The sequence below is a fragment of the Elgaria multicarinata genome, chromosome 11 (assembly GCF_023053635.1).
Source record: "Elgaria multicarinata webbii isolate HBS135686 ecotype San Diego chromosome 11, rElgMul1.1.pri, whole genome shotgun sequence".
In the NCBI taxonomy this organism is placed as follows: domain Eukaryota; kingdom Metazoa; phylum Chordata; class Lepidosauria; order Squamata; family Anguidae; genus Elgaria; species Elgaria multicarinata.
In genome coordinates this window covers 21747285-21891463 of record NC_086181.1, presented here as the reverse complement: position 1 = coordinate 21891463, position 144179 = coordinate 21747285, and the positions used below count along the sequence as shown (strand labels likewise).

Below are 144179 nucleotides of genomic sequence, written 5' to 3'. Positions count from 1 at the left end.
TACTCTGTTTTCATGTTCTTTTAACTGCTTGATCCCTTTGAGGGAAAGGAACACTACTTTCATTCATAATAGAGTTCCATGAATTCCTTTCCCAAGACACAATCAAATTTGCCACAAATTCACAAAATGGATTTTAATAGTAGAGTCCTATGTCTGCCTTTGTGGATTCCTATCTGCATTGCTACAGTGACACTGCTACAGTATCTTGCAGTGTTTGTAGTTTTAGCTCAACTAAGGTTTGCTTGTTCTTCGTGACCTTTTCCTAACCCAATTTTCTGCTCTTCTCTGGCACTGAACCCACATTTCTAGATCCAGAGCTCCATCCTTCTTTGAAACATCTTGTTGCCTCATTTGCTCTGAGATCTGTTTGCATCTTACACTCAGAGAGGATGCTTTATCCCCTGGCAAACATCTATTGAGTTAAATGCATGTTCCATACTTAATCTAACACAACTTGTGAGCTCCCTCTTCCATTCTTGGTGCCTTGCAGGGGACTTCAACCTGTCCAACATTTAAAAGCCTATTTAGGAAAAGCCCCACTTTCCAGTTACATTTTTTAATCTAAATTGTGGTGGCTCCAGGGTCTTTAATAATAGATAAGCCTCCATTCAGTCTCACCATCACCTCTTCAACTACCTGTATTTGGATATATCAGGCATTTGGGCTAAAATGGCTTGAGGCTGTTCCCTCATATTTGAATTTAGCACTAAAAGCTGAAAAACCTGAGAACAGCCTGTGCTCATCGAATCTTCTACCCCGCCCCAAATATTAAATAACCAACCAAGAAGTGGAGTCCTTTGAGTTGTGGCATATACTACAGATGGTGAGACAGACAGGGCATCTCCCTACAATACAAAACTTCCACATGAATCTGGGCAAAGAGTCAAAAGATAATTCCCCTGAGGATTACATATGCCAAATTTCCAATTACATATACCAGCCAAACCTGGGCCGGTTCTACACTAGTCTTATAACGTTGCTAGTGTCCCTTTCTAACGTGGTTCTCTGTATCGGATCTCTGTAGCTGTAACGTTACTGCAGGGCACATGGTTCAATCCTTTCGTTGCTGGGTTTGCTCCGCCCACTGCCTGCCTCATTCCTAGCCAGCAGAGAAGGGCAAGTCATAAGCACACACAAACTGCCTCCCTCCCAAAACATCTTAACCCAAGTCCCAGGGAATTGCCTGAATGCACAGGAGCCAGGCACTTTGCTAAAGCTAAGAAGGATTGGGTCTGGTCAGGGTTTGGATGGGAGACCAAATTGAAAAGTTTTAGCAGCAGCCACATTTAAGCCCCGATGGTCATGAGTTTTGGACTTTGGACCCTTGTTAATTTTCCTGCAGGGAGCTACAGCTCCTTTGCAAAGAGGGGGAAAATGTTTTTTAAAAAATCATTAAAAATCAACTGATGACCCAATTTGATTCAAATTTTAAGGCAGGATGCATGGGAGTACTTCACAATAAAAGCAGATTCTAAGGTGGAAAACTTCTGAGTCCTTTGCATGCAATTGTCAGTGATTGCACAGTATAAGGCTGGTGTGATTTATCTGCTGTAGCAGATAAGATAGCAAACGGGGTGAAGGAAGGAGAACAGGAAGTGGGCGGAGCAAACCCAGCAGCTCTGAGAAAGGGACAGGAGAATTACCGGTATAAGGAGGCACATGAATCTGCAGCCACGCTGGAACTAAGAAACAGAACCTGTAAGTACGACTCATTTACAACGTTGGAGACCCGGGTCACGTGACGCTATGTGTCACAGTAACCCATTCAAAACGTTATAATAACACCAGTGTAGATTCCCACCTGGTCTGGTCCCCTCCAAATGTTTTAAATTACAATTCCCATCATTCTTCATCATCAGCTAAGCTGGTTGTGCTGATGGGATCCTGCTAAATGGAAGGCACCATGCTGGCGCTGCTATTATCATGATGGAAGAGGATGAGGTTAAACGTGTCCTTGCCAGTAACACTTGAAAAGGGCAATGTTCAGATCCAAAGTGGAATAAAATGCTACTAGTGGGGTCATTCAGTCCTCAACATTTGCAGATGTAATTATCTCAACTGTAATTATCCAAAAAACTATCATTGACTTTCTTTGCTAGATCACCTGTAATTTCCCATGGGAAAAATCAATAAGCAAACCTGAGTGTAGTTATATACCTGGTCTGTAGATTTGAGAAGTGGGATTAGGAAAGTCATGCTAGACTCTGCCAGTTTGATCTCTCAATCTTCCCCCTTTCCTGTTACAAACCTGCCTAGATGATGGAACAACAGAAATCTTAGCTGCCATTTGCAGCATTCATCTGTGATCATAACAATAATAAAAAGAAGACTGATACATTTCAAGTTAAGAAATCTATTGGGAGAATCAATCACCATCCATAGCAGCTTGTTTATTTAACATGTGGCTGCTGCTGTAGAAAAGCAGAGGAGGCCTTTTGTCTAGAGAGAAGTTTGCCGTCAAGATGATGGAGGCTTTGGTTGTGTTGCTGCTGCTGCTGCTGCCTGACATGACATTCAGTGCAGACGCCACAAATTGCTTTAAGAATGATCCTATCCACATTCCACATGAATGGTATCAACCAGGTAGCCTCCTCATTGGTGGGATTGGTTCTCAGATCATACATATTTCCCCAGCTGGTGTTTCCTTCAACAAACACCCTTCTCAAGAACTGTTTGACCTTCAAATGTAAGTAATCCAAGGGATAGTATTCTGAAAGAATGTGTATGTGACAGTCCACATCATTCTGAATCTTTGTTATGTTAGTTATGCCCCCCCTCTCTCACACACACATACCAAGTTCTGGGACCAATTCTTTTCAACTAGTTCATAAATGATCTGGAATTAGGAGTGAGCATTGAAGTGGCCAAGTTTGCTGATGACACCCAATTATTTAAGGCTGTTAAAACACAAAGGGATTATGAAGAGCTCCAAAGGGATCTCTCCAAGCTGGGAGAGTGGGCATCCAAATGGGAGATGGGGTTCAATGTAAGCAAGTGTAAGGTGATGCACGGTGGAACAACAACAACAAAACTTCAAGTATAACCTAAGGATCTGAGCTGGCAGTGACCGAACAAGAAAGAGATCTTGGGATTGTGGTGGACAGATTGATGAAAATGTCCACCCAGTGTGCGGCTGCTGTAAAGAAGGCAAACTCCATGTTAGGCATTAAAAGAAAAGGATTTGAGAATAAAATGGCCACTATCATACTGCCCTTATACAAATCGATGGTGCGACCACACTTAGAATACTGTGTACAGTTCTGGTCACCACACCTAAAAAAGGATGTTATAGAGTTGGAAAAAGTGCAGAAAAGGGCAACTAAAATGATTAAGGAGCTGGAACATCTCTCCTATGAGGGAAGGTTATATCAACTGGGATTGTTTAGCTTGGAAAAAAGGAGGCTAAGGGGAGATATGATAGAGATGTACAAAATTATGCATAGTATAAAGAATGCTGATAGGGAGAAATTTTTCTCCCTCTCTCAAAATACTAGAAACTGGAGTCATCCTATGAAGCTGATTGATGGGAGATTCAGGATAAATAAGTGGAAGAACTTCTCCACACAGCACATAGTTATATTATGGAACTCACTACCACAGGATGTAGTGATGGCCACAATCTGGATGGCTTTAAAAGGGGGTTGGATAATTCCTGGAGGCAAAGGGTATCAATGGCTACTAGCCCTGATGGTTGTGTGCTAACTCCATTATTCGAGGCACTAAGCCTGTGCACACCAGTTGCTGGAGAACATGGGCAGGAGGGTGCTGTTGCACCATGTCCTGCTTGTTCATCCCTGGCCGATGGCTGGTTGGCCACTGTGTGAACAGAGTGCTGGACTAGATGGACCCTTGGTCTGATCCAGCATCAGGGCACTTCTTATGTTCTTATGTATGCCATCTTTTTCTCCTTTTCCTACTTTGCAAAGTGGAACTTCATTATCTTTCCTTGCTCCAGATAGACCTACTTTTTATAAGATAAAAAAATGGGTTGAGGGTCGTGAATCTGAGAGATCAATGGTTAAAAAAAAGCAAAAAAAAGCACCTTAAAAATCATACATGCAAAATATGCAAACAGGGAGAAAATCTGAGAGGATTATAAGAAAGCTGAAAAAGATATTTATGTAGACACCAATGAAATGGCAAGCACTTTCACTTTGATTTTTAAAAGAAAGGAACTCGAAGTATTTCTTTTTAAAAAATGATACAAGTGGGTGTTTCAGGCTAGGGATGAAAATGTATGAGAGCATTATTTCAAATGACTATTGCTGGGAATAAAAAAGATTTCATAGTATACAACTGAAGTTCTTTCTAGAACACATTTTTTTTACTTGTGCATTCCTTGAAGTGGAATGCAATCTTGTAAATTATACATCATCCATTTTTGCATCTGTTAGCTGCTAGAAAATAGTACATAAGACAAACATTCGGAAATTAAAGTACATTTCCTTTTGTAGTTGCAGAATGCCACTCTCTTAGTGTGTGGGATGGTTGCAGCCAGACAATGTAAAATTCTCTGTGAAACAATATGTAACTCCATTTGCAGTGTGGTGGCAAAGTTGTACCAACACATCCTGGCCTTGGTCTTTGCTGTGAAAGAGATCAACGAGAACCCAAAGATCTTGCCCAATATCACGCTTGGCTTCCACATCTATGACAGCTACTATGATGCAAGAATGACCTATCGTACTACTCTGGATCTGCTTTTCAAATCGCATAGATTTGTCCCAAACTACAGATGTGATACCCAAAAAAACCTCATGGCTATCATTGGGGGCCTTGGCTCAGATACCTCCTTCCACATTTCAGAGATATTAGGTCTCTACAAGATTCCACAGGTAGAATGCTGTGCATAAAAGTATGGGGATTTTAGTAAACCAAATAGTGGTAGAAGCACATATGATTGACAGAAAAATGAAGTATGGATTGAAGATTACAAATTCCATTTTGAGGGTGTATACAAATGCCATTTGGAGAGTAGCTGCAGGAAATAGCTATCACAGGATAGAATCTGATATTTTGTGTCAGATTACTTTCTTATGGGCATTTCCTAGAAATTATGCCACAACCTGCCATTATTCTCTGCTTTACTTTTAACCATCTTAAAACTAAGAATGCCTAAGCAAGCTTCTTGGCCTACAAACAAGCAAATGTCCACTATTGCCTTAAATAGTCATCTACATTTCATGAATAGCACAGCCAATACACTGATCGTCTATGGAGAAATGATGATCATTATGTGGCTGATTCTTATAACAGATACTTTATATACAGAAATTAATATATCATTGTAAACAGTTTATAATCATTATTCAACAATGATATTGGTCTATAGTTTTTTGACAACGTCAAATCTTGTCCCTCTTTAGGTATTAAGGTTATATATGCTGTCTTCCATGTTTCTGGCATCTTCCCGCTATTCAAAATAGAGTTCATCTTATTTTGTAAAGGTTGTAAAAGTTCTTTCTCAAAGCTCTTATACTATAAACCTGGAAGTCCATCTGGTCCAGGTGTTTTCCCAAGCTTAATTTTTCTTAATGCTTCCATAATTTCTGTTATTGTTATAGATCCATTCATGTCTCTGTTCTTCAGTGATTTTTGGTAGTTTTTGGTTTTTAATATATTCATCCAATCTTTCTGGTAAAACCACATGTCCCTTATAGAGGTTCAAGTAGTATTGATGAAAAACTCTTTTGTGAACCGCCCAGGGAGCTTCGGCTGTTGGGTGGTATAAAAATGCAATAAATAATAAATAATAATAACAATAATAATACTTAATTAATTCTGTATCACCCTCTAGATTTAATATCATCTTCTTCTCACTTTCTCTTTGCAATTTATAAGCCAACCATCTTCCTGGCTTATTTATGAATTCAAAATTCCTTTGTTTAACATAATTTAATTTAATTTAATTTAATTTCCTTATCGCTTATTGTTAACATAGTTATTGTTGTAGTATTCTAATTTGTTGAAGTATTTTTTATATTTCCTGGAGTTTTCTTTAATTATTCTTTTTTCCCAATCTCTTTCAAAATGTTATGTATTTTTCTTGCCTGTTCCTCTTAAATTGAGCATTATGTTGTGTAAAATAACCTCAAATAAAAGCTTTACTTGCATATCAAACCATTCTTATATCTGTGCTTTTGTTTAAATTTATCTCAAAATGTTTTTTCAGCTTCTTTTTGCAGTCTTCCACAACAATTTCATTTTGCAATAAAGCTTCATTTAATCTCCATCTAAAGGTGTTGGATTTTCTTTTATAAACCATAGATATAGGGTTATGATCAGAAAAAATACTTTGGTAAAATCTCTCTTTTTTAATTTTGGTAACAAATTCTTTAGTTACCAATGTCATATCTATTCTTGAAAAAGATCTATGCCTCTCTGAGAAATAGGTATATTCTTTTGCATTACCATTTGTCTGCCTCCACACATCCACAAGTCCTAAATTGTCCATCAAAAAGAAAAAGAAAAAGAAAAAGAAAAAAGCACCTTTTTGGAAGTTTCCTCTGGTGGCTTTTAATATTTTTTTTCAGATGTCCTGTCCAATTGAGGTAAAATAACTCCATTCCAATCCCCCATCACACACCAACTGTCATAAGATAGATCATTTAGACTGTCCATAAGCCTTTTGTAGAAATCTGCTTTGTATTTGTTTGGGGCATAAACTCCCAACACCATAGTTGTTGATCCATTTATATTGATTTTTACTCCTACAAATCAACTTTGTTCATTGGACAATACTAATTCTGGTTTCAGATGAGATTTAATGTATAAGATGACTCCATTTTTCTTTTTCACATTCACTGAAACAAATTCTTCAGCCAAGTTCTTATTAACCAAATATTTAATATCTTTTTTTTTAATATGAGTTTCTTGAAGACAAAAAATGTCTTGTTTTAATTTTCTCAAATAATGAAAAAAAAAATCTTTCTCTTTCGGGGGTGCATTTTGCACCATTTATATTCCATATTAAGTATTTGTAATCCATAATCTGCTTATAATATATATATATAATCACAACTCAGTCCATACTTGTGGCACCCAAAGTGCCCTCACAATCTTCTTCTTCCATCTTCTCCAATTCTTCTATATATTTCTCAGAGAATTCCCTTGCTTTTTGCACTTAATTTAATTTAAATTTCTGTCCTTTGGTCCTTTGAAGGTGAAAAACACGCCTTCTGGAATGTCCCATCTGAAGATAATCTTTTCCTGTTTTAGGATTGCTGTCAAAAAGGCATAATCTTTCCTTATATGTAACAATCTATTCAGTATTTCTTTTAATATGATTACTTCTTTATCACCCACTACCATTTTAGTGGTATAATGTTGTTGAAGCATTTGATCTCTTGTTTTTTTTCTGACAAAATGCACCATCACATCTCTTGGAATCTTCTTTATTCTATCATATCTGGGATTTATTCTGTAAACCGTGTCAATTTCAGGCTCTAATTGCTCCACCTCTAGTTTCAAAAACATTGCCACAACCTGCCATTATTCTGTGCTTTACTTTTATCCACAGCAGCTGTTCAGAATTTGCTTTCATCTGCTACTGTATCAAATTGCTTTGTGTTATGTTGATCGTGCCACTGTTTATGCTTGAATTCATTTACTGTTTGTTCAGTTTTGTAAGTCTCAATTTTGTCACTGTGTAAGAAAACTGGGATAAAAAAATATAATTTATTGGACCCACATCTAAATGTGTGCAACAGGGCTTGTGGAAGCAGACTATCCCATCTCCTTCCCCAAAAAAACTTCTCTGAAAATATTATTTGGAGGGTTCGGGGCAATACTCAATGGGGTGACCTGTGGTGTGCAAGCAGAGAGATGATCCTTGAAAATTGGTCAGAGAAATCATCCCTATATAGAACCCTTTTGTCCATAGAAGGAAGATCCTGGATCCAACCCAAGATCTAAACCCAAATCCTTACATACCGACAAATTTCAGCCCAAGAAGTAATTTGACTCCCATTGCACATGCAAACTCAAATCTTGATTTTATCTCATTGATTAAAAGTCACTCCCATGCATATCCCACCTAACTCACTTCTAAAATAAATTTATATATTTCTTTTTTTAGTTTGCATATGGCTCTTTTGCCCCAGAGAAGAGTGATGCAGTGAAGCTACGGGAGTCCTTTTACCGCATGGTTCCAAATGAATCCCACCAGTATCTGGGGATTATACGATTGCTTCAACATTTTGGATGGATGTGGGTTGGACTATTTGCTGTGGATGATGACAGTGGAGAACATTTCTTTCAAGTGCTGGAGCCATTGCTTTCGCAGAATGGCATCTGTTCAGCCTTCATAGAAAGAATGCCAAAGCAAGCTTCATGGCCTACAAACGAGCAAATGACCACTATGGCCTTAAATTTTCATCTACATTTCACGAATAGCACAGCCAATACACTGATTGTCTATGGAGAAACGATGATCATTATGTGGCTGATTCTTATAACAGATACTTTATATACAGAAAATAATGTATCACTGAGAAAGGTATGGATTATGACAGCCCAGATAGATTTTGTATTAACAAGCATCCAAAGAAAAGCAGATTTGCAAGTCTTCCAAGGTGCGATTTCCTTCATGGTACACTCACATCAGCTTCTAAACTTCAAGAGATTTCTTCAGCTCATGAAACCTTGCCAGAGACAAGGAAATAGTTTTCTCAAGGACTTCTGTGAGCAAGCCTTCGACTGCTCATTTCCTAACCCCCAGGAACTGACGGAGTCTGGTGAAGAATGTACTGGAGAAGAGAAGCTGGGGAACCTTCCTGGGCCACTTTTTGAAATGGCGGTGACTGGCCACAGTTACAGCATCTATAATGCTGTCTATGCTATGGTGCATGCTTTCCATGCAATGTACTCATCCAGGTCCAATCACAGAATGATGATGAAGGGCAGAAGAGCTCAACCTCAGGATCAATGGCCATGGCAGGTAATACATATTCTCAATGAAATGGCTTTGTTCCTATGAACAGCTCAGTACAAGGTGATACAATATCAAACATCCAAGTTATGTTTATTTAATTAATAACTGGTAAAATGATGTTATACACATTATTCACTGATAGTGTTATAGGATCCCATTTTCAGATTTTTATGACTGTCTATACAAAAAATCTATAAAACTATCAGTAAGGAAAATGTTGTGTAATATGACACAAGGATTCTGGTAAGATTCCAAATGGGTTTCCCCCCCTGCTCCCCCCCTTTTTTGTAATTTTGCCCCATTTGCACTATCAGCAAAGGTTCCTTTTCTGCATTCGATTGTGTTGCATTTGCAGATGCCACAGGGTAAGTGCTACATGATGTGCACAATGTTGGGGCAGAGCTATGCGGTCTGGCCCTGAATCATGGCCACCAGATGAGGGATGCCCATAAATGTAATGACTATGTATGGCTTTAGATCAACTTTAGTCTATGGCCTCATCTACACCAAGCAGGATATTGCACTATGAAAGTGGTATGAAAGCAGTATATAAAAGTCAGGAGCCACACCAAGCAAGATATAGTGGTATGAAAGCAGTATATAGTATGTGTCAATGGGCCCCAAAAGTTGTCAGTGAACTTCAATACAACTATAAAGCTGTATTGTAGCACCTGGCTTTTATATAACATTTTCATACCACTTTACTAGTGCAATATCATGCTTGGTGTAGATGAGGCCTATGATTTCCATCAGGCAAGTGTTTTATTGGACGCTCACTACTGCTCACATGCAGATGTTCATGCATCCTTTAGACAATGACATCCACCTCCCATGCACTTCCCACTCCTCTCGCTTGTTTTGCATTGCAAAATAGACCCCGTTTAATCCATCTTTTTTTTGAAAAATGGAATAAACCAGCATTTCCTGCTATGTGCAGGAAAAGTGACAAGATATCAATGGCCCCTGAATGAGACCATTGCTATTGTGGGAAAGCAGCAGGAGACCATAGCAACAGTAGGGAAACACACAAATACACCCATCTGATGACATTCTATATTGGAGTAATATTATATATGCTCCTAGTTTGACATTTTGTTGTTGCTACTGCTGCTTTTAATTAAGGTTAGGATAGAATTAGCATTCTTGTCTTTAAAATGAGCTTTTAAAAAAAGGTTTTAACTTCTAAGTATTTTAAACTTATATGCTGCTCTGTAAATCTCTTGAGTAATAGAGCAGGGCATAGATACATGTAATATACAAACCAATAAAATACTTTCTCTCGTTTCTCCCCTCCTCTTCTCTGTCCACTAGCTCCACCCATTTCTTCAAGGCATTGTGTTTAACAACTCAGTTGGAGAAACATTCTCCTTTAATGCTAATAGAGAAATAGAATCTGGATTTGAAATAATGAACGTGGTAATATCCCCAAATGACTCATTCCTTAGATTGAATATTGGAAGGGTCCAACACAAAGCTCATATCAAAGAATTTAGCATTAATCAAGCTAAAATTGCATGGCATGGACGCTTTAACCAGGTACGTATTTTAGGGTTCTCTTGAGATCTACTTTATTCTCCAGATGGGTGTCAGGGCCTGATACTTACCTTTGTTTTCATAATCTGATCCTGTCAGTGATTCTAATCCTCCATAACTAATACTTCATATCACATTGCCAAACTAAAGAAGTGTGTGACATTAAAACATGGTAAATCAGGAAAACCTTCCTGACTGTTAGAGCAGTATGACAATGGAATCAGTTACCTAGGGAGGTTGTGGCTCTCCCACACTAGAGGCATTCAAGAGACAGCTGGACAACCATATGTCAGGGATGCTTTAGGGTGGATTCCTGCACTGAGCAGGGGGTTGGACTCGATGGCCTTGTAGGCCCCTTCCAACTCTGCTATTCTATGATTCCATGAAATATTTACCATTCCTTCTCTGTAGTCATCATGTCTGTTTCTATGGGATAAGGCATTGGACTGAGTAGTTAACTTCTTTTCTCCAGTTTCAAAATTCTCCTCTCTCAAGCAATATCATAAATTTCTCTTCTAATTGCTAATAGGAGCTGCCAGTTTCTTTGTGTAGTGATTCTTGCCACCCAGGTTATCAGAAGAAGAAAAAAGAAGGGGAGAAATTTTGCTGCTATGATTGTGTTCCATGCCCAGAAGGGAAGATTTCAAACAAAAAGGGTAGGTGAAGCAGTGCTCCAACTCTGGCTGTTAATAGCACTAGTTCATGGTACACTGAACATACACTGTGAATGGGCTACATCACAGGGATGTGGAGGTGTGTTTATCTTAATCCATTAATGTATCTACCATGATTGCGAATCCTGGTAAAGCATGCTTCCTGGTTGTTTGAGCTCTGTGATTATGTTCAGCAAAGTGCATTTACAGGGCCCTATTATTCAGGTCTTCACACACAATGAGCCAAGATGTGGGGTGTAATTTGGAGGCTTGGGGAAGTATGGGATGGGGCATGCATGCTAACCTCATTCACATCCCTTTCCCACTTTTGTTGTAATTGGGTTGCCAGCAAGCACATGCACAGGACTTTGGTAAAAAGATCACCTGGGTTATCCTTCAAAGAGTTTAGAATAATTTTATCCCGACTTCTACATGGGATCAGAAATATGAGGAAGCATCTCCTCTAAAATCCAATGCTTGTCCATAGAAACATTCCACACATTTAAATGGAGTTCATGCAATGTTAAGAGAAGTTAGGTGATGTATGCATGCATGAACCAGCCTTTAGCTGAAAAATCTAGAATTAGAACAGGTGCTATAGTCTTTACTTTCTTTATTGCGATCTATAGATCCATAAAAAGAAAACAAACAAACAACAAACAACCAAACACAAGAATCAGACATGAAATCATACAATTAGAGCTATTATCAACTTTAGTCTAATACACAAAGAGCTCTAATCTTGGCCGCCACTGTAAGAAATTTAGCAACAGCCAAAGTTACACTTGAAGACTTATCTTCCAACAGAAACTTAACATAAAATTTGCCTGAAGTTCTGGACAGTTTGCTCAACAATGGGGTAATCATAAGATGACGGGCCTGATTATAAAAGCTACAAGACAGAAGGTGCTATAGTTGTCTGGGTTGGTCAATGATTCACGAATCATGTTTTGCCTCAATGCATAATAAATTATGTGTAGAAGTAGGACTCATCCTGACATCTTCAAATCAAGGCTAATTCTTACAAGTACTTCATCTTGGCAGCTATAGGTTGCACATACTTCTAGCTATTGATGTCATGAGTAGAGGCATTTGCAGCTTCATTATATTGATATCCACGGTGGTGCTATGAATACCTGAAAAGCCCTGATTGGGGTACCAAGAAAAACCTCAATACTTGAAGTATTATTTGTGAATCTGTAGCCTGTACATCCAATTAATTGTTCAGTTTAGAAATTAGTTATCCTTCCTGTTCCTGTTCAAGGCAGCATCCAATAAATGAAACATCTTATATAAGAATAAGGTAGCATACAGCATATTAATAGATATCTACAATACTAAATAAGATGCTTGATAATTTCCTAAAACACACACAAAAAGATAGAATTGCTTTAATTGCTTTAGGTGGAGTTCCCCATAAGCAGAGTATCCCACTATCCCAGTTCAAAAGCAGATGTGAGTAACATTGCAAGTCCACACATGAATTGACAATGAAATCTCATTTTTCTTCGTTTCTAGACATGGATGATTGTTTAAAATGCCGAGAAGACCTTTATCCAAGCAAGGATCAAGATCAATGCATTCCCAAAAGTATAACCTTTCTGTCTTATGAAGAACCATTAGGGATTTCCTTAGCCTCTCTTGCAGTCTTGTTTTCCCTGATCACAGTCTTGGTACTAGGAATTTTTATTAAGCACAAAGATACCTCCATAGTCAAAGCCAACAATCGGGATATCACCTACATGCTTTTGATATCTCTCCTGCTTTGCTTCATTTGTTCTTTGTTATTTCTCGGAAGGCCTAGGAAGGTGACCTGCCTTCTCCAACAAACTACTTTTGGCATAATCTTCTCAGTGGCTGTTTCTTCTGTGTTGGCCAAAACTATCACAGTGGTGTTTGCTTTCAAGGCAACCATGCCAGGATCTCACCTGAGGAAGTGGGTGAGGAAACGACTGACCAGCTGTATTGTGTTTCTCTGCTCCTTTGTTCAAGGAGTAATTTGTGTGGTGTGGCTAGGAACTTCTCCTCCATTTCCAGATGTTGATATGGAGTCATTATCAGGAAAGATCATCTTCAAATGCAATGAAGGGTCTGTCAACATGTTTTATATTGTCATGGGCTACCTGGGATTCCTGTCCATCATAAGCTTCACTGTGGCTTTCTTAGCCAGGAAGTTACCAGATAGTTTCAATGAAGCCAAGTTTATCACCTTCAGCATGCTAATGTTTTGCAGTGTTTGGGTGTCTTTTGTTCCAACCTACCTGAGTACTAAAGGCAAATACATGGTAGCTGTGGAGATCTTCTCCATTTTAGGCTCCAGCGCTGGGTTACTGGTTTGTATCTTTTGTCCCAAATGCTATATAATTTTGGTAAAGCCTGAGCTGAATAAAAGGGAACAGCTAATAAGGAGAATGAATTAAAACAAATCCCTAAGAGTCATTTCATATATATTCCTCCTATGGTGTGTATGTTATGGAGACAATGGGGCCTTAGCTAGACCTACCTGTTAGCCTGTGACGGAGGAGGGAAGATCTCGCATTGTGTTTAATGCAAGATCCCTCCTCTGTTTACATGCGATGCATGATGAACTCAGAAGGAGAGGTGTCACACCCACCATTTTTTTTAATATTAAAGGGCCAGCATAAGGTAAGTGGTTTTTTTTTAAAAAATAAATAAATTACTTTCCCTGCTCCCCCCACCCTACGCCATGTTGGGGCCAAAGGGGAGGGTGAGATCCCAGGGCAAGGGAGGGATAATCCCTCTCTGTTCCCGGGATCCCCTGTGCCTCAAGTGGATGCACAGGGACGATCCCGGGGTCACCCCAGGATAAAGCCCTGTCTAGCTATGTTCTGGACCTACTGTAAGATTCTGCTTTGGCTACAATCTATGTCAGTCCAGTCTAATTTATTCAAATGTTCCAAATTGCAAACACAACAAATATGTGTCAAATTCAGGGGAAACAAGACTGAAGGTGGGATCCAGACTTTGTAATGCTTAGAATAGATCCATTTATTGAATTAATGATAATCCATATCAGATTGTGGGTTTTGTTTTCTTTTTCTTTTTACATGAAACTCCATAAATTGTTTTGTATGTTTCCCCCACCCAAATATATGCATCAATTCTTTGGCTCTTTGAAATGTATGTTTTCTTCTGCTATCCATTAAAATGTGTTTGTGTACAAAAAGTACTTATTTTTAATGCACATTTTTTTGAATGTATGCATGCTGTCAAAAGCATTTTTGGGGTGTGTGTGTGACTGTGCTTCTTGGAGGAATGATTTCAATAGGTGGTGCTGAGAAATTCCTGTTGGTTAGCATGACCAATGGTTAGTGGTGTCCCTTGGGGTTCTATCTTATCCCCCATGCTATTTAACATATACATGAAACTTTAGGGAGGGATTGCCTGGAATTTTGGGGTGTGGTGCCACCAGTATGCTAATGATACACTATTCTGTATCTCCTTTCTGTCGAAATCCAAGGAAGCTGTTCTAGATCTAAATTGGTGTCTGATGTCACTAACAGACTGGATGAAGGAAAATAAATTGAAGCTTAATCCAGATCCAGAATAGATAGCAGTGCTCCTGCGTTAGTCAAAAGGAAGGTCAGGGAATGAGGACTGAACTAGTGCTGGAATGGGTCACCTCCTTTGTTTATTTATTTATTTATTCCATTTTATACACCCATAGCCCAAGCTCTCCTGGTTTTTCGCCTTCAGTGAAGTCAGGCAGGCTTTCATTGTGGTTCAACTCCTTGTTGTTGTTGTTGCTATTAATATTAATTAGTACTGCTATTATTAACGTTACTATTGTTGTTTTTGTTGTTGTTGTTGTTTAATAATGGCTGTGATCACAGTGCAGTCAATCAACTCTGAAGCAAGGATCACAAAGCTTTACTCTTATCCTCCTAGCCTCCCAGTAGTTATGGGATGCAAAATAAAAGGCATCTCTCTGTGCTGCTCCCACCTCACAGGGATGGTTTGCATTACTGGCTTTTAAACAATCCTTGGCTCACTTCCTTGTGCCCCCAGAAATGTCTGCTGCTTGCCTGCCTGTCTTCCCCCCGGGGTGCTGCTGTGGTGGGGCATCTGCCGGGACTGACTCCCCCATAGATCTATGGCATATCTCTGCCTGCCTGGTGCCTGGGAGATGGGCTTTGTGGTTTGTGCCCAGCAGCCTCCAGCATGCTTGCTCCCAGTCATCCTCCTCTGTGCCTGCCTCAATGTGTTACTGCTGGCTTAGAAAGAAACAAGCCATCCTTGGCTCACTTCCTTGTGCCCGCCTCGAAGGGTTGGTTTGCAATGTGTTACTGCTGGCTTAGAAGGAAACAAGCCATCCTTGCCGCACTTCCTTGTGCCCTCAGAAATGTCTGCTGCCTGCCTGCCTTCCCTCCCTCCTCCTCTGCCTGCCTCGCAGGGATGGTTTGTGTGTGTCTTGCTTTGACTCAGGGGATAATTCCTTCCTGCGCTCACTTAGACTTTTGAAGTTCCAAATAAATTTTTCAAGTGTGGAAGAAGATTCATATTTAGGTTTATCTACTCCCCAATTCATGGCACATTGGGATTTCCTTTGAAATGGCACCATTGAGCTGTCTGCAGCTCTAAATCCTGAGATATTGGGGTGTCTGATTTTCAAAAATTCCCCAAAAATCAGAAGAGGCTTGGATTGGCTTGAGGCTTGGCATGTATGTATATACATGCATCAGGTGTCATGGTGCCTAATTTGATGTTGCTAACATGAAAATTGAAGAAGATATAGAAAGGGGTGTGAATTGGGGTTAGGGGTGTTGCATTAGAGGTTAAAGTCCCCCAAAACCAGGGGATGATGGAATTTGCTTGAAACTTGCCATGAATGTGGATGTGCCTGCTTCCATGTTTTTATCTGTCAAAATGTCGGAGAAAAGCCCATGTCTGAAAATGGGGTGTCCAATTTTCAAAAATTTCCCCAAAATCAGGGGAGGATTGGATTTGCTTGAGGCTTGGCATGCATGTGTATACATGTATAAGCTATCATGGTGCCAAGTTTGAGGTTTCTAACATTAACAGAAAAAAAGTTGTAGGCTTTTTTGGATTTCAGTGCAAGCCTATGGGGGAAAAGCAGAGCTCCGATCTGGATCCGGAGCTTCGAAGCGAACCGGAGCGGACTATAGGAGGATCAGAGCGGAGTGGAGTGGACCCAATCCAGAAGTTGCGGATCTGGAAGAGAAGCGGATTGGGGGGGGGGGTCCGTGCACATCCCTAGCAAAAAGCAAGGGAATTCTCTGAGAAATATAAAGAAAAATTGGAGAAGATGGAAGAAGATTGTGAGGGCACTTTGGGTGCCACAAGTATGGACTGAGTTGTGATAATATATACCAAGCAGATTATGGATTACAAAAACTTAATATAGAATAAAAATGTGGCAAATGCACCACCGAAAGAGAAAGATTTTTTTTTCATTATTTGAGAAAATTAAAACAAGACATTTTTTGTCTTCAAGAAACTCATATTAAAAAAAAAGATATTAAATATTTGGTTAATAAGAACTTGGCTGAAGAATTTATTTCAGTGAATGTGAAAAAGAAAAATGGCGTCATCTTATACATTAAATCTCATCTGAAACCAGAATTGGTATTGTCCAATGAACAAAGTTGATTTGTAGGAGTAAAAATCAATATAAATGGATCAACAACTATGGTGTTGGGAGTTTATGCCCCAAACAAATACAAAGCAGATTTCTACAAAAGGCTTATGGACAGTCTAAATGATCTATCTTATGACAGTTGGTGTCTGATGGGGGATTGGAATGGAGTTATTTTACCTCAATTGGACAGGACATCTGAAAAAAAATATTAAAAGCCACCAGAGGAAACTTCCAAAAAGGTGCTTTTTTCTTTTTCTTTTTCTTTTCTTTTTGATGGACAATTTAGGACTTGTGGATGTGTGGAGGCAGACAAATGGTAATGCAAAAGAATATACCTATTTCTCAGAGAGGCATAGATCTTTTTCAAGAATAGATATGACATTGGTAACTAAAGAATTTGTTACCAAAATTAAAAAAGAGAGATTTTACCAAAGTATTTTTTCTGATCATAACCCTATATCTATGGTTTATAAAAGAAAATCCAACACCTTTAGATGGAGATTAAATGAAGCTTTATTGCAAAATGAAATTGTTGTGGAAGACTGCAAAAAGAAGCTGAAAAAACATTTTGAGATAAATTTAAACAAAGGCACAGATATAAGAATGTTTTGGGATGCAAGTACAGCTTTTATTAGAGGTTATTTTACAAAACATAATGCTCAACTTAAGAGGAAAAGGCAAGGAAAATACAGAACATTTTGAAAGAGATTGGGAAAAAAGAATAATTAAAGAAATCTCCAGGAAAGATAAAAATACTTCAACAAATAAGAATACTACAACAATAACTATAGATGATAACAATAAGTGATAAGGAAATTAAATTAAATTATGTGAAACAAAGGAGTTTTGAATTCACAAATAAACCAGGAAGATGGTTGGATTATAAACTGCAAAGAGAAAGAGTGAAGAAGATGATATTAAATCTAGAACAGGGAGATACAGAATTAATTGATTATTTATTATTATTATTATTATTATTATTATTATTATTATTATTATTTGCATTTTTATACCACACAACAGCCTAAGCTCCCTGGGTGGTTCACAAAAGAGTTTTTCATCAATACTACTTGAACCTATATAAAGGACATGAGGTTTTTCAAGAAGGAATGGATGAATATAATAAAAAGCAAAAACTACCAAAAATCACTGAAGAACAGAGACAGACTATGAATGGATCTTTAACAGTAACAGAAATAATGGAAGCAATAAGAAAAAAATAAGCTTGGGAAAACACCTGGACCAGATGGACTTCCAGGTTTATAGTATTAGAGCTTTGAGAAAGAACTTTTACAATCTTTACAAAATAAGATGAACTCTATTTTGAATAGTAGGAAGATGCCGGAGACATGGAAGACAGAATATACAAGCTTAATACCAAAAGAGGGACAAGATTTGACGTTGACAAAAAAAACTATAGACCAATATCATTATTGAATAATGATTATAAACTGTTTACAATAATATATTAATTTCTGTACATAAAGTATCTGTAAAGTATCTAAGAAGCTTGCTTTGGCATTCTTAGTTTTAGGATCGTTAAAAGTAAAGCAGAGAATAATGGCAGGTTGTGGCATAATTTCTAGAAAATGCCCATAACAAAGTAATCTGACACAAAATATCAGATTCTATTGTGTGATAGATATTTCCTGCAGCTACTCTCCAAACGGCATTTGTATACACCCTCAAAATGGAATTTGTAATCTTCAATCCATACTTCCTTTTTCTGTCAATCATATGTGCTTTTACCACTATTTGGTTTACTAAAATCCCCATACTTGTGTGCACAGCATTCTACCTGTGGAATCTTGTAGAGACCAAATATCTCCGATATGTGGAAGGAGGTATCTGAGCCAAGGCCCCCAATGATAGCCATTAGGTTTTTTTGAGTATCACATCTGAAGTTTGGAACAAATCTATGCGATTTGAAAAGCAGATCCAGAGTAGTCCGATAGGTCATTCTTGCATCATAGTAGCTGTCATAGATGTGGAAACCAAGTGTGATATTGGGCAAGATCTTTGGGTTCTCGTTGATCTCTTTCACAGCAAAGACCAAGGCCAGGACGTGCTGGTACAACTTTGCCACCACACTGCAAATGGAATTACATATTGTTTCACCAAGAATTCTACAATGTGTGAACTACACCCACAATGGCTTTAAATGAGGCAAAACAATATAGAATCCAGTACATAGAAGCTTTACTTACTTTCAACCGTATTGCTAGACTGGGACCTAGGTCTCTGAATTTATTGCCCAGGGCTCTAGATCTATTCCTCATCACTCCAGATATGTTCCTAGTTTATTCTGTGCGACCCACTATTCCCTATCTGTCCCTCACAATATTCCTCACAATATATACTCAGACTATACTGAAAAGATGGAAAGTGCACAGGCTTATTGCCTCGAATAATGGAGTTAGCACACAACCATCAGGGCTAGTAGCCATTGATACCCTTTGCCTCCAGGAATTATCCAACCCCCTTTTAAAGCCATCCAGATTGTGGCCATTACTACATCATGTGATAGTGAGTTCCATAATTTAATTATGTGCTGTGTGTAGAAGTACTTCCACTTATTTGTCCTGGATCTCCCACCAATCATTTTCATGGGATGACCCTGGGTTCTAGTATTTTGAGAGAGGGAGAAAAATGTCTCCCTATGGACATTCTCCATACCATGCATAATTCTGTACATCTCTATCATGTCTCCCCTTAGCCTCCGTTTTTACAAGCTAAACAATCCCAGTTGATATAACCTTCCCTCATAGGAGAGATGTTCCAGCCCCTTAATCATTTTAGTTGCCCTTTTCTGCACCTTTTCCAGCTCTTTAACATCCTTTTTTAGGTGTGGTGACCAGAACTGTACACAGTATTCTAAGTGTGGTCGCACCATTGATTTGTATAAGGGCAGTATGATAGTGGCCATTTTATTCTCAAATCCTTTTCTTATAATGTCTAACATGGAGTTTGCCTTCTTTACAGCAGCCGCACACTGGGTGGACATTTTCATCAATCTGTCCACCACAATCAAAGATCTCTTTCTTGTTCGGTCACTGCCAGCTCAGATCCTATTAGGTTATACTTGAAGTTGGTTTTTTTTGTTCCAACGTGCATCACCTTACACTTGCTTACATTGAACCCCATCTCCCATTTGGATGCCCACTCTCCCAGCTTGGAGAGATCCCTTTGGAGCTCTTCACAATCCCTTTGTGTTTTAACAACCTTAAATAATTGGGTGTCATCAGCAAACTTGGCCACTTCACTGCTCACTCCTAATTCCAGATCATTTATGAACTAGTTGAAAAGAATTGGTCCCAGAACTTGGTATGTGTGTGTGAGGGGGGGGGTAACTAACATAACAAAGATTCAGAATGATGTGGACTGTCACATACATATTCTTTCAGAATACTATCCCTTGGATTACTTACATTTGAAGGTCAAACAGTTCTTGAGAAGGGTGTTTGTTGAAGGAAACACCAGCTGGGGAAATATGTATGATCTGAGAACCAATCCCACCAATGAGGAGGCTACCTGGTTGATACCATTCATGTGGAATGTGGATAGGATCATTCTTAAAGCAATTTGTGGCATCTGTACTGAATGTCATGTGAGGCAACAGCAGCAGCAGCAACAACACAACCACAGCCTCCATCATCTTGATGGCAAACTTCTCTCTAGACAAAAGGCCTCCTCTGCTTTTCTACAGCAGCAGCCACATGTTAAATAAACAAGCTGCTCTGCTATGGATGGTGATTGATTCTCCCAATAGATTTCTTAACTTGAAATGTATCAGTCTTCTTTTTATTATTGTTATGATCACAGATGAATGCTGCAAATGGCAGCTAAGATTTCTGTTGTTCCATCATCTAGGCAGGTTTGTAACAAGAAAGGGGGAAGATTGAGAGATCAAACTGGCAGAGTCTAGCATGACCTTCCTAGTCCCACTTCTCAAATCTACAGACCAGGTATATAACTACACTCAGGTCTGCTTATTGATTTTTCCCATGGGAAATTACTGGTGATCTAGCAAAGAAAGTCAATGACAGTTTTTTGGATAATTACAGTTGAGATAATTACATCTGCAAATGTTGAGGACTGAATGACCCCACTGGTAGCATTTTATTCCACTCTGGATCTGAACATTACCCTTTTCAAGTGTTACTGGCAAGGACACGTTTAACCTCATCCTCTTCCATCATGATTATTATTATTATTATTATTTTATTTATTTATTTATTTATTTATTTATTTATTTATATAGCACCATCAATGCACATGGTGCTGTACAGAGTAAAACAGTAAATAGCAAGACCCTGCAGCATAGGCTTACATGATAATAATAGCAGCACCAGCATGGTGCCTTCTATTTAGCAGGATCCCATCAGCCCCAACCAGCTTAGCTGATGATGAAGAATGATGGGAATTGTAGTTTAAAACGTTTGGAGGGGAGCAGACCAGGTTTGGCTGGCATATGTAATTGGAAGTTTGGCATATGTAATCCTCAGGGGAATTATCTTTTGACTCTTTGCCCAGATTCATGTGGAAGTTTTGTATTGTAGAGAGATGCCCTGTCTGTCTCACCATCTGTAGTATATGCCGCAACTCAAAGGACTCCACTTCTTGGTTGGTTGTATAATATTTGGGGTGGGGTAGAAGATTCTATGATACACACAAGGAAAAATGACAACCCTGTGCAGCTGCAACCACGTAGCTGAGATGGTGTTTGACACTGGCAGAGGTTGCAGAGTGAACTGCTAGGGAAAGGGTTAGAGTAGGGTCTGTCAGCAAGCAGAGAGCTTGTGGAATTGGGCTGCTGTGGCGTTATACCCCACAAGTCAATTCCCAAAGGTATGCCTGCAGTTTGTAAGTCTGTGGTTTGTAGAATGTTGGCCTGAGTGGGCGGAGTTAGAATGTCTTGGGAGGGGGGAGGAGTGATATATAAGGGAATTACTGAGGGGATTGTGAGTTCTTTCCAGGGAGACTTGTTAGGTACTCTTAGAGTCTGTAGTGCTCTCTGTATTTATGGTACTTAAGTTTTGGGAAATTTGAGAGTCAGTGTAGTGAGTGGTGTCTTTAGAGTGTGGTGTGCACGTAGTGGAAGTATATTAATCAATACTGAGAATAAAGAAAGTTCAAGAGTGATTGTGGGAGAGAAAGGAAAGCGCGAATGTGAATGAGTGACCGGATTTTATGGAAGGTTTCAAAAAGGTTTTTAAATCTTGTTATTTGAAACAAAGCTTATGAACTTTTAAAAATAAATTATGATTGTTTGTTTTAAAACTACCACAAAAATCCCACGTGTCTGTTTGGCGTTTATCATCTTAAGTTTACACATTCAGCACCCACTCTGACAATCATTCACCTAAGCAGATATAACTCACAGCGCATTATATTACATATATTAAAATCCTTCTCCATTTTAAACCCCTTTCTCCACATAGTTTGGAGGAAGGTGGGCTTTATCCCTTGCCTCAGGCGTATCAAGCGGTGGTGCTTGGCTTGAGCAGGGAGTAGCCTCGGCCAGGTCTGTTGTTCAGAGCCTGTGTCGTGGCAGCTGCCCCCACATGCCTGCTTTTAAGGTCACTTTAAGGCCTTTTTCCCTTTTCCCAACATAATCGGGAACAGGTGTCCTTCACTTGTCCTTCTCACTCAGGGAATCTGCATAAAAAGCTCTACAAGTCTTGCTTCTAGATTGTAAGCCTATGCGGCAGGGTCTTGCTATTTACTGTTTTACTCTGTACAGCACCATGTACATTGATGGTGCTATATAAATAAATAAATAAATAAATAAATAATAATAATAATAATAATAATAATAATAATAATGGGCAATGGGGTTAGTTGGTGGTGCAATTGATATTGGACCCTGATTTGTGTCCCAGTTATGGACATCAGCTGGTGGGCCCCCTTGTTGGCCTCTTTATTCTCTTTAATTAACCAATCAGGCATTATTCCTGCTGTTTGGCTGAAAGCTTTTATAATTCCAATATATAAAAAAGGCCGCAAAGATGATCCATCTAATTACCGCCCTATTAGCTTGTTATCGATAGTGGGGAAGATCTATGCCAGTTATTTAGGCTTCAAACTAAAGGCATGGACCATTGAGCATGACATACTGGGTGTTGAACAGATTGTTATTATTATGTTATGTTATTTATTATTTATTTATTTATTTATATAGCACCATCAATGTACATTGGTTTTAAACCCGGCTGCTCAACCCTTGACCACTGTTTGGTCTTGACTCACCTGGCCCACAAATATTCTGCCCCTAAAGGCGGCAAACTTTTTGCAGCCTTTATTGATCTAAAATCGGCTTTTGATTCTATATCACGCCCGCATCTGTGGAACAAATTGGAACAGCTTTCTATGGATAAGGGACTCCTGTTTTGGATTCAATCTCTTTACCATAACACCACTGCTCAGGTTCGGTGCAGCCCATCAGGTCACTACACAAAAGAGATTGCTGCATCATGTGGGGTTAGACAAGGCTGTGTGCTCGCAGCTTTATTATTTAATTTGTATTTGTCAGACCTCCCCCATGCATTGGAGCCCTTACCGTCCCACCCACCTAAGATACAGAACACTAAAGTTTCTCTGCTTCTATATGCAGACGATGCAGTTCTGATCTCTCAGACCAGGATGGGCCTCAAGAGATTACTGTGCAGCTTTGCAAACTACTGCTCAGAAAACTTGCTTTCCATTAATTATACTAAATCTAAGGTATTGGTGTTTTCCAAATGTAAGGTTAGATTTTCTTGGGCCATGGAGAACTCCACGATTGAGCAAGTGGGCTCCTATAAATACTTGGGTATATGGTTCCACGAAACCATCTCTTGGAGAGAACAGGGAAAACACTCTAAGACTAAAGCTGAACAACACCTAGGTGCAATTACTCGCTTCTTTTTTACAAGGGGCGGGAAATTCATTCCGGCAGCTGTCCAGATTTTCAAAGCCAAAAATCATCCCTCAGATTTTATATGGGGCACCAATTTGGTTCCCGTGCTCTAAATCCTCCCTTGAGGGTATTCAGTCTTCTTTTCTTAGGATGTTATTTGGTGTTCCCAAGTGTGTTTCTGGGGCTGCTCTTAAACTAGAAGTTGGTCTGAATTCTGTTAATTGCCTGGCCTGGATCCATGTTATCCATTTTTGGCTTCGCTGTAAGTTGGCACCTCCATATAATTCTCTAGTATCTAAGATTCTGTTAGACCACTTTGAATCTCCTTGGTCAAAGGCCATGACTAGTAAAATCAAGTCAGTAGGCCTATCCCCCCAAATGCTATTATCAAGGGATTTAGATAGTGCCAAATCAGTAGTGAAACAGAGGCTGCTTGATATAGATATGCAAGTCCTTCAGAGTGCTGCACGGGGCCCATGTTCCCCCCTGTCCCTAGGACTACCAGCCTTATACTGTAAACTTTTACATTTTGTAAAAATGGGATGCCTTATCTACACTGGTTGACTATTCCTAAATACAGGAGAGCATTTTCATTAGCCAGACTTAATGTCCTTCCCTCCAAACTTCTGGAGGGCAGATTTAATAAAATTCCAATGCTCAACAGATGCTGCCCGTGCAACAATAGTGAAGTGGAAACTGTATCTCATGTTTTACTGTTTTGTAGATTTTATCTAGGGGCTAGAAACGATCTTCTAAACCCTATTTTACAATCTTATCCTGGTCACCCAGCTGAATCCTTAACGTCTCTTTTACTTTGTAATATAGACAAATCAATTACTGAGCAAGTGGCCAAGTTTTTGAACTTGGCCATTTCTTTTAGATCTTCTATGATCGCCTGCTTTTTAATAGTTAATGGTATGTTCAGTTTGCTTGTATGTAAATTTTTTATTTGCTGGAATGGTCTATTGACCGCAATAAACTGTTGTTATTCTGATGTGATGCATATTCTGATGTGATGCATATATGTCCATATATTCAGAGCTGAAGCAGGCATACATGGTTGTACATTCTGATGTGATGCATATTGAACGAATCTCCCCCATATGACATTGAATGATGTTGATTCTGATTTCCCTTGAATTTGAAGCAAGTCATAAGTTATTTTTTCTGATATTGCCACAGACCATATATTTCAATGCCATGCAGATAAATTCAAATTGTCCAATTTTTTCCACTGCTGTGTGATTGTTTGATGAGCAGCCATCAACAGGAATATTATAAAGTCTTTACATTTCAATCTAGTATTAAGTCCCTTATATACTGATAACAAAAATAATTCTTGTGAACCGCCCAGAGAGCTCCGGCTATTGGGCGGTATAGAAATCTAATAAATAAATAAATAATTCTGGATCATATACAATTGTTTCTCTAGTAATAACCATTCATTCTCTATGTGCTGATCTCCAGAATCCCTGTATATATGAACAAGACCACCATAAATGAAAGTATGTGCCTTTTATCTTGAAGCTTCTCCAACAGAGGGGACTACAAGTTTTAGTGATGTGTGCTAGTTGTACTAGTGTTGGATACCATCTATGCAGTATTTTTAAAGAAGTTTCTCGAATAGAAGCTGATATTGATCTAAATGGTCTGTTATTCCGTAAATGCTAATCTGCCGTGCCTGGTGTAGCCTGGGCGAGGGGAAGCTAATTGCGGGTGGGGGCAGAAGCGAGGCTGCATGGGCGCCAGAGTTTGGCTGTCGATTCGCGCCTTTGGGAGAAGGGGAGGGGTATGAGAGCCTATTTAAAGGCTCGCCCCCCTCCTCTCCTCCTCTTTCCTCAATCGGCTCCCTCCCTCCCTCCCTCCCTGTAGACAGTATGGGTTCGCTGGTTGCCTATTTTGGAGCCAAGTAGGAATTTTCTGCTCATAATCTGAATTGGTTATGAGATTTTTCACCTACTTCATACTGTAAGACAGCCAAGGGAGTAATAAATAGGTTAATTTGTTCAGATTTGGTCACATTTATGGTGGGTAGGCGGGCATCTGCGGTTTGTTAAAGTCGGTGAGTTTTCCATGGCACCAAATGGTGAAGGATAACGCCCGAGGTTCAGCAGCTCCAAGCCCTGCAGTCCAGCAGCTGAAATAAGGCTTATCCTTGAGGCCAACATTTCTCACCCACTCACAGCCTGGCGGCAGGAGGAGGGTGACACCGGAAGGCCTACCACCCCAAAAGGGGAGCTTAGGGGTGGCGACAGTTACACGCCGCCTCTGGGGCTCGGAATACCTCGCCCTGATTATTAGCGGCTCACGCCGCGATAGGTAGATGCCCGCTTAGGTTTCCCTTTGCAGATCCATCAAATAAATGTTGGCCCTTGTTTAAACCCAGCTATGATGTGTCGCCTCGATATTTCTGCACTACAACTTCCCCCAATTTGTTCCTTCTAGCTTCTTCTATTTCTCTTTCAAAATCTGCTTCCCACAATTTCCTTAAACCCTCCATTGTCACCATCTGGGCATCTATTAATATAGCATACACTAAAGATTCTGTTCCCTTCCCTCCTTCCCCTTTCATTAACAATGCTTATTCAAATGCTGTTAAAGTTCTGAGTGTGTGTATCTTTGTCTTAGTGTCCCTAAGGAGATGGGATAATTGAGCTTCTTGTATCAACTCCAAGTTGTTCTATTGTTTTGGCTTTATCCTGGGCATAGAAATCTTTCAGTCGAAAATATCCCTGATGCAGAGATGTTTCTTTTGTGGCTTGGTCTAGATCAGACCAGATACGGGGTATTTAATATATATTTTTTTTAAAAAAAGAGTAGGGCTCAGAAATGGGGTCCTGCTGAATAGAATTGCCCTTATTTGGGTTTGGAAGAGACTGCCCTTAAATTGGGTGTTTCATTGGACAAACAATCTGTCTCTGTTGTTCCTTGCCAGTTTTCCCTTCCTGAAGGGGCTTGTGGAAATATATGAAGTGGAAGGGGTAGCAGGCAGTGGAGGGCTCTCATTGGTCCAATCTGGTGTTAACTGATGTAAAGATCTAGAGGCCATATGAAGCTTGTTAATTTAAGGAGCAATGTTTATCGTCAATCCAAAGGGAGCCTTCAGCTGTGCAAACATATCAGGTAATAAAAATAAAATCACATTAAAACTTTAAAAGAAAAAAAAGTAAAAACTTGTAAAAGACCAAACTGAAAAATAGAATAATTATTCATCATAAAACAGGGAAAATAATGGATGTATTCACAGATTATACTGATTAAAATCCATGGGACATAAGTTAATCATCTCTAAGTAAAGTTTTAATAATTTCAGTGAATATGCTCTAAGTATGAAGAAGTCTGGACCCCACCTCCTATCTTCATTCCCCTGAATTTGACATATATTGGTTGTTAGAGTTTGGGACATATGAATAAAATGGATTGACTGTCATAGCTGCTAGCCTAAACAGAATCCATCGTAGAGTAGGTCCATTGTCCCCATTCCACGCACACACGCACACACAAGTGTGTGTGCACACATACACATCTAAATGTAAATATTGATAGTTTCTTCAATTCATTCTCCTCATTAGCTTCTCCTTTTTATTCAGATCAGGTTTTACCAAAATTATATAGCATTTGGGACAAAAGATACAAACCAGTAACCCAGCACTGGAACCTAAAATGGAGAAGATCTCCACAGCTACCACATATTTCCCTTTAGTGCCCACATAGGTTGGAACAAAGGACACCCAAACACTGCAAAACACTAGCATGCTGAAGGTGATAAACTTAGCTTCATTGAAACTATCTGGCAATTTCCTGGCTAAGAAAGCCACAGTGAAGCTTAAGATGGACAGGAGTCCCAGGTAGCCCAGGACAATATAAAACATGTGGACAGACCCTTCATTACATTTGAAGATGATCTTTCCTATTAATGACTCCATATCAACATCTGGAAATGGAGGAGAGGTTCCTAGCCACACCGTACAAATAAACCCTTGCACAAGGGAGCAAGAAAGAATAGTGGTGCTGGTCAGACTTTTCCCAATCCATTTCCTCATGCTAGATCCTGGCTTTGTGGCCATGAAAGCTAAAACCACGGTGATGGTTTTTGCCAGCACAGAAGAAACAGCCACTGAGAAGACAATGCCAAAAGTAGTTTGTTGGAGAAGGCAGGTCACCTTCCTAGGCTTTCCAAGAAATAACAGAGAACAAATGAAGCAAAGCAGAAGAGAGATCAAAAGAACATATGTGATATTCCTATTGTTGGCTTTGACTATGGGTGTATCTTTGTGCTTAATAAAAATTCCTAGTACCAAGACTGTGATCAGGGAAAAAGAGACTGCAAGAGAGGCTAGGCCAATCCCTAATGGTTCTTCATAAGACAGAAAGGTTATAATTTTGGGAATGCATTTATCTTGGTCTTCATTTGGATACTGATCTTCTGGGCATTTGAAACAATCGTCCATATCTGGGACGAAAAGGAAAGAAAAAAGTCAGTGTCAACTTTGAGGAAACTGGTTGATTTCAGAATAAGCCTTTCAAACCCCCCACTCAGGGCCATCCCTAAGATAGAGCCCTGGGTGAGAAGTGCCTTTGGTACCCACCCACCCCCTATATCTCATTGTAATCGACATGGTCATAAATGCCACCATACCAAATTTCACACATGTATCACAATGTGCACGTTTTGGCCAGAAATTGTCGTTAAGCCATTCTGCTACGTGCTTGTTAGCCTTGATTCAAAGTAAAGCTGTGTTCCACTGATGACTTAGCACCCATGACATCAAAGTAGAAATAGAAAAAGGAACACATTTAAAGGTAATTGAAGGATGGTCATTTTTGAAGTTAGTGCCTAAAGACGTGCATTCAGTTGAACACACTTACAGAGCTCTCATGATCAGGAAATCTACCTTATCAGGATTCCTGATCGTGAGTGCTCAGTTAATGTGTCTTCCAAATAAACTTTCAAGCCCCTGCAATGAAGCCCATTCCTAGGGCATGTTTGGGCCAGATCTACACTAAGCAGGATATGACACTTTCAAAATGTTTTGAAAACTGCATATGGAGTGTGGCCTGGACCCCAACAGTTGTCACTACTGATATAAACCGTTTTAAAGCAGCAGTGTAGATCCTGCCTTTGTGTCCTATGAATCTGTGCAACAGACTTACCCTTTTGGTTTGAAATCATCCCTGCTTGGCATGGAACACAATCATAGCAGCAAAATTTCTCCCCTTCTTTTTTCTTCTTCTGATCACCGGGATGGCAGGAATTGCTACACAAAGAAATGGGCAGCTCCTATTAGCAAATACAAGAGAGATTTTACCTTGGAGAAATTGGAATTGGTCTCTGGGGGAGGGGAGGATAGCCATTAATTGATTTAAAAAGAACCAGAGCTATTGACATGGAATAACAAAATTGTACTGAATTGTACACATATAATATGTCTAGTACATTAATGAGCAATTTTATTTATTCTTTTGATAATGTGAGGGGGGGAAATGGAGAAAAATTGTTTACTCAGTCCAATTACATTTATTTATTTGCAACATTTATATACTGCTGAATGTAAAATCTAAAATACACACCTGGTTAAAGCTTCCATGCCATGTAATTTTATCTTGATTAATGCTAAATTCTTCTGTAAGAGCTTTGTGTTGGATCCTTCCAACGTTTACTCTAAGGAATGAGTTGTTTGGGGAAATTAGCAAGCTCATTATGTCAAATCCTGCTTCTATTTCCCTATTAGCATTAAAGGACATTGTTTCTCCAACAGAGTTGTTGAACACTTGGCCTTGAAGAAATGGGTGGAGCTAGTGGAAAGACAGCAGGTGGAAGAGAAATGAGACAATGACATACCTTATTGGTTTGTTTATTACAAGTATTAATATTCTGTTCTGTTAATTAAAAGAATTATAGACAGCTTACAAATGTAAAATATTCTAAAAGGATAAAGAATTAAAACCAAGATTATTTTAAAGACAAGAATGCTAATCCTGTCCAAACGTTTAACCCAAACTTAATTCAAAGTAACACCAGATGCCACACAAGGTCATAATAGAAACATGTACAACTCCAACATATACAACTGCAGATTAAAGTTGATCTAAAGACACATTTAGATGTCACTTATATTGATAAACTCATCACATGAACATGGAGCAGGGCCACATCACATAGTTCTGTGCCAACATTGCATATAACATTAAGAACATAAGAGCCATACTGGAGCAGACTAAGGATCCATTTAGGCCAGAACTCTGTCGGCACAGTAGCCAATCAGCTGTCGACCAGGGAGCCACAAGTAGGACATGGTGCAATAGCACTCTCCCTCCCATGTTGCCCAGCAACTGGTGTATCTAGGCTTGCTGCCTATCTCTCTGGAATCTGCACATATGCAAATGTCTGCAGAGAAGCTGTCTTCATACATAGAAGAAGTGGGGCACTGAAACTGGGGGTGGGGGGGAGAGAACCTCCTTTGGAGTCTTAGGGCTCTTCCACGCCAAGCAGGATAATCCACATTGAAAACAGATTGAAAGTAGTATATAAAAGGAAGGAGCCACACTACTGCTTTACAGTGGTACTGAAGTGCACTGACAACTGTTGGGGCCCATGACACTTCTACACCAAGCGGGATATAACACTATGAAAGTGATATGAAAGCAGTATATGGTACGTGTCAATGAGCCCCAACAATTGTCAGAGAACTTTAATACCACTATAAAGCAATAGTGTTGCTCCTGCCTTTTATATACTGCTTTCATACTGCTTTCTTACTGGAATATCCTGCTTGGTGTAGATGAGCCCTTACTGGAATGTAATGTCATGTTATGCAACTCTTTCTTTGCTGATAGTTTTATGGAGTTGTTACAGTATGAAGATCCAATGGTACAAGTTGGAAAATATACAGCCTGCACTCCCATTTTTAAGCTATTAATATTGCAGAAAATGGGAAGCTTGATGAAGTTTTATAATCAATGTATAACGTGTACACTATTTTATCAACAGTTATTCAATGAATAATTGGAACTTGAAATTTTCATGTTGTCTCACCTTGCATTGAGTTGTTCATGGGAACAAAGCCATTTCATTGTGAAGATATTTAAGATGGTATGTTTCAAAACAAGATTTTGAAACAAGAACCCCAATCTTATCCCCAAACCATTACTCTAACCCTGCATAAAGCAGCAGCAGCACAATCTCAAAATTGAAACTTGTACAAATCCATGTGAAAGTTGATCCTAAAAGAGGACACCAAAAGAAAAGAGCAAATGAAAAGATCTTCACCAACTCCATAAAACTGTCTGCTTACAACCTTTTTCTGATAAATGATTCTACAACTGGAGCACCACAACAAAAAATGCTCTTTGGGTCCTTATTGGAATCTTCAAACTTTTTAACAAATTATTCTTTGCTGACTGTTTTTGGAGTGTTTATGTAGACTCAGCCTGACAAACCAAGTATCTTTCAGTGGTACAAGATGGAAACTGTAGAGCTTAGCTCCCCATTAAAGCTCCCAGTACAGCAGAAAATGGGAACGTGTGCCAATCTATCAATGAATGTGTACACCATAATTTTACTTGTTACTCATAGAATCACTGGATCTTAGATGTTTCATGTTGGGTCACCTTATACCAAACTGTTCATGGGAACGAAACCATTTCATTGTGTATATATTACCTGCCAAGGCCAGTGGTCCTGAGGTTGAGTTCTTCTGCCCTTCACCATCATTCTGTGATTGGATCTAGATGAGTACATTGCATGGAAAGCAAGCACCACAGCATAGATGGCATTATAGATGCTGTAACTGTGGCCAGTCATCGCCATTTCAAAAAGTGGTCCAGGAAGGTTCTCCAGCTTCTCCTCCCCTGTACATATCTCACCAACCTCCATTGGCTCCTGGGAATTTGGAAACCAGCAGTCGAAGACTTGCTCACAGAAGTCCTTGAGAAAACGATTTCCTTGTGTCTGGCAAGGTTTCATGAGCTGAAGAAATTTCTTGAAGTTTAGAAGTTGCTGTGAGTGTACCGTGAAGGAAATCGCACCTTGGAAGACTTGCAAATCTGCTTTTCTTTGGATGCTTGTTAATGCAAAATCAACTTGAGCTGTCATAATCCATACCTTTTTCATGGATGTATTAGTTCCCTTATATAAAGCATCTATTATAAGAATCAACCACGTAATGATCATCGTTTCTCCATAGACAATAAATGCATTGGCTGTGCTATTTGTAACATGTTGATGAAAATTTAAGGTAATTGTCATCATTTGCTCGCCTGTTCGCCAAGAAGCTTGCTTTGGCATTCTTTCTATGAAGGCTGAACAGATGCCATTCTGCGAAAGCAACGGCTCCAGCACTTGAAAGAAATGGTCTCCACTGTCATCATCCACAGCAAACAGTCCAACCCACATCCATCCAAAATGTTGAAGTAACCGTATAATCCCCACATACTGGTGGGATTCATTTGGAACCATGCGGTAAAAGGACTCTCGTAGCTGCGCTACATCACTCTTCTCTGGGGCAAAAGAGCCATATGCAAACTAGAAGAAAATTTACATTTTATTTTAGAGGTGAATTAGGAAGGGCATGCAAGGGAAAGCCTTTTTATCAGCACCCAGTGAAACAAAACCAAGATAACACTATGCAAGTTCAGTGAGAGTTGAAATCAATAACTTTTGTGTCTGATTTTTTTTTTTTTTTTTTTTTTTTAAGAATTTAGATTTAGATCTTAGTTGGATTCAGGATCTTCTTTCTGTGGACAAAAGGACTCTGCTCATGGAAGATGTCTCTGCCCAATTTTCCAGAATCCCCACTCTGCTTCCACACCACAGCTCATTTCATTCATCATGGTCCCCACCCTCCCTGTGTAGCATTTTAAAAGCCATAGAGAGTTTGTTTTGCGGGAAAAGGGACTCTGCTTCCACCAGACCTGTTTCACACAGTGAAATATGGATCTAGTCAAGTATTATTATTTTACAATACTGAAATAATATTGGAAGACTTAACATGTAAACAATGGCTCAAAGACCATGATACAGTGCAATAGCAGCAGATAAAACCAAATCTCAAACAGCTGCAATGATTTTAAAATAAAGCGCAGAATAACAGCACAGTGAGGCACAATTTCTTGGAATCAGTTATATGAAGAAATATAATGAAAGGATTTGATGCTGTTTTTTTGCCACTGTTTTTCCATATCAGTCCGAAGGCACTCATTATTGAGATTTATTCTTTAATAATTGGCAATACTTGATTTTTCTGACAATCATACATGCCTCTTCCACTGTTTATTTGTTAAAGTCCTTGGACTTCTGTGCATAGCATTCTACCTGTGGAATCTTGTAGAGACCTAATATCTCTGAAATGTGGAAGGAGGTATCTGAGCCCAGGCCCCCAATGATAGCCATGAGGTTTTTTTGGGTATCACATCTGTAGTTTGGAATAAATCTATGCAATTTGAAAAGCAGGTCCAGAGTAGTACGATAGGTCATTCTTGCATCATAGTAGCTGTCATAGATGTGGAAACCAAGCGTGGCATTGGGCAAGATCTTTGGGTTCTCGTTGATCTCTTTCACTGCAAATGCCAAGGCCAGGATGTGCTGGTACAACTTTGCCACCACACTGCAAATGGAGTGATATATTATTTCACAGAGAATTCTACAATGTTTGAACTATACCCACAATGGCTTTACAAGAGGCAAACCAATATCAAATCCAGTCCATAGAAGTATTGTCTACTTCCATTGTTATTGAAATGAGGGACCAAAAAGATCCATAGAGAGGAATTAGAAAGGTGATCTGAGGCATACGAGGAATAAACAAAGCACAGGAGATGATAGGAGAGTGTGTGGGGGATGAAGGGTGAGATGGCAGCATAGTTGAAAATTGTACAGCCCATGGGTTCTTGGTGGCTTCTCAGCAACACCAAAACCTCCCCCTCCCTTGTTGAGTTTGCTTGTAACAAAAAGTATGCATTGGAAGGGGTCTGGATTGTCGTAGTGGACTGTGGTGACTGAGTTCTGTTTCCAAAGAATACACAGGTAAAAAACAAACAAAAAACTAGATAAAAATAGTATTCTAGAAAGAACTTCAAAAGTATTCCATGATCTATTTTTTCCTAGCTATAATCACATTGGGGCGGTGGGGGGGGGGGACAAATAACTTTCTCATCCCTTTCCATTCAAGTCAATTTCCTGGGCTATTGAAGCTATTGCTTTCAATAGGTTTGAAATTTTGTTTCATTTTTAAATCAAATTGCAAATGTTTTCCAGTCCTATGTGTGCATTCCAGTAAACATAAGCATTGGTTTTGTTGTTTGCCATTAACATCTCAGATTCACTCCCCCACCCCACCCACACATGACCATTCTTGGTCTTTATAGAAAGTAGGACTGCTTTATGGAAATCTGGTGCAATTAAAGAAACACAACCTTACACTTTCTTGAAAACCTGGTATAGAGTGAATTGGGTGGGTGGGAAAGGGAGGCTTACACAGTGCCAATGCTGCTGCTGCTGCCCCCCCCCCCCCATCTAAATTGTTTCAAAATTCTATTTCTTGCATAACTTACACCTGAAAGTCAAAGGCATCCTGAGAAGGGTGTTTGTTGAAGGAAACACCATCTGGGGAGATGTACATAATCTGAGAACCAATCCCACCAATGAGGAGGCTACCTGGTTCATACCACTCATGTGGAATATGGACGGGATCCTTCTTAAGGCAATTTGTGGTATCTGCACTGAATGTCATGTGAGGCAACAGAAGCAGAAGCAATAAAACCACAGGCTCCATCATCTTGGCAGGAAAGCTTCTCTCTAGACACAAGGTCTTCTGTGGTTTTCTACAGAAGTAACCACCTGTTAAATAAAACAAGCTGCTACGGATGGTGACTGATGCTTCCAATAGACTTCTTAAAGAGAAATGTATCATTCTTCTTTTTAGCATTTTTATGGTTAAAGATGCATGCTGCAAATGACAGTTAAGTTTTTTCTTACTGCATCTTCTAGTCTGGTTTATAACACAACAAGGGGAAGACTGAGAGATCAAACTGGCAGAGTATAGCATAACCTTCCTGGTCCCACTTCTTAATTATACAGAGGATGACTTATTGATTTTGGTAATGGCAAATCACTGGAGATTTGGCAAAGAAAGCCAATGATAGTGTTTAGGATAATTACAGGGGAGATAATTACATCTATAAATGTTGTAGACAGAGAGACACCACTAGTAGCATTTTATTCCCCTTTGGATCTGAACATTGCCCTTTTCATTGCCATTTAATCTAATCCTCTTCCATCATGATAATAATAGCATATTTCCCCAGCCTAGTGCCTTCCATTTAACAGGATCCCATTATCCCCAGCCAGCATAGCTGCTGATGAAAAATCATGGGAATTGTAGTTCAAAATATTCGGAGGGGACCAGGCCAGGTTTGGCTGGCATTTTTAATTTAAAATTTGGCATATGTAATCCTCAGGGGAATTGTCTTTTGAATCTTTGTCCAGTTTTAGGTGAAAGTTTGTTATAGATTCCATTCTGGTTGATTTGGACATTGCATTTTTCTTCCTTTGGATCTGATCATTGCCCTTTCCATAGCAATTGTCAAGTCATTCACCTGGGAGTAAACACAACTGAACTCAATGGGACTTACTACTGAGCAGGCATGCATGGTATTGTGTTGCCCACTATGGAAGCAGGAGGGGGTTCAAGATTACCACAGTGAGCAATCCATCAATGAATCAATATGGTGGTGGTGGTGGGTTTGGCATTAAGATGACACACAACCAACAACAACAACAACAAAATGAACTAGAATTGGCCATGATACATTTCACCTCATCCTCTCCCATTGTGATAGCCCATTTCCCCTCTTTCTCCAACTTGGTGCCCTCCATTTGTATTTAAATTCAATGGAATCCCATCAGTCACAGCCAACATTGCTGATGGTCAGGAATACCCAGGATCGTGGTAAAAGATCTGGGTTTTACCAGGTTGGGGAAGATGGATAGATGTAAGTGAAAAGCATTTGCCCAGATCCTCTTCTGGGACAAGACTAAACCAAAGCAGGAGTTGAGCAGTTCAACCTTTTCTTTGTTGTCTGTCCAAATTTTGCCATCTTCAGCGCACAGCTGATCTACCATTATTTTTAACATATCTGAAGAAGCCCTTTTTGTTATTCTTAGCATCATTTGACAACCTCTGTTCATTCTTCCTGAAACCATGTCTGCAATTCCAGGGTATCTGATTGTACAGTTCTTTAGTGACCTGTCCCTTCTTCCACCTCCTATAGGTGTCCTTTTTGGACGGCCGATTTGTAGAAGCCAGGGCAATATTAAACTCCATCACACCGGGGGTTAACACACTCCCTACCTTCACTTCTCCGCCACTGTTTTCATTCCTCAGTTACTTCCTCTTTCAAAACAGGAAGTACAGAATGAGCATGAAGCACATTGAGTCCACTGTTCTAATGGTGCTACTTCTCCTGCACACAGCAGGAGAAAACAGCAATTCCATGTTTAAAAATACATTGGACTTAATGAGGGTTGGTTTTTTGTTGTTGTGCAAGGAAGGCCAGATGGGGCAGAAGGCAGGTGGGAGACAGACAACATCATGTGAGGGACCTGAGCAAACTCCATAAGTGTCTAGTAATGAGTGTGCAATAAAATGCTCATCGGATGGAGCTTATTGTGATGCAGCTCTGGGAGTGGAGTCCAGTAGATCAGGGCCAGAGTTCATGGACATGCTCCATCTAAGCCAATCTAGACTTCAATTTAAAGCAAAGGTAGAGCCCAGGTAGATTAGTAAAGTGAGTCAACCATCAGGTCAGATCATACATATGCAACCTCTCTCCCTCCCTCTCTCCCCCTCCCTCTCCCCCTCCCCCTCCCTCCCCCTCCCCCTCTCTCACATACACACACACTTCCAAATGCAGTGCATACATAGTTTTACCTTTCTCATTAACTTTTGCTTTTTGTATGGATTAGCATGTCTGTCAGTTTATATCACTTGCTAGCCTCATCAGCCAGTAGCTTTTGTCACTTCCTTCTTTGTTTCTTTCTTGCTTCCTCCTTCCATTCCCCTTACTGATTTCCTTTCTCATTCATTTTGCAAAGACTTGTTAAAGAAAATCACAAATGAGTTTTCATATTGTGCCCTTGTAAAAAAAAGCCAATGATAGGACGATCATTCCCAAATTAATCTTGAAAGAATTTATTCAAAAACATGTGCTGTTCTATCTAATTGGAAACAATCCCCATTATTGCTGAATTATACAGTGGTACTACTCACAGTACTAGGAGCCAAATGTTTACAAAAAGGAGACGTCTTTGCATAAATGTTTTCAAGGGTTTCTATTTGTAAACCAGGGAGAGGTAACAAATCCAGGGGGTGTCACTCCCTTGGAAGGGTGTTAGATCAAAAGCCCACAGCACCACTGCTTTGATGCTAAACCGATAATGTTTGAGCCTCATTGGATGAGGGAAAATTGCATTTGCTTACCATCGCTTCTCTGCCTGTGTGTTTCTCCCTCATTACTTCCTCTTTTGAAAGAGGAAGTAAACAATGTGCTCGTAGGCCATTCAGTGGGCCATTTTATTTTTATTTTAAAAACCCAGAACAGACCAGGCTATTTCCTAAAATGCATCCAGTTCCCAACATGAGGGAATGTGAGGTGAGAGAAAAGTTTGACAGTCAGCTTCCAGAATGCCATTTTGAGTTCCCGGTTTCTCATGCTGTAGATCAGTGGGTTCATTAGTGGGGGTGCAATGCAATAGAACACAGAAACCCAAAGATTTAAAGTTGATGGGGTGCTGGAGGCTGGCCCTAAGTAGGCAAAAGTGCCACTTATCATAAACAGGGAGACAACCATAAGATGTGGTAAGCATGTTGAAAAGGCTTTCTGTTTCCCATGTGCGGATGGGATTCTTAAAACTGCTTTGAAGATCTGAACATAAGAATATATTATTAAAACAAAATAAACAAAGGCTAAGCAACAGCCGGCAGAGACAACCCAAATTTTGATGACATATGACTCAGAACAGGAGATCCTGATTAATTGTGGGATTTCACAGAAGAAATGGTTGATCTCATTGGAACAAAAGTCTGGTGTAAACGCATTTCCAGTATATATTATAGAATAGATGAAACCAGTGATCCATGCGCTGGCTGCCATTTGGATGCAGGTTTTTTGGGTCATGACAGTCTCATAATGTAACGGGTTGCAGATGGCAACGTAGCGGTCATATGCCATGACACCAAGGAGGAAGTAGTGGGATCCCATGAAAAAAATAAGGAAGAAAACTTGGGAAACACATCCTGAGTAGGAAATGGTTCTGATGTCCAGGAAGGAATTTGTCATTGATTTAGGGATTGAGACAGATAGGGATCCAAGGTCTTGAGATGCCAGATTGGCCAGAAAAAAGTACATGGGCTTATGAAGGTGAAGGTTATAAATAATGCTTATGATGATGAGAAGGTTTTCCATGAGGGCTACCAAATAAATGATCAAGAAAACACAGGAGTAAAATGTCTGCAGCTCCTGAATTTCAGAGAATCCATGTAGAAGGAATTCAGTCACTCTTGTTTGATTGGACATTGGGCTGTTTGTTTTGTGCCTGGGAAAAATAAAAAGATAAACCCATTTGTTAGGGTGACCAACTGTCAGGATTTCCCCGGATTTCCCCTGGTTTTTGTTCTTTCCATAGTGTCAGGGGGGATTTTCTATAATTTTCAATAATGTCCTGGAATGACACACCTACCCCTTTAAGGCTGCCATTAGCATGGCAGGAGGGAATGACATGCTTTCTTGAGGCACATCATTCCCCCACCCCGAGCTCCAATTGAGGTCTTAAAGGGGAAAGTGGGTCATTCGTGGACATTATAGAAAAGGCCCCAATTGGAGTGGATGGTGATGGTGCCGAATGAAATCCTTTCCCCTCCTCCACTCCAATCGGGTTCTTTAAGGTGGCGGGGGAATAACGTACTTTTTGCAGGACTCAGAAAGCTGCTTCCCCACACACACACTAGGTGTCCTCTTTTTTGGTTTCCCAAATATGGTCACCCTACATTTGGTTAAGCAGCACCATTTAAGAAGTCTTGTGTGATGCATTTTGCTAAACCCTGCTCACTCACTAAACACAGTCAGACCATCTGCAGCAGGGTTAGCGGCTCTAACAATGGCTTAAAGTGTTGTGTGCGACACCACGGGTTGTGGTTAGTGCTAACCCCAGAAATAAACAGTTCCGCTAACCACAGAGCCTGAAGTGTCATCTGAACAGGCCCAATAAAACAAAGGCATTGAAATACAATGATAAACAGAACAGCAGCAGAATAAAAACAAAATCCAACACACTTACATGCCAAAGGCCTGTTTGATTAAAATGTACTTGCCTGCCAGCAGGACAGCAGAGAGGAAGCAAATCTAGCCTCTCTCAGCGGGAAGTCCCACAGCCTGAGAGCAGCCACCGAGAAGGCCCTCTTTTGCATCACCATCAAACACACCTCTGAAGATGGTGGTCTCAAGAGAAAGGCATCTCCCAAAGATCTTAGGATCCAGGTAGGCTTCTATGGGTGAAGGCAGTCTTTCAGGTAGCTTGGTCCCAAGTTGTGTAATGCTCTTTCTCTCTCTATCACATACATGCATGTGCACGTACATACACACACACATCACAGAAAAGAATAAAGCCTTTAGGCTGACCATCTGAAAAGGAGGACAGGGCTCCTGTATCTTTAACAGTTGTATTGGAAAGGAAATTTCATCAGGTTTCATTTGTATATATGGGGAACCTGGTGAAATTTCCTCTTCATCACACCAGTTAAAGCTGCAGGTGCCTTGCCCTGTTTTGCATCTGGTCACTCAAGTATAGCTCTTGAAGCTTTAACTGTTGTGAAGAGGAAGTTTCACCAGGTTCTCTATATATACAAATGACACCTGCTGAAATTCCCTTTTCTATCCAATTGTTAAAGATACAGGAGCCCTGTCCTCCTTTTCATATTGTCACCCTAATAAAGCACCAAAAGTGTATGCCTGTGGGAGGGGAAACCACTCAGCTCTACTCAGAATATTGGATGGTAGTGAAAAGTTGTTTTGGTGCTTTTAAAGAGTAGGGGAATTAAAAAAAAAGGAATGAAGAAAGAGTTTCTTCAAGTGTTTAAATGGACAGTCTAACCACACAATCCTATACATACTCAAAAATATTGTCTTCACAAATTCAATTGATCATCCCTTGCCATCCTTCTCTCTTGGTGATTTTGAATATGGCAATATCTCAGAGGCTTAGTTCTTCCAACTGCAAAACAGGTAACAGTACAGAAAGAATGGATTGTTTTTCTTTACTTTTCTTTTTGTTACCTGCAGTTCAGGTGACATATTTCATTACCTGAAATCACCTGTGGTTGATGCTGGGGGAACTGTTCCCCCCCCCCAAAGCTCATTAGCTCTCATCTAACTCAATAATCCACACCCTCCCCGCACCATAATTAACACAAGAATTTTCTTTAAGGATATGAAGAAACTTAGTTCTGAATTACTATTCCTTTTTGCTGCATTCCCAGTGGTAGTTGCATATAAATTACACCACTTGTACTGTATTTGTTACTTGTGAGAATTGCCATCTATATTTTTTGGAGGTGGAGGCATCCTCTCAAAGTAAAAAACAAACAAACAGAAAATTTAAGAAATTTTCTAGTAATATTTTCTAGTAAGACTTTACACATCCCTGTTTAGATTAAGTATTTATACTATTTCAGAAAATTTAAATAAAGGATTTTCAAGAAAACAATATATCCTCAATTTTCTTTGTTCAGAATTGCCATTTATCTTTTCTGTGTTAGATCCATACTTATCACTTAGCAATATGTAGAATAGAACCATTAGAATCAATGGGACTTAAATTATCAAGATTTAGAATAGATCAATGGATCTACTCTGACCAAGTTTGGTCCAATCCTCTGTTTCTGTCACAATTGCATTATTGTACATTTAAACAGCACAGTGTTGAAAAGCATATTCTGCGTGAATATGAAACTGTTGCTCCCCGTACATGCTGTTGTTTCCTGTTCAGGCTTAACACCTGAATAGGACATGTGAGTGTGTTGTATGCTAGAATCATATTTCATTAATTCATAGATCATTTTTCACTCAGAGCTGGTCAGTGCCAAGAGGATTGTAGCCAAAATGAACCAAGATGGAGATAGCAGCATGCTCAGGGTGTTTTCAAAGTTTGCATAAGTACCAAGAGGGGGGGTGCTAAAGGGCAACCCCCCAAAAAAGGAAGCACCCGTTTGATGGGGTGTGGAAAACGTTGGGGAGAGGATGGAATAAAGTACTGTCAATGATGATGTTGCTGGATTGCTGGAACAATCCTCCAAGTAATTCATTCTTCAGTTCTTAACACTAAACAAGCATACTGAGTGCTTTTGATGAATCAGCCTCTTGTCCATGTCAGCATTTCACTGCACACATAGAGATTCATGCAAACAGTGTTTCTCCCTGCCATCAACCAAAGATTCACAGTATTGGGTTTATTACTCTTGCAGCCCTGTAGACCTTTGATCAGCAACCCTATAAATATTGTGCATTTTCCATAAAGTCCAGTTTTTTATAAAATAAATACAATTAATAAAAATTGAAAATTAGTCCTTGAAAACTGTGCTGCTCTTTGAAGGCAGATCTATTTTTGTAAACAACAACAACAACAATCCCACACCTGCTCCTTTTTAAAATCTTACTTGCTTCCCATCTTTCTCTCTCTTCTCTTTTAATCATACTCTACCTTCCAACTCCTGATTGCAAGATGTTCGTTGTTGTTCCTGGATGCAATGGATCAGCAGAAGTGGAAGTGAGAAAGACCAATGAGCTTTATTCATTTTTGTTTTCTAACATCCATTGAGGGCTTCAGTCCCAGGAGTCCAATCAAGCTCAGAAGCAGACTCAGGGGAGAGAAGGAAGAGGGGGTATTCTAATATTTATGTGTAAAGACATTCAGTAGAATTATTCCTCCACATGGGTAGTTATTCCCCTCCCCACTCCCTCAACATTCTAAGCTAGGGTGACCATATTTGGGAAACCAAAAAAGAGGACACCTAGTGTGTGTGTGGGGAAGCAGCTTTCTGAGTCCTGCAGAAAGTACGTTATTCCCACGCCACCTTAAAGAACCCGATTGGAGTGGAGGAGGGGAAAGGATTTCATTCTGCACCACCACCATCCACTCCAATTGGGGCCTTTTCTATAATGTCCACTAATGACCCACTTTCCCCTTTAAGACCTCAATTGGAGCTCGGGGTGGGGGAATGATGTGCCTCAAGAAAGCATGTCATTCCCTCCTGCCATGCTAATGGCAGCCTTAAAGGGGAAGGTGTGTCATTCCAGGACATTATTGAAAATTATAGAAAATCCCCCCTGACACTATGGAAAGAACAAAAACCAGGACAAATCCGGGGAAATCCTGACAGTTGGTCACCCTATTCTAAGTACCATGTTATGAACTTTGATAGATTTTCATTTTAAAATAAAACAATAAAAAAATAAGTAAGGGAGCAATCTTCTGGCCACTAGACTATGGAGCATTCATGCCTTTGCCCTAGTGTCAATTGGGGCCTTTAAGGCTGCCAATGGTGGGGGCAGGAGTGTGCCATTTACAGAGGCTTCCATTGCATCAATGGTAGTTGCCATTGATACATGAATGGGAAGTGTGCTATTTTGGCATGAGCAGGTGGCTGCAAAGTGTTCTCCAGGGCCTTGCAAACACTTGGATAGGGTTCATGTGTTCATGTTGTGCATGCCTAACTGGGTCTGGGTAGCTGAACACAGGGCTGCCTACCAGACTTCTAGACCCTGTTGAGTGCTCATGGCATCCCTAGCTAAATAGCCACAAGATTTTCCAGTTTCTGGGAACCAAGGTCAGAGCCAGAAGTCTGATGTCAATTTACAGAAAGCTCTCGGCCCCTCCCAACCACCTTGCAGTCAGTGTGGTTCTCCATGCACCTGCTCCTTCTCCAGACTCAGGAATGAAACAGGGAAAGGGCAAAAGCAGGGCATGCCTGGGGAGGGGAGGAGACAACAGAAGTGCCTTTACACATCTTGCTATGTACCATGCAGCCTCTCCCCCTCCTGCTCAGAATGTACACAGCTACATGCTCAAAATTGAGCATCTGGGGAAAACTGCTGGGTGAATGGAGCACAGAGGAGAGGATCCTCTGTTCTCCATTAGCCGCTGTCATGTTTCTCAAAACCTTCCACCTTCTTGGGAGACAATAACGAGGTCTGCTAAGTAATCCACAAAGCTTTATTCAAGCAATAAGCATCTCTTCCCACCTGAAGAGAGTCTAATCTCTAGAAACTTTTTTCTAGGCAAAACTATGCCAACTAAGCAAGACAATTGTCTTTTCAAGAAGAATGGAAAGCCCTTTCCCAAGACATGTTAACTTCAGAGAGACTAGTTGTGATGCAGCTTCTGATGGGATGCCAGCCGGGCTGACTTTCTCTTGCCTTCCTTTAGCTCCACCCATTTTAGTTTGCAGCATACTCTAGGATCAGCTAATTTCTCTGTGCTCTCCCCTTTCAAAGAATATTGGCTTCCCCCTGACTGTGTATTGTTTGCCCTTGGGGAGATAAGCTCTAGAGTGGGTTCACTCCCAGCTGGTGAAGAGCCTATGAGAGCTTTCTCCCCCACTGGTATAGCCTGGCATGTTTCTGGTGCCGACTCTTCTACTTTAGAGTCTGATTCTGATTGATCACTTGAAACATTTTTTTCCAACCCAGGCTAGACATTACAGCCTCCAAGGTTAGATGCTTGACTATCCCAATAGCATTGCACCTGAAACTTTATTTTTCACACACACACACACACACACACACACACACACACACCAAACAAATCCACCGCAACAACTATAATAGAAAGGGAGTAGAAAATCATATATAGTTTTTATATATAGCCTGTAATTCCCCCCACACACACATACACAAACACAAATAATGAGCACAAAAAGTTGCCAACACACATGTGTTCAGGAATATGTTTGCATGACTGACTTTGTATGTTTTAAAATGCATTTCCCCTCTTAATCTTTAACCAATCTTCCTGAAATGTTCAAGTTACGTAAAACAGATATTTCTATCTGATATGCAAATTGCAGGAAAATTGCTGAAACCCATTTCATTTTATTAAGTTTAGAACAAATGATCCTCTGTTTTCCATTTAACATTGTTGACATTTTATTCTACTGATCACCCCATTTTTATTTTTATTTTTTTAAAAAAACTGGTTTGAAAGGATCTGCCTCATTTTGGCACCAATCTTTTGGGTCTTATTGGCTATATCTCAGTCATATCTTTTGAGTTGGGAAATTACAGGCAGCTCAGACTTGGATTGTGCTCAGAACCAATTTTTCAGCCAGTACTGTTGATACAAGACCGGTATAATATAGTCAATGAAGTTCACACCAGAAAGCAATCTGGCTGCAACATTTTAACTAGTGACAGTTTCTGAACACTTTTCAATGTTATCCCCACACAATAATCCCACATTGCAATAATCTAAACAGGAGATATGAATCATTGTGGCCACATCTGTCCTCTAAAGGAATTTATACAACTGATGCACCACTCAGAACTGGGCATAGGCACTCCTGGCCACAGCAGGCACTTGGCCCTCCAGAAGCAATGCCAGGTCCAGAATCACTCCCATCAGTGAACCTGATCCTCCAGCTGGAGTATCACCCCATCCAGAACAACCTAATCCTTGATACTGGCCAAAAGTATCTCTCTTGTCTGAATTGAACCTCAACCTATTAACATACAACCTATTCAAGACTTTATTCAAGCAATGGAGCTTCCTTGGCATCAGTTGACAAAGAAAGAAAGATAAAGGCCAAGCAACATAATCCTAGATGAACTGTTCCAGTTGCTTCATAAGAACCTAAGAACAGCCATGCTGGGTTAGACCAACGATACATCTAATCCAGCATTCTGTTAAGTCAGTGGCCAAAGAGCTTCCATGAGAATTCAAAAACATGACACATGCAACAGCACTCTCCCACCCATTTCCCCCAGCAAATGATGTATATAGGTGTACTGCCTTTTATACTGGAAGTGGCATATACCCAATAGGACTTGTAGCCATTGATTACCTTGTCCTCCAAGAATTTGTCTAACCCCCTTTTAAAGCTATCCATCAATATGCCTTGTGGTAGTGAATTCCATGGTATAACTATCTTCTGTGTGAAGAAATACTTCCTTTTATTTATCTTTAATCTCCCACCAATAAGCTTCATGGGATGACCCTGGGTCCTAGTATTTAGAGAGAGGGAGAAAAATGTCTCCCTATCCACTTTCTCCCCACCATGCAAAAATTTGTTCACCTTTATCATGTTTCAGGACTGGAGTTGAGCCTCCACTACTCACTCTGGGATCATGCCTATCTTGCCTCATCATCATCAAGGGCAAAGGGGCAGGGCAAGCTCTGGAAGATCCTGGAGAAGGGACTACCAACAAGGTAGGACAAGACTCCTTACTTTCAGGAGGAACACAAGACCTGATGGAAGCCTCTTTAACAGAGTCTGACAGTGATGAAAGGGATCACAAGGCTCAGCCAAACCCAGCTCAGCACAGGCTCATGACAGTGAGGGATCAGCCTTGGCAGGCTGCCAGAGCATGAAAGCTACTGGGCTAATTGCCATCCCCTGGTATCAGGTTAAGAGTTAAAAGGTTCTCAGCAGACCAAAGATGACGATGGGAATAATGTGCAACCTCAAGTGTTTGACCCATCCAGCTCTTCATGTGTTTGGACTGCCTGGTGAATCTTGACCCCCTTGGACCCCAACTCTGCCCGAATCACTTTTTTTCCTGTCAATTTTGTTTTTATTTATTTTTATTCCATACAGAAAACAAAACAAAACAAACTTGAACATAATATAATATCCCTTTCCTCCTTTCCCCTCCCCATCTCATAGGAAATCAATGATTATATTATAACTATTTCAAAATATATCTATTGCTATCTTCAGATCTTGAGCATTTCCTTCCTTTCTTTATAGGTCAAGAAAAAATAATTTAACCAACCACAAGAGAGAGACCTTTCATCATGCAAACCAAAAAGATTTAAACACTTTTGGATTTATACTCTCCTATTCCAATGAAGATGTATATACCATGAAGCCATGCCAGTCCATTTTAAATCTGTTCAATTTCTCCATTAAGGCTACAGGCCAGATCTTGCTATACCAATTTAATTAGTGTGGCACCAGTCAAATCCTTCCAATATCTAACTATTCCCAATATGGCAGAAATCAAAAGAGACCTTATCAATGACTTAATTTTTTTTTGTGTTATCCTCCTGAAAGAATCCTAACAAAGATAATGCTGGGGATTTAACAACCATTTGCCTGATTATCTTTTCAATTTCTTTAAATATTAAGTCTCAAAACACTTTTATTTTAGCCCAGTGCCACCACATACGCTGAGAGGATCGTACCTCTCCACAGCCCCTCCAGTAATATTGCAAAAACCATTTATTGAATCGTGCCAACCTTAATGGGGTCAAATACCATTTTTGCAAGATCTTTAACATTGTTTCCTCTGTGGACATTGAGTCAGATTTGAAACTGTAATTGCACCCAAAGCCCAATCTGTGACTGAGTTATTCAACTCTGGCAGCATCCAAGCCAGCTAAGGAATTCCAGCTGCAATTCTTTTCTGCCTTGACCTCCACACTCAGACCAGAGCTCATAGTAGCTTGAACAGAGTGATCTAACTATGTATGTACCTGTCCATCTAAGTGCATAGGAAACTGTCTTGTTGATTGTTTGTTTGTTTTAGCAGATAAGACATTCCGTAAGTCAGTCAGTCAGTCAGTCAGGCCACAGCTAGACCTAAGGTTTATCCTGGGATCATCCAGGATTCGCCCCTGCCTGAGCACTGGATCCCCTGTGTGTCACCTAGATGAACAGGTTTGACCCCTGGACGATCCAGGGATAAACCTTAGGTCTAGTTATGGCCCCAGTCTCTCTCTCTCTCTCTCTCTCTCTCTCTCTCTCTCTCTCTCTCTCTCTCTCTCTCTGTGTGTGTGTATGTGTGTATGTGTCAAAAACCATTCCTAATAGACCTTATTTCAATAAGATAACTGGCTTTCTGATGATCTGATGATGCATGGATAGAATCTAGAACATCTAGAAGAATGGATGATTAACATACAGTATCAATCAAAAAATATTTTCCAAACATGAACACTCAAATATGAATATGTCAAATTAACATTCTATTATTAAAGGAGACACATTATTGACTCATTTATTAGGGTCTGTGGCAAAATACCTGCTTCTTACGTTAACCTGTTCTATTATATGAATACGAATGTATTTCGTTTTTCAGATATATAGGTAAGAAAGGGTTAACTCTGGGCAGGAGCAATTTTGGCTGCAATTCGTGTAAACTACACAAATTATGGTCGTAAATCTGCCTAACTGAAGCAAATTGCAGCTGGAAGTAGCATAACTGCTGGCTGCAGTTTGCATAAGTTATATATATTTACCGCTGTGCATAATCTACACAAGTAGTGTCTGTATTTTGCATAAATGACTTTTTTTTTAATAGGAAAAATCCCACAAAGCTTCCCAAATCCTGGAGCTGGCCTCCATGCACAAATGTGAGCTGAGCCAGATGGTTTGGGGAAATCCATTGAGGAAAAATAAGTCTGGATTTCCCCGCAAAGGTCATTCTGAGTCCATTGTTGCAGCCAGGCATTGATTTAGTCCATCCAAAGTCTTGTATATGATGATGAGGATGAAAAGGAGAAGTACAGCTGTGCAGAGAGTTTCAGTGAGGCTTATTCCTAAGTAAGTGGGTAGAGCAATGCATTATCAAGAGATGGTAGACTAGCATCTCTGTTCTAAATTAAAAAAAAAAAAGGGTTGTAGACGTTCAAGAGGGGCAGTGGGTTCTGAAGCAATTGGGGAAATAGAATAGAAGCAGTTGGCCCCGACTGAGAGACTGGAAGGAAGGAGATTTGCGACTAGCCCTGTTATTGGGTCCTTACTGTGATCAACCTGAGGACTACATGTCTCTGTTTCATCCATAAAAGTTCTAAGCTATTGCTCTAAAACTCTGTCATGCTTGTGGATTGTAACAAAACATGTACAGCATTGAAAACGCTCTCTGTCAGTAGTCTGTGAAAACAACAGTAACAACATATACAACTTTAAAACTAAAATGAAACATGAAACATGCCAGTTCAAAGTAGAAAAGGATATATCTATAACTTATTAAGCCCTATATTATCTAGGGCTAGACTTACTTCCCCGCATCCAGCTCCATTGGATGCTTATCAGGCTGCCCCCATTGCCCACCCCCACTTGTGAATCCATGTGAACACAACAATGGGGACACCAGACTAGGGTGGATGGCTACCGGGTGCTTGTTGGGCCACAGAGCACTCAAAGAACAGACCCAAGATTGTGCTGCGGCACAGTGAGTTGGTTCAGGGGGCGGGCAGATGCAGGGGAGTCCATTAGATGTTGGGCCCAGTCAGGCACCCAAGACTTCCCTAATATTCTCAAGCTCTGTCTCAGCAATACACTAACTGCTCATCTACACCAAGCAGGATATTCAACTATGAAAGCGGTATGAAAGCATTACAGTATTTAAATGGCAGGAGCCACACTACTCCTTTATAGTGGTATTGAAGTGCACCGCAGGATCTAAACTAGTGCTTTATAGCGGCACTGAAGTGCACTGACAACTGTTGAGGCCCATGACACATCTACACCAAGCAGGACATAGCACTATGAAAGTGATATGAAAGCAGTATATGGTATGTGTCATGGGCCCCAACAGTTGTCAGTGCACTTCAATACTGCTATAAAGCAATAGTGTGGCTGCTGCCATTTAAATACCTCTTTCATACCGCTTACATAGCACAATATCCTGCTTGGTGTAGATGAGACCTCAGTCATGCCTCAAGTAGACACACTGAAAGGAACAGGATAAGTTAGTCACAACAAATTTAAGTCCCACTGGTTTCAATGGATCCATTCTAAACATGGCAATGGCCAGAACTAACCCCTAGAGCTTCTTTGAATAATCTTTAAAACAATGTGGATGTTTGCATTCATGCTACAAGATTTTTAATTTTGGTAGGTATTTTCTGCACAGCTTCTTGGATGTCCCTGTTTCTTAAACTATAAATGATGGGATTAAGAGTGGGTGGCAAAACTGTATAGAAAACAGCAGAAAGCAGGTCCACAGTGCGGGAGGAAAGTGCTTTAGGCTTCATATATGAAAACACAACTGTGACGATAAATATAGAAAAGACAGTCAGGTGGGGAGTGCAGGTAGAGAAAGCTTTGTATCTGCCTTGGACTGATGGGATTTTCAGGACAGCAGACAAGATGTAGCCGTAAGAAGTAAAGATGAGTGCAAAGGAAAAAAAGCTCAAACTGAGCCCAACCACCAAAATCAGAAGCTGGTTATTTTTGGGACTGCTGCACGAAATCATTTGTAACTGAGGTATATCACAGAAATACTGCCCAACTATATTTGTCCCACAGAAGTTTAACCTGAAAGTGAAACTGGTTTCTAAGGCTGCATGTAAGAGGAAGCTTATCCCCGAAGCAGCTGTCATTTGGATGCATGCACTCCTGCTCATGATTAACCTATATTGCAGAGGATGGCAGATTGCAACATAACGGTCATAAGCCATGATGGCCAGTAAGGCAAGCTCAAAACCAACAAGGGTGACCACTAAGAACACCTGAGTGACACACCCAGGAAAGGAAATCACTCTGTTGTTTGTGAGTGAAACGCTCAGGGATTTGGGAACTGTAGTGGAAATGTAGGAGACATCCACAAGTGATAGGTTCACCAAAAAAAAGTACATGGGGCTGTGAAGATGGTGGTTGAGGGCCACCGCTGTAATGATGAGAAAATTTCCCACTAAGGCTGTTAAATAAATGAAGAGGAACATCACAAAATGAAGGATCTGCATGTCACGGTCATCAGAAAATCCCGTCAGAAGGAACTCTGTCACTGTAGATCGGTTGGCCATTTCACTTATTGGGATACTTCTGCAGAGAGGAGGGAAAGGACAGACATTTAGTGAAGGATATAAATTTAGGGACAATATGATTGCTATTGATAACATTGGGGCCCCTTTCAGCAGCCATGAATGAGCTCTTTTCATGTTCTAGCAGTCTGTTAGGCTCCTCTCTCTCTCTCTCTCTCTCTCTCTCTCTCTCTCTCTCTCTCTCTCTCTCTCTCAAACAGCAATGTGCTCATGAATCCTAGGTACTTGTCTCTGTTCAATAGACAGTGGGCATCTTGAGATTCTGCTATACTTTATTTGAACATTAAAAAAAAAAAAACACCAGGAAGTATAAAATGGCCCCTGTCTCAGAAGCAAAATCCCAAGGAGATAGGAAATGGGGAAAAAATATATCACAAACATGGTGCCATACAGTTATTAGAGGAAGTTGCATGGGAAGGGTGCCATCAGTGAAAAGCTGCTGGACAGATCTACACCAAGAAGGATGTAACACTTTGGAAAAGGCTTGAAAATGCTATATGGAATGTGTCACAGGCCCCAACAGTTGTCAAAACTGTTATAAACCATCATTTATTTATTTATTTATTACATTTTTATACCACCCAATAGCCGAAGCTCTCCGGGCAGTTCACGAAAATTAAAATTATGAAGAGCATTAAAAACCCAACAATCTAAAAACACAAATACAAAATACAATATAAAAAGCACAACCAGGATAAAACCACACAGCAAAAATTGATATAGCTTAAAATATGGAATTAAAAAAGCAAAGTTTAAATTTAAGTTAATAGGTGTTAAAATACTGAGAAAATAAAAAGGTGTTCAGCTGGCGACAAAGAGAATACAGTGTAGGCACCAGCCGATCCTCTCTGGGGAGCTTGTTCCACAGCCGGGGTGCCACAGCAGAGAAAGCCCTCCTCCTGGTAGCCATCTGTCTCACTTCCTTTGGCAGGGGCTCTTGGAGAAGGACCCCTGTGGATGATCTTAAGGTCCGGGCAGGCACATATGGGAAGAGGTGTTCCTTCAAATAACCTGGCCCCAAACTGTTTAGGGCTTTGAATGTTAGTACCAGCACTTTGAATTGGGCCCGGACCTGGACTGGAAACCAATGAAGTTGTAGAAGGACTGGCGTGATGTGGTCTCGCTGGCCAGTCCCTGTTAGTAGGTGGGCTGCCGTGTTTTGTACCAGTTGAAGTTTCTGGACCATTTTCAAAGGCAGCCCCACGTATAACACATTGCAGTAATCAAAGCGAGAGGTTATCAGAGCATGGATAACTGTAGCTAGGCTATCTGTGTCCAGATAACGTATATCTAGTAGTTGGTATATCAGCCTAAGTTGATAAAAGGTGCTCTTTGCCACTGAGTTCACTTGTGCCTCAAGTTACAGTTCTGGACCCAAGAGCACCCCCAAACTACAGACCCAATCCTTTAGGAAGAGTGCAACCCCATCCAGGACAGGGAAAACATCACCTCACTGGATAGATGAACCACCCACTAACAGTACCTCCGTCTTGTCTGGATTGAGTCTCAGTTTGTTAGCCCTCATCCAGTCCATTACCGTGCCCAGGCACTGGTTCAGAACAGCCACTGCCTCACCTGGGTTTGATGAAAAGGAAAGGTAGAGCCTGGATATCATCCGCATATTGATAACACCTCAGTCCACATCTCTGTATAACCTCTCCCAGCGGCTTCATGTATATGTTAAACAGCATAGGGGATAAAATAGAGCCCTGTGGAACCCCATGGCTTAGGTGCCATGGCACAGAGCAATAATACCCCAGCACCACCTTCTGAAAATGGCCATCCAAGTAGGAGCAGAACCACTGCAACACAGTACCTCCAACTCCCAGCTCAGACAACCTATCCAGAAGGATACCATGGTTGATGGTACTGAAAGCCACTGAGAGGTCCAGGAGAACCAACAGGGTTGCACTCCCCTGTCTCTCTCCCAGCAGAGGTCATTTCACAGGGCGACCAAGGCAGTTTCCGTTCCAAAACCCGGCCTGAAACCCGTCTGAAGGAAGTGTAGATCCTACACCCTGTATTGTATCCCAGCCAAATGCAACTCCCTTTTCTGCTGGAAAGCAGAACAGACTTCCTTAATTAAAGAAATACAGGGAATTCTATTTACCATAATTCAGTTAGGACATAGCATTTAAGATGCACACTTGAGTCTGCAACAGGGTGAGCATCTTGTGGTTCTCCAGATATTTGTATCTACAACTATCATCAGGTGTAGCCAGTATAGCTAGTAGTGATGGAAGGTTAGGGCAAAAGTTCTGGAGGGCCACTAGCTGCTGCCCACTGGTCTGGAAGTGTTGCAGCCTCGTAATGCCAGCCCAGCACTTTGCTTAACTGCATGCTTGACTAAGTGTTAACTGGGAGCTCATCTACACCAAGCAGGATATTCCACTATGAAGTTGGTATGAAAGTGGTGCATAAAAGGCAGGAGCCACACTTTATAGCAGTATTGAAGTGCACTGACAACTGTTCATATCACTTTCATGCTTTTATATTTTGCTTAGTGTAGATGTGTCCTGGGCCCCAACAGTTGTCAGTGCACTTCAGTACCACTCTAAAGCAGTAGTTTAGATCCCACAGTGCACTTCAATACCACTATAAAGTAGTAGTGTGGCTCCTGTCTTTTATAAACTGCTTTCATACCACTTTCATATATCCTGCTTGGTGTAGATGACCCCCATGTGTGTGGGTTGTACCACCATCTCCTACTGCTGATAAGGCAGAGGAAAAGACTAGAGATAGGGGGTATAGTGACTGTAGAAGGAGGGAGTAAATGGAACCACTTTACTTTACCCTTTGCAGAAATAATTTACAGAGGTTATTGGGTTTGCCCAGGATGTCCAAAGCCTCTGTTAAAGTTGTTGTTAATATTTAAATTAAGGAAAGAGGATTAATTTATTCTCTCCTTGCTGCAACCAGATGTTTAATGGGTCGAGGAGGGGGCAAGTTACCTGTTATTTTTTAATGATGGGAGATAGAAGGACAACAATAAGCCAGGGTTATAAGCTAGGGACTCCTCAATCCTTGCAGTGTCATGGTTTGTGTTCAGCTCTAAGGAAAAGGTGGAACTAATGTTGTAGCGAAAAAAATCATATATATTTTTCTTCTACCACGAAGGAGTCTTTCTTTGATAAATGGTTAGATGGGTCATGTCTGCTTTCTGTTTTCTATTGCACAGCTTTCCAACATTTCCTCCAACCACCTTCACTTCCTGATCTGAAAAGGCCTTGTGGCTCATGGTGACTTCAACTAGGGTATAACTGAAGTGAGGGAAGCTAGGGAGGGTGCAGACTGCAGGAGAAAGGGTGGTGCTATGAAAGACAGGACACACATACATTCCTTGGCCATCTCATCAGTAAGAAAAACCCACACACCCCACCCATGAGAAATTCTCCAAGATCTAAAAAGTTATTTTGCTTAGAACATATTTGTTTCTTAAAAAATTGAAAGATTTTTTTTTTTTTAAAGGAGAAGGAAGAGGAGGAGGACATTTTTGGCAGTGATGTCAAAAGATGAATGTACTGTCTGGAATCCAGAGTAGTGGAGGATGGTGGCTCTGGTGTCAGTAGCACAGTAAATCCGCTCTGGGTTTCAGTCAGAACCAGTCAGAGAGCTTTATCACACCAGCATTATACTGTGCAATCACTGTGAATTACATGCAAAGGACTCAGAAGTTTTCTGCCTTATAATCTGCTTTGACTGGGAAGTACTCCCATGCATCCTGCCTTAATTGTGCAATAAAGCCAAAAGATTCGCTGTATTTAGCCCCTACTTATTGAGTGTATCTTCTGAGCTGCTGCTGGGGTGCAGGAGCAGGATTTTAAACAAATGCTTACATCTGCGTGAGCTTTAAAGATAAAGACACCAAAATTGGCACATTAATAGATATTAAGGACAGCTTTAAGCATACCAAATTTGAATTGAATTGGGTCATCCATTGATTTTTTCTTTTTCTTTTTACATTTCCCCCCTTAAACTCACTTCCTGGCATGCAAAGGATCGCTGTCACCCAGTAGCAAAAACAACAATGGCAAAAGCTTAGCTCTTTGGGGATAATCCAAGGGAAGCAGGTATGTGGAATGAAGCTCAGAAGTCTAAAAGAGTTATCCAATGTGTGAAGCTATCCAAGTAAAGCAGCCATTCACACGTTGGGTAGCTTCTTTAGAGTTCTGACTGGTTCTCACTGAAATCCAGACCAGAGTCACTGCCCTGCTGACATCGGATCCACCAGCCATCACTGAACCAGAATTTTTTTTTCATAGATTTAACTTCTCTGTCAGAACCAACACATTACTACTTATTTTATCATACACCCACACCTTCTTTAAACTGAATGGATTGAAACTGTGCTTCCTATAACCAAACCTGACAATCTACCGTGGTGTGTGCTGTATCTTGGAGACTGAAACCAAAATCTTTTATAAATAGTAAAATACCAAAAACATATCACAAAGCTGGTCTTTAAAAGCTGAACACTATGAGGATTAAATCTTAATGCAAGCTGTAGTCAAAAGAAACAAAAACATCATCATCGTATTAGCCTGATGTATCACCTACAATTCAGCAAATGGTTATCAGTGTTCATTTGAATGCATGTTACTGCCCCATATTAATTGTGGTGTCTTTCTTTTTTTTTTAAAAAAAAAAATCCATTTCTGTACACAACTCCTGCACAATGTATTAAGCACCAAGCTAGATAGACCCTGTCAATGTTATATAGTGGCCCAAGAGAGGCTTGAGACATCTCCTCATTAGCTGATTATTGTGTTGTGAAGGAGGGTCATATACCTGACTGATAGAAAGTGTTCAGCTTTGTGTAATTTATCAATACCTTAAATTAGATTCATCTAGTTCAAAAAATCTCAAGCAATAAAAAAAGACAATTAGGGTACAAGAGCAAGATGAAGGGTGGGAAATCTGGAGCAGGAGAGCAGCAGCCAAATTCATCTACATTGAAATAAAAAAAAATAATGATTTCAAAACTGATCATTGACAGTGCTGCACCTATTCATCTTCAATAAGTTCCCACCTGTTCAGCATTGGTGGAAATGGATATTCCATTTGGCATAAACTATATTTCTCCTATGCCATTCTGAAAATGATTTAAGACTCAGAGATTCTATGGAGGGAAATTATCAGTAGATTGGATCCCAAGACACTTCTTAAACTGAAAATGCTTATTCAACTTGAAGAAGGTTCTCTGGATCCAAACCTTAATTGACCGGAGACTAAATCTCTCTTCATGCCCAACTGCATTGATTTTTTCTGCTTATTTGATCCATTAAGAACTCATTGCATATTTACTAAGTTGCAAAACTATATAGTCCTACCGAGGAGTAAGCCCCAGTGTATGCAGAGGGACATACTTATGAATAAACATGTATGGGATTGCCCTGTAAATATAGTATATTACCTCAAATAGAAATCCTCATTAATTACTAACGTTAATTACTAATATGGATCCCTGTTTAGCAAAACCTGGAGTATGTTTTATTATGCAAAAAACAAACAAAAAACCACCCATATCTCAGCGTCCTATGAATGTAAAACAGAAGTTTTCTCAGCAATGTGGATACTTCTATTAATTATATGAATGTAAGGGATTTTTGCCATTCTTTCAGGATTCAATATAGACATATTGTAGATGCCCCACTGGTATTAATCTTTCCTAAAGAAGAAGCAAAGAAGTAAAAAGCTAAATATTCATCCTGTGCATTTTATCACAGTGTTCAAATACTGATATAATACTACTCTTTGTCAGTCACCTCACACAATTTTTAGAAGTATTTTCTACTGAATGTGACTTATGAAAATGCTCACCTCTTGCTGCACTTGATCCTCTAAGAAAATGTGGGTGTCTATAGGTGACAGTCTGCTATTTATTGGCAGAAATGTGTGTGGTGAAGAGCATTTCTGCTCCCAACAGTGTTTCATGAAATTGCATCACAGAGTTGCCCTTTGGTGATAATTAATGTCTAAGAGCTTTGCTAGACCTACCTTAAAATCTGGTGGTGAGGAGGGGCCAGGCCATGCTAGAAGTAGCGCAGCCTGTCGGCCCCATCTAAATGTCAGATGCGACGGGGTCTAGGAAAGCCATCTGCCATTTTCATTTTCATTTAAAGGGGCCGCGTGTGCAGGAGTGCACCACTGCTAAAGGTAGGTGTTTTTTTTTTTTTAAAAAAAGGGTCCCTTGCTCCCTTTCCCCCCGATTACCTCCCCCACTATCTCCGCTGGCCTCTGATCCTCCCAATCTCCCCATAACCTCTGTTTCCCACCCCCATGTACCCAGCCTTCATTTTCCTCCCCCCCATGTCTCCAGCCTCCATTTCCTGCCACCCCCATGTCCCCAGCCTCTGTTTCCTATCCCCTGATGTCCCCAGCCTGTTTCCTGCCCCTGATGTCCCCAGCCTCCATTTCCCACCCCCGTTGTCCCCAGCCTCCGTTTCCCACCCCATGTCCCCAGCCTCATTTTCCCGCCACCCCATGTCCCCAGCCTCCGTTTCCCGCCACCCCCGATGTCCCAGCCTCCATTCCTGCCCCTGATATCCCCAGCCTCAGTTTCTCACCCCCGATGTCCCCAGTCTCCATTTCCCACCCCATGTCCCCAGCCTCCGTTTCCCACCCCCATGTCCCCAGCCTCTGTTTCCCACCACCCCATGTATCCCGGCCTGCAATGCCTGCCGCCGCTACGTCCCCCAGCCTGCGATGCCCCTGCTGCCACATCCCCTGGCCTGTGATGCCCGCCGCTGCCATGTCGCAGGCTGGTGGACATGGCAGCGGTGGGAACACTGCGGCCCATCCGCCGCTTTTACTGGCTACTCGGTGTAAATACGGTAGTCGGGAAAAGTGGTGGAACGGGCTACACGCCCATGGTCTTGGGCTGAGCCCGAGACCGTGGGGAAAACCGAGCCAAAAGAGGTGCAGGTTAGCCTGGGGCCAGGGAGGTTTGAGCCCTGCCTGAGCCTAGGATCCTCTGTGCATCATTTGGAGCACAGAGATGAGCCTGAGCCTTGCACTAGGCTTATCTGCCATCTAGCAAGGCCCTCAGTCACAAATCTTTCTTTAACTCAGAAAAAGGTAACCTGGGATCTAAGGTAATGTATGTGGCCTTTGGCTTGATTTCATGAGGCCCTCAGTGTCTTACAGGTCCCTGGACATGGCAGGTTCACCATTTCTTCTTGGACCAGCCCTCTGGGAATTCCTTCCGCTTATTTAGTCTGGGAGGATGACAAAGGCAGAAAAAGAGCTTTGGAGTTCTGAGCTCCCAACCAGTTTACAATATAATATATGGTTCCAATACTATATAATTGGCACTGGATGGCAAATTTTCACGGGGATTGCAGGGGGTAAGAGAATCTATAGTGGGGAGAACATATGTGTCCATGGCTGTGTCCAGATTCACATGATGATCTAACCAGTGTTTATGTCACAAAATAAGGTTTGGAAGAAGCCGTATTAGGATTGAAAACTGAACAGATGATCTTGTGTAACTCAATTCTCTTTCTTTCAATATATTTATTGTTAAGAACATATTGTCTAGAAAAAAATATGAAATGGCAACAAATCACATCTTTGTTGTAAAACATATTATTTTCGTTCAACTGGTCAAAGAACTTAAACAGGAGTTACCATTTAATCTTCCAATCCAAAATAAATAAAGTTTTTATAATCATGAAATGCATCATCTGCTGTTACATATGTGTTTACTACCATTAATATGATTTGTCCTCTGTTACATATGCAATTCATTTGCAGTGCAAAACTAGAATTGTCTACTCAGAAGTAACCCCCATTCGTTTTTTTTAATTTAATATATATATATATATATATATATATATATATTGCATATTAGCCACCTGGGCCATTCGCAAACAGATAAAACAATAACATACCCACCGCGAGCTTGCCACAAGGCAGCGGAAGTGCTACAAATAAGAGTAACTAGGATAACAATTGTCCAGGTTATATTTACAATGTTAACCAACATATAGTATTGGATATTAAAATTAATCGTTTGAGACAATCAGTAGTTCCCGGGCCTCCATCGCCCGGTGTACAAATTTCGCAGTCCTAAAATATATATAATAGTCTGTACCAGCCAAAAGAGTAAGGACTACACCTTTAGAAGTCATGAAATTAAACCTGGGAATTAAAGGCTCAAGGTATTGTTTCCTCAGCTCCGCATACCTCGGGCACTCAGTTGGGAAATGAATTATATCCTCGGCTTTAGGGCAACCTGCTGGGCAATCTACATTGGTGCTAGGGTGATTTTTAAAGCGTGACTTCACCTCCATCAGCAGGAGGGAATTTAGCCTGCACCGAGTAAATAGCCATCTCAGCTCTTGTGGCATTCCAGAAGTTAAATATAGGGGAGCCTTTCCCGGAGCAGTAATGATACTCTTATAGAGCCCATTTGAGCGGCTCACTTCGACCGCTGTCATGGATGACTGAATAATGAGGCTTAATCCCCGGAGGTGGATACGGCATTGCAAATTTAAGGGGATAGTACACCAGCACCTCTGCGCTAAATGAAGAAAAGCCCTGGAATTTGAAGGGATGCAAAGTAGGGATGTGCTCCGCTCCGATTAGGAGCGTAGAAGCAGTAGCGGATTGGCCTGCTCCGCCTTACCCAGAGGCGGAGTAGGAGCGGACCGCGGACCCCCTAGAAGCAAGGCGAAGAGAAGCGCCCATTTTTCGGAGCTCCGAGTTCAGGCGGAGCGCTCCGGTCGCCATCTTGAAAACATTTCGCCATAGGATTGCATTGCGGCAAATAATCGCGCATAACTACGTTGTTTTTGAAGCTATCATTCTGAAAATTCTTGTGCACAGAGAGTCGTGGATGGGGGTCATTTTGAGACCACTCTCACCTCTCTGCGTTGTCTGGGTCGCGTGCTATATTTTTGTGAAAATCGGGTCAACCGCGCGGCTCAAACGGCGTTTCGGCTTTTCGCCCATAGGATTGCATTGAGGGAAAGAATCGGGGATAACTGGGGGGGGGGTTAAGCTATCATTCTGAAAATTCTTGTGCACAGAGAGTCGTGGATGGGGGTCATTTTGAGACCACTCTCAACTTTCTGCATCGTACGGGTCGCGGGCTAGACGTTTTAAAAAAATTGGCGGGAAAAATACCTTTTTCAAAGGGCTGAGGGGCAGAGTCAGCTCCCGGTCATGATGATCCCAAAGTTGGAGGAGGGCATAGGCAAAACAGGTAACTTGGGATTCTGGGAAACTTCTCTTTCTTCATCTGAACGGGCTTTTCCCCGTGTTTTTTAACACAGTAGCCCCACCAAATGCACAAACACAACCTGAAATCATATACTAAGCCAAGAATAAGAGATAGAAACACAGCACTGCTCCCCACCCTAACCTTGGTGAACAACTGAATCGATGTGGTGCAAGGGGATGAGCTCCCCTAGGGCATCTCATCGTGGACGTGCCCCCACTCTCTCCTGTACTGGAAGGCCATTAGAGCCTTCCAAAGAGAGTAAAACAGTGGAGCAATGCCTATCATGAGTTGAAGTGAATGGTCACTTTTCAGTGGTGGAGCAATGCCTGTTATGAGTCGAAGTGAGCGTTTTACTTCTTCTCAGAGCTGTTGGTGGCTGTCAGTGTCTTGAACTGGCAGCTACTTCCCCCTCCCCCGGGCACGTCCCCCTATTGCTGGTAAAAGACAGATATAGCCTTTTTAAAAAAATTCTTCTTGCTGTTTATTGAGCAACACTGCTGCTTTTAATTCCACCCCTCCTTTGTTTATTGATTAATTTATTCCATTTTATATGCATTACTGGCTTATCCTTGGCTCACTTCTTTATGCCCCCAGAAATGCCAGCTGCATGCCTGCCTGCCTTCCCTCCGTCCTCCCCTGCCCACCTCGCAGGGATGTTGTGTGTGGGGTGCCCGATTTTCAAAAATTCGCCAAAAATCAGGGGATGATGGGATTGCTTTGAAACTTGGCGTGCGTGTGTATATCCCCATGAGGTGTCATGGTGCCAAACATGAGGTTTCTAACTTGAACAGAAAAAAAGTTGTATAATTTTTTAGCTTTCAATGCAAGCCTATGGGGGGGGAAACGGAGCTCCGGATCCGGATCCGGAGCTCCGGGCGGAGCGGAGCGGAAGTGGGCGGAGCGGGGGCGGGGCGGAGCGGCCCGATCCGGAAAATGGCGGATCTGCAAGTGAAGCGGAGCGGGGGGTCCGTGCACACCCCTAATGCAAAGTTCTCAGTAGCAGTTTGGAACATGGAAAAGAGCAGTTGGACCTGACTAAGAGAAAAACAGAAAATTGTGACATAGGCCACAGCTAGACCTAAGGTTTATCCTGGGATCGTACAGCACCATGTACATTGATGGTGCTATATAAATAAATAATAATAATAATAATGGATCCCCTGTGTGTCACCTAGATGAACAGGTTTGACCCCTGGATGATCCAGAGATAAACCTTAGGTCTAGCTATGGCCTAACTCTTTTGTTGGAGAGTTATTAAAATGAGCCTGAGGAATATATTTCTGAGTTTCATCTGATACATCTCAGCAATTACTCTAGAACCCAGCTATTGCAGCAATGTGAAATGTAGTTGAATCCATGCATATTTACAGAAATCTCTTTCACTCATTATATAAACACAAATATAGCAGTAAGACTTAACATTTTAACTGGATTGAGGAATTCTGTCAGGGGAGGCGGATGATGACTTCAATTTGGTTGGGGTGAAGGTCCCACTCTGGGTTTTAATTACAACCATCCAGAAGTTTAAAAGACTTTGCAGATAGGGTTAAGCACCTTGGATAACTCCTTAGGACTTCTGGCTTTGTTGTAACTAAAAGCTAGAATGGAATTAGAGCCACCAAATTAGAGCTACTAGTTTCCCCTGAATTCTCGACACATTTCTTAACTATGCACTTAGGTGTGTTTTTTTTAATGCATACCTGGAGATGTTCACTGGCATGCTAAGAGATCTTTAATTTTTTGTGGTATTTTCCACACAGCCTTTTGGATATCTTTATTCCTGAAGCTATAAATGACAGGATTCAGAATTGGGGGCAAAACTGTATATAAAACAGCAGAAGCCAAGTCCACAGTGGGGGAGGAAAGTGCTTTTGGCCTCATGTAGGAAAACACTGCTGTGATAATAAATATAGAAAAGACAGTCAGATGGGGAGTGCAGGTAGAGAAAGCTTTATATCTGCCCTGAACTGATGGAATTTTCAGGACTACAGACAAGATATAGCCATAAGAAACAAAGATGAACATGAAAAAAAATGAATCTAAAAAGAGTCCAAGCACCCAAATCAGAAGCTGGTTGGCTTTTGTATCAGTGCAAGAAATCTTTTGTAACTGGGGTATGTCACAGAAAAATTGTCCAATTGTATTGGGTCCACAGAAGTTTAATGTAAAGGTGAAACTAGTTTCTAAGGCTGCATGGATCAGGTTGCTTATCCAGGAAGCAGCTGCCATTTGGATGCATGAATTTCTGTTCATGATTAGCCTATATTGCAGAGGATGGCAAATTGCAACATAGCGGTCATAAGCCATGATGGTGAGCATGGCAAGTTCACCACCAACAAATGTGACCACTAAAAAGACCTGTGTGACACATCCAGCCAAAGGAATCAATTTGTTATTCATCAATGAATTGCATATGGATTTGGGAACCGTAGTGGAGATGTTGCCTATATCTAGTATTGATAAGTTGGCTAAAAAGAAGTACATGGGGCTGTGAAGGTGGTGGTCTAGAGTCACAGCTGTTATTATGAGAAGATTTCCAGCTAAGGCGGTTAAGTAAATGAAGAGGAACACCACAAAATGCAGTATCTGCATGTCACGTTCATCAGAAAATCCCATCAGAAGGAACTCTGTCACTGTAGATCGGTTGGTCATTTCACTTATTGGAATCCTGCTGCAAAAAGGAGTTAAAGAACAGCCAGTTAATGAAGGATATAAATATAGAAACAATATGTTTGTCTTGAAGCATTATAAATATACAACCAAATTTTGGAATCTCCAGATGTCATAAAATAAGGTGCCCTACTTTGAACCACTGGTTTGGACTCTTTGGGAGAAAGGGAAATAAGATTATTCAAACTGAAAAGTTACCTACCAAGTTCTGTATTGCAACTACCAACCTCAAGTGTGGATTTAGAGTTCCAGCAAGTTCCATGGCTTTGTGGTATGGGATCTGTATGTGTGTAGTTTCCTCCACGTTCCTGGGAAAACAAATTGTATATAGTTTCTAATCTTGTGGAGATGCCTTTGTGCCTAAAGATGTATGCATAATATCTCCCTGATCTGACTATTACTGAACATGCAGAGGTGCTGTTAGAAATGTTGATCAATCAGGTCAGCCAACTGGGTGTGATCATTTTCTCTTCTCCACACATCCAGGGGAAGGACTCTCAAAATGTGCTTGAGTTCCAGTGGTTTCTCCATTACCAACCAAAGACCAGTTACCATGGCCATAATTTGAAGAATGTCTTAATTGATCCTGTAAAATGAAAGCCTCACAGATCCTGAGTTTTGGGCCGGATCTACACTACTGCTTTAAAGCGCTTTAACTGCTTTAAAGCACTATAAAACTGTTATAAAGCGCTTTAAAGCAATAGTGTAGATCTGGCCTTGATTACAACAAAGAAAGTTTTCTTCATGTAAAATTATCTTAGCTCTGCTTATCTTACAATATCCCTATGCAGCCTGTAAGTGATAAATAGAAGGTAGCTAGGAGCAGAATACTATTTCTTCAAGCTTCTTCTTCTAGCACCTTACTTTTTCCATGGTATTTCTAGTTTTATTAAGACTAGGGTGAGCATATGAAAAGGAGGACAGGGCTTTTGTATCTTTAACAGTTGTGTAGAAAAGGGAATTTCAGCAAGTGTAGTCTGTATGCATGCAGCACCTGGTGAAATTCCCCCTTCATCACAATAGAGCTGCAGACTATAGCTAGAGTGACCAGATCCAAAAGAGGGCAGGGCTCCTGCAGCTTTAACTGTTGTGATGAAGAGGGAATTTCACCAGGTGCTGCATGTATAACACACAGCAGGAGCAAATGCTAAACATCACGCAACTGCACAAAAACTGAATAACAGCCAAGACAGTGGGGCAAAAGCACTGATATAATATGTGAGCATGAAAGAAATTATAACAAGACTTAGACATATAACATCAAATAACTATAACTATAACCTCAGCATACATATATACATAATGGAATAAAGTTACAAAACCAGAAAAGCTTCAGGGGTGGTGAGTTTTTTGACATAGCTGCTCAAAAATCTCACCACCCCTGATGCTTTCAAAAAACTTGCATGGTCAATCTGCCTTGGAGGACCATCAAAGATGTTTTGGGGCAGAGGGACTATTTAAGAATTGCCTCACCTCTTCACACATGGCACAAGCTTTTTAGTGGTGTAATTATAGTGAGATTCTGAGGAAGCTGTGGCAAAACAGGTGTAAAATCCAGAGTCCTGTAAAGTTTTATCTCGCTCAGCAGTTCATTGCCAAATACATGGACCTGTTTTTGCAACTTTACTCTGTCATGTATATATGTATACCAATATGATGTTATATGTCTCAATCTTGTTATAACTTCTTTTGTGCTCACAGATTATAACAGTCCTTTTATCGCACTGACTTGGCTATAATTCAGTTTTTGTGCAGTTGTGTGCTGTTTAGCATTTGTTCTTGCTGGGTCCCCACAACTGCTGCCTCTGTTTTGGGCTTCTGCATGTATAACACTGACACCTGCTGAAATTCCCTTTTCAATACAACTGTTAAAGATACAGAAGCCCTGTTTGCCTTTCCATATGGTCACCCCAATTTATACTATCAGAAATAACTGGGTTACTTCATACACTGTCTGCATCAGCAATCCCATATTCACATTAGTGTTGTTGTATAATTAAATCCTATACGTTAGGGATGTAAGTATAACTAAAATAATTATATATATATATGTTGTGAATATCAACAACCAGAACAAAAAACACACACTAAATTTTGATTAAAACCATACTTTTCACCCCACCCCATGTCCACAATATCAGAATATAAAACATTCATGTGCAAGCCTTCTTTAAAGGGGGAACTCACCAAGGCTATAGCTTTTTGTAAATGAGAATGCTTTGATTATATATATATATATATATGTGTGTGTGTGTGTGTGTGTATACACACACACACACTTCTATACACAAAACAACAGAAGGTAACTGAAAGCAAAAATCACCTTCCTTACTGCACATCCCAATATTTAAGATCAGTTAACAAAATTCTGAAACATCACAGACCTCATTAATCTACAGTAAGATTTTAAAATTAAACCTTGGATTGGATCCAGATTTAGCCATACTTACAGGAGACCTATTGAAATCAATGGGACTTAGTGATATGCACTGGTTGTAACTGAGCTCACCAAAGTTGTACAAATTCCATCTTAAAGCTCATTTTGATTCGAGTTTGCATCAGATTGCAAGCTTCATTTTATATTTTTGCATAAAAATCAATTCATATTTCTGTGTGTATTTTCCAAATGTATGTCATCCTTGATATATACACATTCTCCTCCCATTGATAAACATATTCCGTGTGTTTTTCCATATGATGGATTTTTAATGTAAATTTCTTTAATGTAACATTTTTTGGGTGTGCAAATCACATTGCAGTCTCGGAAATATATGGACTTCGTACACAGATCACATCTGAGTTCATTTTTGTCATATAAAGTACTAATCGGGAAAACACTGATTATTTATTTATTTATTTAATTATTACATTTATATACCACCCCATAGCCGAAGCTCTTTGGGCGGTTTACAAAGGTTAAATACAGTGAGCATTAAAAACAAATATACAAAAAATTAAATATCAATTTCAAACAACTATTCTGGGGGCCGTTAAAAACTCAGCATATGTGACCTGGCACCGAAAAGATAATGTTGGCACCAGGTGAGCCTCATTGGGGAGATCATTCCATAATTGGGGGGAGGGCACCACTGAAAAGGCCCTCTCCCTGGTTGCCATCCTCCGAGCTTCCCTCAGAGTAGGCACTCAGAGGAAGAACTTAGATGTTGAGCGTAGTACGGGTAGGTTCATGTTGGGAGAGGCGTTCCATCAGGTATTGTGGTCCCAAGCCTTGTAAGGCTTTATAGGTTAAAACCAGAAAAATTAGTTGGAACAAATTTCTCATTAATCCCTAATGGGACCAAGGTAGTCATCATTAATGTGTATTTGCCTAGATGAGGATATCTACACCAATCATCTTGGATTGTATTGCCTTGTCCGTTCTAAACATAAATAGGTAGTTTTATTGATGATCCTCTTTCATGCTAGATTTCAACCATCACATTAAACCCAATTATCTATGAGACATTGTACAGCTTCACCACACCCCATTACTGAAATGCTGAGCATCTTAGGGGCCCTGGTCTTTACTGAGCATGAATTAAGGGTATTCTACTCACCTCTGTTTCTCTTGGAACATGAGAGTATGAATGTGCTGGAGTGTGATCATGTATATAATGCAATGAGAATGAGGAAAGTGAGTCATGTTTCCTCCTTTAGTACTTCAGGGAGTCACACTTTGGAGATCATCAGTGTTTAGTTATGTCATTGCCTTGGGAATGGATGAAACCATTTGTGTCACTAGACTGTGAGAATACTACTGAGTACATTGTTTATTGATCAACTTAGGTAGTCTATGATTACCTCCTACAACCAAAAATACACAGTAAGAGAAGAAACAGCCAGTATGAACAGACAGTAATGATTCAGAACCCCAAACCAAAGCAAGAAAATTCCAGCATTATATATAAGTAAACATTTAAGGTTTTGATCAATCTCAGAGTAGAAAACAAACAGTCCAATGTAAAATCTCCTGAGAACCTTTCTCTGGGGAAATTATTTTTATTCTCTTTGCTTTTTCTGGGATTTTTTGGTGAAATCTTGATGCAAGTATACCATTGCAATTAAGTGTTCATTGACATACAATGACTTGCACAAAGAATTTATTTGGCCGTTTTGCACCTATTGCACCCTCTTACAAATACCACAACAGGAGCTGAAATAAAAAGTGATATAGAATCCAAAACCAAAATTAGATTCTATTAGGGCTGTGCTCCGCTCCATTTCAGATCCCCAAATCCAAAATGTAGTGTGCCGATCCACACCTCTGAAGCCCAGTTCTGAAGTGGATCGGGGGAGGTGTGGACCGGCATGGAGTGGTTCAGAATGGTCTGAAGCGATTTGGTCCATTCCAAAACTCAGGGTGCAGGTAAGTGGGAGGAGGGGGCTTACCTGGTACCGGTGCCGCCAGTCTGTGCAGTGATGGCGGTGAAGCCAGGTAAGGGGCAGGGAGAGGGGGGCTTACCTGCGCCCATCGTGGTCTGGGCGGCAGCTTCAACTGAGGCTGTTGTGTACAACAAATGTCTATATTAGCTTCGGCTATTGGGTGGTATAAAAATGCAATAAATAAATAAATATTAGGTAAATTTGCATATGAAAATGCAGAGATTAGGGCAAATTGCAGGCAACATGTTTATGTTATAGGAAATTGCATCAAATAATACATGTTTTTTTTTGTGGATAAGGAAATGTTATTATTCACTCATCTTTGCTGAATAATTAATTCCTTATTGAGATAACTATGGAAGTAGTGGATCAAGAGCGATTCTGGTGCCCACTACCAGGACATTAATGTGTTTATTGGAACTTCTGCACAGACAAAATGTGTACCCCTGAATGTGTTTAGGCTATTGGGCAGTACCAAAGTGCAATAAATAAATAAATAGGATCCCCTTCACAAGATTTATACTCTTTAGTTTTCTAGAGTCCTCATCAAGGATATTGGAACTTATATGCATTTGGGTGAAAACACAGTAGTTGTTGTTTAAGCAGTTGTTGTTTAAGTGATTAAATGTACGAGTCACCTTTCTGCCTAAAAAAGCCTATAAAGAAAATTACAATTTAAACAATTTAAAATCTGTTTAAAAGCTTTTTTTAAAAATTGTATCAGGAGAGAATTTCAACAAACCGAGTGTAGAGCTAATACTTTTGAAATACTAAAAAGACACGCAGAAACAAAATAATATTAGAAGCCTTTCCAAACTAGGTGTGTCTTTTGATGGAAAATTCAGCCCTTTGGAGGCTTGCCAGACTTCCCAGATGAGTCCAACTAGGCTTGCCTTTGCAAGCCATGCCTGTAGTTTCCCAAAATGCAGGGCACTGTTTACTCTTTTTTTGTCTGAGACATAATTTACACAAACACAGATTTACTCAGATTATGGCCAGAAATTGCACAAATTTGCACAAATAATGGCCATTGAATGTATAATTTGTACAAAAGTCTTTTTATGTAGTAAATAAATATGGAAATTCTGCCAGCTGGCCTAACTTGGTGCACACTGAATCAGGCCCAGTGGCAAAAAGTAGAACAGAGTCAGGGAGCGAGGTGATGAAAGCTCATTCTCCACACACCACAACCAGATTTCTCTGACATCCATTTCCAAAAATGGTCAAAATAAGAAGCCAGCCTAACCTCTCTTGGGAGACAATTCCAGATGGCACTGCCAAAGAGAAGGATTTCTCCCATGCTCCCATGAATCTAAACTCTTGGTGATTGGACACACAGAAGGCCATCTGAATAAGGTCTTTGGCGTGTTTCTCAGAAAGCTCCTGCTTTTGATGGGAGACAAATGACGAAGCCTGCTAGGTAATCCATAAAGCTTTTATTAAACAGCAAACATCTCTTCTACCTGAAGAGAGTCTAATATCTTGGAAACTTCCCCCTAGGCAAAACTGAGACAATTGTCTGACCAAGGAGAACAGAAAGCCCCTTCCCAAACACCGATAACTTCAGAGAGCCTGGTGTGGAGGCAGGTTCTGGTGCAATCCTAGTCGGACTGACTTTCTCATGCCTTCCTTCCACTCTCTGTGTTTTAGCTTCCAGTGGACCCTAGCATCAGCTAGTTTGTCGGAGCTCTCTTCTCCGGAAGAAAGCTCACTTCCCACCGAGTGCTTAGGATTTGGCCTAGAGGAGATAAGCTCTGGAGAGGGCTGACTCCCAGCTGGTGAATCACCCATGAGAGCTTCCTCCCCCACTGGTACAGGCTGGCTCGTGTCTGGCGCCACCTCCTCTAGGTCCAAATCGGATTCTGACTACCTGAAACACCTTCTCCCAAAACAGGGGCAGTAGGGTTAGACATGTCAGTCTTAAACTATAGGCAGTTTCACATGGATGAGAGTGCCTTTCAGATACTTTCAGATACCCTAGCAACAAATCACTCCTGGCTTTTATATTATGATTTGTATAAACCATACCTTCAATTCTCTAAGGAAAAAGATTGACAGCCGATGTATGGTATCAGACAAGTATAAGAGGGTCATCAGAGAGTGTGCCAGAGAACAGTCTGTCCACCTCATTCTGCACCAGTTGCAATTTCTGTTCAAGTGCAGCTGAATGCAGAATACAAACTATTCCTTGCTTTCCTTCCTCATATGTAGAGCTTAAAGATGGGGTGACTGAATAACACTAGATTCTCACAACCATTGTAATGACCAGGAAGGGATGGACTCAACTGACTGGACAGCAGTTGATACATGTGTGGCTCAGTGTGACCTGTTTCACAGCAATCCAAGCTGCTGGTAATACAGTGTGTGTGTGTGTTAATGTGTGTCGGGGTATAGAGCCTTGGTGGGTGCAATGTGCCAAGGATACATAAAAACACATTTATTTATTTTTGCCACAAGGTGGAGCAGCTCAAATATGCTACAGAAACTAATGCCCTGCTCAGAAAAGTTTAGGTCTTCAGTTGTGTATGTGATTCTAATATTATACAATCAGATATGATCTGTATGGATCAGGCCCTGACACAGCTTAAATCCATATCCAAAATGAACAAAGAGTTCATTATACGGTGACCATATGGAAAGAGAACAGGGCTCCTGTATCTTTAACAGTTGGACAGAAAAGGGAATTTCAGCAGGTGTGATTTGTATGCATGCACCACCTGGTGAAATTCTGTCTTCATCACAACAGTTAAAGCTGCAGGAACCCTGTTCTCTTGAACAGATACAAAAGAGAGCAGGGCTCCTGCAGCTTTAACTATTGCGATGAAGAGGGGAATTTCACCAAACATTGCATGCATACAAATCACACCTGCTGAAATTCCATATACCAGATGGCCAAAAAGTAGGTATACAGTTGTTTAGAATGTTGATGGGGGGGGGGGGGGAGAGAATGTGTGAGAAAAGATGTATGGGTGGAGTCAGAATGACAGTTGGGAAGAGTGACAGGTGGTGACAGGTGTGGAGAGTGAGGCCCAAAAGTAGGTATACAGTTGTTTAGTTGTTGTTTTTACTGATATTGTGAATGATGGCAGCGAACTTGAGTCAAGAACAAAGAAAGTGGATTCGAAAGCAGTACTGGAACACTGAAAATGCCGAGTGGGTGCGCACAGCGTGGCAAGAAGTATCTGACACTCCTCCACCACGTCTGACAATTTGTCGTCTTAGAGATAAATTTGAAGCAATAGGTGCAGTGGCTAATGCACCAAAATCTGGCCGTCCTAGGACGACTATGACAGAGGAAAATGAGATGAGAGTCGCTCTGACATTTGTGAACAGTCCGAAAAAGTCCACACAACATGCGTCTAAGCAGCTTTCCATACCTAGAATGTCCTTGCAATGCTTAATGCGTAAATTGAAATTGAAACCATACCGTCCAAGACTGTTACATGGTCCTCTGGAGGATGACCCAGACCTCCAGTTGTAATTCTGCGATATGATGCATAAGTAAATCTCTAACGAACCAGACCTTCTTGATAAGATCATCTGGTCAGATGAGGCTTCTTTCAAGTTGTCAGGCCACGTGAACAGGCATAACTGTGTGTATTGGACAGATGAAAATCCTCATTTGACTATCACATCTCAATGAACCAGCCAGGCATCACAGTGTGGGGTGCACTGTCCAGTGAAGGTGTTGTAGAACCAGTTTTCTGGTTTCATATATGAAACATGTGTAACTGAAGAATTCTCTTTCACTAACTTTGGAACTCTCCATTAAGCAAAAATCCTGCAGCCTTACTGGGGCTTTGAGTTCGGGAGTCCTTGTGTGTTTACAATTGGTACAACACATGCACTCCCTCCCAGATTTTTCTGTCTCCTTCCCATATGTTTTATTTGCGCTGCCAGTAGATGGCACTGTTTTATTGCCTGGTTTAGCAGTATTACCACATTTTGGGTGATTTACAAAATGGCACATTCCCACTTGAAAATGATAAAGAGACATTAGGGGTTGACAACGTCATGAAAAGAAGTATTTTATTTGGAGTATTTTATTTCCATAAAATGACTATTTCTGTGATTTTATAAGCACTATATTATCTGTACATTTAGGCATGTCTACACCAGCCATTTATCTCAGGATTATCCCAGGAACATCCCTGTGCATCCAAGGCCTTAGTTAGACCTACCTGTTATCCCGTGATGGATTGGGAAGATCTCATGTTGTGTTTAATGCGAGATCCCTCCTCTGTTTACACGTGACGTGTGATGACCTCAGAATCAGAGGCCTTGCGCCCACCATTTTTTTTAGATTAAAGGGCCAGCAGCACACAAATGCTCGTGCGCAATTTAAATTACTTTCCCAGCTCCTCTCACCCTACCCCCAATGGGCGCAGAACTCCTGAGGAGCACTGCACCCCATGTGCAGCTCCCAGCTCCTCATGAGGAATTGCACGTAGCCAGGTCAACTAGCGGCAACTGGCCACACATTCCACCGTCTCGGGTTCAGCCCAGGACCTCATAAAAACCAAGGCCAAAGGGGAGGGCTATATCCTGGGGCAAGGGAGCGATCATTCCTCCTTGATCCTGGGATCCCCTGTGCATCATGTGGACACACAGGGATGTCCCGGCAATCACCCCGGGATAAAGCCCTGTCTAGTTATGGCCCAAATGACACACAGGGGATCCCAGGAGCAGTCAGGGACAATCCCTCCATTTTTCTGGGATAATCCTTAGGCGTAGAAAGGGCCATAGTGTTTGTAGGGATACATGTGGATGTCTGCCATCATGCTAGAAGATTTTATTTTTTATTTTGGTGGGTAGTTTCAACACAGCTTTTTGGATGTCCCTGTTCCTGAAGCTATAAATGAAGGGATTCAGAACTGGGGGCAAAACTGTGTACAAAACAGCAGCAACCAAGTCCACAGTGGGGGAGGAAAGTGTTTTGGGCCTCATGTAGGAAAACACTGCTGTGATAATAAATATAGAAAAGACAGTCAGGTGGGGAATGCAGGTAGAGAAAGCTTTGTGTCTGCCTTGAACTGATGGAATTTTCAGGACAGCAGAGAAGATGTAACCATAGGAAACAAAGATGAATATTGAAAAAAATGAGTTGAAAGTGAGCCCAATGACCAAAACCAGTAGCTGGTTGATTTTTGTATCCGAACAAGAAATCTTTTGTAACTGAGGTAGATCACAGAAGTACTGCCCAATTGTATTGGGCCCACAGAAATTTAATGTGAACGTTGAAGTGGTTTCTATCACTGCATGAATTAGGCTGCTTATCCAGGAAGCAGCTGCCATTTGGATGCATGCATTTCTGTTCATGATTAGCCTATATTGTAAAGGATGGCAGATGGCAACATAACGGTCAAAAGCCATGATGGTCAGAATGGCATCCTCACCACCAACAAATGTGATCACTAAAAGTATCTGTGTGACACACCCACCCAAGGAAATCAGCTTGCTGTTCATCAGAGAATTGCTTAAGGATTTGGGAACAGTAGTGGAGATGTTGCCAATATCCAAAAGTGATAGGTGGACCAAAAAGAAGTACATGGGACTGTGTAGATCATGGTCTAGGATCACAGCTGTAATAATGAGGAGATTTCCCACTAAGGCTATTAAGTAAATGAAGAGGAACATCACAAAATGCAGAATCTGCATGTCACGGTCATCAGAAAATCCCATCAGAAGGAACTCTGTCACTGTTGATTGGTTGGCCATTTCACTTATTGGAATCCTCCTGCAGAAAGCAGTTAAAGAACAGTCAGTTAGTGAGGGATATAAATATAGGGTCTACATGACTGTCTTATATCATTATAAATATGCAACCAACGTTTGGAATGTCCAGATGTCAATAAATAGGTTACCCTACTTAAAACCCCTGGTTTGAGCTCCTTGGGAGAAAGGGAAATGAGATTATTCAAAATGAAGAGTTACCTATCAATTTCTGGTACATCAACCACCAACCTCAAATCTGTGCTTAGAGTTCCAGCAAACTGTATACCTTTGTGATATGGGATCTGCATGCTTGTTGGGTAATCCACATTCCCTCAAACACAAATCTTATACAGCAGGAGAAAGCAGCAATTCCGAGTTTTAAAAAAAAATCAAAAACACATTGGACTTAATGAGGGGTTTGTTGTTGTTGTTGTGCAAGGAAGGCCAGAAGGGGTGGAAGGTACACGGGAGGCAGACAATGTCATGTGCAGGACCTGCGCAAACTCCGTGAGTGCCCAATAATGAGCATGCAATAAAATGCTCGTTGGATGGAGGTTTACATCTCATGGCCACAATTTGAGAAATGCCCTTGTTGTTCCTCCAAAAAGGAAGCCAAAATAAGGGCACTTTAACAGATCCTGAGTCCTGACTATACCACAAAAAAGTGTTCCTTTTGTAAAATTATCAAAACTATGCTCAAATCTACAATGTCAGAATATAAAACAAACATGTGCAAGCCTTCCTTAAGGGGAATTCTCTCTCTCTCTCTCTCTCTCTCTCTCTCTCTCTCTCACACACACACACACACACACACACTCACACACACAATGAGGATGCCTTGAATTTTGTTTATTGGATGTCAGGATGTGCAAAAAAAGCAGAGGACAACTGAAAACAGGAATCACAATCATTATTTCATGTATTGACATTTAAGAATAATTAACAGAATTCAGAAACCTCACAGATTTCAATAATCAACAGGAAGATTTTAAAATTAAACCTTGAATTGGATCCAGATTTAGCCAGATTTAGAGGAGACCTATTGAAATCAATGGGGCTTAGTGGAATGCAAGTTATCAAACCCTGTGCTCACTGAAATTCTACCAATTCCATCTCAAAGCTTGTTCTGACCCAAGTTTACATCAGATTGCATGCTTGGTTTTATTCTTTTTGCATGAAAATTTATGCATATTTTCACACATATTTTCCAAATGTATGCAACAGTTGTGCTCAACGTTGATATATACACATTCTTCTCCCATTGATAATTATTGTTTGTGTCTGTTTTTCCAATCAATGGATTTTAAATGTACATTTCTTAAATGTAGGCATGCTGTTGAACACATTTTTTCATCTGAATATCACATTGCATGCTTGAAAATGTATGGACTTTGAGTGCAGAACATGTTTGAGTTACTCTTTTTTTCTTTTTTAAATGTTTTGTGTGAGTATCATCAAACAAACAAAAAAACATTGTGAAAACGGTAAGTATGAGGACAGATTGAAAAGGAGGGAACTGTTTTGGATCTCCGCACTTGGAACAACAATGCCAAATGGCTTAAATGAAGAATATAATTGGTCTTGTATTTTATAAGATTGGATTTACAAAGTTTGGGATTACCTGTCCTTAATCAATTATTCATCGTGGTTCTGATGTATTATGAGTACCTTTGAAGATTCAGGCAGGATTTTTTTTTATTTTAAAGGGCCTTATCTCCCCTATGCTGTGAGTACAGCTGATAAGTATATTTAATTGACTGATTAGGCATATAAATGAAGCCTCATTTTAGACTCCTTATTTCAGATGTACCTTATTATGGATGACAGTTGAGGCTAAGCCAGCAGCTTCAACTGTTGTGACGGAGAGGGAATTTCACCAGGTTCCCCATATATAAAAATGACACCTCCTGAATGTCCCTTTTCAATACAACTGTTAAAGGTACAGGAGCCTACTTAATTCACCCTACTTAAGTCAGCCCCTTTTTGAAAAACTTTTTCTGAGTACTCAACAGCCTAGCTAGGTCCAAAAAACCCTTTATGTTATATTAACAGGAAAACGTTAAAAAAAATAAAAAAATCCTTTGCTTCTATCTAAGGCACTAACAAATATTTTTCTGTATATTTTTAGTGATTGGGCCACTGATGAAGACTAACAAGTTGAAATGCATATGGTTCACCCCAGGCTAACCCATGGTCTAGCAAACGCCTATAAGAAGCATTAGATGGATTACATCTCCAACAATTGTGTAAATTAAACAAACACTCATTGAAAAGGCATTATGGAGTCTAACAGACCTGAAACATTTTTTAAATAAATATCTATGCCTATAAACTAGGGTTGTATTACTGTCTCCATTCTAAAAAGAGAATAAGTAGTAGTTTTTGATTAAGTGTCCATTTTTATGTGAGATTTCAACTGTCACATTAAACCTAATGATCTATGAGAAATCTCACATTTCCCCCACCCCCCAAAACTGAAATTCTGAGCATCTTAGGAGCCTTGGCTTTGTTGAGGATGAATTAAAGGGATTCTACTCACCTCTGTTTCTCTCAGAAGATGAGAATGTGAATGTGCTGAATTTCAATCTTTATTAGGATATGCAAATGCTGCAATGAAGAAGAGGAAGGTGACTCACATTTTTCTTCCTTTTGTACTTCAGGGAGTCACTCCTTGGAAATAATCAGAGTGTAATCATGCACACTATTGCCTTGGGAATGATGGATGCATTGCGTCACTAGAGAGGAAATCCATGTCCAAGCAGAGGGCAGGTGGAAAGACTGGGAGGAGGAGGAGTGAGCCAGGTCATCTCTAGTTATGTAGAAGGAGGGCCATCAGGAAAAAGTGATTCCCACTACAGCCCCACATAAAATCAAGTTGGTGGTCTGTAAAAATACTATTGAGTGCATTATTGATAAGCTAAGCAAGTCTGCTAAATGACCGTTTCCTATAACCAAAAATACACACTGGAAAAGGAATTGCCAGCATGAACTGGCAATAGTAATACAAAACCTTCACACCAAGAAATTCTCAGCATTATGTATAAGAGGTAGACTTTCAGGTTTTGATTAATTTCAGCGACGAAAACAAACAGTCCAATGCAAAATCTCCTGAGAAGCTTTGCTCTGGGGAAATGATTATTCCCATTACTTTCTCTTGGATTTCTGTTGAAGTTGTAATGTAGGTGTACCCTTGAAATGCAATTCAGGCTTGGATGTCCATTGCCACATAATGAATTACACCAGGAATTTATTTGGCTCTTTTGTTTTTTCTATCTTTTGTAAACTCGTTCAAATTCCACAAGTGGGATTGAAAGAAAAACTGATCTGGAATCCAAAACCAAAATTAACTTCTATTACTAAGTATTCATCATATAATTTGTCATCTATTTCCCCCAGTCATCTGAAAAACATCAGAGGCAAACTTTAAATGACATTGAATTAATTCAGACTTCCTGGACTACTATGTGGTTTGCAACACAATTATGCATCAGATCGTCCACTTCTCTGAATTTTGTGACTTAATTCTGTGCTCAAAAATGCAATCCAAATTCCATACAGTGGGCATAGCTGAGTACAGCAAACGTGTATATTAGGTAAATTACCACTGTGCAGTGTGCTACTGTCCTTCACTCTGATTCAAGCAAAATCACCTGGGACCTTGAGCATGCAAAGCATATGCTCAACCACACTGCACTATTTATTTATTTATTTATTACATTTTTATACCGCCCAATAGCCGAAGCTCTCTGGGCGGTTCACAAAAATTAAAACCATCATAAAACAGCCAACAGGTTAAAAACACAAATACAAAATACAGTATAAAAAGCACAACCAGGATAAAACCACGCAGCAAAATTGATGTAAGGTTAAAATACAGAGTTAAAACAGTATAATTTAAATTTAAGTTAAAATTAAGTGTTAAAATACTGAGTGAATAAAAAGGTCTTCAGCTGGCGACGAAAGGAGTACAGTGTAGGTGCCAGGCAGACCTCTCTGGGGAGCTCATTCCACAACCGGGGTGCCACAGCGGAGAAAGCCCTCCTCCTAGTAGCCACCTGCCTCACTTCCTTTGGCAGGGGCTCACGGAGAAGGGCCCCTGTAGATGATCTTAATAGATCATCTACAGGTACATATGGGGGGAGGCATTCCTTCAAATAACCTGGCCCCAAACCGTTTAGGGCTTTAAATGTCAATACCAGCACTTTGAATCGGGCCCGGACCTGGACTGGCAGCCAATGTAGTTGTAAAAGGACTAGCGTAATGTGATCTCGCCAGCCAGTCCCTGTTAGTAAACGGGCTGCCCTGTTTTGTACCAGCTGAAGCTTCCGGACCATTTTCAAAGGCAGCCCCATGTATAACGCATTGCAGTAATCCAAACGAGAGGTTATCAGAGCATGGATCACTGTAGCTAGGCTATCACTGTCCAGATAAGGGCGCAGTTGGTATATCAGCCTAAGCTGATAAAAGTTGCTCTTTGCCACTGAGATCACCTGTGCCTCAAGTGACAGTTCTGGATCCAAGAGCACCCCCAAACTACAGACCTGATCCTTTAGGGAGAGTGCAACCCCGTCCAGGACAGGGAAAACATCACCTTGCTGGACAAATGAACCACCTGCTAACAGTACCTCCGTCTTGTCTGGATTGAGTCTCAGTTTGTTAGCCCTCATCCAGTCCATTACCGTGCCCAGGCACTGGTTCAGAACAGCCACTGCCTCACCTGGGTTTGATGAAAAGGAAAGGTAGAGCTGGGTATCATCCGCATATTGATGACACCTCAGTCCACATCTCCGGATAACCTCCCCCAGCGGCTTCATGTATATGTTAAACAGCATCGGGGATAAAATAGAGCCCTGCGGAACCCCACGGTTTAGGAGCCACGGCACAGAGCAATAATCCAAGTGGAAGCAGAACCACTGCAACGCAGTGTCTCCAACTCCCAGCCCAGACAACCTATCCAGAAGGAGACCATGGACGATGGTATCGAAAGCCACTGAGAGGTCCAAGAGAATAAACAGAGTCACATTCCCCCTGTCCCTCTCCCAGCAAAGGTCATCCCACACAGCAACCAAGGCAGTTTCCATTCCAAAACCAGGCCTGAAGCCCAATTGAAAAGGATCTAGATAATCTGTTTCATTCACGAGTGCCTGGAGTTGTCCTGCAACCACCCGCTCAAGCACCTTGCCCAGGAAGGGGATATTATCCACCGGCATGTAATTGTTAACATCATCTGGATCCAGGTTAGGTGTCTTCAGTAGTGGTCTGATTACTGCTTCTTTTAAAGAGGCTGGCACCGCTCCCTCTATCAGGGAGGCATTTACAACCTCCTGGACCCAACTGGTGTTCCCTTCATTATTTGAAATAATGAGCCATGAGGGTCAAGGGTCAAGCACACAGGTGGTTGACTGAACTTGGCCAAGCACCTTGTCCACATTCTCAGGCCTCAGTAACTGAAACTCATCCAATAAAACTGGACCAGACGGCGCTCTGAATGCCTCTACTAGTGGAGCTGCATTAAGCATGGTGTCCAATTCATGACAAATCTAAGTGACTTTATCTTCAAAGTGTCATGTAAATTTGTTGCAGTGTGCTACTGAGGGTTCCTCCATCTCTCACCCTGGCCCACAGTGTAACAGGCCACGAACCACATGGAAAAGCTCCACTGGATGACACTGAGAAAATGCAATGCTGGTGGAAAAGAACTGTCTCTTTGCCGCCCTCACCGCCACAGAGTAGGCTCAATAGTGAGCTCTAACCCATGTTCGATCAGTATGGATGAGAATGTGGGTTTGTTTGTTTGTTTGCATATGAAAGAAAGAATCATTTCTTTTCTTAAACCTGTGATTCTGTAACTCAGACTCGCTCACATCCTCCTATCTCATTCCCACCATTTCCAGTGCAGGAAGTGAGATACAGCAGCTCCCCAGTAAGTGTGTTAAGGATTGGTGCCTTTTCATGATTTACAGTGCAGGAGGTTGAGGAATATTTTGATAGCAACGTTTCTTTCACATCTTGATAATCATAGAAAAAGATGGAGGTCTATAGGTGATACAAATGAGAAGCAAGATAATGTCTTGTTCAGCTATTGAATTGTTAACATTCATTATAAGAGTTGCTTGGGGGCTGGCCATCTTGGGGTGTCCTCTTCTTTGGTTTCCAAGATATGGTCACCCTCATTGTCAGAAAGTATGTCATATTAATTTCCAGAATTGGGATCTGTCATATGGTATCCAAATCCATCAGGAGTTAAAGGAAATAATTAACTTCCTTTATTTTCTGATCCTTTATTCTTTTATCACTGCAGGACAAGCATTCTGGGATTTGGGGAAGAATTAAAATGGACTTTTCCATCCTCTGTTCTGAAACTTTCTCTAATCCTATTGTGACTAATAGGACATAAAAGCAAGCTCTCTGGAGTATGGAAAAGGTGAAAACTCCAAGGATCTTAGATTATAGTTCAATAATTTGTGTAGGCAAATAAGTGTCAGGCTGCAATCTTATGCACACTTATCTGGGAGTGAGTCTTATTGAATTCAGTGGCCTGGTTCAGACAACATGCTAAACAATGCTGATTAACCCCAAAATTGTTAATGGAATGCATCCCTTTAACCATTTTGGGGTTAAGCAGCATGGTTTAGCGTGGTGTCTGAACCAGGTCAATGTGGCTTACATCTGACAGTAAACATTAAGAGGTTTGTGATAGCTTTTACATACCACAGACTTAAAAATAAAAGAAAAAAAAATAGAGAAAGGAAGGAGAAGGATCTTTTCCTGAAATGGACTTCAAAGTGTAATGCGTCAAACCAATTTCTTCAAGAAAAAAAACACTGATTCTCCCTTATTTTTAATCTGCACTAGGGCAATCATCATCATCATCATCATCATCTTATGTAATGCAATTTTCTTCCCACACTACCTTACATACAAGTATTGACACTTCAATAGATACCAGAACTAATGTACAACTTTAGCAGAGAGAGGGAGAGAGAGAGAGAGAGAGAGAGAGAGAGAGAGAGAGAGAGAGAGAGAGAATAGTTAGATGTATTTTCCAAGAATGAGAAGTAAGAGTCAGTTCAAATCAAGGTAGTTTTCCTACCAAAATTTAAAAGAGAAATGTGTTTCTTTATTTAATTTTCATAGATGTTATCCATCACCCATGCCTACATACATAACCCACTTAAGGTCACCATAGATTAACAGCACTCATTGGAGATCTAAGAAGGAGAATTGTGGACAACTGGGAAACAGGAACCAAATGTTTTGCAAGCAGGAGGCCACTTTTGCACAGATCTTCCCTATCCCCACACCAAACTGCAGCTCCATGCAGCCCACTAAAGCCTCAACAGGAGGTGGGAGAGCATATAGGGGAGTGTAAGCTATAATTGTGAGTTGTGCTGTAATCAGACAGGGAAATCTCCCAAAACTTCTTACTAAAACCGCATGAGATCAGAGTTGAGATGCATGTGAGAAGAAGTAAAACAATCATCTTAGGATATTTTTTTAAAAAAATATGTTGATATTTTCCATATTCCTGCTTGAATATCCTTGTTCCTGAAGCTGTAAATGATCGGATTCAGTAATGGTGGCAGAACTGTATAGAAAACAGCAGAGAGCAAATCAATAGTTCTAGAGGAAAGTGCTTTTGGTCTCATGTATGAAAACACACCTGTGATTATAAAAAATGAAAAGACAGTCAAGTGGGGAATGCAGGTAGAGAAAGCTTTATATTTGCCTTGAACTGAGGGAATCTTCTGCACTGCAGAAAAGATGTAGCCATAAGAAACAAAGATTAAACCAGTACAAAATGAATCCACAATAATCATAGTCATAAAAATAACTAACTTGCTAACTTTTGTATCACTGCAAGAAATCTTTTGCAACTGAGGGATATCACAGAAATACTGGCCAATCATATTGGACCCACAGAAATTTAAACTAAAACTGGTACAAGTTTGCAACAATGCATCTATTAAGTTGCTTAGCCAGGAAGCAGCTGCCAAGTGGAAACACACATCTTTTCTCATAATAAGAATATATTGCAGTGGATAGCAGATGGCTACATAGCGGTCATAAGCCATGATAGTGAGCAAAACAAGCTCAGAACCTGCGCAGGTGATAACTAAGAAAACTTGGGCAACACATCCAGCAAAAGAAATAGTTTTGTCATTTGTCAAAGAAGTGGCCAAGGATTTGGGGATAGTGGTTGAGATGTAACAAATATCTGTCAGTGATAGGTTGACCAAAAAGAAATACATGGGTGTGTGAAGATGGTGGTCTAGGGCCACTGCAATGATTATGAGAAAATTCCCCATTAAGGCTGTTAAGTATATGAAGAGAAACATTGAAAAATGCAAAAATTGCAAATCACGGTCATCGGAAAATCCCATCAGAAGGAATTCTGTCACTGTGGATCGATTGTCCAGTTTATTTCCTTGAATCATTCTGGAGAAAAGTGTGGATGATAAACAATTAGTAGAGCAGACAAATATGAGTTCAATGTTAGAACTATGCCCATTTTGCAACATTTGTACCTAGTCTGGAAACTTCAACAGTTCAAAATACGGCAGCCAGGTTGGTCACTGGTACACCTAGGGATGACAATTTTCACCAATTTTAACATTACTTCACTAAATGTCAATTAGTTTCCAGACAAAGTATAAAATATTGGTAATTACCTTTAAAGCTATACATGGTTTGGGTCCAGGTTACCTGCAGGATTGCCTTGTCTCGTACAATCTGCCTAGCACGCTCAGGTACTCTGGGAAGAATTTATTCCAGTCAGCCAAAACTAGGCTGACAACTGTTACTTCTGCTGCTCCCAGACTATGGAATGGCCTGCTGGAGGAGATTCATTGGCTTAATACTCTCTCTGGGTTTAAGACAGCCATAAAGACTAATCTCTTCTGGCAGGCCTACGCAGATGAATTTTAAATCTAATAATTTTAAGATGTTGTGATTGTTATTTTAATATTGTATCCGTTTTATATGCTCTTTTAACCAGTTTTATGTATTGTATTGTTATATTTAATGTTGTTCCCCACCTTGATCCTGAGGGAGAGGCAGATAAGAAATAAATAAATAAATTATTATTATTATTATTATTGGCTGATTTTAATAAAATTTTGTGGCTAGCTTTCAGTCAAAGCCGTGTGTCTCTGATTCCTTCCCACACAAGTTCAGAAGGTTAATCATTTGAAGAATTCACAGTTTGTGGATATATTCTTTTATCCCTTCCTCATCAAATGAAAATACCCAATTAACTGAGGGAAAGGTAATAACGGCCAGGAAAGGCAACGGCAAACCACCCCGCTGTTAGGTCTGCCAAGAAAACGTAACAACCTTACCCTTAAATGCATGATGATTTGGGCTCTGTTTATGCAAAAAAATCAGCTTTATAGCTAGTTTGAGAGTACCTTCACTGCAAGGGAGAAATATGGACTATATTTATATCAAACATCAATAGAAATGTGAACTATATTTACATCAAATTTCAAGTTTCTGACATTGATCCTGTTCAGACAACACACTAAGCCATGGTAGTTAAGCATTTTGAGCTAAACATTATAGCTTAGCATGTTGTGTGAACCATTCCTAACCATGGTAGCTACATAATCATGGTTTAAGATGCTTGTTAACCATTTGCTCCAAAACGGCTAGTAGCCTAACCATGACTTAGCATGTCATCTGAAGAGGCCCTATATGTGAGTCGGGGAGTCATAACCATTTCATATACAGTTAGCCTTGTGTTCTGAAGTGAGAGTTTTGAAATGTCATGGTTCCACACTTTTCAACAACCAAGGTGGTTCAGGCCACCTGTTTATTATAACATCATATATCCTAAAGTACTCAAACCATTTTAACGTTGAGTTTATGCTTCTCTTTCAGAGGGAAGTGTAGAAATCCCTCATTTTTAGATTTCTCTGGTCTTTGGGGTCCCTTTTCCTATAAAGTATATACCAAATTTCAAGATTCTAGGATAAGGGAATCTACTTCAACTATTTTGATAAGTGAATAAGTGAGGAACAATAATCTTTGTGTATATATAAAACACTAATTGGAATGTTCAGAAACATTTGAGCAGATGTAAGGAACACCAGAACTAATTTGACTGATAGGAGAGAACAAATGTAAAACAAATGTTTTCATTTATTAATTTTAAATGTCATTATGAACTAAAGTACATCCAGCCCATATTAAACATCTGCTTAAAAGAAAGTACAATTCTATAATGAAAGAAAACATTATTTTAACAGGATAGGAATGTTTCAGAATCCAGTGGTTCGGCTTAAACAATGACATAGGTGGTTCCCCCCCCCCCCTTTATTCTTGATAGAAGTACCAAAACTGTATGGGGTCCAATATTATGGAATGTTTTACTGAAAACAATGTGGCCTCTGATCAAACAAATTTGGTTGTTGTTTTTGACAAAAAGAACAACAACGAAAATACTACAAAATGTGTTTACTAGAGGAAATATTGTGCGATTTGCCACATGTTCAAGCAACAATCCTTTTTTCAAATCTCCTTCAACTCATAAAAATACCAACTTTTTCCAGCCTTGTTTCATTCACCTCTGCAGTCTCTTCTTCTGATACTTCCTTACTTCCTTTCCTCTGCCTTTGAATCCTGTATGACCAAGTGGGATTTCTGCACAGATTTAAGTTTAGTATACCTTGCCATATGTGGAGCAGGTGGTATGAACACACATGATCTCCAAGATCTGTCTCCGTCTGTCTTTTCCCAAACTGAGTGATCTGTCTCATCAATTTTTGAGGAAGGTTCACTCTGTCAGATTAATGTGGAAATACATGTATAACAGCATGGCCTGTTACATATTAGTGGGGTTGATGTGCACATTCAAGAAATATGTTATTGATCCTACATAGAGTGTGTGAACTCCCCCCAATATTCAGATGCACTTAATAAAAGTGGGCTGACCAGAGGCAGGGTACTTATTATGAGACATGTTGAGGTACTTACACAAGCGGGTACCTGAACAAACCCTCTACCTTCAGCAACTGGGAATATTAAAGTCAGAATAAAGGTAAGTTTGAATGAGGATCCATTCATTCATAAATCTGAGCTCTCAGTGGCTCTATAAAGATGTAATTATTATTTCGAAGAGCAAGGCATGAATAACATGTCTAGCAATTATGAATTCTTCAAATGAATGAATGACCCAGCACTTATTCTATCTCGTTCTCGCCACATAACCTGTCACCATTCTTTTCCAATTACCTGGGCTACCTGTACCCTTCTCCCATCCCCAGCCTGTATTCAATCATTTCAGGTCCTTCCACAACTGTTAGCAGGGAAGAGAGGAAGAAACCAGAAATGCACCACTGACTGAGCTGGGCCACAAAAAAATTCTTAAAACGCGACTTCTTTGAATTCTAATAGTAAGTGGATATGTTCGTGCTCTTCTAATTGCCTAATATGTATTCTTCTCTACAGGATGATTGCTTTGGAAATATACATTATGGCAGGAATTAAGGTAAGGCTGAAAAAGGTGTAATTCATGAATGTCCCTCCAAGAGTCAGGGCTTGCACGAGAGGTTCCTTTCCTTTCCATCCAAATGAAACAAAATCATCCTAAACACATGAACTCTTTGTGGTAATTTTCTGCATTAACTTTATTTTTGCAGTCTTTTTAGAACTGAATTTCTTAATGTCTAGGGCCCCTTTACCATGATCTAAGGAGCATGAACTTAAGACGATTCTACTTACCAGTATCTGTTTTGCTTGGAAGATGAGAGTGCCAATGTGCTTGAGTCTTGTATGGTCTTTAATAGAAGACAACTGGGCTATGAGAAGACGCAGAAGGAAGAGGTTGTACCATCTTTCCCCCCCCCCCCAGCGGTGTTTCCAGGGAATCATTCCTTGGGAAACATCACAATCCTAAGATGATGTGCAAGGCCTGACTTTAAAAAACAAGTGATGTAGTTGTCCAACTATCTTAGCTGTCCTATCCCACCTCTAACGTTGAAGCCTCAACCCCACATAAGTGAAATTACAGCTATTCCAAGGGATACTTATTCATTCCCTATTGCCCAATATGATAAGCACCAGTTCATATTAAGAATATGAATAACGTGCAGGATTCAACCTGAGTTGTTTTACTTCTCTCTCTCTCTCTCTCTCTGGGGATCAAAGGGTGGGGATGATGCTTAACTCACTAGAGAAGATATCACTAAAACACAGAGCAAACAAAACCACCTTTGAGTTGTTCCTGGAGGTAAGACTATGGAGATAATGCAAGGGAGAGACAATAATTCCTGTTGTATGGAAACAGAGGACCTGATCTCCAGAGTTCTGCATGTCTCAAGACATACCCAGAGGAATACATTAAAGCAGTGATTTTATTCCTTGCTGAAGATTCACCAAACAAAAATGCCATATTCTCTCCCCTCCTTGTTCACAATATGAGTGTTGGTACACTTCTGCATATCTCTGTCCAATACCACTGACCACGGCCTCCTTCTGGACAGACTTACTGGGGCCATAGCTAGACATTAGGTTTATCCCTGGATTGTCCAGGGGTCAAACCTGTTCATCTAGGTGACACACAGGGGATCCAGTGCTCAGGCAGGGGTTTACCCTGGATGATCCCAGGATAAACCTTAGGTCTAGCTGTGGCCTGGGTTGCATTTGGAAGGACTGTTTTGTGTTGGTTCTGCTCATACTTCAATGTCTGTATCCAGAAGGTGGCACTTGGGAATTGTTTAATGTTTGTTCCCATTTTTCCATTGATTTTAATAGGAACGGCTCCAGACTTACGTTTCTGGTAATGTTTGCTACTGTTCATCCAAATTGTATGACGTTTAGTACTACATCAGGCCCTTATACCTGCCAAATTTGAGACAGATGGGATAAAAAAGTGAGAAAAGAAAGCATAAACAAACACTGTAAACACATAACAACAGAAGAAGGCCTGTGCTTGATGAGACTGTCTATCTAGTCCAGCTAGACCGTCTACTTCAATCAGCAAGACTAGGCTGACAACTAGGGGTGTGATCCGCTCCGATTAGGAGCGTAGAAGCAGTAGCGGATTGGCCTGCTCCGCCTTACCCAGAGGCGGAGTAGGAGCGGACCACGGACCCCCTAGAAGCAAGGCGAAGAGAAGCGGCCATTTTTCGGAGCTCCTAGTTCAGGCGGAGCGCTCCGGTCGCCATCTTGAAAACATTTCGCCATAGGATTGCATTGCGGCAAATAATCGCGCATAACTAGGTTGTTTTTGAAGCTATCGTTCTAGAAATTCTTGTGCTCAGAGAGTCGTGGATGGGGGTCATTTTGAGACCACTCTCACCTCTCTGTGTTGTCTGGGTCGCGTGCTATATTTTTGTGAAAATCGGGTCAACCGCGCGGCTCAAACGGCGTTTTCGGCTTTTCGCCCATAGGATTGCATTGAGGGAAAGAATCGGGGATAACTGGGGGGGGTTTAAGCTATCATTCTGAAAATTCTTGTGCACAGAGAGTCATGGATGGGGGTCATTTTGAGACTACTCTCAACTTTCTGCATCGTACGGGTCGTGCGCTAGAAGTTTTTAAAAAATCGGCGGGAAAAATATCTTTTTCAAAGGGCTGAGGGGCAGAGTCAGCTCCCGGTCATGATGATCCCAAAGTTGGAGGAGGGCATAGGCAAAACGGGTAACTTGGGATTCTGGGAAACTTCTCTTTCTTCATCTGAACGGGCTTTTCCCCGTTTTTTTTAACACAGTAGCCCCACCAAATGCACAAACACAACCTGAAATCATATACTAAGCCAAGAATAAGAGATAGAAACACAGCACTGCTCCCCACCCTAACCTTGGTGAACAACTGAATCGATGTGGTGCAAGGGGATGAGCTCCCCTAGGGCATCTCATCGTGGACGTGCCCCCACTCTCTCCTGCACTGGAAGGCCATTAGAGCCTTCCAAAGAGAGTAAAACGGTGGAGCAATGCCTATCATGAGTTGAAGTGAATGCTCACTTTTCAGTGGTGGAGCAATGCCTGTTATGAGTTGAAGTGAGCGTTTTACTTCTTCTCAGAGCTGTTGGTGGCTGTCTTGAACTGGCAGCTACTTCCCCCTCCCCCGGGCACGTCCCCCTATTGCTGGTAAAAGACAGATATAGCCTTTTTAAAAAAATTCTTCTTGCTGTTTATTGAGCAACACTGCTGCTTTTAATTCCACCCCTCCTTTGTTTATTGATTGATTTATTCCATTTTATATGCATTACTGGCTTATCCTTGGCTCACTTCCTTATGCCCCCAGAAATGCCAGCTGCATGCCTGCCTGCCTTCCCTCCCTCCTCCCCTGCCCACCTCGCAGGGATGTTGTGTGTGGGGTGCCCGATTTTCAAAAATTCACCAAAAATCAGGGGATGATGGGATTGCTTTGAAACTTGGCGTGCATGTGTATATCCCCATGAGGTGTCATGGTGCCAAACATGAGGTTTCTAACTTGAACAGAAAAAAAGTTGTATAATTTTTTAGCTTTCTATGCAAGCCTATGGGGGGGGGGAAACGGAGCTCCGGATCCGGATCCGGAGCTCCGGGCGGAGCGGAGCGGAAGTGGGTGGAGCGGGGGCGGGGCGGAGTGGCCCGATCCGGAAAATGGCGGATCTGCAAGTGAAGCGGAGCGGGGGGTCCGTGCACACCCCTACTGACAACCATTACCTCTTCTGCTGCTCCCAGACTGTGGAATAGCCTGCTGGAAGAGACTTGTCAGCTTGACAGCCTTTTAGCATTAAAGAAAGCTATCAAGACTGATCTCTTCCGGCAGGCCTATCCAATAGAATTTTAGGATACTTTTAGTACGCTTTTAGGGTGTTTTTAACAGCGTATACTATGTTTTTAATCAGTATTTTATGTATTTTAAGCTTGCTGTTGTTCCCCGCCTCGATCCAATCAGAGAGGGGGGTAAGAAATATTATTATTATTATTATTATTATTATTATTATTATTATTATTATTATTATTATTATTATGACAGTGGGCATACATTGGCACTGATTGGTGGAAGGGGAAGTCAAGTGGGGTGAGTGTGTGGGGTGAGCAGAGTCTACTCTAACCATGTCTACTCAGTAGTAATCAATTGCTTCTATTGGTACTTTGGGAGTACAGGAGCAAAGGGGTCTGGAGAATTCCTTTGACAGCGCTTTTTCATTAAAAACCACTGTGTTTGGAATTTGAGCTCAATGTCTGCTTTTTATTCTAAGTATTCATTGAGTGCTGGGTAATCATGCTTACTCTGAAGTAGGAATTGTTGAACTGAGCCTTATGCATGAATGATCAATGCTTTGTAAACACCCCCTCTCTCACTTTCTCTTTTTCTCTTCCTTTCCTGCCCCCTCTCTGGGCTTCAGCTACAGCTAGGCAAGGAAAGGAAATGCAAGAGCAAACCTGCTTTTTATGTTTGTAGTAGTAGTATAGTAGGGCTGTGCACAACACCCCCAACTCACCTCTGAGGTGGTTTTGGAGCCTGTAAAATGGCCTCGATTTGACTCAGGGTGTTTCAGGGATTGGCGGCCTCACTTCAGAACTGAAACTGAAGCAGATCACCCTTTGTGGGTTCCTGGACCCCCACCATGCTGTTGTGTGGAGGTCACCCAAGAAAGCTGGGCTATAGGCTGACCAGGAGTCCACTGGACTCCCCCCTCCCTCCTTCCTCAAACCCGAAGGTGCTGCCACCACTGGGACTTACATTTTCCATGTGTCCTCCTCCCATGACTTACCCGTGACTTACCTCCCATGACTTACCACCCATGACTTAAAGGTAAGATTGGGGCTATCTTTTTTTCATAGATCTATGGCCATAAACTATGGTCACCATAAAGGGCCATTTCCCTAGGTTTCAGCCATAAATCTATGAAAAGGAGAGAACCCCCACTTTCCTTTAAATTGCAGCTTTAATGGTAAGGTACATGGTAAGGTAATCCAAGAAGTGGTGGGTTCGGGAGGTGACTGGGGAGGGAGATGGGTCCAGTGAGTCCAATGGGCTCATGGATGATCTCCTGCCATTTTCCCCATGCTGGCGGGTGGGTGGGGAGAGCAGCACACTACCACCTCAAATCACCCAAGGCACCCCAAGGCCTTCAGAACTGATCTGCTTCTCCTTGCGGTGCTTTGGGCCAACCTGGTACTGTCTCATATTCAGGCTGAGGCAGGCCAAATTGACCCACCTCAACTTGGATCCAAAGCTTTGGCCTGAGGCAGTGCACAGCCCTAATTAGTATTATCACTACTGCTAATGTTGCTGTCAGTCATTCAGGGCCAGGGCAGCATCTGCTATATTATAGTAGTACTAGGAAAGTTCCAGGCTTTATAAACATCTGTCTCTCCTCTTCCTTCCCTACCCCCTTCCTCAAACAACCATATCTAGTAGTCAAAATAAATCCATGTAAATTAAGAAATTGATGTCTATACTTTGTTTCTAAGCTGGTGGACTGCACCCCATAGACTCACGCAGACTCTGCTTTCTGAACAAACTTGTATTTTCCACCCTCAAACAAAGCCTTTCTAGTGAGCTCCGTCAGGCTGCTCCTTCAATGTTCATCCCAAGGAGCACAACCCACTCAGGTTGAATCCAACAATGCTTTCATATTCTTACATATGAGCTTGTGCCTATCATGTTGGGCAGTAGGAAATGAAGAAGTAGCCTTTGGAATCACTGTAACCACCTGTTACATATCTGAGTTAAGGATAAGGCATCAATGCTAGCAAGGGATAGAACATATAAAGAAAAGACAGTCAAACTGTGTCACTTGTTTTGCAACTTATGCCTTTGCATAACACCATGGGAGTGTGACGTTCTCCAAGGAATGATTCCCTGGAAACACCGCTGGAAAGACAGATGATGCAATCTCTTCCTCCTGCCTCTCCTCATAGCACAGACATCTTCTGTTAGACCGCACTCAAGCACATTGGCACTCTCACCTTCCAAGCAAAAGAGAGAGTGGTAAGTAGTATCCTCTAAGTTCACATTCCCTAGATTGGAGTAAAGGGACCCTAGGCACTCAGGATTTCCGTTCTAAAAAGACTGCAGAAATGCTGGAAGCCCAAGTAAGATTAATGCAGAGAGTAAAATTTTATCATGAAAGAAATGATGATTTTAGATAGAATAACATAATACGGTGATGTTTCAGAATTCTAGTGGTTGGTCTTAAACCCTGAGATAGGCTGCAAATAAAGTGATTCTACATCACTGTTAGGAACTGTGTCATTTGGGATTTCAGGACACTGACTATTGTCCTTATTTCTGATGGAAACACCAAAAATATATGGGATCCAATGTTAAGCAATGCTTATCAAAAACAATAAACTCAGTCATGACTCATAATCACATTATACTAGAGAAGATCCTTGATGTAATCCCATTCCAAGTATGGGGAGGATGTTTTATTTGTTTACGTCTAACAACAAAGTTTGGAGTCTATCTGATCAATTATCAAATAATTTATAAGCTGCCATGAAGCCAAATTAGATCTTACATTCTTTAATTTCCTCCCCCTTGCAATAAGATTGTACACCTTTGTAGACAGAACTGAGGGTAAAAAATCTTTTTTAAAGCAAGAAGAGCATGATTTAATTCTTATATTGTGTTCACAAATGTATTTATCTTCCCCATTGTTGCCTCTGGTTAAACAGATTTAGGAGTTTTTTGAAATTGTAAAAAAACAAAACAAAAACAAAACCTTGAAAAATATGTTTACTTGAAGGAATATTGTGTGACACACATCCAAGCAGCAATCCCCTTTTCAAATCCCCTTCAACTCATAAAAAGTCCATTTCCTGACCAGCTGAAACATTTCAATTGGGAAGTGGCATTTGCAGGTTGGAAGGAAGAGGAGGAGACATAGTGACCATATGGAGCTGGCCTATGACTTTGAGGCTATAACTTCGAGGCTCAACTTTTGTGATGTGCTGTGCATAGGGCTATCTTTGTATTTGTACTGTACCTAGTTCAGAAACTTCAACCAGTGCAAAACATGGCAGCCAGGTTGGTCACCGGCACTCCTAGGGGTGACCATATTACACCAACATTAAAATCACTCCACTGGCTGCCAATTAGTTTCTGGGCAAAGTACAAAGTGTTGGTTATTACCTTTAAAGCCCTACATGGTTTGTGTCCAGGTTGCCTTCTCCCATACAATCCACTCTGGACACTCAGGTCCTCTGGGGAGAATTGGCTCCAGCCAGCCAAAACTAGGCTGACAACTATTACCCAGAGGACCTTCTCTTCTGCCTCCCCCAGACTGTGGAGTGGCGTGCTGAAAGAGATTCATCAACGTAATACTCTCTCCTAGTTTAAGATGGTCATAAAGACTAATCTCTTCTGGCAGGCCTACAGAGATGAATTTTAACTCTAAGAATTTTAAGATGTCATGATTGTTATTTTAATATTATATCAGTTTTATATGGTCTTTTAATCAGTTTTATGTATTTAATTTATATTGTATTGTTGTATTTAATGTTGTTCTCTGCCTTGATCCAGAGGGAGAGGTGGGAAATAAATAAATGATGATGATGATGATGATGATGATGATGATGATGATGATGATGATGTCTGGCTTCATTCCCAACTCAGCCTCTTAACATCCTTGGACCCGTCCTTCTCCCTTATAAGCATTGTGAGATTAGCTAGTCACTCCCTTTGGGAGGGCTGAGAAGGATTTTTTACCTGCCACAAATTGGCTGTCGTGTACAGGCTCCCCCCCCCCCCCGCCCCAGTCTACTCCATACTAGATTTGGTAAGTTAGAGGGGAGCTGGTTTGATTTGGAATGGGTAGGGCTGTGTGGGAATTTTAGGAGAACAGGTTTGGTGATCACTTGCTGGCACCTTTACGGTGATTGGAAACTCCAAAGGGCTGATACTTGGGGCTGTACGGCTCTGGAGCTGGGTCACTGTTTGCTTTGACTGGGATTACTGCCTGTCACACCTACTCAGAGTTGTGTGGTCAGGATAACTCAAGGCGGTATCCCCCACCCCATTGTACACAGACTTGTAGCCTAAGATAGGAGCTGGGTTCAGCCCGACATCTAAGGCCATAGCTAGACCTAAGGTTTATTCCTGGATCGTCCAGGTGTCAAACCTGTTCATCTAGGTGACACACAGGGGATCCCGTGCTCAGGCAGGGGTGAACCCTGGATGATCCCAGGATAAACCTTAGGTCTAGCTGTGGCCTAACTTTTTCAGAGAGGCATATCCATAATGCAGAGTAGTTGCAAGCAGGAAAAGAATAGATCCCCACACTTCCATATGGTCTAATCAACAGGGCATGATTAACACAAATTTGCAAAATTAAGGGAGGGGTAAGTACAGAATTCAGATAGTAAAAAAGAGAGATCAATACATATAATGATGATGGCAGAATAAACAAGTGCTTCCAGAATTTAAATAAATACAGTTTCAACAAACAGTAACACTTATACCACAGTGAGTCTGCTATGGTTTTGTGACCCCTCCCCCACTCCACTTCTGGAGGTGTCCCTTCAGGAAACATGAATCCCTAAAAGACACTCATTCAGCTTTAGTCAGGCCTGACTCACTGCACCAATCTTTGGTTCTTCTTAGGAACAGATATTCTTCTGTTAGCGATAACAGCTTCTCTCTCTCTCTCTTTCTTTTCTTCTCAGTCTTCTGCTATGTCAGGTGCTTATTCTCAGCTTCTTTCACTGCTTTCTTCTTTGTCTCATGAAGAACATATTTAGCTTTCTTCTCTGTCAGCCATGACTTCCTCACTCCAGCTTTTCATTCTCTCCCATTCAATCCATATCAACCACTAACATCCCTTTTCCATTATCCAGGCAATAATGGATAGAACCCTGCTGTATCTAGCTGATAATTCCAGCTCCTTCTACACCTCTTAGCAGGGAAGTGGGGAAAGAAACACATCATTGACTAAAAGGGGTCACAAAACTTTATTAAAATGTCATCTATTTGTACTTTGATATTAAGTAGATATTTATAATATCCCCACTCCATATTTGGTGGCTATCATCAACTCTTCTCTAAAGGATGATTCCTTTGCCAGTTGGGAATATACATTATGACCAGAATGAAGGTAAAGATGAACCATTCGTGAATGTAAGTTACCTCTCAAGATCTATGATTAGGATAATTTTGTTTCTTTGGTTGAGCAAGGAATAAAAGAATATATCCCAAACTTCTGAAATCTTCAAATGATTATGCTTACTATCTAGTTTGTGATCTTGTTGTGCTTGTTAATGGGGAAGTGGCGAAAGAAATCAGAAATCATAGAAAATTAGCCAATTTTTTTTTAAAATGTAAGCTGTTCATTGTTTTACAGTAAGTGAAAATATTTATATTATTGGACCACTCTTTGCTTGCATTACTAATTACCTATCATCAACACTTTTCTATAGGCTAATTCAAAGGAATAAAATGGACAACCAATCCACTGTGACAGAATTCCTTCTGATGGGATTTTCTGATGACCGTGATGTGCAAATTTTGCATTTTGTGATATTTCTCGTCATTTACTTATTAGCCTTCTTGGGGAATGTTCTCATAATCTTTGCTGTGGCCCTAGACCATCACCTTCACACACCCATGTATTATTTTTTGGCCAATTTATCGTTGTCAGATATTTGTTACATCTCAACCACTGTCGCCAAATCCATGGCCACTTCTTTGACAAACGACAAAACTATTTCTTTTGCTGGATGTGTGGCCCAGGTTTTCTTTGTTGTCACATTTGCAGGTTCTGAGCTTGCCTTGCTCACTATCATGGCTTATGACCGCTATGTAGCCATCTGCCATCCACTGCAATATATTCTAATCATGAAAAAAGATGTATGTTTCCACTTGGCAGCTGCTTCCTGGCTAAGCAACTTGACCAACGCATTGTTACAAACATGTATCACTTTTCGTTTATATTTCTGTGGGCCCAATATGATTGGCCAGTATTTCTGTGATATCCCTCAGTTACAAAAGATTTCTTGCAGTGATACAAAAGTTAGCCAGGTTCTGGTTTTTGTCAGTGTGGCCATTGTGGACTCTTTTTGTGGTGGGTTCATCTTTGTTTCTTATGGCTACATCTTCTCTGCCGTGCTGAGGATTCCATCAGTTCAAAGCAGATATAAAGCTCTGTCTACCTGTGTTCCCCACTTGATGGTCTTCTCTTTATTTATCATCACTGCTATGTTTTCATACATGAGGCCTAAATCACTTTCCTTTAGAATGATGGACTTGTTCTCTGCTGTTTTGTACACAGTTTTGCCACCACTACTGAATCCCTTCATTTATAGCTTCAGGAACAAGGACATCCAAAAGGGTGTATTGAAAATATCAAAATACATTTTTTTTAAAAAAATCCCCTAAGCTGATTACTTAGTGTCATTTTGAAACATGTCTTTTATCCCCCTTGACTGGCACCATGAAGGGGAGAAACAGTAGTTGCATTGGGGAGGAGGGGAATAAAGGCCTGCCCATGTGAGGCAGGGGCAGTGCCAAGCCTATAAAAGTTGGTCCCACCCCTTACTTGGCTTCTCTGAGCTTTTCAGCGCCCACCCTCCTTCCCTCTTCTAATATGAGACGTAGGCAGTCGCTTCCTTTGGGGGGAGGGCTGAGTAGGAATGTTTCCTTCCCACAAGTTATGTGGAGGTTTTTGCCTAGTTTATACTTGAAGTTTTACCTGGAGGATGGATAAATAGTAGGGGTGTGCACGGACCCCCCGCTCCGCTTCTCTTCCAGATCCGCGATTTGCAGATCGGGCCACTTCGCTCTGCCCCCGCTCCGCCTATGTCTGCTCCGCTCCGCTGCGGAGCTCCAGATCCGGATCGGAGCTCCGTTTCCCCCCCATAGGCTTGCATTGAAAGCTAAAAAAGTATACAACTTTTTTTCTGTTAAAGTTAGAAACCTCAAGTTTAGCACCATGACACCTCATGGATGTATACACACGCATGCCAAGACTCAAGCCAATCCCATCATCTCCTGATTTTTGGGGAATTTATGAAAATCAGGCACCCCATTCACACCCCTTTCGATAGCTCCATCAATTTGCACGTTAGAAACCTCAAACTCACCACCATGATAGCTTATCCAGGGATACACATGCACACCAAGGTACAAGCCAATCCCATCATCCCCTGATTTTTGGCGTTCTTAAACCCCTGATGTTAGGGGAAGTTTTGAAAATCGGAAACCCCATTTGCAGACATGGACTGTTCTCCAAGGTTTTGACATTAAAAAAAAGGGAAGTGGGCACACTCACAGATGCCATCTAGACCCACAATCATGCCAAGGTACAAGCTAATCCCATCATCCCCTGATTTTTGGTGGGGCTTAAACCTTTTAACTCACCCCAAATCAAGTCCCATTCTACAACTACGTCAATTTGCATGTCAGAAACCTCACCTTTGGTCCCATGACAGCTTATCCATGTGTCCACATGGACGCCAAGTTTCAAGCCAATCCCATCATCCCCTGATTTTTGGTGGGGCTTAAACCTGCAGACAGCTCAATGGGGCCATTTCAAAGGAAATCCCAAGATGCCATGAATTGGGGAGTAGAGATAAACCTAAATAGGAATCTTCTTCCACACTTGAAAAATTGATTTGGAACTTCCAAAAGTCTAATTGAGCGCAGGAAGGGCTTCTCCCCTGAGTCAAAGCCAGACACACACAAACCATCCCTGCGAGCTGGGCAGAGGAGGAGGGAGGGAAGGCAGGCAGGCAGGCAGAAGACATTTCTGGGGGCAAAAGGAAGTGAACCAAGGATAAGCCAGTAATGCATATAAAATGGAATAAATAAATAAATAAATAAACAAAGGAGGGGTGGAATTAAAAGCAACAGTGTTGCTGAATAAACAACAAGAAGAACTTTTTAAAAAAGGCTATCTGTCTTTTACCAGTAATAGGGGGAGTGGACGTGCCCATGGGGAGGGGGAAGCATCTGCCAATTTGACTGGTCCTGTCTAGGGACCAGTCTTTAAGAAGCAAACTCTCACTTCAACTCATGACAGGCATTGCTTCTCCATGGGTTAGCCTTTGGAGTGCTCTGATAGCCCTCCAAGGACAGGAGAGTGTGCACTGGGCACGTCCACATGCCCTGGGGAACCTCATCCCCTTGCACCACATCTATTCAGTTGTTCCTCAAAGTTAGGGTGGGTAGCAGTGCTGTGTTTCCTATCTGTTAGTATATGATTTCAGATTGTGTTTGTGCATTTGGTGGAGCTACTGTTTTAAAAAGCACTGGGAAAACTCTGTTCAGAGTAGAAAGAGAAGTTTCCCAGAATCCCAAGTTACCCATTTTGCCTACCCCCTCCTCCAACTTTGGGATCATGTGATCATGACCGGGAGTTGACTCTGCCCCTCAGCAATCGAAAAGGTACCTTTTCCCTCGCTGTTTTACCATATTTTAAAAAAAATTCTAGCAAGCGAACCGTAGCATGCAGAGAGCTGAGAGTAGGCTCAAAATGACCCCAGCCATGACTCTCTAAGCACAAGAAGTTTCAGAAAGATAGCTTAAAAAACAACACAGTTATCCCCTATTCTTTTCCACAATGCAATCCTATGGGCGAAATTTTTCAAAATGGCGATCGGATCGGTTCGCGGAAAGAGAAGCGCTTCTATGGGCGCTTCTCTTCGCTGTGCTTCTAGGGGTCCCCAGTCCGCTTCTATTCACTGAATTTTTCTTCGGATTTGGATCTGAAATGACATGGAGGGGTCCCAAAACAACCTGAACTGAAACGGGGGCCCCGTGCACATCCCTACTGGATATGATATGCCTTTGCAGAACCTCCTGCCATAAAACTCAGGGTTTTATGGCTCTGCATGGGGATGACATGGGGCTGTCTCCCCACACTCTTGAAGTGCTGTATAAGAAAAGGCTTCAGAGAGTGGCTCACCCTTAAAACAGGCAAGTAGCCTGAGTTTAGGACATATTGATTCCCGTACTTTTCACATGCAGTTTCAGGGAGGGGTTGAATCTCCCTTGTTGTTAAGTAAAGAGGCCCTAGTTTATCCCAAGCTCTGATATCTGTGTCTTTATTCCATGTTTCCTTCTCCACTCGCAAATCAGAACTCTGCTCTTTCAACTCTGCTCCTTGTGCCCAGTTTTGGATGATTTCTACCTCTGACTACAGCTCAACACACAATTACAGCCCACATTGTCCAGGATGCTCCTAAATCCTCTTTGTAACTCTTCCGGGTTACAAGGAGTGCCAGCTTGTGTGAGGATAAGAAAGACCTTTGCACAAACTTTGGATCCAACCCTGTGTTCTGAGTTGATCACAACCCCCCTCTTCATATCCCCAAGAAGTTTTATTGTCCACAAGGAACTTTATTATGGCCAAGGGTGCTGCATTATACTTGTTTAAAACTAAATAAAAATAAAGAAACACTTTCCTTTGTTAGATTTTGGTGTCAAAGCTCCATTTTGACCAAAACTGACTCTTACTAGATGCATACTTGGAAGAAATCAGCTAGGCGTCCTGATTGGAATAAATGCCATGAAGCTTGTGATAGCTTTTACAAAAGAGGAAAATACACATCAATTTTTTTTAAATGAAACATTTTATTCAGAATTTTGCTTTACAGCTGTAAAATGTATTTATAGGATATAAATGTTTTAAATCACTTTCATGACATGGTTTAAAGATGGATCATCAGATTTCCCCCCCAAGGTTTTATTGATCTGTTTCAAGGCATTGTGTGATCTACCTATTTTAGAAATCAAAATTAAAACTTCAACTACACACTATTGTGAGAAACAAGGCATTTTAAACTGTACCCTATTAGAGTGACAATATGCACTATACTTTTAAAACATATTTTCCCACACACAATCTTCTTGAGATGACCCTTTTGGGCTAAGATAAACATTGATTCGAAGATTGTCTAGGAGCCTGGATAGGACACCCAATACAGGTATCTTGTAGATATTAGTTTAAGCATTGCCTCAGAACCCCAAAAACAGTCATTTTCACAATACACTGCATAGCTTTATGACACTTTCGCAGAGAAGAATAATCTAGGTCACCAGTTTGCAGTCCTATAATCCCACTCAAGAAGACATGATCTAGTTGATCAGATGTGGGGATCAATTCTTAAGAAAGAACTTAAGAAAATATTTTGAAGTTTTTTGTCTCGTAAAAAGACACAATATTTCTTTAATACTAAAATTTAGAAATAACCACACACCTCTATTTGAATGGTCCCTATTGAAGTCATGTTTAACAAGGCCAGAGTCAAGGGTGACTCTATGATTTTCTGCACCAACATTATTCACGGCTGATGCCTATGAATAGATTGACGTTTCATTATGTCTCTTTATACTAACAGAAACCTATTACATACACACACACACACACACACACACGTAGAAGGAAAGATTGATTTTTTTTATGTTTGCTGCAACGTTCTCAGCTGACATGACTTTCAAAATGTTGTGCCACATTTGGGGGATCTCAGCTTGTTCAGTCTGTTCCTCATGTAGAAGTTTATATGAAGGAAAAACATCATCTTCAGAACTGGAACTGATATATCATTTTCAGGGGTTATGTTCCACAGCCTGTGGAGGAGTGGCTGAAGGTCCTGGAGGATTGCTCGGCTTTGCCATGTTCTCTATGCAAAAAATGTATCTGGGCAAGGAAAAAAGCGTTGCTTCTATACCCTCCGATGCCCCTTGTAAAACTCCACCTATTAGTCAGTGGAGCAAAGGTGGAACCTTACAGGCTTTTGGCTAAACAGCAGGGTTTAAGGTGTTGTGTGTGATGCATTTTGCTAAACCCTGGACATTTTCTAAACCCAGTTGGACTGTCTGCAGCAGGGTTAGCAGTTCTAACCCTGGCTTAGTTATGTCTGACAGCATGGCTTGTGGTTAACGCTAACAACAGAAAACAAAAGTTTTGCTAACCACAGAGCCCGAATTCTCATCTGAACAGGTCCAATATAAAACTTGATATTCAGGTTTATGTTTTTTATGTTGTTTGTTCATTTGTATATATAAAAAACCTTTTATTTTAATTTACAAAGTTAAAACATTCTGCTGTCACTGGATAAGAAGATCAGCATTTTCACATTTGAGTTCTTTAGCATGATTTATTAATTTTCAATTTCTTGATCAGTTTGAGATCTACATCTTTTGTCAGCACTATTTGCCTCAGTGAGAGGAAACTCCAGCTCCAAGCACCACTGCAGAGCCTCCAGAGACACCTGAGCCCGAACCTCCAGAGACACCTGATCCTGACCCTTCAGACACTACTGCTCCTGAGCCTTCAGAGGCCCCTGAGCCTAGCCCCAGCACTAGGCCAGCACCCTCATCTACAATAGCTCCACATTCCAGGGAGCCAATGTGACAACACCAACAATGGGCCAGGCATGAACTCTTGGAGAAATGGAGGAGTGCTAGGCTACAAGTCAGAGACCTGTCCCTTTAAGACTTCCATTCTGAGGGAAAGGGTGAAGTCTTAGACCATAGTACAAAATGCTTCTGCCTCAGACTTCATCAGATCCATTTCCTCCTTAAAAAAATTATAACTGTCTGAAAGTCATAGTAGCTGTGCTCTGGCAAATCTCCACTGAAATGTGTTCTCATCATCATAGGGTAACTACTGAGAAGCTAACTAACTACTGAGTCCTAACTAACCTCATCCAAAGATGGAGCACAAAGCAGTGTACAACAGGGGAAAATCTAGCACAGGTGTTCCTTTAATTCTTAATTTTAACAAATAAAATAATGAAACCATGGCTATATACATAACCCATGTAAGGCCATCATGAGCTAAAGACAGTCACTGGGAATCTGAAGTGAAGGATTGCGGACATCTGGGTATAGAAAGATGGAACAATGGTATGTCCACACAGGATACCTCATATGCAAAAACCTTGCCTATCCCCACACAAACCTCCAGTTGCTTGCAATTCACAAAAGCCTCTTCTGAGGGCTGGACAGCCTCCAGGATGCTGTAGGCAATAGTTCGGGGGGCTGAGCTACAGTCAGAAAGGAAAAGGAAATTGCTCAAAATAAGATACAAAAGACCTTGGATAAGCAGAGGTTTGATACGTATAAGACAGAGGTTAAGCAATCATGTTAGAAGGTTTTTATATATATTTTTGACATCTTCCATACAGCCTCTTGGATGTCCTTGTTCCTGAAGCTGTAAATGATGGGATTCAGTAGTGGAGGCAAAACTGTGTACAAAACAGCAGACAGCAAATCAATAGTTGTAGAAGAAAGTGCTGTAGGCCTCATGTAAGAAAACACAGCTGTGATAATAAATATAGAAAAGACAGTCAAGTGGGGAGTGCAGGTAGAGAAAGCTTTATATCTGCCTTGAACTGAGGGAATCCTCAGCACAGCCGAGAAGATGTAGCCATAAGAAACAAAGATGAACCCACTACAAAATGAGTCCACAATAATCCCAATGACCAAAATCAGGCCTTGGCTAACTTTTGTATCAGTGCAAGAAATCTTTTGTAACTGAGGGACATCACAGAAATACTGGCCAATCCTACTAGAGCTGCAGAAATTTAAACTAAAAATGATACAAGTTTGTAAGAATGCATGGATCAAGTTACTTATCCAGGAAGCAACTGCCATTTGGATGCATGCCTCTCTGTTCATGATTAGGCTATACTGCAGAGGATGGCAGATGGCGACATAACGGTCATAAGCCATGATAGTGAGCAAGGCAAGCTCAGAACCTGCACAGGTGATAACTAAGAAAACCTGGGCCACACATCCAGCAAAAGAAATCATTTTGTCATTTGTCAAAGAAGTGGCCAAGGATTTGGGGACAGTGGTTGAGATGTAGCAAATGTCCGACAGTGATAAATTGACCAAAAAGAAGTACATGGGGGTGTGAAGGTGGTGGTTGATGATCACGACAATAGTTATGAGAAAATTCCCCATTAAGGAAATTAAGTAAATGAAGAGAAACATCACAAAATGCAAAATTTGTACACCACGGTCATTGGAAAATCCCATCAGAAGGAATTCTGTCACAGTGGATTGGTTGTCCATTTTATTTCTTTGATTCATTCTGTCAAAAAGATTTGATGATAGGTATTAGTAGAGCCAACAATATAGGGAAACCTTTGTAAATATCCACTAACTGTCAAAGTACAAATAGGTGGACTATTAATAAAATTTTGTGGCCAGTTTCAGCCAACAGTGTATCACTGGTTTCCTCCTGCATCTCAGGCACACGTCCAGAGATTTAATACCAATGTTAATCATTGGAAGATTACACAATTTGAGGATAACTTCTTAATCTGTGGCTCATTCAAGTGAAACAAAAGTCATCATAAATATACCCTTATAGATGCTGAGAGCCAGTTTTTAAACAAATAATAATGAATGACGCTTTATTTGAGTAAAACAAAATGACAGAAAATACAAACAACTAGCAGATACAAACAAAACCAGAATTATCCTAAAAACACCCTTATGAGGACTTGAGAGCTATTAGTCTTATTGTTGAAGTTAGCTTAAAATGCAAAACTGAACATGCTGAGAGTATTTTTAATCAGGTTTGCAAATATTTAAACATATGAGGAATGCAGAAGCCATTGTAAAGCATGTAATGCATAGGTTGATCGCATGCTTTGCAATTGAGATTATTCATGAGGCCATATAAAGGGACCAACAGGGTCTAAAGTTACCTAGCTGCATCACTGTTTCCAATCAAGAAAAGTATTAGTGGGCAGAATGTGTGTTAGTGAAGCTGCTTGGTTAGCTAGCCCATTTTGTCTCATGGGTAGGGGGTTGCTTTTAATAAAGACAACTAATTGATGGACCTGTCCACAGACTAACAGAATCCCAAATCTTGTATGAACATTAGAAAACAAGTTTGGCTGTGCACACCTATCCCCCTGTGATGTAAGACCATGCTGCTCATAGACATGCATTCACAAACGTTCAATTGACAAAATGAACCCTCTTCAAGAAGTGATGAGGCAGATCATGGAGATTGGAAGGATGCATAATGGAAAACATCTGTGCTGAAATCCCTGCTCTTATCACTTAGTATTTGAAGACGAAAAGGAACTCTCAGAGAAAAATATTGTAGCTGTGAATTAAAAAGGCCTAGAGAAAGTTCATAATCTACGAGAGAGTATAAAGTAGTTCGAGAGAGCTGAAGGCTACTTGAATATATGGCATTCTCACACTAGATTCCCTCTAGTAGGCACATTTCCAAATATATCTTTAAAAAAAATTGCCTGAAGTAACAAATAGGAAAGTTAAATAAATCTGAGAATAAAATATAGGAAACAAGGTCTCTCTCAAATTAAACATATATTGGGATTGGATCAAGGGTCTTTTCTAGTATTATCTGGTTGAATTATGCAGTAGGCAGGATCTGCACTACTGTTTTAAAATAGTTTTTTACAGTAGTGGCAACTGTTGACTCCCAGGATGCACATCATATACATTTTTCAAACTATTTTCAAATTGTCATATCCTGCTTGTTGTAGGTCCAGCCAGAGTTAACTGTTTTCTGATAAATATTATTCTGTAACAGTTTATTAAAGCACAGAAAGTTTTGGTTTTTGCATCTGAAAGAAGGAAAGATGAACTCAGCCTTTTGCAATATCAAATGACACATTACTTAACAATGGTGTAGAACCTGTATTTCTGGATCCTATTTCAAGGTTTAAAACCAATCAGTAGAATTCTGTAATATCACAATATTATAGTTTCCAATCTAAACATTGTATCATGATAAAATCATAATCTATGAATCTTATATCTGCTTCTAACATTTCACAGTCTTTTCAGAAATGAAATCCTGAGTGCCCAGGGTCGCTTTATTCTAATCCCTCCATCAACGTAGAGGATTCTACTTATCTCTCTTTTTTGCTTGGAAGTTGAGACTCCCAATGTGCTTGAGAATGGTCTTTAATAGAAATGTCAGTGCTATGAAAAGATGCAGAAGGAAGCAGTTGCATCATCCCTCTATTTCAAGGAATAATTCCTTGGAGAACATCACAGTCCAATAATGATGTGCACAGAATAATTTGCAATACAAGTGGGGTCATTGGGCTCATCTACAGCAAGCAGGATATTCCACTATGAAAGCAGTATGAAAGGCAGGAGCCACACTACTGCATTACAGTGGTACTGAAGTGCATTGCAGGATCTACACTACTGCTTTATAGTGGTACTAAAGTGCACTGACAACTGTTGGGGCCCATGACACATCTACACCAAGTAGTATACAGTATGTGTCATGGGGTCCAACAGTTGTCAGTGCACTCCAATACCGCTATAAAGCAGTAGTGTGGCTCCTGTGTTTTATATACCACTTTCACACCACTTTCATAATGGAATATCCTGCTTGGTGTAGATGAGCCCATTGTCTGTCTTTCTTACCTGTTCTATCCTCCTTTAACACTAAAGGCTTATAATTAACTCCAGATTCTTAACAGATAGTTACAGTGATTCCAAAGGCAACTTATTCCTTTCCTACTGCCCAGCATGATAGGCAGTGAAGGAATAGCTCACTTCTGTTAGCAGCATTATTTCCAAAAGAGAGTTATGTTAAGTGTTTAGGATTCTTTGTGTCTGTACCATCCCAATGATTGCAGATGTAAGCCTAATTAGAAAGTTTGCAGGTCTGAAATGGACCATTCCCTGGCATATATTCATATTACATTTTTATTAATTACATATTCTAGGAAAAAAATATTTTGATAATGGCACATGCGTGTTACTCATATCCATAACCATAACCCTCTTTCCACTGGTACCTTGGCCTTATCTTGACAAGTCAATAAGATGACTATGAGCAAACCAAGCAGTTAACATTTGATCAGAGACACATTTATTTCTTTATTTCTCATGCTTGAATGATGAAGTTCATAAGTGGTGGTAATACTGGTGCAAGAATAAATGTCATCATCCCTGGACTGTATGAGAGTGGTGTGTATATGTCTGAACTGCTACTGTAGTCACAGCAGAAAACCCAACAAGATTAGAGAATGGTTCTCCCATTGTTGAAAGTTGCAGTAATGGGAGGGGGGGGGAACCCAACAAAGGAAGTCACTCTCCATCCCTGTGGAAAATCAAGACACCCAAGCTGAATGCCCTTACCTGCCTCCTAGCGGCTCTGCAATCTGGCCACTATGATGCACACATTACACTAAAACCACATGCATTTGAATGTCTGCCATGTCACAACAGGGAGGCAGATTCTCCATCTAGCAGATGATGTTCTAGCCCTGGGTGTGACTGCCCCAACTCTAAATGATAAAACATATAACATCCCCAATGTCCAGCAGGACATGGTGTGCAACCTTTCTGTGAGTATAATAAATATAGTTTTAAACTAGGGATGTGCTCCGCTCCGCTTAGAATCGGAGAATCAGAAGTGAATTGGTCTGATCCGCCTTGCCTAGAGGCGGAGTAGAAGCGAACCGGGGTCCTGGAGAAGCATGGCGAAGAGAAGCGGCCATAGGAGAAGTGCTTCTCTTTTCACAGAGCGATCCGCCCGCCATTTTGGATAATTTCGCCCATAGGATTGCATTGCAGAAAAGATTAGGGGATAACTCTGTTGTTTTTAAAGCTATCTTTCTGAAATTTTGTGTGCTTAGAGAGTCGTTGCTGGGGGTCATTTTGAGCCTACTCTCAGCACTCTGTGTGGTGCGGTTCGCTTGCTATAACTTTTTTAAAAATAGGGTAAAAAAAGCGGGAGAGGTACCTTTTTGAAGTGCTGAGAGGCAGATTCAACTCCCAATCCTGATGAGAAGTGATGACCTCATGAAGCATTCTCCAATCCCAGCGTTGGAGGGGGGGACTAAGGCAGAGCCACCCTGAGAGCTTTCTGCTTTGTGTCTCTTTGTGGGTTGGCGTTCGTGGAGAGAGGAGTTAGTTATAGGTGCTGCTGCTGTGTTTGGATTTGGAGGAGATTAGATTAGGATTTAGCTTGGGTTGTGTGTGTGTTTGTTTGCTTGTTTCTGACTGTTTGCTTAGTTTGCTCTGTGTTTTTCCCTTACTTTGATTTTATATAAACTTTATTTTTAATTTTTGGAGTGTTTGTTTGTTTGGTTCCCCCCTTCCCCCTTTTAAAGCCTGACTGTGTTTCATCTTCCTTCTTTCTTCTATATAAAAAAAATACAAAAAAATACAAAAAAGAGTATTCTCTCTCTCTCTCTCTCTCTCTCTCTCTCCTCTCTCTGTATGTGTGTGTGTGTGTGTGTTACTTGGACTGTGTGTTATTGTGTGAGTGTGCTGTGTGCACTGCTTGTGAAGTGCAAAAAAAGCCAATACAGTTTGAGCATTTCAAATCCAGTTTGGGCAAAGCATACACACTTGTCCCATTTCCCCAAATATATATTATTATTATTAGTATTAGTAGTAGTATATTATTATCATCATGAGAAGAGGGAGCAGGCGCACGTCTGTGGCTAGGCGTGCTGAAAGCAGTGGTGGTCAAGGGAAGGCTCAGGCTGGCACCAGTAAGCAGGACGCCTCTCCTGCTGTGAAAATCAAATGGGCAAGTCCTTGGTGGGGCATCTGCCGGGACTGACTCCCCCATACTAGATCTATGGTGTATCTCTGCCTGGCTCTCTGCCCGCCTGTCCTCCTCCTCTGTGACCACCTCGCAGGGATGGTTTGCAATGCATGACTTACTGCTGGCTTTGAAACAAACCATCCTTGCCTCACTTCTTTATGCCCCCAGAAATGCCTGCTGCCTGACTGCCTGCGTGCCTTCCCCCCAGAGTGCTGCTGTGGTAGGGCATCTGCCGAGTCTTGGCATGCATGTGTATATGTGCATGAGGTGTCATGGTGCCAAATTTGAGTTTTCTAACGTCAAAATTGACGGAGATATAGAAAGGGGTGTTGGAATTGGGGTTAGCGGTGCTGCGTTGGAGGTTAAACCCCCCCCCCCAAATCAGGGGATGATGGAATCTGCTTGAAACTTGCCATGAATGCGGATGTGCCTGCTTCCAAATTTTTATCTGTCAAAATGTCGGAGAACAGTCCATGCCTGAAAATGGGGTGTCCGATTTTCATAAATTCCCCCAAAATCAGGGGAGGCTTGGATTGGCTTGAGTCTTGGCATGCATGTGTATACATGCAAGAGGTGTCATGGTGCCAAATTTGAGGTTTCTAACTTTAACAGAAAAAAAGTTGTAGGCTTTTTTGGATTTCAATGCAAGCCTATGGGGTGGAAAAGCGGAGCTCCGATCCAGATCTGTAGCTTCGCAGCGAACCGGAGCGGACTATAGGTGGAGCGGAGTGGACCGGACCCGATCCGGAAGTTGCGGATCTGGAAGAGAAGCGGATCGGGGGGTCCGTGCACACCCCTATTTTAAACCTACAACATCGTGAGATCTGCTGCTCTAGTTAAATGTGTCAGGTCTGTAATAAACTTGCTATTAGGGAGTAATGCTTCAGGAAGGACTTCTGCTTTACAAGAGAAATGAGCCCTTCATGATACTTGGATTGGGATTCTGAAACCAAAAGAAAAGCTTGAATGAGATAAATAAATCACCCATGTTTGAGTAACTCCTAAAAGTTCTGCTATGACTTTTCTCCAGGTCCTTCCCAGGGCCTGGTGGTCAATACCCTCCTTCAAACTGAGTCTGGGAATAAACAGGGCCAGACAATCAAGACGCCAGGCCAAGATTGCTGCATTGTATGAGGATCTGCAAGGCTTGCAATATAAGGAGTTGTCCTTTAAGCAAAACCCAAATTGTTGCCACACTGGTGAATGGGGGGAACCCAAGGGAAGCATTCAGAATGCATGCCCATTTTATGTTGGCATATCGTCTCAATCAAAGCTGCTTCCTAAGACTTGATCTGAAAGCCCCCCATCCAGCCTAGCAAAGGATGCTGTGCTCATATGGTTGCACGCATGGATCATGGCCTGACCAGGCATCTTGGTCCAAGGTTATTGTGTTTGCTATTCCAGACTTGTGATGTGCACCAGATGTGAATGGGAGGATTGGTGTTGCCAGGAATCCACTATGTGAAAGTGATTGTGTTACCCTTATCGAAGCCGTTGTGCAAGGAGAACTGGAAGTTTCCACCCTATCCAAGCCAGCCAAGAGCTAAAAACTTCTTTGCATGGGCCTGCAATTCCCAAAGCCTCAGAGCAAAATCTTCAGGTATATGGAGGGAAAACACAAATTGAGATATAAATGTAGATGAATGCTCAAATGTCCAGGCTTATGTGAGCACGGCTCCTGCCAGAACCAGAGAAACACAACTGTGTAAATTAAACAGGAAACATTTACCCTGCTAAGGGAATTAAATTCATAGAGTTTGTGTATACCACCAGGGCACACCCAGCACTGGGCTATGCCTGCTCCAGAGTTTGGCTATATAGCCAGTGGTCACGGTCTTGAAAAAAAACCAACAGCCTATAGTGACCCAAACCACTTTTCTGTCCAGCACTGCAACATCCATACCCACTGACAGCTGCTCTGACAGCTTCCACAACAACTTCTTTCCTCATCCCTGGGTAAGTTTAGATGTCAGTCCTTGCCCTGAATAGACCAGGTGGGTTGTTACCTGACCTGTTGGCAACCTCCTCTACTCCTGCTTACATGGGAGTAAAGAATAAGGGAAGCTTCCTGATACTGATTTCATAGAATCATAGAATAGTTGGAAGAGGCCTATGAGGCCACTGAGTCCAATCCCCCTACTCAATGCAGGAATCCACCTCAAAACCACACCCGGCAGATGTCCAGCTGCCCCCGAATGCCTCCAGTGTGGGATAGGCCCCCTGCCTCCCTGGGCAATTGGCTCCATTGCTATCAGTTTCTTGAGCCCAGCACTGCCAACACTGACTGTCCAGGGATTCAGGCCGGAATCCCCTCCACCCAGCACTATCAGGAGATGTGGGGGAAGGGGGATTGAACTTGGGACCCAGTGTAGGCACCAGCCACCCCTTGACACTCCCAGTTAGTCTGTGGCCTAGGGATGAAACATAGAATCATAGAATCATAGAATAGCAGAGTTGGAAGGGTCCTACAAGGCCATCGAGTCCAACCCCCTGCTCAATGCAGGAATCCACCCTAAAGCATCCCTGACAGATGCTTGTCCAGCTGCCTCTTCAATACAGCAGGCCGGCTATGTATTTATACATTTATATGTGTATTTATACAATACAGCAGGCTGGCTATGTATCTTCAATACAGCAGGCCGGCTATGTTGTTGCGGGCCAGAAACCAGCAAGTCATCCGCCCCACTGGATTAGGAGGCACCAGCCACCTTTTTCTTCCCCCTGCTAGGCTACAATCTGGAGAGCAGGCCAGGTCCAGCAGTAGGGACTTCCCTAATGGCCCTGGGGGGTGTTCCTGAAAGGGGCATCTCCAGAAACTGCTGATTCCCAATCGGATGGGATAGGGTGGGAATTCAACTAAACGTCCCATGCCCATTGCTGACCACACAGGCGGCGGCCACTTCCCAAATTGGGACCAATTGGGAGGCAAAAGTCAGAATCATAGAACAGAATAGCAGGAAGGGGCCTATAAGGCCATCGAGTCCAACCCCCTGCAAATGCAGGAATCCCCCTTGTGCTTTGTCACCATGAGTTATGACCCCTCAAATCCCACTACCCCATGTAAGCCCTTGTGGCCCAAGATAAAAGGCCATTGTTTAGGTTTTGTACAAGGAACCCAACCTTCACTTTATACCCAGGTGTTAGGAGGGGGTGGGATATACCCAGGACCCCCAACTGCCAGGTACTCTGCTGCTATGCCTCTCCCATGGGGGCATGAGTATAAGAGGTGGCAGCAAAGGCATACTCACAACACCCACACTAGCAATAAAATTAGGGGGAGGGGAGCATTTGGCATCCCACACATGTTGAACACATTTAAAAGGCCAAAGGATGAGTGGGGGGGAGGGGGAGGGGTTCCTAGGAAGAGAGAAAAAGAGGGGGAAGCAACACATGTGCCCTTAACCTGCCTCATGGCCCATTTCCCCCACGCAACTGGTTCGCCCCAACCAGAGACCTATCTGGTCAATAGGGAAGGCTCCTGACGCAACTGGACAGAGTGTCACTGCCATGCCTGCACCTCCCCCTTCACATGAGGAAACAGCCTCCCAAGCACGTCCTTGTGCTTGGAAGCTGCTCCTTGAAAAGTAAAACCTGAGGCCTATATGGCCAATGGGAGCATCTGGCCAGCCGCCCACACTGCTGCCAAAGGTCATGATCACTCCCTGCTCATTGCTGTCACTGCTCTGGTGGAGGTGTGTGGCCACTGGGGCCTTGGCTCCCTCTCTGTCACTTGTGTGAGACTTTTGGGAGGCTGCACGTGGCAGCCGCTGCTGTGGCCTCTTCTTTCCTAATCATGTTCTGCCAGCTATCAGAGCATGTACATGCTACTCGACAGCAATGCTTCAAAGAGGAAGAAGAGAGGAGGGGAGGGGAGGGGAGGGAGTCAATTTATGTGCTTGGATTCCCCCTCCCATCTCTGGTGGTGCCATGGGGAGGCTACCAATGGCATGCCTCCATGCCTCATTTCCCACCCCACCCACAAATAGCCTCCCCACGTCCAGGCTGCACCAGGCATCAAAGTAAGGCAGTAATATCTGGCCTTATAGGCCCCTTCCAACTCTGATATTCTATGTGGAATCATATGGCTAAACAAATGGACCTTCTGTTAAGACAACAGCCTTTGTTTCAAATTTCCTAGCTTTGTGGAGTTTCGTGGAGCCAGCAGGTGTCATTTGTACAACCTTATATAAAGGTGAAACATGTACATTGTACAGCACCATGTACAGCACCATGTACATTGATGGTGCTGTATAAATAAATAATAATAAATAATAACATAAAGCAGAGTACTATAGGGAAAAACTAGCACAGAAAGGTAATTCTTTATTTTAGCAAATGCAATGCTAAACCCATGTTTATATACATAACCCGTGTAAGGTCATTGTGGGCTAATTTATTTATTTGTTTATTTATTATTTATTTATTACATTTTTATACCGCCCAATAGCCGAAGCTCTCTGGGCGTTTCACAAAAATTAAAACCATCATAAAACAACCAACAGGTTAAAAGCACAAATACAAAATACAGTATAAAAAGCACAACCAGGATAAAACCACGCAGCAAAATTGATATAAGATTAAAATACAGAGTTAAAACAGTAAAATTTAAATTTAAGTTAAAATTAAGTGTTAAAATACTGAGTGAATAAAAAGGTCTTCAGCTGGCAACAAAAGGAGTACAGTGTAGGCGTCAGGCAGACCTCGCTGGGGAGCTCATTCCACAACCGGGGTGCCACAGCGGAGAAAGCCCTCCTCCTAGTAGCCACCTGCCTCACTTCCTTTGGCAGGGGCTCACAGAGAAGGAAGTAGATGATCTTAAGGTCCGGGCAGGTACATATGGTAGGAGGCGTTCCTTCAAATAACCTGGCCCCAAACCGTTTAGGGCTTTAAATGTCAATACCAGCACTTTGAATTGGGCCCGGACCTGGACTGGCAGCCAATGAAGTTGTAAAAGGACTGGCATAATGTGATCTCACCAGCCAGTCCCTGTTAGTAAATGGGTTGCCCTGTTTTGTACCAGCTGAAGCTTCCGGACCATTTTCAAAGGCAGCCCCACGTATAACGCATTGCAGTAATCCAAACGAGAGGTTATCAGAGCATGGATAACTGTAGCTAATAAGAGTGCTTGGGGAACCGAAGAGGATTGCAGTCATTTGGGGACAGATAGATGGAAGCACAGGTTGCCCAAACAGAAGGCCACATGTGCAAATATCTTTCCTGTCCCCACACCAACCTGAGGCTTCTTGGAAACCACAAAAGCCTCTGCAGAGGGCTGGACAGCCTACTGGGCAGTGCAGCCTATAGTTGGTGTTGTGCTACAATCAGAAAGCAAAAAGGAATCACCACAGAAATGAGCAGAAATACCTTGCATGAGCAGAGTTCTGATACGTGTGAGACAGTGTTTAAGCAATCATGTTATAATAGATGACTACGGGCCTTGCTAGACGTACCTTAAAATCCGGTCGTGTGGAGGGGCCAGCCCGCACTAAAAGTTGCGCGAGCTGATGCTCCTATCCACACGTTGATGCGACGGGGTAAAGGAAAGCCCGTCACATTGGCCATTTTGTTTGTAGTCTTAAAGGGGCCATGTGCACAGGAGCACAACAATGATAAAGGTAGTTTTTTTTAAAGGCTTCCCTGCTCCCCTGCCCCATTTCTCCCCATGCCCCCGATACCACCCACCCACCCATGATCTCCAATCCCCCCATTCCCCCTGGCTCCATTTCCCCCCCACCCACGATCTCCGATCCCCCCCATCCAGCTCCGTTTCCCCCCCATCTCCCCACCCTGCCCTGATGGCCGCAGCACTCCATGCCGTCCACCACTACTACTTGCTAGTAAATGCGGTAGCTGGGGAAAGTGGTGGAATGGGCTACATGCCCGCAGTCTCGAGACTGTGGGAAATACCAGGCCACAAACGGTGCCAGTTATCCTGGGCCAAGGGAGGGTTGGCTGACCCTGGGATCCCCTGTGCATCATCTGGAAGCACAGGGGCCAGGCCGGGGCCCGCACAGGGCTAAACCCTGGTCTAGCAATGGCCTATGTAACAGTCATAAGCCATGATAGTGGGCAAGGCAAGCTCAGAACCTGCACAGGTGAAAACTAAGATAACCTGGACCACACATCTGGCAAAATAAATCATTCTGTCACTTGTCAAAGAAGTGGCCAAGGATTTGGGGATAGTGGTTGAGATGTAGCAAATGTCTGACAGTGATAAATTCACCAAAAAGCAGTTTGCAAACCACAAAAGCCTCTCCTGAGGGTTGCACAGCCTCCTGGACAGTGTGACCTATACAGGGGTGCTGAGCTACAATCAGAAAGGAAAAGGGAACCATCGAAAATAGGGCAGAAAGATGTTGCTTGAGCACAGTTCTGATATATTTGAGATGGAGGTTAAGCAATCATGTCAGAAGATTCTTATACTTTTTTGACAACTTCCAAACAGCCTCTTGGATGTCCTTGTTCCTGAAGCAGTAAATGATGGGATTCAGTAGTGGAGGCAAAACTGTGTACAAAACAGCAGACAGCAAATCCATAGTTGTAGAGGAAAGTGATTTAGGTCTCATGTAAGAAAACACAACTGTGAAGTTAAATAAAGAAAAGACAGTCAAATGGGGAGTGCAGGTAGAGAAAGCTTTATATCTGCCTTGAACTGAGGGAATCCTCAGCACAGCAGAGAAGATGTAGCCATAAGAAACAAAGATGAACCCACCACAAAATGAGTCCACAGTAATCCCAATGACCAAAATCAGGACTTGGCTAACTTTTGTATCGGTGCAAGAAATCTTTTGTAACTGAGGGACATCACAGAAATACTGACTAATCCTATTAGACCCACAGAAATGTAAACTAAAAATGATACAAGTTTGTAAGAATGCATGGATCAAGTTACTTAGCCAGGAAGCAACTGCCATTTTGATGCATGCCTCTCTGTTCATGATTAGTCTATATTGCAGAGGATGGCAGATGGCGACATAACGGTCATAAGCCATGATAGTGAGCAAGCCAAGCTCAGAACCTGCACCAATGAAACCTAAGAAAATCTGGGCCACACATCCGGCAAAAGAAATCATTCTGTTATTTGTCAAAGAAGTGGCCAAGGATTTGGGGATAGTGGTTGAGATGAAGCAAATGTCTGACAGTGATAAATTGACCAGAAAGAAGTACATGGGGGTGTGAAGATTGTGGTTGGAGACCACAGCAATGATTATGAGAAAATTTCCTATTAACGAAATTAAGTAAATGAAGAGAAACATCACAAAATGCAAAATTTGTACATCACGGTCATTGGAAAATCCCATCAGAAGGAATTCTGTCACAGTGGATTGGTTGTCCATTTTATTTCTTTGATTCATTCTGTCAAAAAGATTTGATGATAGGTATTAGTAAAGCCAACAATATAGGGAAACCATTGTAAATATCCACTAACTGTCAAAGTACAAATAGGTGGACTATTAAAAAAATGTTGTGGCCATTTCAGCCAATAGTGTATCACTGGTTTTCTCCCACATTGCCAACTGACAGGTACATGTTCAGAGATTAGATACCAAGATTAATCATTGGAAGAATACGTAATTTGAGGATAACTTCTCAATCCCTGGCTCAGATACCCTTATAGATGCTGAGAGCCAGTTTTTAAACAAATAATAATGAATGCATCTTTAGGTGAGCAAAACAAAATGGCATTGAATACAAACAACCTGCAGAAACAAAGCCAAAATTATCCTTAAAAAAAATCTTATAAGGACTCCGAGACCTATTATTATTGTTATTATTATTACATTCCTTGTTCATGTTTACCTAAATATATATTCCCATTCCTTGGTGTAGTTAGGTCTGGACATTGGGACGGGCCAGATCTACACCAAGCAGGACATGACACTTTGAAAATATTTTGAAAACAGTATATGGAGTGTGTCCTTGGCCCCATCCGTTGTCACTACTGTTATAAACCGTTTTAAAGCAGTAGTGTAGATCCTTCCCTAATTCCCCAAGCCAAGTCCTGTATGAACATTAGAAAACAAGTGCACACTTATCCCACTATGATGGATTAGGAAATGCTGCTCATAGACATGTATTCACAAACGTTCAATTGACAAAATGAACCCTCTTCAAGAAGTGATAAGGCAGATCACAAAGATTGGAAGGATGCATAATGGAAAGCATCTGTGCTGAAATCCCTGCTCTAGGAACTCTCCGAGAATAAGATTGTAGCTGTGATTTAAAAAGGGCTAGAGAAAGTTCATAATCTTCAAGAGAGTATAAAGTTCTTTGAAAGAACTGAAGGCTGCTTGAATACATGACATGCTCACACTAGATTCCCTCTAATAGATATATTTCCAAAAATGTCTAAAAAATGTTTTACCAGAAGCAACAAAGAGGCAAATTAAATAAAACTGTGAGCAAACTATATTCATCTTGTTTAAAAGTATTGCTACCAGCTAAAAAGGATTAAAGAATGTAAGATATTTTGGGTTCATGTGAACTCAGATTTTTTCTTTAACAAATTCTTCGAGGAAATTATAAGACGTTTAAGCAAACAGAAATCAGATCAATTTGACATATTGATGTAAACAAATAAAACATGCATTGAATCTTGGAATGAGATTGTGTCAAGGGTCTTTTCTAGCATTATCAGGATGAGTCATGACATAGGCAGGATCTACACTACTGCTTTAAAACAGTTTATAACAGTAGTGACAACTCCATAGTCAGTTTTCAAACTGTTTTCCAAGTGTTATATCCTGCTTCTTGTACATCTGGATAGTTAACTGTTTTCTGGTAGATATTATTCTGTAACAGTTTATTGGAGCACAAATAGTTTTATTTTTTGCATCTGAAATAAGGAAAGATGAACTCAGCCTTTTGCAATCACAAATGACACCTTAGTTAACAATGGTGTAGAATCTGTTTTTCTGGATCCTACCTCATGGTTTAAGACCAATCACAGGAATTCTGAAATATCACAATATTATATTTTTCAATCTAAATATTGTATCAGGATAAAATCATAATCTCTGTATGAAACTTATCTCTGCTTCTAACATTTCACAGACTTTCCAGAACTGAAATCCAGAGTACCTCGGGTCCCTTTATTCTAATCCCTCCATCTACACAGAGGATGAACTTGGAAAATTCTACTTACCTCTCTTTTTTTCCTGGAAGTTAAGAATCCCAATGTGTTTGAGTACGGCCTTTAATAGAAGTGTCTGTGCTATGAGAAGATTCAGAAGGAAGAAACTGTATCATCCCTCCTTTCTGTGGTGTTTTGAGGAATCATTCCTTGGAGAACATCACAGTCCACTAATGGTGCACACAGAGTAACTTGCAACACAAGTGGGGCTATTGTCTGTCATTCTTACCTATTCTATATCCCTTTAACACTAAAGCTTTATAATTAACTCCAGATTCTTAATAGATACTTACAATGATTCCAAAGGCAACTTATTCCTTTCCTCCTGCCCAACATGATAGGCAATGAAGGAATTGCTTACTTCTGGTAGCAGCTGTCTTTCCAAAGGAGAGTTCTGTTAAATATATCATCCCAATGATTGCAGATGTAAGCCTAGTTCCAATGTTTGCATGTCCGAAATGGACCATTCCCTGGCATATATTTCTATGACATTTTTAATAATTACATATTCTAAGAAAAATATTTTGAAACAGTATTAAAGTGAAATCATATTTGACAATGGTACATGCATATTACTCATATCCATCATCATAACTCTTTCCAGTGGTACCTTGGCCTTCTCTCGACAAGTCTATAAGATGAATATGTGCAAGCCAAGCTGTTAACATTTGATCAGAGAAACTTTTATTTCTTTATTTCTGAGGCTATGAATGATGAAATTCATAAGTAGTGGTAACACTGTATAGAACAGTCAACAGATTCCCAGATAGGAAAGACAAGGCCTTTGGCCTCAAATAGAAAAATATATCTACACCATGCAGAATATTTCACTATGAAAGTGGTATGAAAACAGTATATAAAAGGCAGGAGCCACACCAAGCAGGATATAGTGGTATGAAAGCAGTATAAGGTCAATGGGCCCCAACAGTTGTCAGTGCACTTCAATACAGCTATAAAGCAGTAGTGTGGCTTTTGCCTTTTGTATACTGTTTTTATACCACATTCATAGTGCAATATCCTGCTTGGTGTAGATGAGGCCACAGTGGTTGTAAGAAATAAAGCAAAATCACTGGTTGAAAAGACTTTGAACCATTGAACACAGTAGATAAAATGTAACTATTGAAAACCAATACAAATAAAAAGTACAATGAATCTGCGGAAATGCACAGCGAGACTGGCAGCAGTGAGAAGAGCCATTTTTTCAAGATATATGTGGAGTATCATGGAAATATGGTTAAACAAATGGATCTTCTGTTAAGTCAACAGCATTTGTTCCAAATTTCCTAGCTTTGTGGAGTTTTGTGGAACTTCAGTCAACATGAATAGGGTGACCAAATGAAAAGGAGGACAGGGCTCCTGTATCTTTAGCAGTAGTCTAGAAAAGGGAATTTCAGCAGGTGTCATTTGTATGCAGGCAGCACCTGGTGACATTCCCTCTTCATCACAACAGTAAAAGCTGCATTAGCCCTACCCTCTTTTGTATCTGGTCATGCTGGCCTGATCCAGATTGGGACCACAGTGTGGGCCTTGCTAGACCAGGCCGGCTGAGCTGGCCTGGAGGCGGGGCGCCGGTGTGCCGGCGTGCTAACTTTTATGCGTGCCGCCCAGCCTCCTAGATGGCCGACGCGCAGGGATGACAGAAGCCCTGCAGCGTCGGCCATTTTTTTGTTTTGTTTTAAAGGGGCCACGTGCTCCCCGAAGCCGCCGGAGAAAGTAAGTTTTTTTTTTACTTAAGCCCCCCATCCACCCTCCCTCGCCGTTCCCGTCATCGCCCTCCGCCCCCCTCGCCATCTCCTGTGTGTCGCCCCCTGCCCCCCTCGCCGTCCCCGTCGTCGCCCTCTGCCATCCCCTCGCTGTCTCCCATATGTCGCCCTCTGCCCCCCCTTGCCGTCTCCCGTGTGTCGCCCTCTGCCATCCCTCTCTCCTGCCGGTCTGGCCTTTCCTCCCCCATCTCCCCCCTGGGATCAACCCCCCCCCCCGGCGTGATGGGCACAGCGCTCGTATGAGCGCTGTGCCAAGTCCATGGCTTTTCGCAGCTACTCGTGAGTAAGCAAGTAGCCGCAAAAAGCCATGGACCTTCTTAGACATTCCGCAGCCCCGGCCTCAGGCATGCTAAGGTCATCTGGATGCACAGCAGGGAAACCAGGCCTCAAAGCGTGCTAAGGCCTCATCTAGCAAGGCCCCCAGTGTGTATGTGTGTCTGTGGTGTGGGGATGATGCTTAAATTTTCCATAATCCCTCAAATGCTAGGGTCCCAATATGTGCAGTAATGTGTAGTTTCACTTTAAGAGGTCATATTTCAGTACCTATCCTCATTAATGGGCTGGAAGAGTGCCAATAAAGTGAAGTTGAACCCTGGTGAGACAGAAGCCCTATGTGTGAGTGGTTCCTGAGTCTGTTAGATAGGCTCATTGCCTGTTCTGGATGGTATAGCACTCCCTCTGAAAAATAAGATTCATAGTTTGGGGGTACTCCTAGATCCATCATTCTTTCTGGAGGCACAAGTGGCAATGGCTTGGAGTGCCTCTTACCAGTTTTTGCTCACTTGTCAACTAAGCCCCCTTCTGTACAGGGATAGTTTGGTCACAGTAGTGCAAGCATTAGTAACCTCAAGGGTGGATTACTGCACTGCACTCTATCAGTGGGGCTACTCCGGAAGCTGGAGTTGTGCAAAATGCAGCAGCTCAGCTGTTGTTGGGAACTGCCTCTTTTCAGCATATAACTCCTTTACTGAGGCAACTACACTGGCTGCCTATTAGCTACCAAGCCAGGTTTAAGGTAATAATAATAATAATAATAATAATAATAATAATAATAATAATTCTTACCCGCCTCTCCCTTTGGATCGAGGTGGAGAACAACATTAGAACAGGGATAAATACATCTTAAAAATTCATGATTTTACATTAATCTGGGTAGGCCTGCCGAAAAGGCTAGTCTTTAAAGCTGCCTTAAAATCACACAGAGAGTTAATTTTATGAATCTCCTCCGGCAGGCCATTCCACAATCTGGGGGCGACAAGAAGAGGTCCTCTGGGAAACTGATGTCAGCCTAGTTTTAGCTGACTGAAGTAAGTTCACCCAAGAGGACCTGAGTGTGTGGGGCGGACGATATGGGAGAAGGCGATCCCGCAGGTAACCTGGACCCAAACCATTTAGGGCTTTAAAGGTAATGACCAACCCTTTGTACTTTGCCCGGAAACTAATTGGCAGCCAGTGGAGTGATTTTAATGTTGGAGTAATATGCTCACCCCTAGATTTACTGGTGACCAACCTGGCTGCCATGTTTTGAACTAGTTGAAGTTTCTGAACTAGGTACAATGGTAGCCCTATGTAGAGCGCATTGCAGAAGTCAAGCCTTGAGGTTACCAGTGCGTGCACTACTGTCTTTAGGTCTTCTGACTCTAAGAAGGGGTACAGCTGGCATATCAGTTGAAGCTGATAGTAGGCACTCCTAGCTGTTGCATCTATATGGGCTGTCATTTGGAGCGACGGATCCAGGAGCACCCCCAAACTGCGAACACAGTCTTTCAGGGGGAGTGTAGCCCTATCCAGAACTGGCTGACACACCTCCAAACCTAGGTCAGAGCCCTTGACAGCAAGCACCTCTGTCTTGTCTGGATTCAGCTTCAGTTTGTTTTTCCTCATCCAGCCCATTACTGCCTCCAAGCATTCATTCAGAGGAGACACACTATCCTTAGCTGATGCTGTTATTGAAGGCATAGAGAAATATATTTGGGTGTCATCAGCATACTGATAGCACCCCGCCCCATGCCTCCGGATGATCTCTCCCAGCGGTTTCATGTAGATGTTAAACAGCATTGGGGATAGGATGGCACCTTGTGGTATGCCATACAACAGCTCCTTTTATGAGGAGCAACTATTCCCAAGCATCACCATCTGGAATCTACTTGAGAGGTAGGACCGGAACCACTGGAGCACAGTGCCCCCGATTCCCAAACCCCTCAGGCGTTCCAGAAGGATACCATGGTCAATGGTATCGAAAACCACTGAAAGGTCCAAAAGTACCAGCAGGGACACACTCTTCCTGTCAATACTAATGTGGAGATCGTCCACTAAGGCGACCATAGCTGTCACAACTCTGTATCTTGCCCTAAAGCCAGTTTCAAATGGGTCTAGAAAATCTGTATCATTCAAGACTGCTTGGAGTTGGAGGGCAACTGCCCTCTCAATCACCTTGCCCAAAAATAGAAGATTTGATACCGGTCTGTAATTATTAAGGTCCAGGGGATCCAGGGAGGGCTTTTTTAGAAGCAGCCGTACCACTGCTTCTTTTAAACATGGTGGAAAACTCCCCTCCCTGAGAGATGCATTAATAATATGTTGTAGTTGTAGTCTAACTGCATCTCCTCCCTGGGCGACCAGCCAAGAAGGACAGGGATCAAGAGGACAAGTTGTCTTCCTTACTCTTTCTACTAGTGTACAAAGTCATTTTGGCACCAAGTTAAATATGGCTTTTTATCAAAGCTTTTGATGGCTAAATTCTCTATGGTTGCACATAGTTTCAATTGTTTATAGTTGTTTCTTTTGCTTTTTAAAAAATTCTGTTCATTTTAATTTGTTCAATTTGTTCAGCTGTGTATATTACTTATTGTTTATATCGTTCTGATTTTATCTATACACCACCCTGAGATCCCAGTTTTATAGAGTGAAATACAAATGATTTTTTAAAAATAATAATAACAAACAACTTGGAACCAGGATACTTGAGAGAGTGCCTCTTCATTACCAACCTGCCTGCTCACTGAGTTCATTGGAGAACATGATCCTGATGGTTCCATATGGACCTTTGGGCAGATTGGAGGTGACCAGGAGAAGAGCCTTTAGTGTGATGGCCCATTTTTTTTGGAACTCCCTGCCCCTGGAGGTCAGGAAAACACCAACACTATACTGCTAATCTTCTTTCTTTTTGCTGTTTTTTATTTGTCTGTTCACTGCTCTGGAATCTATTTTTAATATGGAGTGGTATATAAACATTGTAAATACTAATGATGATGATGATAATTTCATAACTAAAGATATAGGCAGAGTACATAATTGTTCTCTGTTATGGAATTCCTCTAAAAACTCTATAATACTGATAGCATTTTAGCTTCAGAGTGAAAATGAATGTGCTTGACCTAACTTTGGCAGCACTTGCTACCATACACTTTCATGGGGCTGATAAACCTTTAAAAATGTTTGAACCACTGCTAAGAACTTCACTAAACCAATGAAAAGCTCATCTCCTCAACAAGCTAGAAAGAGGTACAGTAGTACTTTTCACCAAATTTGGAAAGAAATGTGATACGCTGACATGCAGCTTGGAGAAAATAATACAAATATATCAATGTTCAGCATTTATAACTTGCTTTACTTGTAGCAACATGGATTGAACAATTATGGACTTCATCATCTACCCAGACATCTATATGTCTAATGATCAGATCCCCAACTATCACAAGCCCTTCACTCCCCAGAGGCACATCCTTGGGGCAAAGGTCAGGTAGCTTCTAAGGCAGTGGTTCTCAACCTGTGGGTTGGGACCCCTTTGGGGGTCGAACGACCCTTTCACAGGGGTTGCCTAAGACCATTGGAAAACACATATTTCCGATAGTCTTAGGAACCGAGACATTTCATTTATTTGAAATTAGAAATAAATATTTCACAATATATAATTACATATTGTTTTTGTGATCACTATGCTTTAATTATGTTCAATTTGTAACAATGAAAATACATCCTGCATATCAGATATTTACATTACTATTCATAACAGTAGCAAAATTACAGTTATGAAGTAGCAACGAAAATAATTTTATGGTTGGGGGTCACCACAACATGAGGAACTGTATTAAAGGGTCACGGCATTAGGAAGGTTGAGAACCACTGTTCTAAGGGATTATTTCCCTCTGTCTCGAATCCATTTTCCATCAATTTCCATTCAATATAAAATTCCTTAAAAGATTTATAATTATCTGAAAGTGACCATATCTGGGAAACCAAAACAGAGGACACCCAATGGGTTGGGTGGGAAAGCGGCTTTCCAGGGCCTCTGGAAAATGTGTCATTCCCCCCTGACACCTTAAAGACACGGAATGGAATGGAAGAGGGTAAAGCATGTCATTTCCACCCCCACTGCTCCAAATGGGGCCTTTAAGGGGCAGGGGCAGCAGGAAAGCATGCTTTCCAGGGGCTCCAGAAAGCACATCATTCCACCCTGTCATGCTAATGGCAGCCATTAGTGTGGAAAGGGGAAATGGCATGTTTACTGGAGGCCCCAGAAAGTGTGCTTTCCCCTCCTCTGCTCCAAATAAGGCCTTAGAGGACCCAATTGGAGGGGAAAGTGTGTCATTACCACCACCACCACCACCACCACCACCACCACCACCCTGCTCCAATCAGGTCATTTTCTATAATATCTGGGAAAGATACACTTTCCCCTTTATGGCCCTGATTGTAACAGTGTGTGTGTGCCATCCCCCACACCATGCTAATGGCAACCTTAAAGGGGAAAGTGTGTCATTCCAGGGCATTATAGAAAATTACAGAATACCACCACCCCTGACACCCAAGATAGAATAAAAACCAGGAAAAATCCTTGGCAATCCCCTGGCAAATCTCCACTATCATAGGGTAACTACTGAGAATGTCCAGTTTGTCATAAACACCTAACTAAACTTATACAAAGATGGAATACAGAGCAGAGTACTATAGGGGAAATCTAGCACAGAAAGGTGTTTCTTTAATGCTTTATTTTAACAAATGAAATACTAAACAGAAGATGAAACCATGGGTTGTCCAAACAGGAAGCCACATGTAGAAATATATTTCCTATCCCCACTAAAACCTGAGGCTTCTTGCAAACCAGAAAAGCCTCTCCACAGGACTGGAAAGCTTCCTGGACACTGTGGCATGTAGCTGGGTGCTGAGATGCAGTCAGAAAGCAAAAAGGATTCACCACAGAAATGAGCAGAAAGACCTTGCATAAGCAGAGTTCTGATATATGTGAAACAGAGGTTAAGAAATCATGCTAGAAGATTGTTATACTTTTTTGACAACTTCCATACAGCCTCTTGGATGTCCTTGTTCCTGAAGCAGTAAATGATGGGATTCAGTAGTGGAGGCAAAACTGTGTACAAAACAGCAGACAGCAAATCCATAGTTGTAGAAGAAAGTGCTGTAGGCCTCATGTAAGAAAACACAGCTGTGATAATAAATATAGAAATATAGAAAAGACAGTCAAGTGGGGAGTGCAGGTAGAGAAAGCTTTATATCTGCCTTGAACTGAGGGAATCCTCAGCACAGCAGAGAAGATATAGCCATAAGAAACAAAGATGAACCCACTACAAAATGAGTCTGCAATAATCCCAATGACCAAAATCAGGCCTTGGATAACTTTTGTATCGGTGCAAGAAATCTTTTGTAACTGAGGGACATCACAGAAATACCGGTCAATCCTGTTAGAGCTGCAGAAATTTAAACTAAAAGTAGTACAAGTTTGTAAGAATGCATGGATACAGTTACTTAGCCAGGAAGCAACTGCCATTTGGATGCAAGCCTCTCTGTTCATGATTAGGCTATATTGCAGAGGATGGCAGATGGCGACGTAACGGTCATAAGCCATGATAGTGAGCAAGGTAAGCTACAGTGACCAAACGTCCCGATTCGTCCGGACACACCTGGGAAACGGGGGGGGGGAATCTGAGTCCAGCTGGAAATACCTTCCCCCCTCCCTTTTGTCCAGCCCCAACAGAAGCCGGGGGAGCCTTAATAAACCCCAACTTACCAGGCCTAAATTTCCCTAGTGAGTGGTGGCGGCCATCTTGAATCTCACCTGAAATCACCCAAGATCTCGGCAGCTGGCTGGGAACTCAGTGAGACCCAGCCAGCAGCCGAGATCTCGCGTGAGTTTGGGCGAGATTCAAGATGGACACCGCAAGGGGTGGGTAGTGAGTGGGGTGAGTGCTTGGGGGCTGCGTGCATGCAGGAACTTCCAGCAATGCAGCCTCCACCCCCCCCAGTGCAGCAGCAGCAGGAGCAGCAACAGGAGGTAAGTGATTGAAGTTTGTGTGTTTGTGTGTGAGTGCATGGGGTCTTTGAGTGAATGCATGTGTGCATGCATGTTTTTTGAGTGAGTGATGCTGAGTGTGTGCATGCACGTGTGCTGGCAGTGTGAGTGTATTGATGTCTGAATGGGATGCCTGGTTGTTTGACTGAATGAATGCATGTGCATATTTGCAGTGGGGGTGGCTGTAGTTTTCTGTGAGTTTTCTTGCAACTGGTGTCATCTGGACTCTGGTCTTTTGTACTGCAGTTCATCTGGGTTCCATCTTTCATTAGTACTTTTCTGAGAAGACTTCTTGCATCTCTTTAGGGTTATGATGGTGTTTGCAAAAACCTGCATAGGAAATTAACTACAAAGAGGCGTGGATCGCTGGATGAAGAGCAATAACAAAACAATAACTATGTATATGAATCTGCATCTTTTTTTTTCTCCTTAAGATTTAGAGGCTAAATTTTTATTCTGCACATGTTCTTGGCTATTATTTATTTATTTATTTATTTATTTATAAAGCACCATCAATGTACATGGTGCTGTACAGAGTAAAACGGTAAATAGCAAGACCCTGCCGCATAGGCTTATATTCTAATAAAATCATAGTAAAACAATAAGGAGGGGAAGAGAATGCAAACAGGCACAAGGTAGGGTAAAACTAACAGTATAAAGTCCGGCTAGGCTGCCAAGGGCTAGTTAAAGCTGAGTGAAACTTTCAATCAGGGGGCTTTGGGGGTGGCAGCATTTCTTGTTCTTTAAACATACTTGCATGGCTGGCTAGAATAAAGAAAACTAAAGCAATTACTCTGAAAGTTACTGGTGCTCTTTGTGCAAAGCTTGACTGAGTAATTGCAATTGAAAAAGGCTAATAGTCAGGGGGCTTTACTTTCTATTCTTTGGACTGCAAGCAAAGGACACTCAGCTTTAGTTAGGCAAATGCTATGCTCTGTCTTGGTGTCTTGAAGGGGCTCTCCTTGTGCCTTACAAGGGTCTACCCAATGCGTGTAATTTTTGTCTACTCTCTGGTGGCTGCACTTTGAGACTATTTAATAGATTAGAGCGAAAACTAGGTTAATTTTAAAATTTAATTCAGGTTTGAGGTAGACTCTTCTTGCCGTTGGAGGCTCTATTTTTGAAGTTTTTCTGGTATGAACAGGTTGCTTATCAGGAAGCAACAGCTGGTTTGCAAACAGTGAAGCAAAACTTGCTTTGTCTTCTGAACTAGTAGCAAAGTCTAATAAAGAAAACATTGTGTTTGCAAACCAGCTGTTGCTACCTGATAAGCAACCTGTTCATACCAGAAAAACTTCAAAAATAGAGCCTCCAACGGCAAGAAGAGTCTACCTCAAACCTGAATTAAATTTAAAAATTAACCTAGTTTTCTCTCTAATCTATTAAGAGAGGCATTCAAGAGGCAGCTGGACAACCATCTGTCAGGGATGCTTTAGGGTGGATTCCTGCATTGAGCAGGGGGTTGGACTAGATGGCCTTGTAGGCCCCTTCCAACTCTGCTATTCTATGATTCTATGATTCCAAATAGTCTCAAAGTGCAGCCACCAGAGAGTAGACAAAGATTACACACATTGGGTAGTCCCTTGTAAGGCACAAAGAGAGCCCCTTCAAGACACCAAGGCCTTGAAAAACAATTCTAGCAATTCTAATTTTTGCAGTTCTAAAAAGCAGTTTCTAAAATCACAGTTCTAGCAAACATTTAGGCTAAGCAAAACATTTTGCATGCAATATTACTTCAAACACATTGGTGTTACCCAGCACAGGAAACAGAAAACAAGAAAGCATTCATACAGTGAACCTCTATGCTAACGTGTGTATGAACAGACACGTGTCTGCCCACATTCTTCACCAGATCTGTTACGTTATTATTATTTATTATTTATTTATATAGCACCATCAATGTACATGGTGCTGTACAGATAACACAGTAAATAGCAAGACCCTGCCACATAGGCTTACAACGTGATGTGCTCTCATTAGACCCTTGTACAAACTTGCACATGTTCTAATGAGACTTACACCCACTTCTAAGGAATCTTTTGACATTGGTAATAGAGCGTCTGTGGCGAAGTAAGGTGATTCTAACTCAAGAAACTTACAGCACTGAAGGGGATAACGCCACAATGGCACATTTATTGAGGTTGAAACAAATACAAAGGCACAAGCTAGTTTTGGGGAAATTAGCTGAGCAAGTAAAGGCTTAGAAGCAGTTTCAAGATTGAAAAATAGACCTTTTGAGACTTAAGAGCATACACACAGAGACAGCAGGGGAAAGAGTAGAGGGAATCTAATAATAATAATAATAATAATAATATACCTCTCCTTGGGCTGCAGCCCTTTCTTGTAGAGCAGAATTGTGGAGCATTGCCACTCTTGGTCTTAGGTGAAGAGGAAAGAAAAGCATGGAAGCTTGTTCTCGCAAGCTGGAATCTGTAGTAAACTCAAAAAGAAGCTAGCCTCTGTTTCCCCTCCCCCTTTAGGGGATCTTGGTATGATCTTGTTTAAAGGTCTACTTGCTATAGGAACAAAAGAGGGTGATTTGCGGATGATGGCTGTACTTGATGCAGCTTGGAGTTCAGCAACAGGGCTACATTAGCATGTGTATGACCAGGTAAAACTCTTGCCATCCAGAAGTCATATTCTGCTTGGTTTCCCCCCAGCTTTGTCTCTGGGGAAGGCATTTGAAGACGTCTATCAGGAAATGGTTACTGCTCGAAGTCTATAGGTGGGGTTTTGGGTCACTTAAAAATGGAGTCAGTACTGCTCACAGAAGCTACCTTGTAACAAGGCTAATAGTAGTTTATGCTCTTTCTGAATCATAGAATCATAGAATAGCAGAGTTGGAAGGGGCCTACAAGGCCATCGAGTCCAACCCCCTGCTCAATGCAGGAGTCCACCCTAAAGCATCCCTGACAGATGGTTGTCCAGCTGCCTCTTGAAGGCCTCTAGTGTGGGAGAGCCCACAACCTCCCTAGGTAACTGATTCCACCATCACACTGCTGTAACAGTTAGGAAGTTTTTCCTGATGTCCAGCCAGAATCTGGCTTCCTTTAACTTGAGCTTTGGAGGGCACCAGGTTGGGGAAGGGCTGCTCTAAACAAAAAAAGAAGTAGGTGGCTCTAAGTTGTTCGTCATCAGTTTTCCACAACCCCACAGTCACCTCTCCATATCCTATTCTCCATCCTGTCGTCATGGTTTATCTGCTTTGGCAGAATGAGAATTTCACTGGTACTTTCTGCCTCCTTAGGGAGGATGTGGCGTTAAGGCTGGCGAGCCTTAACTCCCAATTTCCCCGCTTTTTGGTGCTTGGTGGAAAAGTGTACGGCCTTAACGTTGTTTTATAAACCGTAGGTTTTTTGTTCATTGAATTAATAATTACATAGATTCATCCCTCCCTGGTTCTGCATGTGAAAGTGCTGGAATTAAGTCCTTATCTCAGGCCACTTGCCTGGCTTATGGGCAAGCCACTCCCCAAAGCAAGTAGTTGGGAAATCTGGCTCCTTCCTTATGTGACACTTTGTAAGTGTGGGGAGACTGCCCTACGACACCCCCGCCCACTGCCATAAGGGACAGCGAGTAGGTGAAGATAGGATGGGCTCCAAAGGCATACCATATCCTGGCACTGGAGCCACAAAGCCCCCGAGGAGCAGGTCCTCCGGCTATGCCAATCATTATAAAGGTGCCAGAGGGCTCACCGTCCCTATCTAATATAGCCAATTCCCACTGAAGGGCACCAAGCTTCGGCTTAGGTGCCCTTCCCCCCCCAACCCATTCTGAGAGACAAGTCCCCAATTTAACATTCTAACCACTACACCACACTGCCTTTCACTTATTTATTATTGGGGAGCAGCCTTATATGGATTCAGACCAATGGTCTACCCCATCCCTTATTATTAAGACTGAAATGCTGCAGCTTTCCATGGTCTCAAATGTCAGGGCAAAATAATAATAATAATAATAATAATAATAATAATAATAATAATAATAATAATACTTTTATTATTATTTAATATGGCTGTTCAGCTATTGGGAAGTATAAAAATACAATAAATAAGTGGATATAAATACAAATGCTTGGCTGAAATGAAACTAAAGTAGGGTTGGACTTGATGGCCTTATGGGCCCCTCCAACTCTATTATTCAATGAATTTAACCCATTATACCATAAGACTCTAAAGAGGGGCAGCAGGTCAACACTGAACAAATGGATGTTGCTGGATTAGTTCCCTCTCCCCCCGTCTGCTGGGCAGGCAGGGCTGCCCATGAAATGGTGGCACCCCCTCCCACACACAGAGCAGGCCCATCAGTTAAGGCCTGGATCCTTAACTGCAAGGCACGTTGAGCAAGGCACCCACGCCTGTGCTTTGAAAATGGAGATGGTAGCAACAAGAGAGGCTTCAAGAGGAAGCTGGCGGGAAGAGCAAGGATACACACACACACACACTGCTGATTCTCTGGGAGGCCAGAGGGCCTATTTTAGAGAGGCTGCCAAGAACGCCACCCTCATGTGAGAGAGCGTGTGCGCACGTGCGCACACACACACTGCTGACTCTCTGGGAGGCCGGAGGACCCATTCTAATCCCTCAGCCCAGGCACCGGGGCGGGGGGCACGCTCCCGCTTGGAGAGTGCAGGCAGGACCCAGCCTAGGCAAAGCCACGGTGTGCATGTAGACAGGAAGAGGGGACACAACAAAAAATATCCCCTGCGACCTCCGCTTCATGAGCAAAAGTGTGAAAGCAAGAGGTAAAAGGGACTGTGTCAAGCCGGGGAGGGCCCAGGCATAAAACAATGCTCTAGTGGACAGAGAGAAGTCCCGATCTGCAGCCCAACCCAGGCTGGAGTGAACCCCTGATGCAGTGAAGCTGGCACCCAGGGGAAGCCCCCCCCCCATCGTGGCAAAAAGCAGGCTGGGGCACATCCCAGGTGCAGGAAAGCCAACACCTATGGACACCAAATTGTTGGGGCAGGGATCCCGGCCTCTGAATTGAATGCTTTGCTCGTTCCGCTCCTCACACTCCAGTCCTGTAGGCTTGTTCTTCTAGAAGACACCAGACCTGCTTTTCCTTTAAACAGCCAAAATGGAAAGAGGCCGATACCTTGGGCAGGCTGCCTTTTATAGGCACAGCACTGCCCTACACCACATGGTCTGTGTTTCACGCCACAGCAGGTGTCTTCATTCTGCTCCTCCCCCTCGCAACAGCCAGCCTCCTCCCAAGCCTTTGGGCTGGGCGGATACTGGATTTCTCATAGTTTAAGACCAGTCGCTTAGGGTGATCATATGAAAAGGAGGACAGGGCTCCTGTATCTTTAACAGTTGCATAGAAAAGGGAATCTTAGCAGGTGTTATTTGTATGCATGTCATACCTGGTGAAATACTGTGACCAGATTTAAAAGAGGACAGGGCACCTGCAGCTTTAACTGTTGTGATGAAGAGGAAATTTCACCAGGTTCGCTGTATATACAAATGACACCTGCTGAAATTCCCTTTTCAATACAACTGTTAAAGATACATGAGCCCTGTCCTCCTTTTCATATGGTCACCCTACAGTCGCTAGAATTCCAAAATGTATTCCTATTTAAAAATTGCATCATGATAGCATAATAATCTCTGCATTGATCTTATCTCTCCTTCTAACATTTCATAGTCTTTTTGGAACTGAAATGCTGAGTGCCTAGAGGACACTTCTTTACTCTTATCCTTCCATCTACACAGAGGATGAACTTGAAGGATTCTACTTACCTCTCTTTTTTGCTTGGAAGATGAGAGTCCCAATATGCTTGAATATGGCCTTTAATAGAAATGTCAGTGCTATAAGAAGCAGAGTAAGGAAGAGGTTGCATCATCCATCTTTTCTATAGTGTTTCAGGGAATCACTCCTTGGGGAATATCACAGTCTCATAATGATGTGCATGGAGTAACTTACAGAACAAGTATTTCCAAAGGAGAGTTATGTTAAGTGTATAGGATTCTCTGTGTCTGTACTATGCCAAAGGTTGCAGATATAAGCCCAGTTTCAAAGTTTGCATGTCTAAAATGGACCATTCCCTGGAATATATTCATATTACATTTTTAACAATAAGATATTCTAAGAAAAATATTTTGAAACATAATATTAAAGTGAAATCATATCTGAAAATGGCACTTGTGTGTTACTCTCATCCATCACCATAGCTCTCTCATTACTGGTAACTTGGCCTTTTCTGGACAAGTCTATAAGATGATTATGTGCAAGCCAAGTTGTTGACATTTGATCAGAGACACTTTCATTTCTTTATTTCTCAGGCTATGAATGATGGGGCTCAGAAGTGGAGGTAAAGCTGCATACAAAACTCTGTGAATTCATACAGTGTGATATGTGAATTCACAGTTAGGGAGGACAAGGCCTTTCACCTCAAATAAGAAGATGCAGCTGTGGTAAGAAACAAAGAAAAATAACCAGGTGTGGAGTGCAGGTTGAAAAGGCTTTGAACTATTGAACACAGTGAAGAAATGTAACCATAGAAAACCAATACCCAAAAAATCACAATGAGCCTGCAGTAATACACAGTGGGACTGGAAAAAACATTGAGAGGGAGTCTTTTATTGATTGCTGTATCAGTTCAAGATAACATGAAAAACTATGGAATATCACAGAAAAAAATGGTTAAACAAGCAGTGGTTTTGTTAAGGCAACAGCTACAGATTTCTTGGCTTTGTGGAGCTTAAGCCAACATGATATGGGGGACTGTCTTCATCACCCCAGTTGGTGCTGCCTCCCTCTCAAACCCTGTGCTCTCCTTCTCCCAGGGCATCATCGGGTAATTGTGATGCCAAAAAGGAAGTGCAGGGTTTCTGGATGGCCGTCTAGGCACCAGATCCTCCCCCACCCTCTTCCTGGTGGAAGGCGACCAATCACTGGTCACCTTCCACCAGGCACTGCTCCCAGGCTGACCCCGGATTGGCCCCGGAGCAACATCACATGGTGGAAGCACTATTGATGTCACTCTATTTGAAAAATTTGGGGTAAATCTTGACTTTTTCAAATTGCAGCAGTGCAGAGAAGTGCTGTGGTGGCTGTGAAGCTGTGCTCGCATCGTCTAAGCAATGTGGCACTGATCCACAGCCACCACTGGGCTTTCCCCATGTATCGGGAGCCCCATGTCCTCAACTCTGGCTTTAAATGGCCATTGAATTTCCATGGTATGTTTTTTTTTTTAAAAAAAAGGAAAGATATAATTACATTGTTACCTACAGTATATGATGAATTGTATTATAAAAACTTAACTAATGGTAATTTCGATTCCATTTCAGGAATTGGGATTCTAAAATCTCATGGAGAACTTCCACTGATAGAGAAGGGTGTCCTCTGCAGTCAGTTCCCCTTAAAATGTAGTTAGTGAATAGTAAGCTCATCTCTACTTCACATCCTCATATGTAGAGCATGACTAAATGAGGATAGTTTCCCCACAACCATTTGTAATGAATGTACACAGAGTGTGAATGCAAGTCCAGTGTAAAATGTGAATGTACCCCAAGTGTGAGACATGATTATTGCATGTTAGTTTTCAACCATACAGAAAGCAAGAGCAAATATTGAGTTCCTTGTTTTCAATTTCTGCTTTCAGAGAGGTGGTGTGAAGTCCTGCTCCTCCTGCTCCTCACATCCATGCATTCCATCCAGAATGCAGGGGTGTGGGATTTTCCCATTTGCCCTATGCCTGTAATTTTCCTTACAACTGGAACAATTTTGGCAATTGGAGGAATGTAGGGTCTGATCCAGACCAGGACCATAGTGTGTGTGTGTGTGTGTGTGTGTGTGTGTGTGTGAAATGAGGCATATTTTCCCCCTAATCCCTCAAATGTTTATTCATTTATTTACTATTGCATTTATATCCCACCTTTTTTCCTCCAAAAAGACAGCGTACATAATCCTCCTCCTCCTCTCCATTTTATCCTCACAACAACAACCCAATGAAGTGGGCTGGGCTGAGAGTCTGTGACTGGCACAAATCACCCAGTCGGTTTCCATGGCTGAGTGGGGACTAGAACCCAGATCTCCCGATTCCCAGTCCAACACTTTAGCCACTACACCACACTGGCTCTCAATCTGTTGGGATCCCAATCTGTGTAGTAATGTGTAGTCTCAAATTGTGAGGTCAAATTTCATAACTAAATGTATAAGCTATGCACGTAGGTGCTCTCTGTAATGGAATTCTTCTGAAAACTCTGGAATCCTGGCGGCATTCTAGCTTCAGAGTGAAAATGAATGTGCCCAACATAACTTTGCCAGCAGTTGCTGCCATACACTTTCATGGGGCTGATAAACCTTAATAACTTTTGAACCACTGTGCAGAACTTCACCAAAACAATGAAAGGCACACCTCCTCAACAAGTTAGAATAACGTACACCAGTACTTTTCACCAAAATTTGAAATAAATATGATATGCTGAGCTGCAATTTGGGGTGGGGGGAATACAAATGTATCAATGTTCAGCATTTTTAACTTGCTGTAGCTTTGTCAACAATTGTAGACCTCATCAGGTAATTCATGAAATCCAGATCTACACCTTGTGTCAAATCATTATGATCTCATCATGGTAATGCTATGTTCCAATTGGATATTTATACTTCATCAGACATATAATGATATTTGTTACAGAATTTTGCAACAAATTTTTGCAACAAATTTTTGCAACAGAATTTTGCATATTTGTTGCAGAATTTTGGACTATGTGGAGTAAAAAAGCAAGTAATAACATGATGAAAGCGGTATATGGAATGTGGATTGTGCCCCAACAGTTATCAGTGTACTTCATGTAGATCTAGCCCAAGTTTCAAATTATTAGCTCAACAAGCATTATTCATATAAGCAGTAGAATTTTGAGGCTTATAATGGTGAAACCATTGTTTTAAAATTTATCTCATTGTGATTTACCTTCATAGAATCATAGAATCATAGAATCATAGAATAGCAGAGTTGGAAGGGGCCTACAAGGCCATCGAGTCCAACCCCCTGCTCAATGCAGGAATCCACCCTAAAGCATCCCTGACAGATGGTTGTCCAGCTGCCTCTTGAATGCCTCTAGTGTGGGAGAGCCCACAACCTCCCTAGGTAGCTGATTCCACTGTCGCACTGCTCTAACAGTCAGGAAGTTTTTCCTGATGTCCAGCCGGAATCTGGCTTCCTTTAACTTGAGCCCGTTATTCCGTGTCCTGCACTCTGGGAGAATCGAGAAGAGATCTTGGCCCTCCTCTGTGTGACAACCTTTTAAGTATTTGAAGAGTGCTATCATGTCTCCCCTCAATCTTCTCTTCTCCAGGCTAAACATGCCCAGTTCTTTCAGTCTCTCTTCATAGGGCTTTGTTTCTAGACCTCTGATCATCCTCGTTGCCCTCTTCTGAACACGCTCCAGCTTGTCTGCGTCCTTCTTGAATTGTGGAGCCCAGAACTGGACGCAATACTCTAGATGAGGCCTAACCAGGGCCGAATAGAGAGGAACCAGTACCTCACGTGATTTGGAAGCTATACTTCTATTAATGCAGCCCAAAATAGCATTTGCCTTTCTTGCAGCCATATCGCACTGTTGGCTCATATTCAGCTTGTGATCTACAACAATTCCAAGATCTTTCTCATTTGTAGTATTGCTGAGCCAAGTGTCCCCCATCTTGTAACTGTGCATTTGGTTTCTATTCCCCAAATGTAGAACTTGGCATTTATCCCTATTAAATTTCATTCTGTTGTTTTCAGCCCAGCACTCCAGCCTATCAAGATCACTTTGAAGTTTGTTTCTGTCTTCCAGGGTATTAGCTATCCCACCCAATTTGGTGTCATCTGCAAATTTGATCAGCGTTCCCTGCACCTCCTCGTCCAAATCATTAATAAAAATGTTGAAGAGCACTGGGCCCAGGACTGAGCCCTGCGGCACCCCACTCGTTGCCTCTCCCCAGTTTGAGAAGGTTCCATTGATAAGTACTCTTTGAGTCCGATTCTGTAGCCAACTGTGGATCCACCTAATAGTTGTTCCATCTAGCCCACTTTTAGCTAGTTTGTTAATCAGAATGTCATGTGGTACTTTGTCAAAAGCTTTGCTGAAGTCAAGATATATGACATCCACAGCATTCCCACAGTCCACAAGGGAGGTTATCCTATCAAAAAATGAGACCTTAACTAACAGCTCACTCCTGGGTCCCTTTAATTCAATGATTTAAACAGCCTGCCAGTTTAAGACTAGAGTTAAGTCTATTTCATGTTGGATCAAGCTCCACAAAGCCAGGAAATTGGAAGTTAAGGCTCATGCATTACAGTATACCAAGATACTTTATCATGTCTGGACACCAACAAAATTGCCATTTTGTAACTACTTTGGGTATCTTGACTTTACCTACAAGCATTAATTTGCCTTCCTCTGGCCTGCCTCCATTTGTCTGACCATCAAGTATTTGTTATGTTCCTGGCTTTTGTGCAGATTTTGTTTCATGTTCTAAAAGGCTGAAACACTTAGTTGCTGGCAGTAAGAGACTTAAGCACACTATGCTGTTAATTTTGGCATTTTGGTCATGTCCCTTTTGTCTTTGCCTTTTGCTTTTGGTCCCACCCAGCTGTGGAAAACAGTCCCCACAAGCTTCTCTGAAATATAAATTGACTGTCAGGCGGAAAGAGGTCTAATACCTCTGATATAGTGTCAGTCCCAAGGGCATTGTGGGGCAGGGGAGATGGCTAGCACCATAGGCTGACCATGAGGGCAGCCATCTATATTCTCCCCAGTGCCCTCAGGAACTATAGCATTGTTCTTATGGGACATTCTGTTACAGGAAAATGCCAGGCTGCTGCATTGCTGCAGGCAGCTAAGCTACTGCTTAAAATGGCAGACAGGGCTTTTGTTTCAGTTAATACAAGATGATACTGTCAACTACCTCATAAAATGGAAAGAAACTGAGAGTTCATCTACACCAAGCAGAATATTCCACAATGAAAGTTGTATATGAAAGGCAAGAGCCACACTACTGCTTTATAGCGGTATTGAAGTGCACTGCAGGATCTACACTACTGCTTTATAGTGGTACAGATATGCACTGACAACTGTTGGGGCCCATGACACATCTTCACCAGAAAGTATATGGTATGTGTCAATGGGCCCCAACAGTTGTCAATGCGCTTCAATACTGCTATAAAGCAGTAGTGTGGCTCCTGGCTTTTATATACCACTTTCATACTGCTTTCATAGTGGAGTATCCTCCTTGGTGTAGATGAGCCCTAAAAAAACAACATATGGAGTGCTGGGGGGAAAAAAGCTGGTCTAAAATGTTCACCTAGTACTAAAAAAAAAAGGCAAGGAAAGTATCCAGGTGCCAACAAGATCAAACACACACTGAGGGCCTTGCTAGACGTGCCGGATAAGCTGGCAGGGAGGCTGGGCGACGGCATGCTACCTTTAGTGCGCACCGCCTCCTCCTCCTAGACGGCCAACGTGGAGGGGCTGCAGAAGCCCTGTAGCGTCGGCCATTTTTGTTTTTAATTTAAAGGGGCCATGTGTGCCCCAAAGCCACCGGACAAGGTAAGTGCCTTTTTTTAAAAAATTAAGCCCGCCCTCCCCATCCCTGATGGCTGTGCCCGCCCACCCTCCCTGTCCCCAATGCCATCCCGGTGCCTGGCCTTCTCCCCCCTCTCCTTCCCCCCCCCAGGATCCCCCCCTGTATGAGCGCTGTGCCCAGTCCGTGGCTTTTCCCGGCTACTCGCTTATGGCGCGTTAAGGGAGGTCTCAGCGCGGCCTGACCCCGGATTCCCCTGTGCGTCATCTGGATGCACAGGAGGGAAACCGGGCCTCACACCACGCTAAGACCTCGTCTAGCAATGCCCTGAAACTCTAACATCTCAACCTAATATTTAAAGGCAAGCAAAGATGAAACCAGATGAACCTTCCACCCAGGAGAGCAAGTTCCAAAGTCTGGTCACCAACACAAAGAAAGCCTTCTCTTGTGTGCTTGCTCACCTTTTCCAAAATAGCAATGGGGCATGGAAGTGGGCCTCCAATGAAGGTATAAGAATTTGGATACACTCACTTCATATTGATTGTTCTACTATGTATCAAACACACCCTTCAATTTCCATTAATCGAGGGCTTTCTATAAATAGATGTGGCCAGTTGGCAGGAGAAATTGTGGGGGGTGTCTGTGGTTTCCGCCGGCTCAAGATTTTCTGTTTCCTGGTTGTGTAAGTTTCCACAAAATTATGCATCCATGCTTTCCTTTGTTATGCTTCTTCCAGGATCTGGAACAGAATTTCCACAACACTGCTTTGATCTCCTTGTTCCGCATGCTATAAATTATTGGATTCATCACTGGGGGTAGAATGCAGTAAGCCATGGATACAGCACTGTCCAGGCCTGCCAGGGAGCTGGACATTGGCTTTAGATTGGCAGATATGCCCGTGAAAAGAAATAAGGAAACAACAATTAGGTGAGGGATGCAAGTCGAGAAGGCTTTCTCTCTTCCCTGTGCAGATGGGATTCTGAATACCGTTTTGAAGATCTCTACATAAGACATAAGTATGTAACCAAAGCAGCTCAGTCCTAAACATGCACTAAAGCAAAGAGCTACAACTTCAATAAGGTACATGTCAGAGCAGGAGAGCTTGAGTAATTGGGGTATCTCACAGAAGAACTGATTGATGGTGTTGGAGCAGAAAGGGAGTGCAAATGTGGCTCCAGTGTGTATTGCTGCATAGAGAAGGCCACTGATCCATGTGATAGCTGCCATTTGAATACATGCTTCCTTATTCACTATCATCTCATAATGTAAGGGGTCACAAATGGCAACGTGTCGGTCATATGCCATGACCGTGAGAAGGAAAAAATCTGATGCCATGAAGAAAAACAGGAAGAAGACTTGAGTGATGCATTCTGAATAAGATATCAACCTTGTGTTCAGGAAGGAGTTAGCCATGGCTTTAAGTGTTGTGACTGAGATGTATCCAAGGTCCATAACTGACAAATTCCCCAAAAAGAAATACATGGGGCTGTGAAGACTGGAATCTGTGACCACAGCTGTGAGGATGAGAATGTTTCCTATAAATGCTGTCATATAAATCAGTAGAAAGATCACAAAATATACGAGTTGTATCCCCCGAACTTCAGAGAATCCCAACAGTATGAATTCATTAATGGTGCTTTCGTTGGACATTGTGTCCTTAAAACATTTTCCCTACATAAAAATAGATTGGGATCAGTAATTCAGAATAGAAAGGTGAAATGGCCTCACTCTTACTCACATACTCTCTACATTTAAAAACAACAACAACAACAACAACAACAACAACAACAACAACACATTTTCAATCCAGGGAAAAGGATAAGCACTTTCTCTACCTTCCAAATTTATTTCGTCTCCCTTAATGTTAAATCTCAGAGGCACACAATAAGATTGATTGGCAGTAAGTTTGGAGCAGATAAGAAGAAACAGTATTTAACAAAATGCATAATTATTTTCTTAAATTCATTTCATTGATATGTAGTGATAGGCACTAGCCTAGAGGTGTGGGGAATACGTAGCCATCCAGGTGTTGTGGGACTCTACTTCCCATCACCCCCCAGCCAGCAAGCACAAAGATTAAGTATGATGGGAGTTGAAGTCCAGCAACATCTGGAGTACCACAGGTTCCTCACCGCTAGCTTAGACAAAGCCAGCTCCAGAGGCAGTAGACATTTGAATAGCTAGTGCTCAGGTCACACAGAGGAGGGACAGGATCTCTTCTCGATCATCCCAGAGTGCAGGACATGGAATAATGGGCTCAAGTTGCCAGATTCTGGCTGGACATCAGGAAAAAAACTCCCTGACTGTTAGAGCAGTATGACAATGGAACCAATTGCCTAGGGAGATTGTGGGCTCTCCCACATTGGAAGCATTCAAGACACAGCTGGATAGCCTTCTGTCAGGGATGTTTTAAGGTGGATTCCTGCATTGAGCAGGAGGTTGGATCTGATGACCTTATAGACCCCTTCCAACTCAACTATTCTATGTTTCTATGAAATAGGGAATGTATGTTTTCTTCATGTGTTATTATGCAAGTTTCCCAGAAGCCTCTGGCTCCTGCCAAGTGGGTTCTATTGGATACAAAATGCAGATGAACCCTTGGCCTTGTACAAAATGGCTCTTGTTATGTGTTTTTGTTGTTTTACTTTCTTTAGCAACACGAACATAAGAATACTAATCATTCACATCATTTTTAACAATTTAGTTGAGTGTCTTGAATCCATACTAGTAATTCTTTGTTCAGTTGGAGCATTTCTAAGTCAATGGATTGGTTTAGATATCTGTGCTGATGTCCTTGAAAGGAGAAGTACTTAACTTTTCTCTCTTCTTTCCTCCAGAGACCATTGTTCGCTATGCATATTTAATTATTTTTAGTACTATCCCCAAATACCCAGTATAAGGAATTCATAGAACTTAGTAGGAGAGGCATTATAGAAAAGACAAACCTTGATTTTCAGAGCCTGGACTGTCTGTCACTATCTTCTCTAGGGCTTGCCATATTTTGTTTCAATAGAGTTGGGGTGGACCAAAATGATCATTTTCAGGTGGTGCAGTGGTGTGATTGTGAGGGCCACAATTTGACCCATGAAATGTTTCCAGGGAAATGGATACTTACCATCAGATGGCTCTGATGTCTTGCTCAGCAGCAGGATTGGAGTACTGCCATACTTCCCTGGGGAAAAGAAACAGTAACTCTAGACAGTCTGAAAAGGAAGAATGGTGATCTGTTTCACCAGGGCTCTGCTCTTACACCACTTCTTTTGCTGATGGCAAAATTCTTTTAGGAGTTAAAAGTCTCCCCTTAATGTCCTTCTACCCTCTTTACCATCTCCCCACTCCAGTTTCTGTTTCTTATTGCTAAATATCGGACATAATCGTGTGAATCAATGGTCATCCAGAATGCAGCGAATTCTATATAAACTTCCTAAATTAATGTTTTAAACAGAACTTGGCTACAACCCAAAGTTTGTGGTCCATGTGATCTCAAGTGTATGGACTACCAGAAAGGTGATTATATGGTCAGCCTGTGATGGCAGTGACTACCTGTTAAATAGGGAGATGAGAAAGCAATATTAGATTAGAATGCCCAACCCACTCCTGTTCAAACCATAATCAAGTGCCCCCCACCAAAGTTAGATAAAGGATTTTGATTGTGAGAGTTGGAGCAACTCAGTGGGTAAGTACAAAATATATATTGAAATAATGTGCAGACAGATATTAGAGACCAAATAAGAGATCAGATAAATCAAGGGAAGGAAGGAGGGAAGGAATATTTACTGTTTCATTAAAAGTACAATACCTTTCACAGGGGTGAAATTCTGTTGCAGGAATGAATATGTCTAGAACACATGGGGACCTTCAGGTTAACACTACTGATATTTGGTGTGTTCCGTTTTGCCCTACTGAAATCCATAGAAATTACCCTAATGAAATCCATAGAAATTATCCCACTGCTACAATGATAGAGACTTTTAACACATCCATTGCTATCTAAAGAAGGCTTCATATAGCATCTCTGTCCTCCCAGCAGTGAACGAGAAGTTGGGGCCTGTGGGAAAGATGTAACTAAGCTTATTCTCAGGGGAACTGGAGGCTCTCAGCAGGAGCAATACGTGCTATGTTCTCTCTCTCTCTCTCTCTCTCTCTCTCTCTCTCATACGTATGTGTGTTTCAGAAGACTGAGAAACCCTGAACTCATAGTAGATGAAGATGAATATTAGGGGAAAAGAGGGAAATCTGAGTTGGGATGGACACCAATGAACCTTTATGGCTAGATGAAAGGGTTGCCAAAAACATAAATTAAATGTTGTTTTGGTACTATGGAAGAGCCTGGGAACAACATGCTTTGTATGAAGGGTTGCTCTGGAACTAGAACCCAATGCTGAAATCAGGTGGTTCGCAGCAGGTCTGGAGGTGGAATGCAGTGGTTAGGAGTGGGTCTAGGTTTACAAGCATCATTAAACATGAGCCCTATGTAGGCATTTGCACATTCCAAACCTTGCAATCACATTCACAAAATGTATCCTTTTTTTGGGGGGGGAAAGGGGACTTTGAAATGCACTTCTAAAAAAAGAAAGAGGATGCATTTTCGTGCTTTAATCAATGGGAGGAAGTGTGCATTTGGATTTATACTTAGAAAATGGATTTGACAAACATTCTGAATTCAGTCAATTGTGAGAGTGACACATTGTAACACACACACACACACACACACACACACACACACACACACACACAGCCAAGATACCCTGTCCATTATTAGGAAGTGATTAGAGCAGCATGGAATCCTTGTGCCTCAGAGAAAAATGGCATCTCCTAGCATTAAAAGATTTTTGAAGCTATGAATCAGCCTTCAAAGCAGGTTGGGGGAGGTTATGTGCACAGCCCTAGTTCTCATTTTAATATATACTGATTTCACACTTTAGAACTGAAATTCCATTATCCTTAGAAATGAATTTTGCAATAAAGTTTTCTCCAATCAAAATATGTGTCCAGAAATATGTGTAGTAGAGGAAAGAGCACCCAAGATGCCTATATTAATGAAAAAAACCATTGAAAATGCATTATTTTATGGAAACTAGTTGCAGGAAATGTGCATTTCTGGCAAAATTGTGTGTAAAAAGCAAGTATTAGGAGGATATGTTCAAAAAAAAGCATATGGGTTTTCATGCGGACTTGTTTGTTTGTTTATTTATTTATTTCAAAATTCAGGATGAACCAAATTTAAGATTGGAAGAATGCGAAGAAAACTATAAAAACCAAAATTGACAAGATTCATCGATACCTATGTTTAGTTGACATGAGTCTTGTTTCAGAAGGAAGAGGGATTCTGAACACGTACAACACATACAGTCTTATTACAGATGAAATGACAATATGCTATTAATTACACCTCCTTTTTTAAAAAAGTTAGTTTTAACTCTTTATTAGTATGTTTAACTCTTCATTAGTAACGATACATTGAACAATTTTTGATTTTATGCATTAAAAAAACAATGATTATTTCCTTTCTCTCCTCTCTCCCCACTTGTCTAACTTTCTTTCTTCCTTTTTTTACATATACACATATAATATAAGGTACAAATAAACATTTATTCAATTATATAAATTAAATTATTCAACAGAATGGAATGGAGTATCCTGGAAGAGGGCTTGGCTGACTAGCTGGCTGGAACTCTGAACAGCAACATGCTTCACTGAAACATTTTGCTGCGTATCTGACACCGTTCCATCACAGGGCACACTGATGGCAAAGAATTGAGCACTCTAGCGGCAAAGACATTGGTTGAGGGGCCATAGGATACTGCGGATTCTCCCTTCCAAGTTCAGAGACAGTCTTCCATCATCCGAAGGAGGAATCAGAGTTCTGCTCACCTTCTCTGCCCCCTCACAGCCAGCTCAGAAAAAACAGGGCCAGTTGCCTGTTGAAGTTGGAAAAGAGACCTCAAAGAGGGAGAAAAGAGGGAGGTTGGAGGCCAGAATATGTGCTATCCTGAGCTGTAGCTTCTTCCAGCCTTTTTCTCTCCTCTTCTGAAGTGCTGTCATTTAGATGGACAAAAGAGGCCCTGTCGTGAAAAATGCAGGGAGGGAAGATGGGGAAGCAAAGATCACCTCTGCTGCTCCCCCCACCCTGCATTGGATGTTCAGAACCCTCTGAATGTGGGGGCTTCTGATCATTGCGTGCATGATCAATAGGATTGCACCCTTATTCTTCAGACTTTATAACTGAAATTAATTATGTGGGCAGCACTTAATTGGGTCTGGTTGGTGAAGGGACAAGAATAAATAGACACACAGGCATAGTGTGGGTAATAAATTGGCCACATCTTTATTGACTCACCTGAATAGGCTTGGCGACAGCATAGGGAATGGATCCTGTCATCGGTCAGCCTGCCTGCTGACCGATTCCCCTTCCTGGCCCTCATGCCGGGAGCACTGGTGGTTGATAGAAGGGTCAGGGGCACACCACAGAGCAGACGGCTAATGTGAACCCCCTGCCACCACCATGGACGTGGCCAGCTCGCAGCCTCCATGCTGGTCTGGCCTAGGTGCCAAGTCCCTGAGATTCCTTACAGGAATCCTCACCATGGGGGAGCAGGGAGCCCAATCCCAATCCCCCTCACCAATCAATCAAGCCCAAAGCCTCTCATACCTACAGAAGTTGTAACAAATGTTATCAAATGAAGAGTCCACAAAGAATTTACTGATAGTCGAGATCAACATATTTACAATGGAATTGATCTTGCAATGGGGAAGGCAAAACTCCTGCACCATCTTTGCCAATTGGTCTGCAGGTAAAATTCCTTCCCAGCCCCATCAACTGGTGACTACTTCTGCCATTACAAGACATCTTACTACTTGGAGTGGGTGAGTGCTGAAGTGAGCAACTGCAATCCTGGGGCAGCATGGGAGGCCTGTGTTTGGGAGCTTCAGGTAGAACTGGAGGCAGAACAAAGGAGCAATCTCACTCTGTTGGGTCCACCTCTTTGGCGCCACCCCATCCTCATGCTGATTGGCTGAGCAGTCACTTCCTGGGAAGGAGATGCTGCTGCTGGAACTGTGCAGCTGCTGTTGCAGCTGTGCAGCCATTCTTTACCAGCCTTTCTCTCTTTGCTGCTGGCCTGCTTGCTCCCACAATTCAGTGCTCCCCATTAAGGAAGAGTGGTAACTTGGCTTATAAATAACTTCCAGTAATTCATACTATGATCCAAATGTTTTGTGGGAAATATTAATGCTGGACTATCAGTTCATGTACATCAGAGGTGGACAATTTGTGATCCTCCCAATGTTTGGGGCCACAATGTCCATGATTCCTCAACATTGGCTGTCCTGACTAGGGTTAGTGGTAATTGCAGGTCAAAACATCAGGAGGTCCATAAGTGTACATATATGGTACAAACTTAAATTGTAAACTAAATCCCATTCATAAATGCAGATACATAATTATCTAATATAACTTACTATAACTAACAAATAGTAAGTCAAGTAAAAGAGTTTCTATTTCTATTGAGGTTTTATGTTCTACATCTGAGACTTACACAACACAGTTTTCAGATTATTTTAGATTTATTATTGGGTACTATTCACCCCACCCCCCACCCAACACAGCTTCCTGAGGTTGTTTATGCTGAAGAACAGTGACTAGCCCAAAATCATCCTGTGAGCTATTTAAGTAAATAATTGAACCCATGTCTCAGAATCTAATACTCTGCTCCACCACACTGGTTGGAGTTTGAGGGTGCAATCCTAGGCAAGTTTGGGCAGAAAACAAGTCCTACAACTCCCAGCATATTCCAGCCCTGCTGGCTAGGGAATGCTGAAGCTGTAGGACTTCTTCCTGTCTAAAAATTCATAACATTGTAACCTTAAAGAGTAAAACAGGTAAGACACTCCCTAGAACAGTTACCTATACCTCTAGAACTGCCATAACTTTTTCCAACATCTGGATGTGTGCACATCCCATAATACACTTAATTTATTTTCATTGTCATTCAGTGCTACACAGAGAAGGGATCCTTTTTCTTGATTCAGAATTCTGAGGGGGAAATTTTCCTCCTGGTAAGACGTTCCAGGGCTTCCTTGACTTGCTTGTTTCTCAGACTATAAATGAAAGGGTTTAGTAATGGTGTTATCACTGTATTCAAAATGCTGGCCACCTTGTTGAGATCCAATGAGTGTCTTTTTTGTGGCTGAACATAAATGAAAATTGAGCTTCCATAGAAGAGTGTCACCACAATTAGGTGAGAGGCACATGTAGATAGTGCTTTCTGGCGTCCTTCGGCTGAAGGGATCCTAACTACTGTTGAAATGATGAACATGTAGGACACCCCTGTTACCATTAATGAGCTCAGGTGGAGGAGGGCTGCATTGAAAATATTAATCATTGCAATATTCCTTGTTTCAAAGCAGGCCAATTTGAGCAAGGGGTCCACATCACAAAAGAAATGGTTGATGGCATTGGGTCCACAGAATGGCAGCTCACCTACCAAGAGGGCAGGTGGGATCACAGAAAAGAAGCCCCACATCCAGGATGCAGCTGTAAGCTGGAGGCAAAAGTGTGTGCTCATGATGGATGCATACCTCAGTGGGTTGCATATGGCAATATAGCGGTCAAATGACATCACAGCCAAAAGGAAGAACTCAGTAGAACCTGCTGAGAAGTAGATATAGGCCTGCAAAATGCAACTGTTGAAGGAAATGGATTTTCTCTGACTCATGAGGTTGACTAGCATTTTGGGGATAACTGCTGTGGTGTAAATAGCCTCTAAAAAAGAGAGGTTTGCAATAAATATGTACATTGGGGTATGAAGGCTGTTATCACACCACACTAATGTAATAATGGTGAGGTTTCCTACCAAAGCAATAGTATAGCTGATGAAGAATAAAGTGAAGACTGTGACTTCAACTGTCTTATTGCCAGAAAATCCTAGGAGCATGAATTCTGTCACAGTTCTTGTCTGGTTCCTCATTGTGGTGAAACACACACCTGGGATGGAGAATTAGCTGTCAGACTGATCAATGAGTCTTCTGTTTAGAGAAACTAGGATCCATAGAACCATAGAAGATGTCAGATTATAATGGATAGGGAAACATCAATGATATTTCTTTAGACAAAGGGAAGGGGAAAAACAGAAGAAAAGCTAAGATATCAGGACAAAGTGTACCTCCTCCCATATGTACCTACCCGGACCTTAAGATCATCTACAGGGGCCCTTCTCCATGAGCCCCTGCCAAAGGAAGTGAGGCAGGTGGCTACTAGGAGGAGGGCTTTCTCCGCTGTGGCACCCCGGTTGTGGAATGAGCTCTCCAGAGAGGTCCGCCTGGCGCCTACACTGTACTCCTTTCGTCGCCAGCTGAAGACCTTTTTATTCTCTCAGTATTTTAACACTTAACTTTAACTTAAATTTAAATTTTACTGTTTTAACTCTGTATTTTAATCTTATATCAATTTTGCTGCGTGGTTTTATCCTGGTTGTGCTTTTAATACTGTATTTTGTATTTGTGCTTTTAACGTGTTGGTTGTTTTATCATGGTTTTAATTTTTGTGAACCGCCCAGAGAGCTTCGGCTATTGGGCGGTATAAAAATGTAATAATAAATAAATAAATAAATAATAAGCAGCGGGAGAGAGAAAGAAGTATTCAGCTATTGTGTGGTATAGAAACGTAATAAATAATATAAATAAAACATTTCATAATTATTATTTTGCCATTCACTGTACTAGACAAGAGAAATAGGGCTAAAAAAAAACCCTTTAAGAACATTTCAAATTCATTGGGTAGAATTAAGCACATTTATCTCCCATCAAAACAATAATTATTCTAGTATGATACGGAGGAGTGCTTAAATGTGATTCATTTCTAATTTTTATGTTTTATTGCTCAGGCCATAAAATGTAATTAATCAAACATCATAGCAGTTTCTAACTGAAATTCTAAGTGTTGCTGTGCTGTAACACATTTTCTATCTATGTTGTGATACAATAGCTTATTTATTTATTTGATTTATTTATTTGCATTTATATACCACCCAATAGGCGAAGCTCTCTGGGCAGTTCACAAAAATTAAAACCATTCAAAGTATAAAATAACAGAATAAAAACATGATATAAAATACAATATAAAAACACAACCAGGATAAAATCAGCAGCAGCACAGAAATACAAATTTTTAAAAATACAAATTTAGCTTTTTACCAGCAAACTTGCTTTTCTTCTAAAGGACTGCAAAATTTCAGTGTCATGTTGGGTGAAGAACATAGGAAAAGCCATGCTGGATCAGACCAAGGGTCCATCTAGTCCAACATTATGTTCACACAGTGGCTAAACAAAGGTTGTCACACAGAGGAGGGCCAGGATCTCTTCTCGATCCTCCCAGAGTGCAGGACACGGAATAACGGGCTCAAGTTAAAGGAAGCCAGATTCCAGCTGGACATCAGGAAAAACTTCCTGACTGCTACAGCAGTATGACAATGGAATCAGTTACCTAGGGAGGTTGTGGGCTCTCCCACACTAGAGGCCTTCAAGAGGCAGCTGGACAACCATCTGTCAGGGATGCTTTAAGGTGGATTCCTGCACTGAGCAGGGGGTTGGACTCGATGGCCTTGTAGGCCCCTTCCAACTCTGCTATTCTATGATTCTATGATTCTAAACAAATGCCAGTGGGAATCCCACAAGCATGACATGGGGGCAACAGCACTCTGCTGTCCATGTTCCCCAGCAACTTATGTACAGAGTCTAATTTCCTCTGATACTGGAGGTAGCACACAACTATCAGGACTAGTAGCCATTGATAGCCTTCTCCTCCAGGAGTTATATAAGAGTGACCAGATACAAAAAAGGGCAGGGCTCCTGCAGCTTTAACTGTTGTGATGAAGAGGAAATTTCATCAGGTGCTGCATGAATACTATTGATATCTGCTGAAATTCCCATTTTTATACAGCTGTTAAAAATATAGGAGACCTGTCCTCTTTTCCATATGGTCACACTAGGTTAAACCTTCACCATCCTGCTGCTAGATTCACCCCCACTGCCCTACACATGTGGGGGCTAAAGACTTCCATAGGCACCAAACAGGTAGCTAGAGAGGAGGGTTTAAGCTTACACACAGGAGGTGGTGCCCTACCAGATCTTACCCACTTGCCTACTTGTGAGTTAAACAAGAAGAGAGTCAACTGCACACTACAAACCTGAACATATTGTGCCATTTTATCCTTTAAATGCCTTTTGAAAATCAGGATGGAGAAAGTGAGCAGTTTGCTAAAAAAGGAAAATCTAAGGAAAATAATACATTCGGTGGTGGAATTTATGCTCCTTGTTAAGTTGACATTTTATCAAATATT

General features: G+C 41.5%; 11 protein-coding genes and 1 pseudogene across 11 annotated transcripts; 2 read left to right on the top strand and 10 right to left on the bottom strand.

Moving 5' to 3' along the window:
• Positions 1-8143: 8143 nt before the first annotated feature.
• LOC134405408 (vomeronasal type-2 receptor 26-like) lies at positions 8144-18175 on the top strand (annotated as a pseudogene).
• Positions 18176-27187: 9012 nt separating this feature from the next.
• Positions 27188-32094, bottom strand: LOC134405406 (vomeronasal type-2 receptor 26-like). The gene is made up of 4 exons (XM_063136653.1): positions 31300-32094; positions 29208-29432; positions 28791-28917; positions 27188-28089 (listed from the first exon to the last, which is right to left on the bottom strand). The coding sequence occupies exons 1-4, from the start codon at positions 32092-32094 to the stop codon at positions 27188-27190; spliced, it is 2049 nt and encodes a 682-aa protein (XP_062992723.1).
• A 5147-nt stretch (positions 32095-37241) lies between these two features.
• LOC134405405 (olfactory receptor 14A16-like) lies at positions 37242-38210 on the bottom strand. The gene has a single exon (XM_063136651.1). The coding sequence runs from the start codon at positions 38208-38210 to the stop codon at positions 37242-37244; it is 969 nt and encodes a 322-aa protein (XP_062992721.1).
• Positions 38211-48720: 10510 nt separating this feature from the next.
• On the bottom strand, positions 48721-49656 carry LOC134405404 (olfactory receptor 14A16-like). Its single transcript, XM_063136650.1, has one exon. It carries the CDS (start codon positions 49654-49656, stop codon positions 48721-48723), a length of 936 nt encoding a protein of 311 aa, XP_062992720.1.
• Positions 49657-60610: 10954 nt separating this feature from the next.
• Positions 60611-61552, bottom strand: LOC134405403 (olfactory receptor 14A16-like). The gene has a single exon (XM_063136649.1). The coding sequence runs from the start codon at positions 61550-61552 to the stop codon at positions 60611-60613; it is 942 nt and encodes a 313-aa protein (XP_062992719.1).
• Positions 61553-70735: 9183 nt separating this feature from the next.
• LOC134405402 (olfactory receptor 14A16-like) lies at positions 70736-71671 on the bottom strand. Its single transcript, XM_063136648.1, has one exon. It carries the CDS (start codon positions 71669-71671, stop codon positions 70736-70738), a length of 936 nt encoding a protein of 311 aa, XP_062992718.1.
• A 1-nt stretch (position 71672) lies between these two features.
• On the bottom strand, positions 71673-80106 carry LOC134405401 (olfactory receptor 14A16-like). The gene is made up of 3 exons (XM_063136647.1): positions 79185-80106; positions 75721-75743; positions 71673-71690 (listed from the first exon to the last, which is right to left on the bottom strand). The coding sequence occupies exons 1-3, from the start codon at positions 80104-80106 to the stop codon at positions 71673-71675; spliced, it is 963 nt and encodes a 320-aa protein (XP_062992717.1).
• A 7463-nt stretch (positions 80107-87569) lies between these two features.
• Positions 87570-92989, top strand: LOC134405400 (olfactory receptor 14A16-like). The gene is made up of 2 exons (XM_063136646.1): positions 87570-87577; positions 92032-92989. The coding sequence occupies exons 1-2, from the start codon at positions 87570-87572 to the stop codon at positions 92987-92989; spliced, it is 966 nt and encodes a 321-aa protein (XP_062992716.1).
• Positions 92990-96907: 3918 nt separating this feature from the next.
• LOC134406474 (olfactory receptor 14A16-like) lies at positions 96908-99652 on the bottom strand. The gene is made up of 2 exons (XM_063137920.1): positions 98730-99652; positions 96908-96944 (listed from the first exon to the last, which is right to left on the bottom strand). Exons 1-2 carry the CDS (start codon positions 99650-99652, stop codon positions 96908-96910), a joined length of 960 nt encoding a protein of 319 aa, XP_062993990.1.
• Positions 99653-110527: 10875 nt separating this feature from the next.
• Positions 110528-111481, bottom strand: LOC134406435 (olfactory receptor 14A16-like). Its single transcript, XM_063137863.1, has one exon. The coding sequence runs from the start codon at positions 111479-111481 to the stop codon at positions 110528-110530; it is 954 nt and encodes a 317-aa protein (XP_062993933.1).
• Positions 111482-133497: 22016 nt separating this feature from the next.
• LOC134405399 (olfactory receptor 14C36-like) lies at positions 133498-134490 on the bottom strand. The gene has a single exon (XM_063136644.1). The coding sequence runs from the start codon at positions 134488-134490 to the stop codon at positions 133498-133500; it is 993 nt and encodes a 330-aa protein (XP_062992714.1).
• A 6377-nt stretch (positions 134491-140867) lies between these two features.
• LOC134405398 (olfactory receptor 6M1-like) lies at positions 140868-141809 on the bottom strand. Its single transcript, XM_063136643.1, has one exon. The coding sequence runs from the start codon at positions 141807-141809 to the stop codon at positions 140868-140870; it is 942 nt and encodes a 313-aa protein (XP_062992713.1).
• Between the last annotated feature and the right edge of the window lie 2370 nt (positions 141810-144179).

Bases quoted from the DNA above. Each gene is read 5' to 3' on its own strand.
- LOC134406474 (XM_063137920.1), bottom strand. From the start codon at position 99,652: ATGAATCAAAGAAATAAAATGGACAACCAATCCACTGTGACAGAATTC. The intron at 96,945-98,729 runs GTCAAAAATATA...GGTTTCTGTTAG, and splicing joins CAAGAGGCTGTATGGAAGAT to TATAAAGAGACATAATGAAA.
- LOC134405402 (XM_063136648.1), bottom strand. From the start codon at position 71,671: ATGGCCAACCAATCAACAGTGACAGAGTTCCTTCTGATGGGATTTTCT.
- LOC134406435 (XM_063137863.1), bottom strand. From the start codon at position 111,481: ATGAATCAAAGAAATAAAATGGACAACCAATCCACTGTGACAGAATTC.
- LOC134405405 (XM_063136651.1), bottom strand. From the start codon at position 38,210: ATGTCCAATCAAACAAGAGTGACTGAATTCCTTCTACATGGATTCTCT.
- LOC134405404 (XM_063136650.1), bottom strand. From the start codon at position 49,656: ATGGCCAACCGATCTACAGTGACAGAGTTCCTTCTGACGGGATTTTCT.
- LOC134405401 (XM_063136647.1), bottom strand. From the start codon at position 80,106: ATGATTCAAGGAAATAAACTGGACAATCGATCCACAGTGACAGAATTC. The intron at 75,744-79,184 runs TATCAACATATT...TCCGTGAGCCCC, and splicing joins TCAAGCAGGAATATGGAAAA to TGCCAAAGGAAGTGAGGCAG.
- LOC134405399 (XM_063136644.1), bottom strand. From the start codon at position 134,490: ATGTCCAACGAAAGCACCATTAATGAATTCATACTGTTGGGATTCTCT.
- LOC134405406 (XM_063136653.1), bottom strand. From the start codon at position 32,094: ATGGTTCCAAATGAATCCCACCAGTATGTGGGGATTATACGGTTACTT. The intron at 29,433-31,299 runs GTAATATATACA...TCTTTCCACTAG, and splicing joins AGGACCACTGGCCTTGGCAG to CTCCACCCATTTCTTCAAGG. The intron at 28,090-28,790 runs GTAAGTCTGTTG...TTTTCGTCCCAG, and splicing joins GATGATTTCAAACCAAAAGG to ATATGGACGATTGTTTCAAA.
- LOC134405398 (XM_063136643.1), bottom strand. From the start codon at position 141,809: ATGAGGAACCAGACAAGAACTGTGACAGAATTCATGCTCCTAGGATTT.
- LOC134405403 (XM_063136649.1), bottom strand. From the start codon at position 61,552: ATGACCAACCGATCTACAGTGACAGAGTTCCTTCTGATGGGATTTTCT.